General features: G+C 38.6%; 2 protein-coding genes across 2 annotated transcripts; one reads left to right on the top strand and one right to left on the bottom strand.

The window, feature by feature from the left end:
- Positions 1-28,581: 28,581 nt before the first annotated feature.
- On the top strand, positions 28,582-111,858 carry XRN2 (5'-3' exoribonuclease 2). The gene is made up of 30 exons (XM_039222284.1): positions 28,582-28,746; positions 44,477-44,604; positions 44,687-44,798; positions 49,649-49,760; positions 51,512-51,570; positions 51,647-51,736; positions 52,592-52,664; positions 52,794-52,844; positions 53,309-53,466; positions 54,712-54,786; positions 54,873-55,006; positions 55,106-55,163; positions 55,247-55,354; positions 59,724-59,768; positions 61,356-61,487; positions 64,556-64,674; positions 66,758-66,893; positions 69,149-69,256; positions 69,350-69,439; positions 70,309-70,381; positions 80,379-80,462; positions 81,526-81,623; positions 83,187-83,266; positions 84,452-84,508; positions 92,245-92,313; positions 92,401-92,532; positions 93,526-93,653; positions 104,078-104,141; positions 109,318-109,456; positions 111,689-111,858. The coding sequence occupies exons 1-30, from the start codon at positions 28,672-28,674 to the stop codon at positions 111,752-111,754; spliced, it is 2,853 nt and encodes a 950-aa protein (XP_039078215.1). The 5' UTR covers positions 28,582-28,671; the 3' UTR covers positions 111,755-111,858.
- Positions 111,859-118,506: 6,648 nt separating this feature from the next.
- Positions 118,507-119,976, bottom strand: NKX2-4 (NK2 homeobox 4). The gene is made up of 2 exons (XM_039222282.1): positions 119,514-119,976; positions 118,507-119,126 (listed from the first exon to the last, which is right to left on the bottom strand). Exons 1-2 carry the CDS (start codon positions 119,974-119,976, stop codon positions 118,507-118,509), a joined length of 1,083 nt encoding a protein of 360 aa, XP_039078213.1.
- Positions 119,977-144,179: the final 24,203 nt, after the last annotated feature.

Here is a 144,179-nt window from a genome sequence, read left to right as displayed (position 1 = left end):
GTTGAGGGACCCAGAGTTCTTGGTTTCACATGATACTAGAAGCAGACTATATCTCTATCTTTCTATATATTTTTTAATTGAACATACTAGAGTTTAATATTTTATATATAGTCAAATCAGTAGCCCTTTTTAGGGGGCAATTTCCACTCTTCTATTTGTTCTTATTAGTTCTTTCTTTCAGCTACCTATTGATGTGTAGCAAACCATTCCAAAACTTAATGGCTTGAAACAATGATTTATTATTTCTCACAGTTCTGTGGGTTTACTGGGATTAGCTTGGTGGTGCTTGCTTGGGATCTTGCAAGTGGTAATCCCATGGTTGAACATGGAGTCATCTGAATGCTCACCTGGGCTGGATGTCTAGGATGGATTCTTAACTCTGTCTGGCACCTGAACTGAGACTGCTGGATTAAAAAAAAAGAAACTATTTTTCGTTTGAAAGAAACACATAAAAAGGCAGAATACAGAATAAGTGAAAGAAAAAGAAGGGGAAATTATATATCTGACAAGTATCAAAAGAAAGCTAGTATTGCTATATTAATGTTACACAAATTAGATTTTTGTGACACAAAGCATTTCTCAAAATAACTTCATAAGGATGTAAAACTATAATAATCTAAGCAATCTAAATCTGAATGCCCCTAATAACATAGCCTCAAAATATATAAGGGGGAAAAATTAACAAAACTACAAAGAGGAATATATAAAATCACCCATTAGTGGATAATTTTAACAAGCTATTTTCAGTAATGGATAGATCAAACAGACCAAAAGAATAATGAAAAATATAAAGGATTTGAACACAATTAGCAAGCTTTATCTGACTTGTACAGAATATTGCTCTGTTCTGCTGCAGAAGATACATTAATAAACATCAATTGCATATTCAGCCACAGAGCAAGTTTCAACAAATATGAAATTATTGGTAAAATAGACTTCTTAGCTGCACTCAAGGAGTGCATCAACTGCATTGGGCACAGTTGTTCTTTCTTTTTTTTTTTTTTTTAATGTTTTATTTATTTCTGAGAGAGAGAAAGACAGCGTGAGCAGCAGAGGGTCAGAGAGAGAGAGAGAGAGGGAGATACAGAATCTGAAACATGCTCCAGGCTCTGAGCTGGCAGTCAGCACAGAGCCTGACGTGGGGCTCAAACCCATGAACCGTGAGATCATGACCTGAGCGAAGTTGGACGCTTAACCGACTGAGCCACCCTGGCGCCCCACAGATGTTCTTTTTTTTTTTTTTTTAGTTTATTTATTTTTGAGACAGAGACACAGCTGAGTGGAGGAGGGGCAGAGAGAGAGGGAGACAGAATCTGAAACAGGCTCCAGGCTCTGAGCTGTCAGCACAGAGCCGGATGCGGGCATTGAACCCACGAACCCTGAGATCTGACCTGAGCTGAAGTCGGACGCTTAACCGACTGAGCCACCCCGGCGCCCCCACAGTTGTTCTTTCTTGAAATGTGTTTTTTCTCTTGGCCTCTAGGGCACAGTCTCTTGATTTCTTTCTCATTTTATTGATAGCTTCTTTTCAGTTTCCTTTGAGATTTTTCCTCATCTTTTTGAGCTCTGAATATTGAAGTTACCTGGAGGCTCAGTTCTCAGAACTCTTCCCTTCCTTTTTAATGATAGTTCAAAGAATGGCATCTCTATTTATGGCTTTAAACAACAATTATATACTACAGACTTCCAAATTTAAGTCTCCAGCCCAAATTCTTCCCCTGGGTTTCAGACTGACAGATCTACCTGCCTACTCAACATCTCCATTTGGAAGTCTAATCAACACATCACACTCAACATGTCCAGATCTGAGTTCTAGATTTCTCCCCAAACTTGCTCTTCAAGCATTCTCTCTCATCTCCTTTCTTCCAAATGTTCAGGCTTAAATTCTTGACATCACCCATGTCTTGTCTCTTTTATTCCACAATAGCAAATCCTGTCATCTTTCTTTTCTGCTTCTACTACCCTAAGCCACACGATTATTATCTCCCACTCAGACCAATATTTTCCTACAGGTTGTTTCTGTTATTTACTGCTGTGTAACAAACAATTCCAAAATTAATGGCTTAAGGCAACACCAGTTTATTATTTCTCATGATTCTGTGAATTGATGAGATGGTTCTACAGCTTTTATTTTGTTTGTTTGTTTGTTTTGGGTTCTACAGTTTCATGTGGTGTTAGCTGGGGTGTGGGATGGCTAGAAGGATTATTATGATGTCACTGTCATGGCTGGCAGTTTGTAATGACTGCCCAGTTGGAAGCTCAGCTGGAAATATTAGCTAGAGGCCTGGTTAGGCTGCCACAAAGCATGGCTTCTATGAGGGAGACAAACTGAAAGTGAAATGCAGATTCCTTAAATTACAGCCTTGAAAGTTACACAGAATTACTGCTGTGCATTCTTTTAGTCGATGCAGTCATGGGACCAGCCAGATTTAAATCATGAGGAATAAAGTCCACCCTTGGATGGACAGAGCAGCCAAGAATTTGAGGTCATTTTTAACCGCCCCCCCCCAGTTGCTGTTTCCACTTTTCCCACCCTATAATTCTCCACATAACTTCCAAACTTCTTTTGAAAACATAAGCCAGACCATGTCATTTCTATTCTGAAAACTCTCTAGTAGCTTCTCCTCTTGTCCAGACTCAAACTGCAATTCTTTACTGTGATTGTCAACTCTACTTCGTCTGATCCTTGCTCCCTCTCTCAGCTCATGTATCCCACTCATCTCATTCAGTCCACATTAGTCCCTGATGTTTCTTATGGTCCTGCCTGGGGGCCTTTGCATTGACTATACCCTCTGTCTACATCCCATGGATCTTTGCCAGGGTCACTCCCTTACTTCCTGCAGGTGTCTAATCAAAACCCATTTCATCCTGAGGGCCTTCTTTCTCTGGAATAAGCAAAACTAATCTAGGACATTAAAAGTTAGATGGAGGTGCCTCTGGGTAGAGGGGGAATTGCCTGGAGGGGCACAAGAGAATATTCTCTATTTCATTTTGGATGCTGATTCCAACATGGATGTTGTTTTTGTTATCTATTGCTGTGTAGCAAATTGACCTCATATTCAATTATGCAAAACAACTATTTATTATCTCTGAGAGTTTCTGTGGGACAGGAATTTTGGACAGGACACAACAGGAACAATGTATTCTGTGATATCTGAAACCTCAGCTAGAAAACTTGAAGGTTGGGAGCTAGAAAGTCCCATTCACTTATATATTTGGTGGGAGATGTTGATATTGACTGGGACCTCATCTGGGGCTGTGGGCCAGAACACCTACACTGGCCTCTCCATGTGGCTGCCTGGCTTCCTTACAGCCATAGTGGATGGGTTGAGAGAGAAAGAGAGGGAGAAAGAGTGTCAGGTGGAAGCTGCATTGCCTTTTCTAACCTAATCTCACAAGTCACACTATGTCCCTTCTACCACATTCTGTGCATTGGAATCAAGTCACTAAGGTCACAGAATTGTCAGACATGTTTTAACATACCATGGGTCTGAACAATTGCCCAAAACCATTGACTCAACCTTTAAGAACTGCTCATCTTATGGTATGTCAATTATAGCCCAATTTTAAAAAATGGAAAAATGACCTTCCTTGACCCTAAAACAGAGGCCACACCCCACCATTACCGCCCATTCTTTTGCCCTGTTTTATAGTAAAATAAAAGCACTTACCACAACCCAACATAGTATTAGATATTGTTTTTTCACTTATTTGCTGTCTCTCTCCTACCCCACCCAAATAAAACTGTAAAATTTAGGAGACCAGGCATTTTGTGCCCAATACTCAGTCCATACAACAGAGTCTAGCACACAGTAGCTGCTCAGTTCAGGTTTGTCAAATGTTATTGACCGCACTGAATGACTTCAGGAAGGGAAGACCCACACAGCAGAAAATAAGTGACAATAAGGCCATATATATCAACATTTTAAATACAGATCACAATTGTCACAGGCTTTCAGACAATGGAAGGAATGTCTAATTCTGAACCATTAGAGCCAGAAGGATCCTTAGAGGTGACTTGGTGTTGCTCCTCATTTTACAGGTGAGGATGATAGGATCCAAAGGAGATGAGAGCCTTATTCAAGGTCACACAGCAGTAGATTTAGGAACCAGGCTCCATGACTCGGGTTACTAGGTAAAGTTAAAGCTCCAGGCATTTTATTCTTCTAAAGAAGGTCAGCCCCTCTCTCTAGTGCAGCACCTTTTTGGAAATGAGGATTCCTAGCCTGGCAATGCTGGCTGGACAAAAACAAATGAGATTTTAGAAATCAGACTATGAATTGGATGACACAATTTATGTTCACATGTTGGGCAGAATCTCTGTGTACTGCACAGAAGGGCAATGCATTCCTTTTGGAGCTTTTAGGTCATTTGGTTTGCCTCTGGTGCTGGGATTAACTGTGTGAAAAAATTTCCTGGTCTTTGGTATCATAAAATCCTCCCTCTCCCCCCCCCCCCCCCCCCCCCCCCGCTCATCAACTAAAGAGCTCTCTGAAAAAGCTAGAGATTTCTGAGCCAATTCGCAAGAAAGTGATTCCACGACAGAAAGATAAAAACATGTTTACTGCTATTCACTCACTGAAAAGCTTTTGGATCGCTACCTTTGTTGCATTTCTGAGAGTGCTAATTAATTTAAGGCTTTCTCCTATTATGCTATACTACATCTGGAATATGAGCAGTACACACTGTGCAGCCATAAGCCAAATAATGACTAATTTTTGCATAACACAAGAGTCCAATTCTATGTTTTAGCTCTTATTCAAGTTTCCTGAATGATTCTATTTAAGCAACATCTGTTAGGATAAGGAAACACACTTGTTCAGGTGGAAGATTCATTTCAGGAAAGAATATGGGGGTTCACAGAACAGTGTGAATCAGGTTAAAAAAAAACAGAGACAAATGAGAAATAGTGCTTGCACAATTTGTATACTAAATTACTGATATATTTTCTCTTTCAAATTGATATCATTGTGTTACAAGCAAAATCAGCCATTGGCGATTTTTAAAGTGCACAATTCTTCTCCTTACTAACCTTGTTCTCATTCTCATGATTAGCATTACCTTGAAGAAAACACAAGCTGAGCCCAGGAGACATTACGGGGCAAAAATCTTGCCCATAGAGATATTTCTAATAGCAGCAGACTTCATTCAAATTCAGCATCACCAAATGGATGATTTTAAGTTTATTTGCTTAAGCACTGAATGAATAATGAGGCAGGGCAAGCTGTATTTTTCTTTTTCTTTTTCTTCCTCTTTGTAATTTTCATGAACCGTACATCTAATTTTCCAGTGTGCTTCAGTTAAAATCACATCAGCCCACTTAGATATTTCAGGCTCTCTAAGAGCCATATTCTCTTTCCCCTTTTCTTACTACTGCAGTGACTCACATCCATACTGCAGAGATACCACATATCTGTATGTCCCACAAAGCTTTGTTCATAATAGATACTCATTAAATGTTTGTGGACTGTATCTATGAAGAGAGAATTCCCTCTGTACTCCCCTCCCTTTCAAAAAAGGATTTCTCAAATCCTAGATACATGTTTGGCATGGTTAGAGACAAATATAATTTCAAAATCAATACTGTTTGTAAAATCTGTCTTAGGACTGTAATGAGTCACACATATAAGTTGTTGCCTAATCCTGACCCTGTTGAGCCCTAACCCTGACCATTTGGCTGGCAAGTGTGTGACGTTGGTCACATGGACAACAAGGTAAACAGAGGACCTGGTCTTGTACAAATCCATTTGCACTGTGACTTAGGTATGACTCACCTGTGGATGAGCAAGTAGTACAATGGTGTGTGAGTGTAGTAAGCATATACCAGAGCAGTGGAAGACAAAGTCCAAAAAGCAAAATAAAGGGGGATTGTAGAGGGCTAAGCTGCTAGCCTAAGGAGTGTGAATTCCAACCTATAGAAATCAGCGAGGCTTCCAAGGTTTCCAGTGACAGCAACGCTCATGGAAGTCATTCCTATAATCATCAAGCATATAGTTGGGTAAAATGGTACAATTACTTTGAAAACAGTAGTATCTTATAACGTTAAACGTATACCTCCTGTGCAACCCTTATTCTTAGCTATCTGCTCCAAAGAAATAAAAATGTACTTCCTCACAAGAAAAAACCTTGTACAGTAATGTCCATTGGAGCTTTATTTCAACAAGCTGGAAACAAATTAAATATCCATCAATTTATGAATGGGTAAACAAACTGTGGTACATGTTCACAAGATACTACACAGCAGTAAAAACACAATGGGTTCACACTGCATAAGTGAATGACCAAAAACACATATACTGAGCAAAATAATCCAGACAAAAGACTACAAATGGTGTGATTTTTGTTAATGGGAAACTCTAGAAAAAACAAATCTACTCTACAAGGACAAAAATCAGATAAATGGTTGCCTGAGGCCAAGGGTAAGGAAGGAGCTGCCACAACACAGGAACACAGGGAACTTTTGGGGGACAATGGATTTGTTCTATATCTTGGTTGCAGTGGTGGTCACCCTAGTACATACATTTGTCAAAATTCATTGAACTGTACATGTAAAATGGATTTATTTTAATGTGTGTAAATTGTAGCTCAATAAAGTTGATAGGTAGGGAACAAAAGAACTATGTTTGGGCACAGTTCTACATAAGGCAAAGAGGAGACAGAAGAGACTAGTTATCTAGTATGAAGATGAGGTGAAGTCCTATGACATAAAGACCCTACGTTGAAGAACAATGGATGGCAGTGTGGATTATGTGACCAAAGAAACCGTATGAACAGGAAATAGAGGAGGAGAGTGTGCGTATGTGTATGCATGTGTGTGAGTGAGCGTGTGTGTGTATGTGTAAGGATCCCTATGGCCTGAAATTAAGTAATAACATATCAGTTTTGTTGAAGATCTTGTTTATCTTACTCTTTCATCAAGACCACTTCCAATTTCACTTCCTCCATAAATTCTTGCTGGAGTTCCTACCCACAGCAACCATTTCTTCTTTCTCTCCTCTGTACTCTTCTAGTAAGTTTAATTTGTCTGGAAATAATCATGGCTTTCTTTTTCTTGAAGCCCTATTCAAATTGCTTATTACTACTTAATTTTAAGTGTGGGCATGCCTTATAATCTGTAACAAGCTCCTTAAGAGAGCTTGTATCCTGGATCTCTAACAGTTCTTTAACTATAGCAGCTGGGCAGTTTTTGTAGGTGTTCTTGATTCATTCTGATTTGAGAGTAAGGAAGAGACATCTACGGCCCTGTTTTGCTTGTACTTTGGGACTAAGGAAGGAGACACTGAGATTTGGGAACCCCTCGGTAATCCATCTCCACTTCTACTTTCATGGACAGGCTATAATTTCTATCACAAAGCTAAAGACCCTTTTCAGACAATGTCATCTCTGAGGCAAATTGAAACTGGGTTGATATATTTACCCAATAATTCTATATCCCATTGATGCGGTTTTCAATCGGGAGCTTCAGCCAGGGTAGTCACATTTGTATGCAAAGCCTGCCAACTGTGGCCAGAAACTGGGTCTCTGTACAAGACACACCTTGACAAGTGGATTAGATGTTCTAGTGAAAGGCAGATAAATGTCACTCATGTCACTATAAATAAAAGTCTGGGCCTGCTTATCAGCTTGTAGGGTTGAGGTCTTACCTTCAACACTTCTGAGTGCTTTACACTTTATTATCCTTTAAACAAGGTCTTTTCTAGCCAGCGTCCCCCATTTATACCCCCAAAGGGAATTATTACCGTTCAACTCTTTGAAATATGTGTCTTCTGTCAACTCCCTGTCTTTTGCTTTAGGAGACAATACAACCTGTAGCCTTAAACAGAAATCCGCCAGAATTTTCTCAGTTGTCATATCAGGAAATAAAATGTAGTAGGACCCTTTTATAGTGCTGGATCTGGGACATCTTGTACCTGCTTTACAAGCGAATCATGTTCTAGCAGGCTTTGACTATTTGGGGTTACATTTTAGAGCATAGGATTTGTCATCTAAATCCATGTAATAACAAGTATGGATTTAGATTCATGGTTTTGGTCAAACCCTGTTCTTGGCAACCTGAATGCAGGCAGCCAAAGCTTGCTAAAACATCAGTAGTAGTCTGTACACACTTACACTTATAGCATTTACTCCCTCTGTTTCTGAAGGATACAAAGCCTGCAAAATGCCTTGCAAAAAAAGGAGGGGTTCCCATGGTTAGAGAAATGTAGAAATGGGGCATACAAAAAAACTCTAGCAGGGCCACAGAAATGCATTCTACTCAGCTCAATTTAACCCAAAGATCCAAAGTTATTTGACCACAGATCCTCTTTCTCGTACACTTTAGAGTACACTACTTACTGTTATCGCTTTTTGGTTAACTTAAGGAATGAGTATACACGGAGAAAGTTTACAGTTATATCATCTTTCTGAATAAATTTAGCAACGTGTACATTTTAAGGCCTTAAAAAGACATCTTTTGGGGGGCACCTGGGTGGCTCAGTTGGTTAAGCGTCTGGCTCTTGATTTCAGCTCAAGTCATGATGTCACAGTTCATGGGTTCAAGTACCACATCAGTCTCTGTGCTTTGTTAATGTGTAGCCTGCTTGGAGTTCTCTCTCCCTCTCTCTCTGCCCCTACCCCACTTGTGCTCTCTCTCTCTCTCTCAAAATAAATAAATAAACTCAAAACAATACATTTTTTTGGTTATCGACATCCCTGTATTGCCTTTTTCTATCTCTATTTCTGAGCTCCACTCTGAAGTTCAGCAGAGATAGGACTGTGTATAAACAAACATGTTTGTGTGTCAGCTTACCAATGTCATGTTCATTTGTAGCTGTTCATTATACTTGGTGATAATTATTGCAGAGTGTTTTAGGTAGCAAGGAGCACTCAAGACAACATCTTTCCAAAAATCTTGGAAATTTGAAAAATGAGCTTTGCATTATTTCTAAGAGCAGAAACGTGTAGATTCCATTTCCATTTTATGTTCTAAGACAGAGATTCTCAAAGTTTTTGGTTTCAGGACTCCTTTATACTCTTAAAATTTTTTGAGCACCCTAAGGGGCCTTTGTTTAGGTGCAGTATACCCACCAATATTTCCCATGTTACAAATCAAACATGAGAAAATTTTAAAATACTAGTTTATTAATTCACTTAAAATAGCAAGAAACCCATACATGTTAACATATCTTATGAAAGTATATATTTTCCCAACAAAAGAAATTTAGTGAGGAGAATGACATTGTTTTACATTTTTTGAAATCCTTCAATGTCTGGCTTCATAGAGGACAATTGGATTACTGCCACACCTACTTCTGATATGCAATTTGTTAAGATATCATACCCCATGGTCTCTGAAAAATCCCACTATACATTTGGAGAATGAGAGTGAAGAGGGTAAATCACATTTGAATATTATTATAAAAATAGTTTTTACCTCAAGTCCCCCTCAAGAGAGTCTCTGTGACCCTAGGAATCTCTGGACCACATTTTGAGAATTATTGCTCTAAGAATTTAATTCAATAAATGTATTTATTGAGAATCTACTAGATGCCCACCACAAAGTAAAAGACACATCTCGGCCTCCAGAGAACTTACATACTTCCTTATTTTCAATCAAATCTTACTGTTATTTCAAGACTCAGTGTATTTTACTTCCTCCCTATTATCTGATGACCCTGTTAGATGACTAGATCTCTGTGTTTTTTTACAGAGATTGTCTGTAGCAATTATTATCTATGCAGCTCGTTTGGAATTGCAATCATACACTGTGATATGAGACTTATTTATTGTGGGTCAAACTGTGACTTATTATTTTATATTTTGTGTTTGTAGCTTGTCCTTGATACTGATGGTAGGCTCTTTGGGAGAAATTATTTATTTTGCTTATGGTACCCAACATATATAGCAAAGATTGTGGCCCTTAAATATATATTTACCAATTTTATTTGCAACTTTATTAAGGAGTGTGGCAGAGACAATGCTATGTGTTTACCAATCCTCTTTCCTTTTCCTGTCTGTGGGCATGCAAGACTATATTTCCTTATCTCCTCTGCAGTTGGGTTGGGAGTATGTGCCTGAGTTTTGGTCAAATGGACCAAAGTGGAAATAAATAAGCCACAACCAAGCCTGGCCTTTAAATGCACCTAGGACAGCCCTCCTGCTCAGTCTTTCCTTTTGGTAGTAATGGTCCTGGCCATGTGCTGAGCTGGCAGAATTACAGGAAGAAAGCAGCTGAAGCCCTGAGTCACCTTACGGAGGATATCCCTGGGGAGTGGCCCAGCTCCATTTACAGTAAGCTAATGAGATTTCACGCATTATTTGTTACCACAGCAAAACCCAGCTTATCATGATACATTAAAGAGAATGTTCATAGGAATAAAGAAACGGAAGATGAGATGTCATGTAGAAGTCATGAGTGCTATGGAAGATGACAGTGGGCAAGAGCCAGTTTGGGCTCACATTCTGGGAGACATTCATGGAGAAGAGGAGAGAGAAGATGTACACTTTGAATTGGCAGGAAAGTTGTGGGAAGTCTAGCAGCATACACTCAATGTGGTGAGAATGAGTAGGAAATACAAGGGAGGGAGAAGGAAGACAGCCTCAATGGCAGGAAGTTACACTAGGTGGGGGATGGAAAAATGAATCTCCATTAGGTGATTAAAGTGCCCAAGATTTTTCAAGTGGATCATGTTAACAAATTGTGAGGCTTCTTCAGGGCAAAAACTCAACAGATATAAGCATTCAATGGTTAACATTTGTTGGGTGCTGGGCATATTTGGGGCTATGCTCTGAGTGTCATATCATTGAATCTTCACAGAAACCCTGTGAAATATATAATCCTCATTTTACAGTTGGGAGAACTAAGGTGCAGAAGGGTTAGGTATCTTGACCAATATATGTCAGGGTTCCCCAGTAAAACATAATCAGAATCAACAGGGTGTGTCTGGGGGAAGGGGGGTTTTGTGTGTGTGTGTGTGTGTGTGTGTGTGTGTGTGTGTGAAAGAGAGAAAGAGAGAGAGAGAGGAAAGACAGACAGAGACAGAAAGAGAGAGACAGAGAGACAGAAAGATTGAGAGAGTTTGGCAAATCCAAAATCTGACAGGGGAGGATGGCTGGTTGGATTCTCAGGAAAGAGTTGCAGTTCAAGTCTGAAGGCAGTCTGCTGGCAGAATTCTTTTCTTGTGCAAAGGAGGTCTATCTTTTTTTTCTTTCTTAAATAGTTTATTGTCAAGTTTGTTTCCATATAACACCCAGTACTCATCCACACAAGTGCCCTCCTCCATGCCCATCATCCCCCTTCCCCTCTCTCCCACCTTCATCAGCACTCAGTTTGTTCTCAGCATTCAAAGGCTCTCATGGTTTGCCTCCCTGCCTCTCCCCCAGCTATTTTTCCCCTTCTTCTCCCTCATGGTCCTCCATTAGCTTCCTCCTAATCCACCTATACGTGAACAAACATATGGTATCTGTCCTTCTCTGCCTGACTTATTTCGCTCAGCATAACACCCTCTAGTTCCATCCATGTTGCTACACATGGCCAGATTTCATTCTTTCTCATTGCCATGTAGTATTCCATTGTATAGTTTAACCACATCTTCTTGATCTATTCTTCAGTTGATGGACACTTAAGTTCTTTCCATGTTTTGGAAATTTGCTATTGTTGAGAGTGCTGCTATGAACATTGGGATACATGTGCCCCTATGCATGAGCATTCCTGGATCTCTTGGGTAAATTCCTAGCAGTGCTACTGCTGGGTCATATGGGAGTTCTATTGTTAATTTTTTGAGGAATCTCCACACTGTTTTCCAGAGTGGCTTCACCAGTTTACATTCCCACCAACAGTGTAGGAGGGTGCCCATTTTTCCACATCCTTGCCAGCATCCAGAGTCTTCTGATTTGTTCATTTTAGCCACTCTGACCAGCATGAGGTGGTATCCCAGTGTGGTTTTGATCTGCATTTCCCTGATGAGGAGGGAGGCTGAGAATCGTTTCATGTGTCTGTTGGCCATCTGGATGTCCTCTTTGGAGAAGTGTCTGTTCATGTCTTCTGCCCATTTCTTCACTGGCTTATTTGTTCTTCAGGTGTAGAGTTTGGGGAATTCCCTATAGATTTTGGATACTAGGTCTTTATCTGATATGTCATTTGCAACTATCTTTTCTCATTCCGTCAGTTGCCTATTAGCTTTATGGATTGTTTCCTTTGCTGTGCAGAAGCTTTTTATCTTGAGGAGGTCCCAATCGTTCATTTTCGCTCTTGATTCCCTTGCCTTTGGGAAGGTGTCAAGTAAGAAATGGCTGCAGTTGAGGTCAAAGAGGTTGTTTCCTGCTTTCTCCTCTAGGTTTTTGATGGTTTTCTGTTTCACATTCAGGTCCTTTATCCATTTTGAGTTTATTTTTCTGTATGGTGTGAAAAAGTGGTCTAGTTTCATCCTTCTGCATGTTGCTGTCCTGTTTTCCCAGCACCATCTGTTAAAAAGGCTGTCTTTTTTCCATTGGATACTCTTTTCTGCTATGTCAAAGATTAGTTGGCCATACATGTGTGGGTCAATTCTTGGTTCTCTATTCCATTGGTCTATGTGTCTGTTTTTGTGCCAATACCGTACTGTCTTGATGATTACAGCTTTGTAGTGGAGGCTAAATTCTGGGATGGTGATGCCTTCTGTTTTGGTTTTCTTCTTCAATATTACTTTGGCTATTTGGGGCCTTTCATAGTTCCAAACACAAATTAGGATAGTTTGTTCTAGTTTTTTGTTTTCGTTTTTGTTTTTTTTTTTTTTTTACAAATAGTTTATTGTCAAGTTGGTTTCCATAGTTTGTTCTAGTTTTGAAAGAATGCTGGTGCAATTTTGATTGGGATTGAATTGAATGTGTAGATTGCTTTGGTAAGTAATGACATTTTAACAATATTTATTCTTCCGATTCATGAGCACGGAATGTTTTTCCATTCCTTTGTCTTCTTCAATTTCCTTCATAAGTTATCTATAGTGTTCATCATACAGATCTCCTATATCTTTGCTTATGTTTATTCCTAAGTATTTTATGGTTTTTTGTGCAATTGTGAATGGGATCAGTTTCTTGATTTCTCTTTCTGTTGCTTCATTATCGGTGTATAAAAATGCAACCGATTTCTGTACATTGATTTTGTACCCTGCAACATTGCTGAATTCATGGATCAGTTCTAGTAGGCTTCTGGTTGAGTCTGTCGGGTTTTCTATGTAGAGTATTATGTCGTCTGTGAAAAGTGAAAGTTCGACTTCTTCTTTACCAATTCAGATACCTTTGATTTCCTTTTGTTGTCTGATGGCTGATGCTAGGACTTCCAGCACTATGTTAAACAACAGTAGTGAGAATGGACATCCCTGTCGTGTTCCTGATTTTAGGGGGAAAGGTCTCAGTTTTTCCCCATTAAGGATGATGTTAGCTGAGGGCTTCTCATAGACGGCTTTTATGATGTTTAAGTAAGTTCCTTCTATCCCGACTTTCTCAAGGGTCTTTACTAAGAAGGGATGCTGTATTTGTCAAATGATTTTTCTGGATCTATTGACAGGATCATATGTTTTTTTATCTTTTCTTTCGTTAATGGGATGTATCACATTGATTGATTTGCGAATATTGAACCAGCCCTGTAACCCAGGAATGAATCCCACTTGATCTTGGTGGATAATTCTTTTTATGTGCTGCTGGATTCGATTTGCAAGGATCTTGTTGAGGATTTTTGCATCCATATTCATCAAGGATAGTGGCCTGTAGTTCTCCTTTTTTGCTGAGTCTCTGTCTGGCTTGGGAATCAAAGTGATGTGGGCTTCATGGATAATGAGTTCGGAAGTTTTTCTTCGAGTTCTATTTTTTTGGAATAGCTTGAGAAGAATTGGGATTAATTCTGTTTTAAATGTCTGGTGGAATTCCCCAGGGAAGCCATCAGGTCCAGGGCTCTTATTTGTTGGGAGTTTTTTTTTTTTTTAACGTTTATTTCTGAGAGAGAGACAGCATGAGCAGGGGAGGGTCAGAGAGAGAGGGAGACACAGAACCCAAAGCAGGCTCCAGGCTGTGAGCCAGCTGTCAGCACAGAGCCCGACGCAGGGCTCAAACCCACGAACCGTGAGATCATGACCCGAGCCGAAGCTGGACGCTTAACCGACTGAGCCACCCAGGAGCCCTAATGTTGGGAGATTTTTGATAACTGATTCAATTTCTTCACTAGTTATGGGTCTGTTCAGATTTTCTATCTCTTCCCATGTGAATTTTGGTAGTGAGTGTGCGTTTAGGAACTTGTCCATTTCTTCTAAGTTATCTAGTTTGTTGGCATATAATTTTTCTTAGTATTCCCTGATAATTGCTTGTATTTCTGAGGGGTTGGTTGTAATAAGTCTATTTTCATTCACGATTTTGTCTATTTGAGTGCTCTCTCTTTTCTTTTTGAGAAGCCTGGCTAGAGGTTTGTCAATTTTGTTTGTTTTTTCAAAAAAACCAACTCTTGGTTTCATTGATCTGTTCAACTGTTTCTTTGGTTTCTATACTGTTTATTTCTGCCTTGATTTTTATTATTTCTTTGCTCCTACTTGGTTTGGGGGGCTCTTGTTGCTTTCCCTCTAGTTCCTTTAGGTGTGCTGTTATATTTTGTACTTGTGCTTTTTCTAATTCCTTGAAATAGGCCTAGAGTGCAATGTACTTTCCTCTTAGGACTGCTTTTGCCACACTCCATAGAGCTTGGATTGTTGTATTTTCATTTATTTTTTTCTATATATTTTTTAATGTCTTCTCTCATTGCCTGATTGGCTCATGAGTTCTTTAGTAGGGTGTTCTTTAACCTCCATGTTTTTGGAGGTTTTCCAGACTTCCCCCTGTGATTGATTTTAAGTTTCATAGCATTGTGATCTGAAAGTGTGCATGGTATGATCTCAATTCTTTTATATTTATTGAGGGCTGCTTTATGTCCCAGTATGTGATCTATCTTGGAGAATGTGCCATGCGCACGTGAGAAGAAAGTGAATTCCATGGCCTTAAGATGCAGAGTTCTAAATATATCTGTCAAATCCATCTGGTCCAATGGGTCGTTTAAGTCCATTGTTTCTTTAGTGATTTTCTGTCTAGTTGATCTATCCATTGTTGTAAGTGGAGTATTAAAGTCTCTTGCTATTAGCACATTCTTATCCATAAGATTGTTTCTGTTTGTGATTGTTCTATATATTTAGGTGCTTCCATATTCGGTGTGGAGACGTTGATAATTGTTAGCTCTTCCTGATGGATAGGCCCTTAAATTATTATATAATGCCCTTCTTCATCCCTTGTTACTGCCTTTACTTTAAAGTCCAGTTTGTCTTATATAAGTATAGCTACTCCAGCTTTCTTTTGACTTCCAGTAGCATGATATATATTCCTTCATCCCCTTACTTTCAATCTGAAGGTGTCCTCATGTCTAAAATGAGTTTCTTGTAGACAGCAAATAGATGGATTTTTTTTTAATCCATTCTGCTTCCCTATGTCTTTTGATTGGACTATTCATCCCATTTACATTTAGTGTTATTATTGAAAAATATGGGCTTAGAGTCATCGTGTCCTTTCTGGGATTCATGCTTGTGGTGGTGTCTCTGGTATCTTGCATTCTTTGCAACATTTCCCTCATAGAATCCCCCTCAGGATTTCTTGTAGGGCTAGTTTAGTGGTGATTAATTCTTTTAATTTTTGTTTATTTGGAAAGATTTTTATCTGTCCTTCTATTCTGAATGACAGGCTTGCTGGATAGAAGATTCTTAGCTGCATATTTTTTCTGTTCATCACATTGAAGATTTCCTGCCATTCTTTCCTGGCCTGCCAAGTTTCTGTAGATAGGTCTGTCACCACTCTGATAGGTTTCCTTTTCCATGTTAGGGCTCTTTTATCCCTAGCTACTCTCGGAATTCTTTCTTTGTCCTTGTATTTTGCCAGTTTCACTATGATATGTAGCACAGAAGATCGATTCAAGTTACATCTGTGGGCTGTTCTCTGTGCCTCTTGGATTTCAATGCCTGCTTCCTTCCCCAAATTGGGGAAGTTTTCTGCTATCATTTGTTCAAGGACTCCTTCAGTGCCTTTCCCTCTTTCTTCCTCTTCTGGAATTCCTATGATATGGATATTGTTCTGTTTAATTGTGTCACTCAGCTGTGGAACTCTCCTTTCATGTTACTGAATCAATTTATCTCTCTTTCTCAGCTTCCTCTTTTTCTATAATTGTGTCTTCTAATTCACCTATTCTCCTCTCTGAATCTTCAATCCGTGCATTGGACGTCTCTATTTTATTATGTATCTCATTTATAGCATTTTAAAATTCATCACAACTATTTTTAAGCTCCATCGTCTTTGTAACAATAGTTTCTCTGATGTCTTCCATGCCTTTTTCAAGCCCAGTGATTAATTTTATGACTATTGTTCTAAATTCTTATTCAGTTATATTGCTTATATCTGTTTTGAGCAGTTTTTAGCTGTCATTTCTTCCTGGAATTTCTTTGGAAGAGAGTTCTTTCATTTTGTCATTTTCATTCGCTTTCTATTTCTTGTTAATTTTAAAAGCTTGTTATGCACTCTGCCACTGCGGGTGCTGCTGTATTAAAGAGGGCTCTTTGACTGTCCAGGGCCTGTCCGTTCAGGAAGTGTTCTTTCAATGGTGTCTCTCGGTTTCTCTTGTTGAGAGTTTAGTTATTTTATTTTTTTCCCTACTTGTAGTGGTATTTGGGAGTCCCCACCATGTGTACTTTGGCTGGTTTCTTGAGGTAGCCCTGGAAAAGAAAATAGACAGACAAGCACACAGCAAACAAAGGCACACAAATGCACAGACCAATCCAGCATAAACACAAACCAAAAGAGAAATTAAAAAGAAAAGAAAGAAGAGTAAAAAAAGAGGAAGGAGGAAAAACAAATAATAAACATAAAACAAAAATAAAGAATAAAAGAAAAGAAAAAAGAAAGAAACCCAAAAGTCAAAGGACAGTCTGAAAGCATAAAACCAGAATTCCCAACTACAAATGAAAAGCAGTGTGTATGCAGTGCTGATGAAATAGCATATACAAGAGAGAAATGACAGGGCAAGGAGGAAGGGAAATTGGATCAGACAGAGAGACTAAGAGGCTTAATTCAGAGAGAGAAAGAAACGAAGATAATGTTAGTCAGAGAAACTATATAGTCTGATTAGTCCAGAGAGAGAGAGAGATAGAAAGGTAGCGGTGGAGGTGTGAGAGAATGGATTAAATATGACTCTTTAGGCAAACCAATGACCAGAGTGCCCAGTCCAGCAGAGTGGAGGGTTACAAATGAGACAAGGGAAAATATATCTGAATAGAAAGAATTGATCTAGGATTAATCACGGCAGTGCATCCACGTTGGTCTCGCCCCGGGTTCCGGTAAAAAGAAAAAAAAAAGCAGCTCTCTAGCGGGGATGGGTGTGGTTTGGTGTAGGCAGGTCTTAGCCTCCACTGCTTCCTGCAGGCCACTTCCTGAGGTCCTGCCTTGGTGGTTGTGGGGAGAAAAATGGCAGTTCCCCAGTCCCTACTCCAACTAAGCATTGCAACTCACTCTTTTGGGTCTAATCTCCCTGTGCCGAGGGCATAGCCAAGGTAGGCCATGCTCTATGTCCCAAGCCTCGTTTCCAGATCTTAGTCCTCATGCCCCATTTAGACAGCGCAAAGTATAAACCCACAGGCTGAGTCCCTCCGAACAGTTTCAAGCCTGTCGCCTCCCCACTGTGGATCAAGCTGAGCTAGAAGAGCAGTGGAGTGGCTTCAGGTGCGCCATTTCCCCTCCCCTGCTGTGGAGCAGAGGAGCAGTTTCTCCTGGTGTCACCTGGGACCAGGGTTTCCAGCTCAAGGTGAGCTGCACAGCAGGAATCTGGATCACTCTGTGTCCTGAGCTGAGGTTTTCTCTTCTCCAAGGATAGGGACAGTTCCTTGAGCAGTTTCAGCCACTCTTTCTTTTCCCTTGACTCTCCGCGGCTCCCCACAAAGGGGGTTCCCTCCATTCCCTCCATGTCTCCAGGTCCCAGTCCATTTTTATCTTCCCCATTTTGCATTCACGCTAGAAGGTTGTTTTCTCAGCAGACTCTGTCTCCTTTTCCTCCCAAACTCCTGGATTCCGTAAGGGTTCCTATGGCTTCAGGCCTTCTCGGTTTGAGAGATGTGGGCAAGTGAAATGTACAGAGCTCCCTACTTCTCTGCCATCTTGCCTCCTCCCAGGAAGTCTGTCTTTGTTCTATGAAGACCTTAAACTAACTGGATAAGCTTCACTCACATTATGCAGTGTAATATGCTTTACTCAAAGTCCACCTGTTTGAATGTTAATCTCACCCAAAAAAACATGTTCACAGAAACATCCAGAATAATATTTGATCAAATATCTCGGCACCATGGCCCAACCATGGCCAAAACAAGTTAACACATAAAATTAACTATCATACTCAAGACCCCAGGGCTAGACCCTAAATTTCCTGATTCCAAATCCACAAAGCCCCTTAACAGACCAAAGTTCATTTTAGGTTTAAACTGAGTCCATGTCAGCAAACATTTCAATTTCAACAGGGAGCAGTGTACAAAAGAATCAAGTCCTGATCCCCATCCTAGGTCCAAGGGTACAAAGATGCTTTCTTCTGAAATGTATACCATATAAAGACAAAATGCGGTCGCTAAAAGATAGAGAGGTGAGAAAAAGCATGTGACTATGATCGTTTTAACAGTATCTTGCAGAGGTATTAAACTCGGTAAAATTGGAACAGAACATTTCTCTTTTGTTAAGCCGTTTCAATCTGGAATTTTCTAGGAGCTAAATTTTTTTTACTGAAATATTGTAAGAGAACATTAGACTGTACACAATGTGATTTCAGATGGACAACTCTTTTTATTTTTTAAAAATTTTAATTAAAAATTTTTAATGTTTATTTATTTTAGAGACAGAGCATAAGCAGAGGAGGGCAGAGAGAGCCAGAGATAGAATCTGAAGCAGGTTGCAGGCTCTGAGCTGTCAGCACAGAGCCCAATGTGAGGCTCGAACCCATGAAACATGAAATCGTGGTCTGAGCCAAAGTCGGACACCTAACCAACTGAGCCACCCAGGTGCCCTAGGACAATTCTTTTTAAACAGTTAATGGTCTTTATAAAAAGAATGGAAAGCTATCATAATATATTTCAGAACAGAATTAAGTCTTCTGCTTTTTTGGGCATTTTGTCAGAGAAGCTGGGGCAAGGCCAAGTTATCCGGAAAGAGCAGTCAATGAGCTCTATGAAGCTGGAGTTGGGGAGATGTGGAAGCACAGAAGGTGTGCCTGGCATGGGGAGGAGAAAAGGTGGTGGTGAAGAAGGGCATGGAGAAACAGCAGCGGTTCCCTCCCTTCCCTCCTTTTCATTCTCTTGTTTTTAGAAAACTATCTTTGCCCTCTCAATAGCACATAGTGGATGTTCAACAAATGTCTGCCAAAGAAATGATTGAGTTAAGTGCTAAGAAAAATGCAAAAGACAAATAACATACATCCCCCACCACACATGCCTAAAACTGTGTAGAGGATCAGGATCCATATTTTTTTTTGTGAAGCTTCAATACATCTGTGTTCATTGCTGTAATCCACTTTTAGAATTACAACTTATAAAGGAACTAGAAGCAGAGCAGCAAGAACACCCCAAATTCAGCAGAAGAAGAGAAATAATAAAGATCAAAGCAGAAATAAACAATATAGAATTAAAAAAATCAGTTGAACAGATCAAGAAAACCAAGAGTTGGTTTTTTAGAATTACAACTTATGTATCTGTTCCAGCTTTAGGCTAGCCTGAACAATGGTGCTATGAGTAGTCTTGCATTCCTCTAGGAGTAAATTGCTGGGAGTAGAGTATGTGTATATTCAACTTTAGTAGATTATATGGAATTGTTTTTCCAAGAGATTCATCCAATTTACATTCCATCAGCAGTAGATGAAAGTTCCTGTTGCTCCACATCTTTACTACACTTGGTATAGTCAGACTTTCTAGTTTTTGCCAATCTCTTGGATGTACAATCATATTTCCTTGTGGCTCTGATTTGCAATTCTCTGATTGCCTGTGAGACTGAGCACTTTTTCATATATCTTGGCCATTTAGGTATTTCTCTTCAGAGAAAGGCTCATTGAAACCTTTACCTGATTTTTTCTGGTGGGTTTTCTGCCTTGCTCTAATAATTTTTGAAGAATTCTTTAAATATTCCCCATGTTAGAGCTTTGCCAGTTATAAGTGTTGCAATGATTTTTTTTTCTAATTTTGTGGTTGGTTAGTCTTTTTATTGCCTTAACATATTTTTTACAAAATAGAGTTCTTAACTATAGTGTAGTCACTTTTAGGTTTTCCCTTTTATGGTGTCTTTTATATCTCCCCCATCCAGAGATCATAAAGATATTTTCCTGTATTATCTTCTGAAAGTTTTCTAGTTTTTCCTTTCATATTTAGGATTATAATCCAACTGGAGTTTTGTGGGGGGGTTTTGTTGTTGTTGTTTTCTCGTTGTTTGTTTTTTTTTTAGTTTTGGGTAGGATATCCAATTTCATTTTTTCTATATAGATAAGAATTATTCTAGAATCATTATTTTTATTTTTATTTTTTCTTAAGTAGGCTCCATGCCCAGCTGGTGGTGGGGGGAGCTTATATTCAAGACCCTGAGGTCAAGACCTGAGCTGAGATCAAGTGGCATACTTAACTGTCTGAGACACCCAGGTGCCACCATCATTATTATTTTTCTTAATGTGTATTTATTTGAGAGAGAGAGAGAGAGAGAGAGAGAGAGGGAGGGAGACAGAGGATCCAAAGCAGGCTCTGCATTAACAGCAGAGAGCCCAATGCAAGGCTTGAACCCACAAAATCACAAGATCATAACCTGAGCCAAAGGCAGACACTTAACTGATTGAGCCACCCAGGTGCCCCATCATCATTATTTTTTAAAGTATCCTTTCCTGGGGTGCCTGGGTAGCTCATTCAGTTAAGTGTCTGGCTCTTGATCTCAGCTCAGGTCATAATCTCATGGGTTAGTGAGTTTGAGCACCACATTGGGCTCCTTGCACAGACGGTGCTGAGCCTGCTTGGGATTCTCTCTCTCTCTGCCCCTCCTGTGCTCTTTCTTAAAATAAATAAATAAACTTTAAAAAGCAAAGTATCTTTTCCTCATTTCTCTTCAGTGCAACTTCTTTCATTTTCCAAGTGTTTATACATATGTAGGTCTAGGCATATGCATCTTCAATAAAAACACAATAATAAGCTAATACTTCTCCTAACATGATCCAACTATCCTACATACAACCAAAACCTTACTAACCCTTTAACCAGAGGAGGATGCAAAATTCTTGGGTAATATTTACTCTTCCTAGATACCTTATATTTTAAATACTACTATGTAGAATTAACAATACTTAAATATCGTATTATACAATAAATATATTTAAAAAATTTTTTATCAAAAATTTATTTTTTGACAGAGAGACAGTGTGAGCAGGGGAGTGGCAGAGAGAGAGGGAGATACCGAATCCAAAGCAGGTTCCAGGCTTTAAGCTGTCAGCAAAGAGCCCGATGCAGGTCTTGAACCCACAAACTGTGAGATCATGACCTGAGCCAAAGTCAGACACTTAACCGACTGAGCCACCCAGGTGCCCCACAATCAATACATTGTATGTTACCTGAAAAGAAATGAGAAAAGAGAGGTTTGCTTTACACACATACATAAAACACATACACCAAAATAAATAGGAAATACAATTATAGTCCTCATGTCTGTAATTGGTCACGTGGCTAGTGGCTATTCTCTTCCACTACCCACTCTATATTCCCTTTGCCTTCATCAACTACCTCATCTGGTCTTGGTTTCTTTCTTGGTGGAGTGACCAAAACCTTCATTTTTGAGGGGTATGTGCCATTATTAGTCCTGCCTGAATTCGGTTTTTGTGGTTTTCAATTCACTTTAATTCACAGAGTGAAGTAGCACTAAGAGATGCCCCAAGGGGTCTCCTATATTCCAGGCACACCCTTTCTTACCTCCACCATGGAGTAGCAGCTCCATGTCCCCTGGTAGCTCCAGTCCATCATAATAATTTCCTTCTTTGTCTGAATTTGAAATACCCTGGAGGTAGTCTTAGCTTCTCAGTCAAAGGAATCATTGCTGTGTCTCGTGGTGGAAGCATTGCTGCTTTGGAATTAAGACTTCTAGGTTAGCAGAGTATAAGGTCACAAATATAGGAAGCAAAAATTTTGCTATTGGGTCACTATGGGGAATAATGAATAGTGCCACTCTTATTTCCACCCCTCTCTTCCTGGACTAGTGAGGCTTGGCTATGGGAGAAACAGCATCATATACTGAATGCTGATTGAGAGCATATACAACCTCTTTGGAGAACCTTATTCCAGTCCTGTAAGGTATTGCCACCTGATACTGTAACAGAGTAGTTAAAAAGTCATTCCAAGGGTGCTAGGTGGCTCAGTTGATTAAGCATCCAACTTTGGCTCAGATCATGATCTTGTGGTTCAGGAGTTTGAGCCCTGCGTCAGGCTCTCTGTTGTCAGTAGGGAGCCTGGTTCTGATTCTCTGTCCCACTCTCTCTGCCCCATCCCCACTTGTGCCCTTTCTCTCTCTCCCTCTCAAAAATAGACATTTTTTAAATAAGTCATTCCACTGTTATAGCAAGCCAGCTGCTTCAGGATGGTAGAGAACATGGAAAGACCAGTGAATTTCATGAGCATGGACCATTGCTACACTTCATTGATATGAAGTGAGTTCCTTGATCAGAAGCAATGCTGTTTGAAATACCATAATAGTAGGTAAGGCATTATTTAAGTTCATGGATGGTAGTTTTGGTAGGTGCATTGCATGAAGGGAAGGCAAATCTATATCCAGCTCACATCTGTCCCATTAGGAACAAGATGCTGCCCCTTCCATGATGGAAGTGGTCCAATATAATCAACCTCCCACCAGGTAATTGGGTGACCTCCTGGGAATGGTGGCATACTGGGAACTCAGTGCTGGTATCTGTTGCTGGCAAATTGGGCACTCAGTACAGCAGTAGCCAGATCAGCTTTGGAGAGCAGAAGTCCATGTTGTTGAGTCCATGAATAACTTTCATCTCTGCCTCCACTGCCACTTTGTTCGTGAGCCCATTGGTCAATGACAGAGGTGGCTTTGAAAGAGGCTGTTATTCACAGAATGGGACATCCTCTTCAATTGATTATTAAAATCCTCCTCTGGTGAGGTCACCCTTTCATGGGCATTGACATGACACACAGATATGTTCATATTTTTTACTAATCCAGAGAGATCTATTCACATACCTCTTCCCCAGACTTCCTTGTCATCAATGTTCCATTTTTGTTCCTTCCAAGTCCTTGATCCCAGCAAAACCATTGGCCACAGTCCGTCAATCAGTATATAATTGCATATCTGCCATTTCTCCTAACAAGACGAATGAACAAGGGTGTACTGCTCAAAGTGCTGCCCACTGGGAAGATTTCCCTTTACCACTGTTCTTCAGGATGTCCCAGAAAAAGGCTATAGTGCTGCAGTGGTGCCCACATATTACGCAGAACCATCTTTAAACCAGGCCTGAGTTTTCTCTTCTTTTATATTAAACCAAGGCAAGTCCCGCATTTCTAACTTGCTCACAGTGGACCATATTTTTGTCCGTGTTTCAGCCAATTAAATTGTCAGAGCCCTCTTTAACCCCTAGAGCTGCAACATTCAACATAGAATCTCTGCTTAGTATGCCCACGTCAATAAATTTGCCCTGACCCAACTTTAGGTTTCTTCTACCGTTATTTCACATACTTTATATCCATTTCCACACATACTCTCTGAATTTCTCTCTGTATAAATTAGAAAACTCTAAGTAGTTCTTATGGAATGTAGTGCACCTTATGGGTCACACTTTGCACCTCACTTTTAGTGGCCTGCTGGGACTTGTGTCTAATTACAGGTTGCTATAGACATAATGAATGCTTGTGCTCCCCCACGAATTCCTATGTTGAAATCCTAACCCCCTCCAGTAATGGTATTAGGAGGTAGGGTCTTTGGGAGGTGGCTGGTCATGAAAGGGATCAGTGCCCTTATAACAGAGCCTCTAAAGAGATCCCTTGCATCTTCTGTTATGCCACATTATGCCAAGAAGAGGGCTGTTAATAAGGAAGCAGGTGCTCACAAGACACTGATACTTCTAGCTCCTTGATCTTGGACTTTCCAGTCTCCAGAACTGTGAGATATACATTTCTGGTGTCTATAAACCACTCAGTAAATGGTATTTTGTTACAGGAGCCCAAAGAGACTAAGACATTGCCTAGAAGCAAAGAGGGATGGTGGGAGGGGGTCCTGAGAATCTGTATCATCTTTCAAGGCAACCTGGCTGAGGGGAGGCCATTATAGTTTCCCCAAGCAATGCAGAATTATTCCCCACATGTGGGAATAGAGAGGCTGCTTCTATGGGCAAAGATGAATCAGAATGAATGGTCATAAGGCTCCCCAGCTTCGTCAGTTTTCTCACGTGTCCATTCCAGTTTTCAGGATTTCATTTCTTTCTAATTAGTGCATTTACCTTAACAGTAGACACCTGGGAGGCTGGGAATGCCATCTGTTGTAAGTCAGCCACTCCCATGATGAGGTTTGGAGTTTGGCTCTCAGCAATCTCAGCTGTGCTATAGGTGATAACCATCTCTTTCAGAGCAAACATACACACTATAAGGTCATTTATATGATGTTTGAGTTGGGAAATTGAATCTCTGAGCTCAACTTTTTCTTCCTCTATTTTCCTCTGTGATGCCAGGAGCAACCAGCCAATCACATTACATATTTGTTGGTTTGACAAAAATGTTTTGTTCTTCTTACAAGTTGATCTGGTTGATGAGGGTATCCAATGGTGGTATTTTGAATTTCTCTATTGCCAGGTTACACCGTGGACTCTCAGTGCTCTTTTTACTAATGGAGACAATCATTGGTGTGCTTAAATCTAATCAGATTGGACAGTCAATTCCAGAAGCCCCAAAAGCAATTCACAAAATTAATCCTGAAGATTTTAGTCCTTTAGAACCAGACTGGTACCAAAATCTGTATTAGTCAAGGTTCTCCAGAGAACCAGAATGAATATGTATGTATGTATGTATGTATGTATGTATGTATGTATGTAAGGAATATATATTTAAGGAATTGGCTCATGCAGTTAGGGAGACTGTTAAGTCCAAATCTATAGTGTGAGCTGGATAACCCAGGAGAATGAATGATGTAGTTCCAGTCCAAAGGCTGGCAGCATGGAGACCCAGGAAAGCAGAGGGTGCAAGTGAAGTCTGAAGGCAGTCTGCAGGCGGTCTGCTGGAGATATCCCTCTTGCTCTGGGAAGCTGGTCTTTTTTGTTCTATTCAGGCCTTCAACTGATTGGATGAGTCCTACTCACATTATGGAGGACAAGGTGCTTTATGCTACCAATTAAAATGTTCATTTCATATGCAAACACCCTCACGAAAAAGCCCAGAATAAATTTTGGCCAAGTATCTGGGCACTCTGTGGCCCAAACTGACATAAAATTAACCATCACAACTATTATTTCAAATATATTATGTTATTCATATTGAATTTTATAAAGACAACCAGGGAAAGGAAGCACTCAGTAATCCAGAGAGCAATCATAGGCAAAAGTTTCTCAAAGATTCTTTCTTTAAAAAATTTTTTAATGTTTCTTTTTTTGAGAGAGAGAGACAGAGTGCAAGTGGGGGGAGGGGCAGAAAGAGTGGGAGACACAGAATCTGAAGCAGGCTCCAGGCTCTGAATCATTAGTACAGAGCCTGACGTGGGGCTCGAAGCCATGAACCATGAGATCATGACCTGAGCTGAAGTCGGACACTTAACTGACTGAGCCACTCAGGTGCCTCACAAACGTTCTTCTCAAGAATTACAATGTTAATAAGGCTTTAAAATAAGTTTATGAATATTTAAAAATACTGGTTTCTATATATTTCACATTATTCTTCATATTAATGTAATCCAGATGTTGGCTGGGGGCCTTTCTCTGCCCCCTTCAGGCCTAGGCAAAACAACTTATGTTTCAAAACCTAACAGTTCCCAGCCTTTAGAAGTTCACAACCTGGTTCAATATTCCTTCTAATTTCCTTTAAAAAATTTTTTTTTGGTTATTTATTTTTGAGACAGAGAGAAACAGATCATGAGTGGGGGAGTGGCAGAGAGAGAAGGAGACACAGAATCTGAAGCAGGCTCCAGGCTCTGAGCTGTCAGCACAGAGCCCAACATGGGGCTCGAACCCATGAACTGTGAAATCATGACCTGAGCTGAAGTTGGACGCTTAACTGACTGAGCCATCCAGATGCCCATTCCTTCTAATTTCCAATGCTTATAAATTCTCCTCACCTCTTCTGCTTCTTGAACTCTGCTATGTTAGGTAGATCTATGGTTTTAGACAACAGTGACCCCAACATGAGACTCATCCTCTTTTTTGATTTCTAAACAAAACTGACACCCAGCCTGAGTTTAGCGGATTTTACTGGAAACACTAGGCTGAGAAAAGTATCTCACAACATAGCCTATATTCTACTGCCACCTTTCAGGTTCCCTCTCTTTTCTACTGTTTGCACTCCTCTTTTCTGCCCAAAATTTCAATTTTTGTAACTAATTTACGCAAAGGAATTTTAGCACCCAGTGAATTAGTTGTGTACTTCTCAAATGTTGTTACTGGTTTGTTTGTACTATTTCCTTGGCAAGGGATAGGAACTTAGCCCAAACCAGCTTAGGGCAAAAGGAGAATTTATTTATTTGTTTGTTATTTATTTATTTATCTTTATTTGAAATGGAATTTTATTTTTTATTTTTTAATAGTTTATTGTCAAGTTGGTTCCCATATAACACCCAGTGCTCACCCCCACAAGTGCCCTCCTCCATGCTCATCACCTCCCTTCCCTTCCCCCCACCCCCATCAGTCCTCAGTTTGTTCTCAGCATTCAAGAGTAAGAATTTATTGATTCATGGAATTAAAGGAAAGGTTTAGCAACCAAACTGCAGGAAGAGGAATTTAGCTGTACTCAAAAGCCCCTGGAAACAGGGATTTAAATCTGCTTCTCTAGTTGCAGACTGGCAATAAATCCCATTCTTTTTTTTTTTTTAATTTTTTTAATGTTTTATTTATTTCTAGGAGAGAGAGAGACAGCGTGAGCAGGGGAGGGTCAGAGAGAGAGGGAGTAACAGACTCTGAAACAGGCTCCAGGCTCTAAGCTGGCAGTCAGCACAGAGCCCGACGCGGGGCTCGAACCCACGAACTGCGAGATCATGACCCAAGCGAAAGTCGGACGCCTAACCGACTAAGCCACCCAGGCGCCCCAATAAATCCCATTCTTATCTTTTAGCTTTCAACCATGTGGGAGGGGTGCCTTACTTTCCTTATGGTTCGAAGTTCAAAAATGCTGGGCAAGGACTCCCAATGGCCCAACTTGCCTAGCTGTACATAGCCCCATATGATGTGTGTGTTCTTATAAGAACATAGCACCTCCCAAGGAAACCAAATACTTGAGAAGGAGGAGCTGTATCTAGGAAAAATGAGAGATTTCACCACAGACATTAATACTCTGGAATAGTTTTGGCTGTTAAGGTAAAACATGGGATAACAATTTTCACACCAACAGTTTAAACAAAGTGGCACCAGACCACAGAGGTGGGGGCAATGAATACTGCATGCCAGGTAGCAAGGAGAAATACTGTCAGTGGCTTCTTGAGGTGAGCTTTTAGGATTGAGTGTGATTTGTCGAGCTAAGAGGGGATTCTAGAGAGAGCAACTTCCAAGCTTGAACAAGTGGACATAAATACCTCCTCTTCCAGACCTCTCTTTTTATATGCTGGGAAAATGTATTTGAAGCCACCAGAAAACAAAGGATAGAAGTATCCTGTTAGTGCAAGGATAGAGGATTAAATGGTCTTTAGTTGGCCTGAAACACAAACTGTGTGAATAAACAGGTGACTAAATCCCCCCTACAACTTGGCTTTCTCATGTTACATAAAAAGGATAGTAGTACCTCAAGGCTCAAGTGACGATTAGATGAGATAATCCTCTAGCCAATGTTTTAACACAACGTAAACGCTCAAAACAACAAAAACCCCACTAGATATCAACAATTATAAATGTAGCTGGAAAGTTTATTTAAATGCTGAACGGGTAGTTTACATTTTTTAAGTATTTAGAGTGAACTTGTTATGCAAACCAGCTATCATGAGGGCAAAATATTTAAAAGTACTCCTTTTAACAGTCCAGGTATGTACAGTATCACAAAACCGGGAGAAACCAGGAAGCAGGTTTAGATGCTTTAGTTCTACTGTGAATTGAGATAGGTGAGAAATAGGTGATAAACCCCGCAAAGAGCTCCCCCGGGACCTGCGGAGCGCTGGGACTCAGCGATCCCGCGGGAGCCGCGGGGAAGGCACCGTCCGGGGGCCCTCCCAGCACCGACGACGACTCAGACGCGACAGGACTCGGGACCTGGCCCGGCCGACCCACAGAGCGCTAAACCCGGCAGGAGGCCAAACCCCGCCCCCAGCAACAGGCCAGTCTACGTCCCCGGCGGCGCACCCGTGGCGTCACTTCCTGTCACCGGCGCGCACGTGGGAGGAAGTGCTAGTGCCCGCGGCTGCCTCTCCAGCTTGTCTCTCTGGTTACGTTCGTCCGCGGGTCGGGGCGCCGCCTCCAGTTAGGCAGCTGCTATGGGAGTACCGGCTTTCTTTCGCTGGCTTAGCCGCAAGTACCCGTCCATCATTGTCAACTGCGTGGAAGAGAAGGTAAGGAGGCTCCTGACGGCCAGCCCACTAAAGCCCGGCGCTCCGGCACGTCTAGGCCGCGGCCCTGGGCGCCCGCTCCTGCCCCTGGGGCACCGTGTTCGATCTCGCGCCGCTCTGTCGGCCCAGCGGATTGTGGCGGCCCGACGCGCAGTTGGGCGCCGGCACCCGGAATACTGGCCTGGGCTAGCGGGCGGGGCGGGGCGAGGGCCGAGAGGGTTACGAACTCGCCGGAGGGCTGTTCCTCCGTGTCCCGCTTTCCCCCCCCAGACCGGAAGGCCCCGCCCACGGCTTTGTTTCCTCCCTGCACCGCGCGTTCTCGTTTGTGAAGAGACTCGAAGTCTTAGGGGCCACTTCTGGCAGGTCCGTCGAGTTAGCTGGTTAGGGCTGCACAGCTGCTGATCCCCTCTTTCAACAGCCTTGTAAAGTAATCCCCGGCAGCGGACTTTTTGTTGTTTACTGTTCGTGACAGAGGTTTTCTCCGAATGTGAGAGGCCGTTTGTTGCTGCTGTTAAATCCTGAGGCGAAAGCAGCACCTTAGAAACGTCTAGGACAAGACAGAAGTCTGATGAGAGCCCTCTTCTCTAGGTGTACAACTGTTGGACAGCGTGCTTGTTAAAATTCTTGGATTTCTGGGATACACTGGAACAATACACTTTTTGTTACTTTGTTTATATATAGACTTTTGCTCATTCTTTAGTTTTGTATTTATTGTTTCCGTGTTTCCAGTCCGAAGTAGAATTTCTGGGTTGGGAAGGTTCGGGGACACATTTTGCCTCTTACCCCTTCTTTTTTGAAGGAAGTACCCATCTGTCATTGTGAAAACATTTCTTTTGCTAAGGCTGGCCTTGATTTTTCCTGATTTGCTATTCAAGGAGGAATCGGAAGTCTCGTTTTGATTATACCCCTTGTGTTTTTTGTCAGAGAAAACTGTTAAACTGAATGCTCGTTTCCTTTGTTTTTAAAGCTTTTATCAAACTTTACTAACTTGCATCATACTCCGTTTCTACTGCATGATAACCACTTTTTACTGTTTTGGTTCTGTCTCTTAGTATCATGTTTATACCTGGTTTATTTGTTTTGAATCTAGTTATGGAATTCCAGCCGTGATAGATGAGGATTTGGTTGCTCATGCAGTAATCCCCCCCTCCTTTTAATAATAGCACATCACCATAATTCTTTTATGGATAAACTTGATAACTCTAGTATGCCTTTTTTAAAAAATTGGATCTCTTATATAAAGTATCCCTTGAGTTTTCATCACATAAGTTTAAGTATTAGCTTTTCTACCCCTGCTGTCGTTATTCTTTACTCCAAGCTTGTCAGCTACACTTTTCCTTATTGGCACCCAAAATTAAATTGTCAGGGCATTGGCTATACTGGTTGGTTTTAAAAGCTAAAAAAAAATCAAATACTATTGTCGATTATTGTGACTATGCTGATTCAGGTTATGTACTACGTTTGTCTTAGTGTCGCTTTTCTCTTTTCCTCTTTATGTGGTTCCCCGTCCAAACTGCCTGTTGTTCGGGTATTCTATCACGTCCTCTTTCTTCTTGGAAACTGCTTCTTGAAGTCGTTTATTTCTGTGCTGTCACACCTGGTTATTTATTTAGGCTTGCTGGAAAGCTGCTGCTTCAGGTTTCTAAAAATTCCTTTCTTCTGTTGGAGGTACTGTTTTTTGGTCATCATCTTCGTTGACTTAAATCACCTCTTTGGTTTTTATTTTTAGTTGAATTCTTAAGAAATGCTATGTGGGATGTGAGTTTTCTGAGTCCATTCTATCCTTGTACACATCATTAGCTAAGTAAGCATAGTTTGAGTTTGAAAATTTGTTTCCCTCAAAAGCTTTGAAAGCATTGTTCTTTTGACTTCTGTCATTCAGTGTTGTTGATGAGAAGTTAAATGTTAATGTGATTTATTTATTTAAACAACACTTACTAGCGTTTAGCATGTACCAAGGGCTGTTCAAGGCACTTTACAGATAAGTTTATTAAGTCCTCATAATAATCATATATCTGCTATCGCTTATTATTATTATTATTATTATTATTATTATGGGTGAGAAAGCTGAGGCACAGAACACTCAAGGTCACTTGGCTAATACATGCCAAAGCCAGTGTCAACCGGGAAAGACCATGTTCTTTATCTCTATGTTCTGCTTTTATTCTTTTGTAGTTGATCTATTTTTCTTTCTGAAAAAATCTTTATCTTTGGTAGTATAAGCTTTCATGGTTATGTACAGGTTTTTTTAAAAGTTAAATTCATTTTGATCAGTACTGTACTTGGTTGACTGAGTCTGGACATTGTGTTCTTCAGTTCTAGAGAATGCTCTTTGATTTTTTTCTTGTCCTTTTCATCTCTCTGAATTCTGGATCTTGGTCCTTCAATTGATTTATTTTCTTTTTCTTTCTGTTCTTCCCTTCTCCCCTTCCCTTTTGCAGCTTTATTGAGGTGTAATTGACCTATGGCAAACTGCACATATTTTAAGTACCACAGTTTAATAGATTTTGGCATATGTGTACATCTATGAAACTATCACCACAGTCAAGGAAGTATACATAACTAAGACATCCCATCTGCCCCTTTGTTTTCTCCTTAAAACCCCTCCCTGTTGCCAGTCTTACAGACACCACTTATAGATAAGTTTTCCTTTTCTACAATTGTATATATGCGGAATTATATAGTAGGCACTTTTTTTTTTTTTAACCTGGCTCACTTACTTTCATTCAGAATAATTATTTTGACATTCATCCATGTTACATATATCAGTACTTCATTGGTTTTTATTTTTGAATAGTGTTCTGTTGTGCATATAACACATTTTGTTTATTCATTTACCTGGTTGAGGAACATTTGGATTCTTTTCAGTTTGGGCCATCAAAAAAAGAAACCATGAACATTGGTGTGCAAGTCTTTGTGTGTATATATGCTTTAATTTCTTTAGAGAAAATACCTAGGAGTGAAATGGTTGAATTGTATGATAGGTATGTGGTTGTTTCAAAAGAAAAATTTGCCAGATTGTTTGCCAAGTGGTTGTACAATTTTTACATTGCTACTAGTAGTTTCTGAAAGTTCTAGTTGTCTACTTCCTTACCAAAACTTGCTATGGTTAGTTTTTTCAGTTTTAGTCATTCTATTATAGTGTTTTATCACAGTTTTAATTTGCATCTATCTGATGACATGATGTGGCACATTTATTTGCCTTCCATATATCTTCTTGAGTGAGATGTCAATTCAGGTCTTTTGCTCATTTTTAAGTTGTGTTGTTTAGCTTTTTGACATAAGCTTGTTGACATACCTTCAGTAAATATTTTTTTAATCTGTGGCTTGCGTTTTTACTTCTTATTGGAAAGAAGAGCAAAAGTTTTTAATTTTAATGAAGTCTGATTTAATACTTTCGTATTTCTGCTTTTTGTGTTGTATTTAAGAAATCTGTGCCAAAGCCAAAGTCACTAAGATTTTTTTCTTGTGCTTTCTTAGAGATGCTTTATAGTTTTACTTCATTCTGTGGTTTCTGTTTTTAGTTTTTAACATGGTGAATTACATGGATTCTTTTTAAATGTTAAATTCACCTTGCATTCCTTGGATAAAATCCCACTTGATCATGGTGTATTATTTTTACGTACTGTTGGATTCAGTTTGCTTAAGTTTTCTTGACAATTTTTACCTTAATGCCCAAAAAGGATATTTGTCTCCTGGTGTTCCTAGGTCTTTGTCTACTTTTAATATCAGAGTAATCTTGACTTCAGATGCGTGTGACATGTATGCCCTCTTCAGTTTTCTGGAACAGTTTGTGTAGAATTGATATTTTTTTCTTCCTTAAATATTTGGTAGCATTCACCAGTGAAGTCGTCTGAACCTGAAGTTGTTTTTTTGTTTTTTAATTTTTAAGTGTTTTTATTTATCATGAGAGAGAGAGACAGTGTGATCAGGGGAGGGTCAGAGAGAGAGGGAGACACAGAATCTGAAGCAGCCTCCAGGCTCTGAGCTAGCTGTTAGCACAGAGCCCAACGCGGGGCTCGAACCCACAAACGGTGAGATCGTGACCTGAGCCGAAGTCGGATGCTTAACCGACTGAGCCACTCAGGTGCCCCTGAACCTGAAGTTTTTGGGAAGGATTCTTTCAGCTACAAATTTACTTTAAGTGACATAGAGCTATTCAGATTATCTGTGTCTTTTTGAATGGGCTTTTGTTGTTTGTATATTTCATAGATTTTGTCCATTTCATCCAAGTAGTCAAATTTGTTGACATAAAGTTGTTCATATTGTTCCTTATTAGCCTTTTGCTGTCAATAGAAAATATAGTGATGTTATCGCATTCCTGTTACTATATTTTTTGTTTCATTTATCTGATCTGAAAGAACTAGCTTTTCATTTCATTGATTTTTGCTATTTTTTGTTTTATACCTCATGGACTCTGCTCTTATTTTTGTTATTTCTTATGCTCAGCTCACTTTGGGAAATGCTTTCTTGTCCTCATTTTTTTTTTTTATGTTTTTTATTTATTTCTGAGAGAGAGACAGCATGAGAAGGGGAGGGTCAGAGAGAGAGGGAGACACAGAATCCAAAACAGGCTCTGAGCTAGCTGTCAGCAAAGAGCCTGACGTGGGCCCCGAACCCACAGACCGTGAGATCATGACCTGAGCCGAAGTTGGACGCTTAACCGACTGAGCCACTCGGGCGCCCCTCTTGTCCTCATTTCTTAACCTACTGAGTTAAGGTGTCCCACTCTTGTCTTCATTTCTTAAAGTGGAAGCTGAAGGTCATTGCTTTGGTGCATTGTTTCCTCTCATGCAGGTATGGAGTGCCTGCTATTTTACATATTACAAATACTGAGATAATATGTTTTTCATTTTCATTCAGTAACATTCTAATACACTCTCTGACTTTTTTGGCCAATTGATTATTTATTAACAGTGTTACTTAATTTTCAAATATTGGGAATTTCTAGACATTTTTTTCTGTTCTTGAGTTCTAATTTAGTTCACTGTCAGAGAACATATTTTGCATAATTTCAATCTTTTTAAAGTTTATTTGCTTTGTTTTGTGGCCCAGAATATGGTCTTGGTAAATATCATTTTGCCTTAAAAGAGTTATAAGTTCTGCCGTTGTTGAATGGAGTGTTCTATACGTGGTATCATGCTGGTTGATAGGACATGGAAGACTTGAACAACACTGATTTTGTCTGTTCTTTCAATTACTTGATAGAAGTGTGGAAATGTCCTGTTATATATAATTATTTGGATTTGTCTGTTTCTTGTTTCAGTTCTGTTGGTTTTTGATCCTTGCATTTTGTAGCTCTTTTATAAGGTGCATAAATGCTTAGGATTGTTATGTATTCGATGAATATGCTCCTTTATCAGCATAAAATTATCTTTTTTATCCTTGGTAATATTCTTTGCTCTGAAATCTTTGTTCAGTATTAAGATAGCCAGATCTTCGAACTAGGGTAGCATGGTCTATTTCCATTCTTTTCTAGTCTTTTTGTGTCTTTATACCTAAAGTGTTTGTGTTTATAGGCAACATACAGGTGGGTCATGTTTTTTAACACTTTTTGATGATACCTACCCCTTTTTTATTGTGGCAAAATACACATAACATAAAATTTGCCATTTTAACCATTTTTAAGTGTAGAATTCAGTGGCATTACGTATATTCACAATATACTTATGAAACCATTGACATTAATTTCTAGAACTTTTTTTATCATCCCAAACAGAAACTCTGTACCCATTAAACAGTATTTCTCTGTACTCCCTCCTCCCCTACTTTCTGTCTTATGAATTTGCCTTCTTTAGGTACCTAATGTAAGTGGAGTTATATATTTGTCGTTTTGTGTCTGGTTATCACTTAGCATAATGTTTCAAGACTTATCCATGTTTGTACATATCAGAATTTCATTCCTTTTTCAGGCTAATATCCCATTGTATGTATATATCACATTTTGTTTGGACACTTGGTTAATTTTTACCTTTTAACTACTGTGAATAATGCTGCTGTGAACACTGGGGTACACGTATCTGTATACATATCAGTGCTTAGGGTATGTATCTATAAATGGTCCCTGCTTTCAGTTCTTTGGGGTATATGCCTATGAGTGGATCTTTTGGTTAATTCCTTTTACCTTTTTGAGGAACTGCTTTTCCTGTTCTCTACCTGGTAAGTGAGGCATTTAGGACATTTATGTGTATGGTTAGATTTAAGTTGATCATGTTTTCTGTCTCATCTGGTCTTTTTTCCATCTTTCAATTCCTCTGCTTCTTTTGGATTGGATTTTATGAGTTTATTTTATATCTTTTGACTTTTTAACTAGTCTTATTCATTCAGCCATCAGTTTCTTCACTTTGCGTCCTGGGCTTATATTGTCTCCATTCATTCAATTTCTGATCTTGAGAAGGGCCTTAAACTCTCCTAAAGTCTAAAGAACTAGCGTTTCTTGCATTCCACTGCACTACTTCGTACAATCTCTCTCCTCTGGTCATTTCTTTCAGAGCTGAAACAAGGCAGGCTGTTGCCATGTTTTCTCTCAGGTGGGAATGTGCATGTTGGTGGACTCAGATTTTTTTCACCGCTCTGCTAATGTTTGTGAATGAGTGTGGGAGTGCTACAAATACTGATTTGGGGGTTACCAAAAAATGTTTGGTAGGGAGGTGAATTAGCAAATATGGAATTCATGAATAATGAATATCAGTGTTACATATACCACACAGGGTGGTTGTGTGAATTAAATCATTTAATGCAAGTTAAGTGCTTCAAACATCGCTTTGTACAGAAACACTTGATATTTCAGAATTTTATTGCTACATTAAGTTTCAGGAGTTTGTATGTCCAGATAAAAGTGGGGATATTTTTGTGTCTAACTCTTATGTAGTATAGAATTGTGCTCTGTTTTCATGTAGTGAAATCAAGGTTTCCTACCCTGCTTTTTTTCTTTCTTCTGTATGATTGCGTGAATACTTGTTTATGATAGGCACTACTCTAAGGGCAGGAAGGACAGTAATTAACAAGGAGGCTGTTGGTCCCTGACTCTGCATTCACTTTTCATCAGTATAATATTTTTGGGGGGAGATAACTACTACATTTTTTAAAAGTGGCTTTACTGAGATATGATTCACATACCATACAACCCATTTAAAGTTTACGATAATTTAGTGTTCTTTTTTTTTTTTTGTATATATTCACGGATGTGGGCAACCATTAGCACAATCAGGTTAAGAACATTTTCATCACTTCAGAAAGAAACCTGTACCCTATAGTTACCAACTATCTCCTGCCCCACCACTCATATCCCTAAGCAAACACTAAGCTATTTTCTGTCTCTGTAGATTTCTTTATTGTGTCTTTCATGTGAATGGAATCATACAGTATGTGTTTTTTTCTGGCTGACTTCTTTCACTTCCTGTGTTTTCAGGGTACATTCATGTTGTATTATGTGTCAGTACTTCATTCTTTTTTATGACTAAATAATGCTTCATTGTGTAGATATATACCACATTTTATTCATTTGTGTGTTGATGGATATTTGGGATGTTCTCACCTTTGACTTTTGACAGTAACTGTAACTTTTGACTTTTGACAGTAACTGTGCAAAAGTTTGTGTACAGGTTTCTGTGTGGACATGTTTTCATTTACTGGATATATACTTAGAAATAGAATTCGTGGTAACTCTGTGTTTGATTATTTGCGGAACTGCGAGACTATTTTCCATAGTGGCTGCAGCATTTTAATTACCACCAGCAGTGTTTCAGTGTTCTAATTTCTCCACATTCTGGCTAACATTTGTTACCTGACTTTTTTATTTTGGCCATCCTAGTGGGTGTGAAGTGGTATCTGATTGTAGTTTTGATTTGTGTTTCTGTTAGGACTGAAAGATACTGAGCATCTTTTCATGTGCTTATTGGCCAGTTGTATATCTTCTTTGGAGAAATGTCTATTCATATTCTTTGCCTGTTTTTATTTTTTCTTATTTTTTTTGTAGTTTTTATTTAAAAAAATTTTTTTTGTAGTTTATTCATTTTTTTTATTTTTAAAAAAGTTTGTTAAATGTTTTATTTATTGCTGAGAAAGAGAGACAGTGTGAGCAGAGGAGGGTCAGAGAGAGACGGAGACACAGAATCTGAAACAGGCTCCAGGCTCTGAGCAAGCTGTCAGCAGAGCCTGACGTGGGGCTCGAACCCACGAACTGTGAGATCATGACCTGAGCTGAAGTCGGACGCTTAACCGACTGAGCCACCCAGGCACCCCTGTAGTTTATTCATTTTTGAGACAGAGACAGACAGAGCATTTGTGGAGGAGAGGCAGAGTGAGAGTGAGAGGGAGACACAGAATCTGAAACAGGCTCTAGGTGCTGAGCTGTCAGCATAGAGCCTGATGCAGGGCTCAAACCCATGAACTGTGAGATCATCACCTGAGCCAGAGTCGGACGCTTAACCAGCTGAGCTATCCAGGTGCCCCTCTTTGCCTGTTTTTAAATTGGGTTGTCTTTTGACTGAATTACAAGAGTTTTTAGGATGTACATATTCTGAACACAAGCACTTTAATAGATACATGACTTGTAAATCTTTTCCCCCATTTTGGAATGTCCTTCTTACTTTTGTGACCGTGTCTTTTGAAGCATGAAGTTCTTAATTTTGGTGAAATCTAATTTTTTTTCTTTCTAACGAAGAATCCATTGCCAAATCCAAGGCCATGAAGATTTATGCCTGTGTTTTCTCCTGAGAGTTTTATAGTTTTAGCTCTTAAATTCAGCTGTATCATTCATTTTGAGTAAACTTTTGCATGGGTCCAACTTCATTTGCATGTGGCTATCTAATAGTTACAGCACCATTTGTTGAAAACTATTCTTTCTTAATTGAATGGTCTTGGCACCCTTTTTAAAAATCAGTTGTACATAGGTGTATGGGTTTATTTCTGGTGTTTTATTTCTAGTCTTTTGACCTCTATATTTATCCTTGTACCAGTACCATGCTCTCTCGGTTACCATTGCTTTATAGTCAGTTTTAAAATCAGGAAGTATAAGTGCTTCAATTTATTCTTTTTGAGGATTATTTTGTATATTATGGCTTCCTGGCAATTCCATATGAATTTTAGAATCCACGTCAGAGTACAGATTTTATATTTCTTTGGTTAATTTTAGTTCTAGCTTTTGGATACTATTATGAATGGAATTGTGTTATTTTTGAGTTCATTATAAGCATGTAGAAAGTAATTTTTTTTATATATTCTGTAACCTTGCTGAACTCCTATATTCTAATAGTTTTTTCTACTCTTCTGATGTATTGCATTAATTGCTAGTATATTGTTGAGGACTTCTGCATCCATTTTCATAAGAGACACTAGTCTGTAGTTGTGTTTTCATGTGCTGTCTTTGCCTGGTTTTGGTATCCGGATAATAGTGGCCTCATAAAATGTGTTGGAAAGTGATTCTTCCTTTTTTGTTTTTTGGAAGAATTTGTGAAGAATTGGGGTTAATTCTTTCACTGTTAGGTAGGATTCAGTGAAAAAAACATCTAGACTTCGACTTTCTTTGTGGGGTTTATATTGCTGGTTTTATCTCATTGTAGGTTTATTCAAATTAATTCGTCTGTCATTTTTGTAGTTTGTCTTTTAATTTGTGCATTTCACTTAAGTTATCTAATTTGTTGGTGTACTATTTATGATCGTTTTTGTTTCTGTAAAGTTGGCAGCAATCTCCTCTTCTGTTTCTGATTCTAGTAATTTGAACCTCTCTTTCTAGGTTACACTGGCTAAAGGTTTGTCAGTTTTGTTGATCTTTTGAAAAAAACTTATAGTCTCATAGATTTTTTTTTCTTCTTTATTTGCTTATTTTCTGTTTTATTCCTGCTCTAATGTTATTTCTTGCTGGCTTTGGGTATAATTTGCAATTGTTTTTCTAGTGTCTTAAGGTGGAAGTTTAGGTTATGGATTTGAGGTCTGTCTTAATATAGACATTTACAGCTATAAATTTCCCTCTGAACACAGCTTTGGCTCTATATCATTAGTTTTGGTGTGTTGTATCTTCATTTTCATTCATCTCAAATTATCTTCTGATTTCTCTTTTAATTTCTTCAACCCATTGGTTGTTCATGAGTGTGCTGTTTAATTTCCACATACTTATGAATTTGCTAAATTTCCTTGCTATTTTTAATTTCATTCCATTTTGGTTGGAGAATGTATCTTGAATTATCTCTCAAAATAAATATTTTTTTAAAAAGCTTCATGTATTTAAAAAACGTTTTTTACAGTAGCTTTTTATTTTGTTTTATTTTATTTTTTAAGTAGGCATTAAGGCCCAGCATGGAACTGTATGTGGGGCTTATACTTAGAATCTTGAGATCAGGGCCTGACTTGAGGTAGTCAGATGCTTAAACGACTGAGCAACCTAGGCATCCCTATTTTAGTTTTTAATTGAAGTATAGGTAACATATGGTGTTATATTAGTTTCACCTGTACGGTATGATTCAGCAATTCTATAACATTACTCTGCTCATTAGGATAAGTGCATTCTTAACTCCTTTTATGTTTTACCCATCCCCTCACCCACCTCTCTCTGGCAACCACCAGTTTGTTCTCTGTATTTAAGGGTCTGTTTTTTGTCTTTTTGTCTTTGTTCATTTGTTTCTTAGATTCCACAAATGAGTGAGATCACATGGTATTTGTTTTTCACTGTCTGACTCATTTCAGTTGGCATTATACCCTCTCGGTTCATCATGTTGCAAATGGCAAGATCTCATTCTTTTTAATGGACAGGTAATATGTCATTATGTATGTATACTACAGCTTCTTTATCCATTCTTTCATCTTTGGATAGACGCTTGGTTCACTTCTGTATTTTGGGTAAATAATGCTGCAGTAAGCATAGGAGTACATATATCTTTTTGAATTAGTGTTTCTGTTTTCTGTGGCAAATACCCAGTAGTGGAATTAATTGGATTATATGGTAATTCTGTTTTTAATTTTTTGAGGAACCTTCATACTATTTTCCACAGTGGCTATACCAGTTTGCATTCTCACCAAGAGTACACAAGGTTCCTTTTTCTCCACATCCTTGACAACACTCGTTATCTCTTGTGTTGTTGATTTTAATCATTCTGACTGATAGGAAATAATATCTCATTGTGGTTTTGATTTGCATTTCTCTGATAATTAGTGGTGTTGAGCTTCTTTTCATGTGTCTGTTGGCCATTTGTATGCTTTCTTTGGGAAAATGTCTACGCAGGTCCTCTGCACATTTTTTAATTGGATTATTTGGTGGGTTTTTTTGGTGTTGGATTGCATAAATTCTTTATATATTTTGGACATTAACCTCTTAAAGGATATATTATTTGCAAATGTCTTGTATAAAGTAGGTTGCCTTTTTGTTTTGTTGATGGTTAGCTTCACTGTGCACACACTTTGGTAAAAATCCCAGTAGTTTTTTGTTTTTAAATGTTTGTTTATTTTGAGAAAGAGAAAATGAGCAGGGGAGGGGCAGAGGAGAGGGATTCATTTATCTGTTCTATTTTTTATTCTCTATTTCACATATTCCTGCTGTAATCTTTATTCCCTTCTTGCATTGGCTTTGGAAAGCTTCATGTATTTTGATGCTCTGTTATTAGGTGCACACATTTTTAAAACATTTTTATTTATTTAGTTTGAAAGAGGGCATGTGAGAGAATGTTTGCAAGTGGGCGGGGGCCAGAGAGAGATTCCTAAGCAGGCTCCATGCTGTCAGTGTCCCATGAGGGACTTAATCTCCCAAACCAGGAGATCATGATTTGAGCCAAAATCTGGTGTTGGGCACTTAACCAGCTGAGCCACTCAGGCACTCCTGAGCATGTATGTTTTTAATTATTACATTTTCTTGGTGGATTGACCATCTTATCACAAGATGTCATTATTTCTGGTAACTTTTTTTGTTTTAAAGTTTGTTTTGTCTAATACTGGTATAACCGTTCTAGTTTTCTTGTGGTTCTTGTTGCCTATCTTTCCCTGTCCATTGACTTCTCACTTTTTCACAAAGTTTGAGATCATGACCTGAGCTGAAACCAAGACAGATGTTAACCGTTTGAGCCACCCAGATGGTGCCTCTGCTCCTGCCCAGTAGTTTACTTATGCTTTTGTTGCCCTTGCCTGAGGAGACCTATCTAGAAAACTGGTTTTACAGCCAATGCCAAAGAATTACTGCCAGCGTTTTCTTCTAGAAGTTTTATGGTTTCAGATCTCACATTTACGTCCTTAATTCATTTTGAATTTATTTTAGTGCGCAGTGTAAGTGGTTCAGTTTCATTTTTTTGCATGGAGCTGCCCAGTTTTTCAACACCATTTGTTGAAGAGACTGTTTTTTCCCAATTGTATATTCTTGCCTTCTTTGTTCTATATGAATTGACTGTATATGCATGGGTTTATTTCTGGACTCTCTGTGTTCTGTTTCACTGATCTGTATGTCTTTTTGTGACAGTACCATACTGTTTTGATTACTACTGCTTTGTAAATGTATCTTGAAATATGGGATTGTGATACCTGAAGCTTTGTTCATCTATCTCAAAATTACTTTGGCTATTTTGCGTCTTTTGTGATTCCATATTCATTTTAGTATTATTTGTTAGAGCTCTGTAAAAAATGTTGCTATTTTGATAAGAATTGCATTAATCTGTAGTTTACTTTGGATAGTACGGACATTTTAACATTATTGGCGTACCCCTCTCTAGTTCAGTGAACATGTTTATGACCACTATTTTAAAACCTTTTCTGTTAAGTATGACATGTGGACATTTTCATGGGCAGGTTTTGTTGCCTGCCTTTTTCCTGCTGTTACGGCTCATACTTGTCTGGTTGGGTTTTTTGTTTTGTTTTGTTTTGTTTTGTTTTTACATTCCAAGTAGTTTTTGCTGCAAACAGGACATTTTAGATGATACAGCACTTTCTGGGTACAGGTGCCTCCTTCCTTCTTTATTCCAGGGCTTGTTGTGTGTTCCTTGTTTATTTACCAGCTAGATTATTGTAGTGAGCTGTGTATCTATCTCACCATGTTATGCCACTGATACTGCTCCTTAGGGAGATGCAGTTTGGGGCACACCCATAACCACCCTGGGATGCCTGTGGTGCCGGTAGGTCCCTCTCCCACTCTACCTGATCACACCCAGCAGTTAAACTTCACTATTTATGGCCCATTGCTCTGTTGGTTTCAGCAGTGCCCTAGGGCATAAATTCCTCTACTGACTAATACAGTCACATTGGATCCTTCCAGGGATTGGTTTCTGAGATTAAATTGGGTATTTGTCTCAGCTGTCTTATTCCCTGGTACTTTCCTGCAAACTAGCTGGGCTGGGAAATCTAGAGGAGTCTAAAACTGAGTTCTGTAGTTTGGTGTTCAACTTCAACAGTGCAAACTTTCAATACAGGGTAATCTAAGACATGATTCATGTTTTTTCTGATGTTGCTGTTAAATACTGTGCAGGCTTCAACAAAAAATATATCTATTTAGCTATAACTAACAATAGTGGTGTCTGTTTACATTAGGGGAGCCAGAAAGCCTTGTAAGGTTGATTAGACTAGTAGGTTGGTATGAAATTCTTTTTGAGGGGTTTACGTTAAAACTTAGTTAGTGTATTTTTATATAGACTTAGTATTTGTGTATTTGTATCATCTTTACTTTTTAAAGTATCTTTATTTTGATTCTGTGGCATTTTTATCACAAATAGGATAATTTATCAACTGCTTGTTTAAAAAATATATACTCCTTTCTCCATGAAGTGGAGGAGGAGTGAACGTCCTTCTAGGCACAACTGTCTGGACTGCTCCTCTCCAGTGGGTGTGTCCCTTGTTCCTCCAGGGAGCCACTGGTCAGCCAGGGTACTACACTGTCCTTCCTCTCAAGCACTCCTCTTGCCTGGTTGTTGTGGGGCCTGAGTGGTACCAGGGAGGGGGCGGGGTGAAAGGTCTGAGCCTCTGGGCTGTTACTGCTGCTGGTGCCGATGGATCACCCAGAGGCTGTCCCTAGAGCTCCTCTCTCGGCCTGGAGCCCCTTGTGTTCTCCCACTTCTTGGCAGGAGCTCCTCCCTGCATACTTCAGGCTGTCAACCCTGAACAACACCAGTAATTAGTCTGTTTTATAACTTGCTATAAATGGTACTGTATATGCTCTTCTGCAACTTGGTGTTTTTAGTTTTGTTTTTGTCTGTTTGGGGCCGAGCAATATACTTGTGATCATCCTCCTCTATTTCTTTGAATCTCACTTGTGTCTGGCATTTGATATATGAACATCCACATAATCCATTCTGTGGGCTCTTCCTCCCCCCCCCAATTAAGTTGACCTTTCATTTTTCTTTCTTTCTTTTTTTAATAGTTTTGAGATGTAATTTATATACCATAAAGTTTATCTGTTTAAAGTGTATAGTCCAGTGGTTTGGTATATATACAGAATTGTACAAGAGTCACATTATCTAATTTTAGAACATTTATATCACTTCTGAAAGAAATGCTGTACCCATTTGCATTCATTTCCTATTTCCCTCACCCTTGCCCCACCCTCAGATTGAAACTCCTCCATTTCTGTCTCTATAGATTTATCTATTCTGGATTTTTCATATAAACAGAATCTTCTGTGGTTTTTTTGTGACTTTCACTTAGCAGAATGTTTTTGAGGTTCATAATGTCTCATGTACATGATGGGTTTTTAAATTCACAGTTTTTTCCCATTACAAATGATGTTTTGTGTATGTTAGGGAACTTTTTTTTTTAATGATTTTGTTAACAGTAAAAATATCTCAATTTTTTCCTTTGCTGAGACTGTTAGAAAAAACAAAGCCAATATTAATTACAAAAATACAATTGAGTGCCTCCAGGAGTAAGATGTAGTCCTTATCTTTTGAAGAACTCATAGTGTAGTTGGGTTAGAATGACTTTGAAACCATAGAAGTGCTATAAGTGAATAAGCAAAATTCTAAGGAAATACAGAAGGAGGAGTTTTCTGAAGTGACCTGTCCCAAGACTTATAAAGTAATTGACATTTGATTGCAGTCTAGACCGTGTAAAATTAATAAGGTTTCAGGAAGTGGGTGTTGTAACAGAGGCAGAAGGAGAAGCAATGTGCAGAGGCACTGAGAGATGCAAGACGGTTTTCCAGGAACGTAGGATAGGGTTGGCTAGAATGATAACTTTGGTAGGACAGAAAGCTAATAAGAGTCTAGACTCATTGGTCTCCATCTGGGAATCATTGAAAACATCAGACAAGATTAAGGTACAGCCACATTCATACTTTAGAATGAAAACTGACTGCATATGGGGTTGGCTGGAGATGGGAGAGTCTAAGGGTGTAGCAGTCCATGTGAAGGCCATTCAGATCTTTGAGGTGAGTGGTGCAGTGACACCCATGGCCATGGGGCTGAGAGGAAATGAAATGGAGAGGTCTTTTTCAGGTTAAATTGACAGGACTTCCTGATAATGAGTGGGGAGGGAAAAGAATTTTAAGATGACTCCCAGGGTTTCTCACTGGGACACCTGAATGATTTGACAGTTTGATAACTGTCCCTCACATAGTCAAGATTAACTTGTTGTGTTGGAGGCTATCCACTTTCCACAGATGAACTATCTGCTTCAGTTGGCTTTAAGGAATAAAAGAACATCTTACAGTGTAAAGATGACTTAAAAGTGTTTTGTTTCCAAGTCAGAAATGAAACATGGGTTCATACTGAGCTTAGGATGTGTTAATTTGAGACTTGAATAATCAGACTGCTATTACACTTCCTCATAGCCAAAAGAATGCAATGGTGTCAAGATTCCTGTTGATGCCAGTAAACCAAATCCAAATGATGTGGAGTTTGATAATCTCTACTTGGATATGAATGGAATCATCCATCCCTGTACTCATCCTGAAGACAAGTACGTAACCCATTTTTATCACTGGTACAAGAAGTTACAGAGGAATACTGTATTATATGACCGCGTCTGCTTGTCCTTATAGGCCAGCACCGAAAAATGAGGATGAAATGATGGTTGCAATTTTTGAGTACATTGACAGGCTTTTCAATATTGTGAGACCAAGGCGACTTCTCTACATGGCAATAGACGGAGTGGTAAGTGCTAAAAAGTTCACCTAGAATCCTGTTTTTGTTGTGTTTTGAGTGTGTAGAATGAAAGTCAGCTAAATAACAGTAAAGGTTGACTGTGATGAATTTGAGAAAGATGCCTAATCTTTCTGTCATTCATTCAGACATTTTTGGTACCTGTTTTGTGTCAGACAGTGAAATGCTGGGGATTAGTGGTGACTGCCCTTGCTTTTGAAGAACTTAACCACAATGTCACTTACTCATGGGCTTTAGGTATAGATTACACCTGCAGGGTGCTAAGGGAAGAGGAAATCAGTGCTACTAAGGGAATTAGGAGATAGAAAAGAGTGACTTTTGTCCTCTTTCTTTCTTTCTTTCTCTTATTTTTGGGGAGAGAGGGAGCATGTGAGTTGGGGGAGGGGCAGAGGGAGAGAAAGAGAATCCCAAGCAGGCTCCATGCTTGGTGTGGAGCCCAAATCTCACAACCATGAGATCATGACCTGAGCTGAGATCCAGAGTCGGATCCTTAACTGACGGAGCTACCCAGGTGCTTCACTTTTGTCCCATTTCTTGAAGTATAAAGAATAACAGGTGGGCAGGGGAGTCAGATTGGTGGAATAGATGGGAGGAAGGAAGACTTAAAGATTTTTCAAAGGCATGACGTAAAGTCAGCCACACTGACAAATTTGGGCAATTATAGGTGTTTTAGCTCAGAAAGAGTAGTAGAGCAATGGCTTGAGAAGGCCTTACTGGCCCCTTCAGGAGTTTGGATTTTATCCTATAGGCAGTGAGTAGTCATCAGAATGCTTTAAGAGGGTAGTAACTTACTGACGTAGGATGATGAACCAGCTAGCTTAGCTTCTAAATGATTAGCACACTATATATCAGAATTCAAGGAAAATTAAATTATAATCCTAAAATTTATTTTGCTGTATATAAATAGATTCTCTTTCTTTTAGATTTGGTAATCCTAGTGTCTAATAGAATGATTTTGAAGGGCTAGAGAACTTTGGGTGCAAGAAGATGAACTTTTTTGTGAGGTTCTCTTTACTGAGAAATCTCAGTTACTTGATAACTTGGTAAGTTGCCGTTAAAGTGCAATGAAGAATAGAGGAGACAAGAGGATCTTATTTGGAGCACATTCTAATCACATTAGTGAAATTTCTTGAAAAATCTGTCAGTTTACATCCAGTATGCCCTTATTGCTAGATCAAGTATATACTATATGCATATCTGTATGTCTGTCTGCATGTTTATTTACTCATGTCTATAACATGGTTTTGTTTAAATGTAAATATAGATCAAAGAACTTGGTATTTGCATTAGATTAGGTGATCTCATTTTGTAGGAAAGGGAATTATTTAAAGAGAATTTAAAATAACTTATTTGGGGCACCTGGGTGGCTCAGTCATTTAAATGCCTGACTTCGCTCAGGTCATGATCTCACAGTTCGTGAGTTCAAGCCCCATGTTGGGCTCTGTGCTGACAGATCAGAGCCTGGAGCCTGCTTGTGATCTCCCTCGCTCTCTACCCCTCACCCACTCCCACTCTCTCTCTCTCAAAAATAGATAAATATTTTTAAAAATTTTAAATAACTTATTTTATGTAGACAGGATACTTAAGAGCTCCTTCCAGGCCTAAAACAAAGTTCAGGAATTTCAAAACTATAGAGTCCAATTCACTTCATTCATACTTACCGAGTGATTTTAAATTACATTTGGTAAGAGTGACTTAAAAGTATTTTCAGGGTGGGAGGCAAGATGGCGGAGAAGTAGGGAGCTCCGTACATTTCGCCTGCACCCATCTCTCAAACAGAGAAGGTCTGAAGTCGTAGAACACTGAGCCACAGGAGTTTGGGAAGAGAAAGAGACAGAGTACACTGGGAAGGAAACCTCATAAGTGCTTGTAGGCGAACTGGGGAGGATAAATGCGGGACGGGACCCAGAGATACGGAGGGAGAGGAGGGAACCCAGCTTGCCTGCAATTGCGGTGAGTGATTAACCAGCGAGTGGTGGTGAGCTGCCACGAGTCCAGGGGAAAGGAAAGGGAAGCTGAGATTACTCATAGAACCATGCCTAGAGACGAGAAAAACCTCGGCTTGGAAAGACAATGTTTTTTAGCTCTGCTTGGGATAGAAGGAACTTAAACATCATAAAAGCCATCTATCAGAAGCCCTCAGCTAACATCATCCTTAATGGGGAAAAACTGAGACCTTTCCCCCTAAAATCAGGAACACGACAGGGATGTCCATTCTCACTACTGTTGTTTAACATAGTGCTGGAAGCCCTAGCATCAGCCATCAGACAATAAAAGGAAATCAAAGGCATCAGAATTGGCAAAGAAGAAGTCAGACTTTCACTTTTCGCAGACGACATGACACTCTACATAGAAAACCCTACAGACTCCACCAGAAGCCTACTAGAACTGATCCAAGAATTCAGCCAAGTTGCAGGGTTCAAAATCAATGTACAGAAATTGGTTGCATTTTTATACACCAACAGTGAAGCAACAGAAAGAGAAATCAAGAAACTGATCCCATTCAGAATTGCACGAGAAACTATAAAGTACCTAGGAATAAACCTAACCAAGGATACAAGAGATCTGTATGATGAAAACTATAGAAAACTTATGAAGGAAATTGAAGAAGACACAAAGGAATGGAAAAACATTCCATACTCATGGATTGGAAGAATAAATATAGTTAAAATGTCATTACTACCGAAAGCAATCTACACATTCAGTGTAATCCCAATCAAAATTGCACCAGCATTCTTCTCAAAACTAGAACAAACTGTCCTAAAATTTGTATGGGACCACAAAAGACCCCAAATAGCGAAAGTAATATGGAAGAAGAAAACCCAAACGGGAGGCATCACCATCCCAGACTTTAGCCTCTACTACAGAGCTGTCATCATCAAGACAGTATTCTGTTGGCACAAAAACAGACACATAGACCAATGGAATAGAACTGAGAACTCAAAATTGGACCCAAAAGTATACAGCCAACTAATCTTTGACAAAGCAGGAAAGAATATCCAATGGAAAAAAGACAGCCTTTTTAACAGATGGTGTTGGGAGAACTGGACAGCAACATGCAGAAGAATGAAACTAGATCATTTTCTCACACCATACACATAAATAAACTCAATATGGATAAAAGACTTGAATGTGAGACAGTAAATCATCAAAATCCTAGAGGAGAAAGCAGGAAACAATCTTCTTGACCTCCATCGCAGCAATTTCTTATTTTACACATCCCCAAAAGCAAGGGAATCAAGAGCAATAATAAACTTTTGGGACCTCATCAAGATTAAAACTTCTGCACGGCAAAGGAAACAACGCATAAAACTAATAGGCAGCCGACAGAATGGGAAAAGATAGTTGCAAATGACATATCAGGTAAAGGGTTAATATCCAAAATTTATAAGGAACTCACCAAACTCTACACCTGAAATACAAACAACCCAGTGAAGAAATGGGCAGAAGATATGAACAGACACTTCTCCAAAGATGATATCCAGATGGCCAACAGACACATGAAACGATGCTCAGCATCCCTCCTCATCAGGGAAATACAAATCAAAATATACTGAGATACCACCTCATGCCAGTCAGAGTGGCTAAAATGAGCAAATCAGAGGACTCTAGATGCTTGTGAGGATGTGGAGAAACGGGCACCCTCTTACACTGTTGTTGGGAATGTAAACTGGTGCAGCCCCTCTGGAAAACAGTGTGGAGGTTCCTCAAAATATTAACAGCAAAACTCCCCTATGACCCAGCAATAACACTGCTAGGAATTTACCCAAGGGATACAGGAGTGCTCATGCATAGGGGTACATGTACCCCAATGTTCATAGCAGCACTCTCAACAATAGCCAAAACATGGAAAGAGCCTATGTGTCCATCAGCTGATGCATGGATCAAGAAGATGTGGTTTATCTATACCATGGAATACTACATGGCAATGAGAAAGAATGAAATCTGGCCATGTGTAGCAACATGGATGGACCTTGAGGGTGTTATGCTGAGCGAAATAAGTCAGGCAGAGAAGGACAAATATCATGTTTGCACGTATAGGAAGATTAGGAGGAACTTAACTGAGGACCATGGGAGAGCAGAAGGGAGGAAATAGTGGGGCAGAGGGAGAGAGGCAAACCATGAGAGACTCTTGAATGCTAAGAACAAACTAAGGACTGATGGGTGTGGGGGGTAGGGGGGGGAAATGGGCATGGAGGAGGGCACTTGTGGGAATGAGCACTGGGTGTTATATGGAAACCAAGTTGACAATAAACTATTGGGGGAAAAAAAAGTATTTTCAGTTAAATCCGTTCCTTCTCTACCCACTTTGTAGAGATGGAGTGGTAATAATTCCTACTTATGTGGGAAATACAAAATAGAAGTGCCTTGAGGTCCTACAGATTAAGTAGTTTTCTGTTGCTTATATGGGGCATGGTGAGTCCCATGTGGAGACCGTCCTTCCTTTTAGGCATGGATGTCAGGTCTTCCCAGTCCTGCTTCTGCACTATTAACTACTTATCAGATGCTTGCTGGGTCTTTGAATAAAGTGAGCTGTTTTCTTTGGTGCCTTGAAGGACTCTAACCCAGTGGAAGTGGCATCCGGTTGTGGACTCTACAGTATTAAGTGGATTCTTAGGATGTTTGTTTGACATGTTACTCACCTGACTGAGGTCAGCTTTTCGGTTCTTGGTCCAAATTTAAGTTCTTAGGATTTATTATCAGTCCTAAAAGGATTATTATATAAAAACTTTCCCATTTTAGTGTACTGTTTTTATAAGGACAAATGATTGAAAATAATGTACAGATTTAGTTGCAAATATTTTGAATAGCATTATGTGACTATGAAATAATGTTTTCAGGCACCACGTGCTAAAATGAACCAGCAGCGTTCCAGAAGATTCAGAGCATCCAAAGAAGGAATGGAAGCAGCAGTGGAGAAGCAGCGAGTCAGGGAAGAAATACTGGCAAAAGGTAAAGAATATGTATCTTGAAGTTGGATAGCTTATGAAATGTATATAGAATGGGGAGGGGTATGAACTTTCCCTTAGAACAGGAATGATTTTAATTTAATTAGGATCCAGAATATCCAAGGAAAATTTATGTTCACTGTCAAAAAGTAGTTAATGGACTCCCTTACTCCCAGTAACAAACTTGTTTCTTTTCCGAACTCTGTAGTAAAAGGGAAACTTGGGAATAAAAAGGAAGGAATTCTGGTAGGGAAAGGAGATGGTCAACCCCTTTCAAGATGAGCATCGCTCTTCAGCTAACTTTTATGTATCTGTAAAGGAGATATACATTAAGAGTGCTTCTTCTCTTTTCTTTTCTTTTCTTTTTTTTTAATTTTTAACATTCATTTTTGAGAGGGAGACATTGTGAATGGGGGGGGGGGGCAGAGAGTGAGGGAGATTCAGAATCTGAAGCAGGCTCCAGGCTTTGAGCTGTCAGCACAGAGCCAACATGGGGCTCAAACTCACGAACTGTGAGATCATGACCTGAGCCAAAGTCGGACACTTAACCACCTGAGCCACCCAGGTGCCCCTTTACTAACTACTCTTTTCTATGAGAGTAGTAGAAAGCTACGATTCTGTATACATTTTTCCCAAATCAACTTTAGTAGCTTGCTTTTTGCCTCCCCTTGAAACTCAGAGGTCTATGAAAGGAGGCCCAGGGATAATGTGATCTATATTTATAGGCTTTCACCAAGTCAGACACACTTCTTCAGTATAGGTAGACGCAACAGGCACTGAGACAGCAAAGTACCCAGGGTTCCCTTGATTTGGAGGAGGGTTGGGGGGTGATTTTTGCAGTTCCACCAGAGCCCTGAATTTCCTAATGGGTACATAAGGAAGACAGATGGGTACTAATGGGTAATAGTTGCTAAAGTCTCAGAGGGGAGGAAGGTCAGGAGAACCTGATACTCACTGGAGCTGGTTCTCTCCTGAGACCCTTGTCTGTGAGTTGGTGTATGACTATAGCAGGGTGATTTGTTTGGTGTTTTGTTATGTAAGGCAGTATGATAGACCAGGAAAGCAATGATTCATTGGGTCAGAATAGTGTGCTTTGCTGGTGAATAAGGAAACTCTAGTATGGTCTGCTCAGCCCTGGAATTATGATACATTTTCCGTTTGAATTTGCTAGACGTGTGCAGCTGTATAGTAACTGTAACTGCAGCTTGTGATACTGTGCTAAAACCTGTTTGTGTTTATGAAGATAGTCTTTGATTTTAAGGATGTCTTCTTTCTTGAAGATGTTTTGAAATACATTTATCTTGAAAAAACTAATAGGACAAAGAGGATTTTTCTATCCTAGCTGATAATTCTTTCTTATCATATAAAGCTCTAATAAACTTAGCGCTTTAATTTTGTTTTTCTAAGGCACCTTTATCTCCATAATTATCATCAAAATGAGAACTCCTAACCCATATCTGTGTGTGTGTTTTCGTTCTGTTTAAGGCATCGTGAAGAATGCCGTAATTTTCATATTTCTATATAACGATAGTATCTTTTGTATACTATATATTGTTTGACGGTCATGTTAAAGCTTATATTAAATTTGAAGAGATGAATCTTACTTTCTTCCCAAAATGGGGAACATTTGTTTCTCTGGTGACAGCACTTCCCTTTCTTTTGTATTTGTACTCGTTTTTCTTGTTCTGGCTTAATATTGAGTAATTTACCTCGCTTTTTATGGAGAGAACAAAACGTTGCCTCTTTTTTCTCTAGGTGGCTTTCTTCCTCCAGAAGAAATAAAAGAAAGATTTGACAGCAACTGTATTACACCTGTAAGTAGTCTCATACTTTGCCAGCTATTGCTAACTCTTAAGTGGTAGATTAATTTATTTCCTTCTATCATTTTAGGGAACTGAGTTCATGGACAATCTTGCTAAATGCCTTCGCTATTACATAGCTGATCGTTTAAATAATGACCCTGGGTGGAAAAATTTGACAGTAAGTTTCACATTTTGGTACTTGAGAAAGATAAGGGTGATCATTTTAGGCTGTACTTTGATATGACTGATATTCTTTGTCTCTCCATCCTCCCCACCCCCAATAAAATGCTGGTTGACTGCCAGAGGAGGGAGAAGCTTCCAGGCTTATTAGAGATGGGGTGCCCTGCCTGGTCCAGTTTTAGACTGCTGAATTTTCTCTGAATGCCAGTTTTGTCCTCTTACCATCACTGTGAAGCTGTGAAATGGGACCTGTGGCTTAAAAATTATATATAATATTTTATATAATATATTTATATATATATTTATATTTTATATGATATATATAATATAAATATATATATAGGAAAGCAATTCTTAAGTTAAAATTTCTGTTATAAATTGAAATGCAGCAAGATTAAAGCTATAGGGCTGCCTTTAAAGTATAGCTGTGTTCTCCTAAGTGTTTAAGTAAAATTTAAATGAACTTTTATGTAATTTTAAGTTCAAAACTCATTTCACTATAAACTAGATATGGTAAATTATATTTAATGGGTATCTTTTATTGATTACTCTCAGGGCTTATATGGTTTGGGGCTATATCCTTGGGTAGCAGTAAGAATATTAGAAACCTATAAACTGATCAATTCTTCCATTAGCTAAATTTGACCAAAACATTTCAATTTTCTATTCCATGTAGTTAGTTTACCAGTGAAACCGTTTTGGTGTTTAACACGCATACCCCTTATGAAAAATTTCCGGTTAATGACACTATCTTAATAAAATTATCCCAATTTATTTTAAGCTATTCCATTTTGATTTTTTTGTGCTAGAAAATTGGGGATGAACTGAAAGTGTTAAAAACTATTTTTTATAGGTTATTTTATCTGATGCTAGTGCTCCTGGTGAAGGAGAACACAAAATCATGGATTATATTAGAAGACAAAGAGGTAAAACTTCCTTATAAATATTTTATTATATGTTCTATTAAGAAAAGATAAGCCACTATTTAGAAAATGTATTCTTCTGATATAAAATACATTTATGTAAATACAGTATGTCTTTTTCCCCACCTTTAGCTCAGCCTAACCATGACCCAAACACTCATCATTGCTTATGTGGAGCAGATGGTAAGTTTATTCTTTGGATTTGATTCTCTTGGGTTAAAGCATAGCAAGTTGATGGGTTTGTGTGTAGTAATGGATTATTCCTGGTTGTCTGGAAATTCTAAAACACCGTGCTTATTTTATGTTTGAGAAGGAACTGGTATTGAGTTGCCTAATCTGTGATTAATGTTTGTTCATATATGTTTCAACCTTTTGATACTGCTGCACATACCTTTCAAATGGAAGGTTTCCCGAAGTGTTGACTCTTGAATGGTAGTCCACATTCTGTGCCCATGTGTCTGGAGGACAACTTGTTAGCTGAGAACTACTAAAGTTTTAGGCTTTTTGTCTTTCCCATCTCTTTTTTATGTGTTTGGGCCTTTCTTTGTGTTGGTGTCTTCTGTTACAGTGGTGTCCCCTGTCATTGGTTGTGGAAGGGTCTTCTCAAAGTGCTCACTCTTCAGTGTTTTGTCATTGTTGCTTGATAGCTGATCTCATTATGCTCGGCCTTGCTACACACGAACCGAACTTTACCATCATTAGAGAAGAATTCAAACCAAACAAACCCAAACCATGTGGTCTTTGTAATCAATTTGGACATGAGGTCAAGGACTGTGAAGGTTTGCCCAGAGAAAAGAAGGGAAAGGTAAGAATTTGAGATGGTAGTTCTGTCATTTAAAATTTTTCTATTTTATTTTTTGTTGTAACAAAGCATATGAAACACAAAATATACTATTTTACCCATTTTTAAGTTTACAGTTCAGTGGCATTGAGAATATTCAGGTTGCTTTATTTTTTTTTTTTTAATGTTTTATTTATTTCTAGGAGAGAGAGAGAGAGAGAGAGAGACAGGGGAGGGTCAGAGAGAGAGAGGGAGTCACAGACTGAAACAGGCTCCAGGCTCTGAGCTGGCAGTCAGCACAGAGCCCGACGCGGGGCCCGAACCCACGAACCGCGAGATCATGACCTAAGCGAAAGTCGGACACTTAACCGACTAAGCCACCCAGGCGTCCCAGGTTGCTTTATTTTTAAACTGGATAAAGAAAAGCCTTTAGAGTGCCTACTAGTTTTTACCTGCTTGCTCTGTTACCCCTCACAGAAATGTGTCTTTCAGAGCTCTTTAAACATACTTTGAAAAGCATGCATGCATTCATTGTTTCTACTCTCCACTTTTTCTAACATAGCTTATTGTATCTATAGGAGGGTTAGGTCTCCTAGTTAATAATGCCTCTTGCACATGATTTGTTTGTAGAAGTATTTGTTTCAAATGGTTATTTTTCTTAAAAAGAAGTATAAAATATATTAATCTTCCAGATACTTTTAAGTTACCCCTAGTTCCTACATATTTTAGGTTCACTTGATTATATCCAGTCCCCTTTGAATGGATTTTTATCTGATTTAAGAATATGGCGCCTCTTTAAAAGATACGCTGAGTGAATAAAGGAGATAAAAAATATACTGTATGTTCACACAGAAGGGTCTAGAGGCATATACCTTGAAATGTTAATACTGGCTAGCTCTAGATCGGGAGTTGGCAAGCTACAGCCTTCCGGATTTGACCAATGAACTAAGAATGGTATTCACATGTTTGAAGAGTTGTAAGAAGAAAAACCTGAAAGAGTATGCAACAGAGACCATACGTGTGTCCAACAGGCTAAAATGTTTACTGTCTTGCCTTTTGCAAAAGCATTTTCTGATCCCTGGTCTAGGTGTGATTGGGATTCTGGATAATTTTTTTAAGATGGTTTGGTGAGGTGTTTTGTTTTTTTTTTTTTAGTACTTGTAATATTAAAATGGATCTTGCTTTAGAGAAAGTCATAATATTTATTTAGTTGGGAAAAATGAGAAGCTTTAGAGTACACTTGTTTAATCTTGACTCCCTTTCCTGCAGCATGATGAACTTGCAGATAGTCTTCCTTGTGCAGAAGGAGAATTTATCTTCCTTCGTCTTAATGTTCTTCGTGAGGTATGTAGCACTGAACACTGGGATCGGTGCCCTGGAGCAGTGTGGCTTTTGATAGCTTTAATGGCAGCCTTCCTTTCTGGTTGTAGTATTTGGAGAGAGAGCTCACCATGGCCAGCCTACCATTCACATTTGATGTCGAGAGGAGCATTGATGACTGGGTCTTCATGTGCTTCTTTGTGGGAAATGACTTCCTTCCTCACCTGCCATCATTAGAAATTAGGTATGTGTGTTTGTGTGGATTTTCAGACTAGCATTTTAGCCTTCTTGCCCTTACAGTGCACACTGGTCCTAATGCGTAATGTTTGTTTCCTGGTGGCAGGGAAGGTGCAATTGACCGTTTGGTTAACATATACAAAAATGTGGTACACAAAACTGGGGTAAGTTCACTCTTGAATAATTTCAAAACAGAAGTATTTGCTTTTATAAGAAGATCATTTTACATGTATTTTATCACTTACAGGGTTACCTTACAGAAAGTGGTTATGTCAATCTGCAAAGAGTACAGATGATCATGTTAGCAGTTGGTGAAGTTGAGGATAGCATTTTTAAAAAGAGAAAGGATGATGAGGTAAAGTGTTTCTATTGCAGTAGCTAAATTGCTCCTGTCTCTAATAGGCTATGATGATCCTGTGATTGTCCTTTTAACCTCTTTGAGTCCGTTGTTACATCATTATAGTATATCAAACACCAATTTAATCATGAGTGGTCAGTGCTTTGATTATTTTATAAAGGTTGTGATGCTTGCTGTGTAGAACTATGTACTGCACACTGTGCGAGTTGCATTGTAATTTTTTCTCTCTTCATAATCGTAAGATAAAATCCAGACACCTGTCTGGTCAGTAGGCTATGAAATGAGGATGCCAACGCTAGAAGAATGCTGGGATTGAACTTGTGTCTGGCATGTTTTCTAGGAAATATTTATGCCCTGGAAGACAGGTTAAGACCGAGGAACTCTGTACTCTGGTAGTAGAGTGTAGGGAGTCAGGGTTGGATTGCACAAGCCAAGACAGAGGGTTGTAGTTCTGTGTAAGAGGTGTATACATTAAAAAAAAAAAAAAAAGAACAAAGCACTTGGAAATTGATTACATGTGATAGGGTGAGTGCTTAGGTGAGAAGTCTGAGTTTCTTGCTCAGGCAGTTGGGAGATTCCTGGTGCCGTTCACGGAGATAGCAAGCACTTGGGGTAGAACTGGTTAGGGTGGGGACAAGGTGGAAATTGAATTTTGTTTTGGATATACTAAGTTTGAGAGACCATAGGACACTGGAGAGGAAAAAGTCCATGAAGTAATTAGATGGATTTGTGTAAAGCTCAGGGCAGAAGTCTTTCGAAAAGAGATTGAAGAACTGTTAGCAGGTGCAGGGTACTTCAGGCTATGGGTGTGAACTTGAAGTCCCTGGGAGCCTGTGTGGAGTGAAAGTGCCTCCAACAGAAACCTTGAGAAACGTGGACATTTAAGGAGAGAGAGGGGCCAGTTCTAGAGAGATCAGAGGAAATCCCTAAAGAGAGGAGAAGCCATTGGTGTTGTCTGAGGTGTCCGAGCAAGATGGACAGGCCCTTAGTCTGTGGACAGGGGTTCAGAGGCCCTCGGGAGTTAGTTAGGTAGAAGGGTGACAGCCTGAAGGCAGAGGGGTTTGGAGGGTGGTTGTGAGGGAGGGGCAAGGGGGGGCAAGGCAAGCAGTGAGTAAAATGAGCAGATAATAGCTTCTTAGAGAGTGAAAGAAATCTTTTCAGATCTTAAGCAAATTCATAGGCCTTTTTTGAGCCAATAGCAATATAGTAATATTGCTACATTGCTTCGTGACCTCCTAACAGATTCAGACATGTCACTATATCTGACAAGATCTTGTATTTTCTTCAATTTTGTATACTGTAGCTAGTGATCTCTTTCTTAAAACTCTGGGCACCATTTTATGTAGCAGAGTGAGTGGACTGTAAGCATTCCTTCTAGAGCCATTGGTACTTGATAATTCACTGTGGTGGCAAGAATTTTTCACATGTAAAGTTCAAATAACAGCACTGACATTGTATGGGGTATCACATGGCTACCAGAATAGCCATTTTTAATCAAATCTTCAATAATTACAGTGGCTCCACTTGACCCGCTTCCATTTATGCTTAAGAAAAAAATGTACATGCTGTGTACTCCTTGATATGAAAACCTTATGTTAGAATAGCTCTCTTACATGGCTTTAGCAGACTTTGTACTAATAAATATTGGTAATTAGCATTAGAGCAGGATGTATGGGATTTGATAGATACCAAAGTACTTTAGATTTAAGTAATATGGTTTCCATCTGGACTAGCAGAGAAGGGCATATAGCTTTGGATCTTTTTTGGTGTTGTGACATCATACGATGTCCATCAGCAAGGTTGGACTTTGGGGGAAATTTATGAACCCTTAGATATTCAATGTAAAAGTATCTGGGTATATGTATTTTCCTGGAAAGTGCGTCTGTGGCCTTTGACTGTTTTCTAGAGGAGTTCATAGCACAAAATAGATGGTAGAAGAATGATGCATCAATATTTGTTGCTAAAACTGAGCAGTTGAAGGTGATGCTTTTTATTTTATAAGCTTTGATGTTTGTCCTTTATCTTGCAAATGGTCATTTATTCAGCAAATATTTATTATCTTGTGCCAGATAGTATTCTGAGTGTCATTGATAAAAAAAACAAACAAAAACAAAACAAACAAAAAAAAAAGCCGACAAAAATTCCTGATCTTATGGAGCTTACATTCTTCCAGGAGTGGACAATAAGCACAAAAACTAAGTAAGCTGTGTAATGTATTAGTGATGAGTGCCATGAAGACAATTAAAGCAGGTGAGGAAATATCTGGGAAGGTGGAGATGAGGTCATTGCAGTTCTAGAAAAGGCTGATTAGAGAAGGCCTCACTGACTCACATTCTTCTGGTCTTTATTTAAAGAAGTAAACTATGCATGTGTTTTCAAGAAGAGCATTTCAAGCAGAGGGAAGAGCCAGTGCTGTAGGGAGTGTACCTGAGATGCTGACAGAACAGCGAGGAGCCAGTGTGGCAAGAGCAGAGGAAGCACGAGGGGAGTGATAGGAGAAGGGACCAGAACAATGGTGCAGGGCCCATTCTGGGAAGATCCTGTAGGTCATTATGATGACTTAGCTTTCGTTCTGCATCAGTGGAGGGATTTGAGTATAAAAGTAACAAGATCTGGCACATGTTCGAAAAGGATCGATCACTAGCTGCTGTGTTGAGACTTACAGTATGGGAGCAAAGATAGAAGCAGTAAGCCCAATTAGGAGGCTCTTTTGCAGCAATCCAAGGGAGCCAGCATGATGGCAGCAGAGATGATAGGAGGTATTTGAAATTTGAATATGTTTTGATGGTAGAAGTCACTGGATTGGCTAATCTTAGGTTGAGAGAAGGAAAGGTATCAAGAATGACTCCAAGGCATTTTTGTCTGAGCAGTTGAAAAATGGTCTGAGCAATTGATAAAGAAGCCTGGGAGGTGCTAAGGTGGGTGGGCATATTCAGTTTGAGACACCTACTTAGAGATGTTGAATGCGGAGAGGTCCTGGTTGGAGACTCATCACCATATAGATGGTGTTTAAAGCCATGAGACCAGATGAGAGTAGAGGCGTCCAAGTATTAGGCACAGAGGAACACTAACATTAAGAGGTTGGTGAGTCAAGGAGCAAAGGCATGCAGCAAGAGTGAAAGAAGAGAACCAGGTGAATGTAGTGGCTTAGAAGCCAGGTGAAGAGCATGATTCAGGATGGAAAGAGTCATGGTTAGATGAGGACTGAAAACTGACTAATGAATTTCAGTCTGTAGCTCATTGGTGTCCTAGATAAGAGACATTTCATTAAAGATGGAGAAGAATGCTTGATTAAAGAGATTGGTAGATTTCATATCTTAGGAGGTTTTAAGGTAGTCATTCACCATATATCCAATGTTCAGTTTCTCTTCTGGCAGAAAGTACAAAAGATCTTATTAAGGGTGGTTTTTGTTTTTTGGTTTTTTTGTTGTTTTTTGTTTGTTTTTGCATTTGGCATTACTGATCTGAAGGGGAGAAAAGTGCAGTTAGTAAGATGGAAATCAGTATAGTAATTCTGGCCCCTGTTTTGGGCTGTCATAGAACTTCAGTTGACATTCCAGTGCCTTGATTCTCACAGAATCTTGGGCATGGGAGGAATGCTTGCTGGGGCCAGGGAGGGCTTTGAATGGCCAAACAGTTAGTGGGAAACAAGATCAACCCCAAATCCTGTTTAATTGAAAGCGTGACTACATTTCAAAAATGAGCAGAGGAGAGGAATCCATGCAGACTGGACCCTTTCTTGTGGATTAAATTGGCTCAGAATGAGCAGGGCAGACATCTGAATTTCCTTCCTTTCTTTCATTAGATTGACTTCTTAGAACCTGGGGAGGGGGTGATGTTTACATAGAGCCCCACTTCTCTCTTTACCCACTCTGTGCTGTGCATGCTACAGAATTAGCAACTGCCAAGCCCTTTTTAGGTAACACAAGCTCTTTATTAAATTGTTGATTTGTTTTTAAATGGACATCTTGGTTATTAACTATATTCAGCTAAAACTTAGAATTGTTTGTTTTGTTACTTATTTGCATCTTCTCCTTATTGAGAGCCTATTTGCTCTAGGGTGAAACCAAGAGTCTTTGTCGTGACTCTTACATTCTTTCCTGAAATAATGTCAAAAACTTAACTGAAATAAATTAAGAGAAACAAATTATATCTGAACTCCATTTAGAATGATCTTTGTCCATCAAAAGTTCTGATAAACAGCACTCTGAACATATGGTCCATTGCCTAGTTTAATTATGTATGTCTAGGTTTCTGGGGTCTTCCTTTAAAACTTAAATTGTTTTCCCAAATCATTCCTGGTAATGTTTAACTCTGACATTTTTGTGTAATTATTTGACAGAATATGTGGATTTTATACTTTTAGGACAGTTTTAGAAGACGACAGAAAGAAAAAAGAAAGAGAATGAAGGTGAGTTTTAATTAATTTCATAAGATTGCCAATAGCATAAGTTTACAGTTTGGGAGAAATAATGTTCATTGCAGTAGCTTTAGTCCTTATCCGGTAGGGGTTGGTTAGGGACATAATGTCTACCCAGCTGCTGTCTTGCCTAGAGGAAGAATGTTGGTGTCAAGTTTTTTCTAAGCTTTGGAGTCTGAAAGGATGCACTTGATGCATGTGGGCCACTTAGCTATTTGAATTTTTTTTTGTCATAATCAGGTATTGTTTTTGTAATAAAAGCAGTCAACCCTTTATATCCTCTTAAAAGTTACCGCATTCTGTCTACATCTTTGTCAGGTTAATCTTCCTGAAACTGTTGTTTCTCTGCTTGGAAATGACCAGCAACTTTGTACTCCTCTCAAAACCCGCTTGTGGCTCAGTCTGGCATGCAGAGTGTACTCTGATCCCGGTCTGATTCTAGCTGCTGGGCTTTTCTCTCCTATCTTCTGAATATATCACGCCCCTCCTGACTCCGAGCATTACCTGCATTGCTAGCTCCGAGTGGATTTCTGACTTCATGACTCCCTCACATCTTAGCTTTTCCACCAGGGGCTCGTCCAGCACGTGCAGTCCTTTCTCTGAGGTCCACTGCTTTTTCGCTTGTGATATTTGTTTTCTTACTTCCTTGCATAATGCTCTGTAGTTCATTCTTTAGTTCTTATTTTTCTTGCTTCTTTACTGGATTTTATACTTATCTAGTTTAGGGACTGCCTTTTATTATTATATATGTATTTTAAAGTTTATTAATTTTGAGAGAGAGAGAGAGAGGGAGACCAGTGCCAGTCGGGCTCTGCACTGAGAGCAAATGCAAGGCTTGAACCCACGAACCATGAGATCATAACCTGAGCCGAGATGAAGAATCAAGTGCTTAACTGACTGAGCCAGCCAGGCACCCCATTTATTTATATATTTTATTAGAAGTGAGCAAGTTGGGGAATCTGGAAGGGAGAAAAGTAGAGTTCTTTATTGTTATAGGTATGTTCAAAACTACTTAGATCCAGAGGGGCGTATTGATTTCTACCTCATGTATTGATGTTTTCTTTCAGTCAGTAAATGTGTAACAAGTAGGTTTTATCAGTCAGCCACAACTGTTACCTTTTACAGCTATAATTACAGCTCTAATTAATTGGAAATGAAGAGTTAAACTCTAACAAGGTGAAGGATTTATAAATAAAGGTGGTCTAAGTGTAGATCAAACTCTTGATTAGTTTTTTAACCTTAATAGTTGTATTATTTTTAGGTGCCTGAAATTGTTTCTTGAATGTGTTCTGAAATGATCAGTAATCATAATGAAAAACTTAATGAGACGTGAATAGATTCTGTGTATCAGAACAGTGAATTATATGTACTTTTAGAACAGTTATTAAATATTACAGAACATTATTTATAGGATAAGTTACCATGAGATCAAATTGTGGACAGTCCTGTAAATGCTAACAGAAGCAGTTCCTCCTTTAAGTGCTTACAGTGAGGATCCTATTCCATTTCATTTTTTTCTTTCTGTCACCTGTGTTATGATTTAACTTTAATTTCTACATTTGTTTGCACTTATGTTAGAGAGATCAACCAGCTTTCTCTCCTGGTGGAATATTAACCCCACATGCCTTGGGTTCAAGAAATTCACCAGGTTCTCAAGTTGCCAGTAATCCGAGACAAGCAGCCTATGAAATGAGGATGCAGAATAACTCTGTAAGTGACTTAACTTTTATGTGGCATTGCAAAGTGGTGACCATCAGAGGTCTCTTGTAGTTGTGTGTGAATTTTGTTACTCAGCCTGGAGTTGTTTTGTAGTTTTCCTCAATTTCTTCTGCCTTGAGATATTTTTACCTTTGTTGAATCCATGGTTATCAATATGTAAATACCTACATGATGTAAAAGAAAAGAAAATGGATGCAAATATAGATAGCTAAGTGCTGCAGGGTTTCTGCAATGCAACCAAGGGTACTGGGTGCTAGAAGCATGACGGGGACAAGAGACAAAAGTGAGTTTTTTCCCCTTTCTTTCCAGGGATCAGTTATGGACATTTTACAGAGTAATCCTAGTCTCAATGATAGGTACTCCTCACTGCCCAGACTCTTACCTTCTAACTCAGGCATAGAATAGATGTGAATATATATTTTAAGATAGCTCTCACTATCCAGATTCTGTTTGCTCTGTACTTATAAACTCAGGAACTGAATGGATTTGCCACCTGGAATCCCTCCTTGTTAAAACTCAGTGATCCAGACTGAAAAAGCAGATTATCTCAGCCAGAATACGGAGTACTGTACTCTGTCCAGTAGCTTCCTGTCATCCAGTAGCAACACACTGTGAGCACAGAGCACATGGCAGGGCCGCAGCAGGGGTGAGGGAACAGACCATGAATTGATGGACAGCAAATAATCAAAGTGATTGCTTATTTCAGATTGATAGCCCTAAGAGAGAGAGTATGTGTACTGTAGAGAGAGGAAATACAATTTGTAAGGCTTGGTATCCAATGTAAATTTTTGTTATATATTCAAGGAAATTGCATAAGTTTTGATATTTAAGTTTCATTATTCTAACAGTTACCCTATTCATGCTCAAATCCTTAATTACAGGGCAATCCTGTATGTGGAACTTTTGCCATATCAGGAGACTGATTCATATTCTCTCCAGTTCCCATTTTGAAGTTTTAGGACCTTAGATTTGGAATTTGGGAACTGAGATTTTGCATCTTCTGAGAGAAGCAGCCTGGGTTTCTGTTGTGTTTTTTGTCCTGTTTGATTTTTGTGGTTTTGTCTTATTTCTTTCACCATTAACAGTGGGACATGGAGGGTCAATGAAGGATTGCGATGAGACACTTGAATAGAAAAGACTGATGTCCATTTAAGAGTATAGTGATTGTCTTCTCCACAGAGTGGAACTGACAGTGACTTGTATTGTCAGACACCGGGTTGATGATGTAATGTTTTTTTCTTAATCCCAGGGAGGCTGGCATGTCCAGTATTGAGTAGTATCTACTTGATGGTCAGCGTTTGTTAATGTTTTACCAGTTGGCTTCTGTTTTTGCATAAATCTATGTTTGTAAGTTTTGCATTCTGAAGTATGGTTTGACTATATCTGCAGCCATTTAATAAAATTTGATTGCAGAAGAGAGCTTTCTAAAAAGGAATTTGAATGAATTGGTATAAATCTGGTATGTTCAGGAAAGACTATTTTTTGTTGGTAGAAAGCAGAAAATAGCGATAGACAGTATTAAAGAACAAACCACTTTTTGTTTTCGCTTGCAGTTCTGTTATCTAAAGATTTTTTTTTTTTTATCTTGTTTGTCAATTTGGGAAAGTTTGCTTTGTATCCAACTTCTCTGTACTTAGACAATTTATGTGAATATCATTCTCACAATTTAATCCAAATGGATTTAGTGTTGGGTTTGAAAAATAACAGTGACTTAGTGAAGGATGACCCACCATATGCCATGTAGGCAGCCTGTGTTACTGATCCTTCATACATATCATTCATATCGTTTATTTTAATACTTGCAATAACCTACAAAGAGAACATTATCCCATTTCAGGGTGAGGCCGACAGAGGTAAATTGTCTAAGGCCATATAACCTATAAAGGGTGGACGTGGTATTTCAAACTCAGATCTATCTGACTGAAAATACCTATCTCATTTTCAAGTACAACCACAGCTTCCTGAATTTATTTTGTGTGTGTGTGTGTGTGTGTGTGTGTGTGTGTGTGTGTGTGTAAAACAGTATTGGCTGTATAGTATGAATAAAATGGAAATTACACATTTTTTAAAAAAATTACAAGCTCTGCTTTGTTGTAACTTTTTTTGACCTATGGTGTAACTATATTCATATTAAAATTTTAGTTACAGTGTTATCAAAATAGCCTCCTTAAGCTATTTTAAAATAATTAAAAATTTTAAATTTAAAAATTTAAAGTAATTTAAAAATAATTCAGTTTACTCAAAATATCTAATATACTTTGAATAGCAGAAGAAAAACTTTATCATGAAAACCTTTTCTGCCGCTTGATTTTGGTCATAACGTAAAAAACTAAAGCTGCAGAAAATTTTAATTTTTTAATAAAAATATTAAAATACTTTATTATAAGAATGTTCACTGTGTTTCCTGAGTTAGTTACAAAGGGAAGATAACTTTGAATTTGAAGTGGTATCCAATCTTTGAGATAATAAATCTGCATTTTTCTAAGTTACTGATAGATTTTTACTTGCACATTGAATTTTAACACATTATCTGTAAAATAATTTAGCACTTATCTGGCAGAGTGTCTTTAAACTATTACTTTCCTAAATGGTTGCATGAGGTTGAGCACTTATCATTTAACTTCATTCTCTCCAACATTGACTGTTTTGTGTATTATTAATTTATGTATTTATATTTTCTTCTTCACAACTTTGCTGTTTGTTTGGTATAAAGTGGTTGTGAATTCATAATATAAGGAACCACCAAAGAAAAAAATAAGCCCTATAATTTTTAAAAGTTCATGAGATTAGATCCTTCTTTCTTCTGAAGTAATTTTTCTAATAATGTTCAGATTCTTTTGAGTTTAAGCATAGGAAGTTTGGAACTATATTATTCTTTTTTGAAGAAGTGGCATAGGCCAAGATCAGTCTTTGTATTTTCTAAATATGTTTACCATACCTATTTAATAGCTTTAAAAAATGTAGTATCATGAAGCATGATTGTAATAGCAGTTGGAAGTAACTTCTTATGTGAAATGAATAATAAAATCCTTCCTCTGTAATGTTATAATTGTTTGCAGAGTCCTTCAGTATCTCCTAATACAAGTTTCACTTCTGATGGCTCTCCGTCTCCAATAGGAGGAATTAAGCGAAAAGCAGAAGACAGTGACAGTGAACCTGAGCCAGAGGATAACGTCAGGTGAAACCAGTTTTTGGTAACATTTTGTTATCAAATTGCTGAAATAGATGCTGTCTAATTAATGCTATTTAGCTTAGAGCAGCAGTGCCTTCAGATGCTTGCCTGTGATCTTTTTATCCACCAGTAATTAATGTGGAGGGTTAGAATAGTCAGTAAATTCCAGTGAGATGTGTAAGCTATAGCTGTTAAACCTAAGTATCTAGATTAGTATGCGTGCAGGTTTTTGTCCTCCAAGCCACTTTTCCCTCTGAGACCAGGCACTAGATCGGCTAGACATGAGGTGTTTAGCTCTATGTGATCTGAATGTTACTGTTTTGAGATTAAATTTTCAAGCTGCTTAACACAGAAAGTTCAGTTACACTTGGACACTTAATATAGTTTGCTTTAATCTCAGTTGGGAAGGTTCTTCCTCAAACGAAATATGCAAAAGTCATTAGGTTAAGGGATAAAGATGTATATTTTTTAAAACCACAGACTTGCATTTGTACAATTATATTTCATGACAGAAATTTCCCTTTAGCTGTATACTTGAAATTTGTAATGGGAAACTTTGATTCTTTATCCAGAGATTTGAGATCATTATGTAAGATTAACAGCCTCTCATATAATTAAATCCATATTTGAACCCTGGGTTCCAAGTGCAAAAGGCCAACAGACTTAATAAATGTAACTCATTAAGAATTTAGCAAAATGGTATATTTCGAAGTTAAACAATAGTGGTCCACAATTCATGCTGCTTTTATAGGACGTGGGCAGTATGTTTGCATTTATGATGAGAAACTTCTCAAGTGTCATATATGGGTCTATATTTTGCTAATGTCCTTTGATTCTGAAATATGTGGTGACTTGTGATTGAACATTCACCTGATCCTCTGTTTCTCCAACTCTGGATTTTCCTCTTAGAGTACATTTTCTGTTTTGTTGTGTAGCCATCTTGATCAATACCAGCTTAATAGTTAACTTGATTTATTAGTACTTTATTGTGTAATCTCAGTGCTGAGAATAGTCAAGGCAGAACTGCTTCTATCAAGAAATGCTTGGGACCCTTCACATGTATTTCGTTAATATTTTCTGTAAAAGAGTTACAGTCCATACCATAGAGGCTGTGTCTTCTAAGTGAATCCTTGGGGGAGGTGGATAGGAGTTAAAATTGGTGTGGGGTGTATCTTGGAACATGACTGTAATTTGTTACCATGTTGTGGCACATGGTAGAAAATAACCCCTAATGAGAATCATCTTGATGTTCTTGATCTGTCTTGATTTGTTTTCCTAGTATTCTGTGGCTTCTTTGTATTCTTCAATAAAATGTTTAAATCTTTCAGAGAATGAAAAATGAATACTTAAAAAGATCATATACTTTTGAGTGAAAAACATCTATTCACATGTATTTTTAGTGCTTAATGAGAATTTAGTGAATTAGAAGTAAACCTACTTCTATGGTTTATCAGAACATACATATGTGCATTTATATGTCCTTCCCTTAAACCAGTGCTCTTAGCTGAAGGAAGAATAAGGCCAAAGGCTGTGGAAAGTAGATATAAACATAATTTCCTGCCTGGTTCCTAGATTATCTTATAAACCATTTTTTACCTTTTAAAAAATTATCCATGCAGCTCTTTTTTTTTTTTTTTTAAGTAATTTGATTGACTTCCTTTGTTTAGTTTAAATGTATTTTATAGAGGACCTTGAATTATGTAAAGTATCTTCAGTATTTTAATCTTAAAATGTAGTTTTAGAATTGGTCCACAATCAAAGAACATATAAAACAGTATTAATACTTGAGCAAACAATATTCAGTATCTACTTTAATAGTTATTCTCTCTTTTTCCAAAATGTTGTTTTATAATGGTCTTACTAGAATCGTCATTTGGGTTTTTGATGTCTGTGTCTTAAGTTGATAATAAATCCTGTGAAAGTGGGCTTTTAGGAATAATTAAATAATTAAATGAAGCTGTATTAGCATTACTGTTTAACTCATTTACATTTCACCTGTATATTAAATATAAAATGGTTTGGGTAACAAATTGGTGAACAATTACTGAAAGTATTAATTTGACATGAACCAACTTTGCCTGGGTTTTAGGCTTTGGGAAGCTGGTTGGAAGCAGCGGTACTACAAGAACAAATTTGATGTTGATGCAGCTGATGAGAAATTCCGTCGTAAAGTTGTACAGTCTTACGTTGAGGGGCTCTGCTGGGTTCTTCGATATTATTACCAGGTACAGAGAGAATATTTTCCTTTAAACCTACCTAATCATTTTAGGAAGATAGTAATTTCTATAATAATCTGTATTATTGATCTATGTTATGAAATTAAATCCAGACTCATTTTTTTAAAAGCTTTTTGTTCAGAAATTCATTACCCTAAATAATATTTGTATGTAAACCTTTTAAAGTTTCTCAAATGTTAATATAAATAAAGATAATTTTTGTTGTGCTTATTAAGGATTTTGGCATCAAGTAGTGTGGTTGAGTGTATTTTGTTTTTAATGTGATTAAAATACAGTCATTTTTTTTTTTAGTTGGAAATAAAGAATAAGTAATTCATAGACGGTCACTAAATGACTGAACAAAGGAGGACAAAGCCTAGAAAATACTAGCAAGAATTTGAAAGACATTTGAATGCTATCGTTTCCTCCATGTAATGTAGTGATGTTACATGAAGTGCATTGTAATTGGAGTAATTTGTATCTGACTTAAAGCTTTTGATAATTGAGATATCAGATTGTGAGAGATTAGGTAGACATAGAGGGGATTGTAACACTAGTAGTTAATATATGGATTCATTCTCGGAGAGCAAAGCAAGTTAGGTTTGGTGTGATCTGAGAAAAGATGGAGTATGTCGTTAAGTGGAAAGTGTAATTTAGTGCATTAAGTTAGGCTGTCAAATACTGCAAATTCCTGTTTTACTTTTGTCCACAAGATTTTAATTCCCTGGGCATAGAATCAAAACATATTAGGAGGACTTTTCTATCAGTAAAACTTACTGTTTTCTTTTTGATAGGTTTACTTAAATATTTTTATAATAAAGAGAAAGTTATCACAATGAAAATATAATAGGAAATTGTAAAATGAAACTTTGGCCAGTTTTACTTAGTCACTGTTTCAGTGATGTCCCTTACCATCTATATGCTAAGTAAGTGCCAGCTACCATTGCTCTTCGTTTTATTTGGTGATGGCAGTTGTAGAATTGGAAAGAAATATCACCAAGCACATTTTATAAATTCTTTTTTTTTTTTTTAATGTTTTATTTATTTCTAGGAGAGAGAGAGAGAGACAGCGTGAGCAGGGGAGGGTCAGAGAGAGAGGGAGTCACAGACTGAAACAGGCTCCAGGCTCTGAGCTGGCAGTCAGCACAGAGCCCGACGCGGGGCTCGAACCCACGAACCACGAGATCATGACCCAAGCGAAAGTCGGACGCTTAACCGACTAAGCCACCCAGGCGCCCCACCAAGGACATTTTAAAAAAATGTTTTTTAATGTTTATTTTTGAGAGAGAAAGACACAGCATGAGTGGAGGAGGGGCAGAGAGAGAGGGAGACACAGAATCTGAAGCAGGCTTCAGGCTCTGAGCTGTCAGCACAGAGCCTGACGCGGGGCTCAAACTCAAAGACTACAAGATCATGTCCTGAGCTGAAGTTGGATGTCTAACCGACTGAGCTACCCAGGCACCCCTCACCAAGCACATTTTAAGGATAAAAATCTCCACCAAATTTGTTAGTAAATACAAAGTTTGGTGTTAACTACTATTTGTTAAAGATGCTTCGCAGTAGCTTCTTTTTAAAAAAAATTTTTTTTTTTAATTTATTTGGGGGGGGGGGGCGCCTGAGTTCCTTAATCAGCTAAGTGTCTGACTCTTGATCTTAGCTCAGATCATTATTTCATGGTTTGTGAGACTGAGTCCTGCATCAGGGTCTGTGCTGATAATGTGGAGCCTGCTTGGGATTCTCTCTCCTTCCTGTGCCCCTCCCCAGCTCCTGCATGCACGCTTGTGTGTGTATGTGTGTACACTCTCTCTCTCAAGTAAATAAACTTAACAATTAAAAGAAAATATTTTATAGAGAGCACAATTGGGGAAGGGGCCAGAGGGAGGGAGGAGAGGAAAGAGAAATGGGGCGTACAGAATCTTAAGTAGGCTCCACACAGCATGGAGCTCAGTCCCAGGACCCTGGGATCATGACCTGAGCCAAAATCGAGTTGGATGCTCAACCCACTGAGCCACACACACACCCCATGCAATAGTTTTTAAATCAAGGAGCCATTGATGTAAAGTAAAAAGTCAGTTAATCAAAACAACTTATAGGACTTACAGGGAAAAAGTACGTGGAATGTGCACTGGAAGTCGTGTTTTATAAATAGAATATTATAGATTAATAATACTCTGATTTTTGTTTGCTTTTACTGTGTCCATATTGAACATAGATTTTTGGGGTTTTGGGTTTTTTGTTTTTGTTTTTTTTATTGGTGATTCTAGGGCTGTGCTTCCTGGAAATGGTATTATCCATTCCATTATGCACCATTTGCTTCAGACTTTGAAGGAATTGCAGACATGCCATCTGATTTTGAGAAGGGCACTAAACCGGTAAGCCTAGTTATTTAGAGTCATAAAATTCATAGAATTTTGGCATAGATAAAAGTTGTGTATTTTGTCTTAAACTTTTTTTCATTCTTGTAGTTTAAACCACTGGAACAACTTATGGGAGTTTTTCCAGCTGCAAGTGGTAACTTTCTACCTCCATCATGGCGGAAGCTCATGAGTGATCCTGTAAGTGTCTTAGTATTTTGAGTGTTGGTAACCAGGTTTTGGCATATATTTCACTAACATTCATAATTGCTTTTGTATCTCATAGTTAAAATAGTGAAGTCCAGAAAGAAAGTAAAAATATTGAGTTCTTTATATTTTTCACCTTTTTATTTTCTACTTTCCTTGGCCATCAAAACCCTACTCAGCAAATAAAATAAATTTGTGTTTGGGAGAAATTCTTTTTTTTTTTTTTTCTTTTTTTAATTTTTGAGAGAGCACGCATGAGTGGGGAGAGGCAAAGAGAAAAGGGGACAGAGGATTTGAAGTGGGTTTCGTGCTGACTGTAGAAAGCCCAATGGGGGGCTCGAACTTGCAAACTCTGAGATCATGACCTGAGCTGAAGTTGGCCACTTAACTGACTTAGCCACCCAGGCACCTCTAGGAGAAGTTCTTGTAACAGTTCCTTTGTTCTCAGCTTACCTATAAGTTATTATTTTTATTTATTCCTGCCATGTGTGGTGGCTACCAGAGTTCAGCCTGGGCTACCTAAGATCATCTCTGCACTTGTTTTGTGTGCCACATAGAAGGTGGGAAACCCTGGCAAGAAGTAGGAATTAGTCAGAGTCCGTAAATTCTTCATTGACTATCTTGGGTTCACAGTTGTCAGTTCAAAAATTCTTCTATAATCCTCCCCACCCCCATTTTTAAAATAAAATTAATTTTGTTTTGCAGCTGGGATTAATGACCTGATAACTACAGCATTTTTTTGAAGGAATAAAACCTCATTTTCTCGTTGGGCCTGATAACATTAATGAAAGAAATGTCAAATTCTTTGTAACTCAGACATGTGTGACTTTTGTTTTAAATCTTTATTTTTCTCCCTGATACAGGATTCTAGTATAATTGACTTCTATCCTGAAGATTTTGCTATTGATTTGAATGGGAAGAAATATGCATGGCAAGGTAAAATTCAAATAGTATTCCTCTTTGTTAAAGTAACTTTCTCCTTTTGGTAAACTGTAAGAAAATATGATTTATGGGAAGAAAGAATTTCTGTAAGAGATAAATATTTTGGGATGTCTGGGTGGCTTAGTCGGTTAAGTGACCACCTTTGGCTGGTCATGAACTCACTGATGGGTTCGAGTCCCTTATTGGTCTCTGCTCTGACAGTTTGAAGCCTGCTTGATATTCTCTCACTCCCTCTCTGCCACACTTTCTCTCTCTCTCAAAATGAATAAACTTTTTTTAAAAGATAAATATTTTAAGAATTATGTGTGAAAATTTTATTTTTTCCATCCAACCTGGGAATATCAGTGATTAGTAGTAATTTTAATAGTAACATTCTGATAAAAAGTAAATTCTGTTGAAAGAGATTAATCATTCTGTCTTTTGTCTCTTTTGTGATTGATTAATGGGGCTTGGGACTTGCTCCTTCCAGTCTGTAGTTCTTAGGCATCTTGTAATATTAGAAATATAGAAACATTATTGTGTCCTTGTGGAGATTCACTTTTACTCCATGGAAATTTGAAAATGAAAAATGTAGAAGAAATTTAGTTTTAAATACTTGACAGTAATCATTTCCTGTTTGTTTAGTTACCTGTTATTTTCTCATTCTTTCTGTTTACAGTTTTTGTAAGAATGTCAATTTTAAATTAGTACTAAATTTAAGGTGCTGTTTACTAAGCAAATGTGATGTTGACTGGCTGAATGTAAAAAACAATAAAGAATTCTGTTACACACATCCAGATGGCCAACAGACACATGAAACGATGCTCAGCATCCTTCCCCATCAAGGAAATACAAATCAAAACCACACTGAGATACCACCTCACACCAGTCAGAGTGGCTAAAATGAGCAAATCAGAGTACTCTAGATGCTGGCGAGGATGTGGAGAAATGGGCACCCTCCTACACTGTTGGTGGGAATGTAAACTGGTACAGCCCCTCTGGAAATCAGTGTGGAGGTTCCTCAAAAAATTAACAATAGAACTCCCTTTGACCCAGAAATAGCACTGCTAGGAATTTACCCAAGGGATCCAGGAGTGCTGATGCATAGGGGCACATGTTCATAGCAGCACTCTCAACAATAGCCAAAACTTGGTAAGATCCTAAGTGTCCATTAATTGATGAATGGTTCAAGAAGATGTGGTTTATCTACACCATGGAATACTACATGGCAATGAGAAAGAATGAAATCTGGCCATGTGTAGCAACATGGATGGACCTTGAGGGTGTTATATTGAGTGAAATAAATCAGGCAGAGAAGGACAGATACCATATGTTTGCACGTATAGGAGGATTAGGAGGACCTTCACGGAGGACTGTGGGGGAGAAGAAGGGGAAAAATAGTGGGTGAGAGGGAGAGAGGCAAACCATGAGTGACTCTTGAATGCCAAGAACAAACAGGACTGATGGGGTTGGAGAGTGGGGAAGGGGGGTGATGGGCATGGAGGAGGGCACTTGTGGGGATGAGCAATGGGTGTTACATAGGAAGCAACTTGACAATAAACTATTTTAAAAAAAGAAAAATAATTCTGTCACACAGTAAGTCAACTATTGTTTAATGCCAAATCCCCTTTCAGCAAATCATTTTAACCTTTTCTTCCTCCTATAGTTTTTTCTAAGATTATCACATTTGGTAAAGTCATGTTTTCACTTTTTCCTTGGTTATTTCCTGTGGTGCAGATGACCAATAACATGACTCAGAATTGTGAGATAAAGGGGGATTAATAATTTACAAATTAAAAATCATTTTATGAGATTTTTAGGGTTGACTTTTGGTTTATGTAGTGAAAGACATTTCATTATTTCTTTAATGGAAATGATAATGGGAAATGCAACCCATTGATTGAGGTTAGCAAGTGTTGTGCTCTGTGGTCATATTTTGTTACATGTAAATGGATTGGAGTTTTAGGTTGTTTTTGAAGGTGCTTTGTGGAGAACGCTTTGATTATAGGGAGTGGAGGCATAAGAAAATAAAAAGCAGTAAAGTAAAAATATAAGTATCCTTATGTAAGTGTTAAGTAAGTAAATTTATAGGTGTGCAGATATCTTGCTTTTATCTGTGTTGTTATAGTATAAATCATCCAGAGGAAAAGTGGGGCAGTGCACAGTGGTTACAATTTCTTCACATCCTTGCCAACATTTGTATTTTCTTTTTTTATTGGGCAAATGGCTTTTATGTATTTATTATTGAAGTATAATTGACATACAGTATCCTATTAGTCCAGATGTATATCATGGTGATTAGATATTTTTATACATTATGAAATAATCCCCGTGGTAAGTCTCATTACCATCTGTCACCATTGAAGGTTACTACAATACTATTGAGTGTATTCCTATGCTGTATAACATACCCATGACTGACTTAATAACTAGAAGAGTATATCTCTTAATCTGCTTCACCTAGTTCACCTATCTCCTCACCTGCCTCCCTCTCTGGTAACCAACAGTTTGTTTCCTATATCTATGAGTTTGTTTTGTAGGTTTGTTTGTTTGTTTGTGTTTTACATTACACCTATAAGTGAAATCATACAGTATTTGTCTTTCTCTGTCAGGTTTTATTTCATTTAGCATAATAACTTATAGGTACATTGCTGTTTTTGAAAATGGTAAGCTTTTGTTCTTTTTTGTGGCCGAGTAATACTTCATCGTATGCATCTTCTTTACCCATTCGTCTGTCAAAGGACACTTGAGTTGCTTCCACGTCTTAGCTATTGTAAATAATACTGCAGTAAACATAAGGATGCATATATTTCTTCAGATTGGTGTTTTTATCTTCTTTGGATCGATAGCCAGAAGTAGGAATTGTTGGACCATACACTCATTCTATGTTTAATTTTTGAGATACCTTCATACTATTTCCCATAGTGTCTGCACCAGTGTACATTTCCTACCGACAGTGTTTGAGGGTTCCCTTTTCTCCACATCCTCACAAACACTTGTTATATTGTTGTCATTTTGGTAATAGTCATTCTTATAGATGTGATATCTCATATCATTTTGACATGCATTTCCCTGATAGTGATTTGAACGCCTTTTTATGTGTCTGTACACCATCTGCATGTCTTTGAAAAAATATCTGTCCAGATCTTCTGCCCATTTTTTAATTGGATTGGGGGTTTTTGGCATTAAGCTGTATAAGTTTTTCATATATTTTAGATATCAGCCCCTTATTGGATATATGATTTGCAAATACCTTCTCCCATTCAGTAGGTTGTCTTTTCAGTTCGTAGGTGATCTCCTTGCTGAAACCAAAGCTTTTTAGTTTGATGTAGTTCCCTTTGTTTATTTTGACTTTTGTTGCCCTTGACTGAGGAGACTGGTACAGAAAAAAAATATATATATATATATAATACATATTATATATATTACTAAGACTGAAGTCATGGAGTTGATGGTTTCTTCTAGGAATTTTTTATTTTAACTTACATTCATGTTAGCATATAGTATGATAATGATTTCAGGAGTAGAAGCCAGTGATTCATCTCCTACATATAACATCCAGTGTTTACTCCAGCAAGTGTTCTCCTTAATGCCCCTTGCCCATTTAGCCCATCCCCCCCCCCCCAAAACCCTTCCAGCAAGTCTCAGTTCTTTGTATTTAAGTCTCTCATGTTTTTTTTGTTTTTTGTTTTTTTACAAATAGTTTATTGTCAAATTAGTTTCCACATAACACTCAGTGCTCATCCCCACAAGTGTCCTCCTCCATGCCCATCCCCCCCCACATCCATCAGTCCTCAGTTTTTGTCAGCATTCAAGAGTCTCTCATGGTTTGCCTCTCTCCCTTTCCCCCACCATTTCCACTCTTCTTCTCCCCCTTGTTCCTCCGTCAAGTTCCTCCTAATCCTCCTATACGTGCAAACATTTGATATTTGTCCTTCTCTGCCTGACTTATTTCGCTCAGCATAACACCCTCAAGGTCCATCCATGTTGCTACACATGGCCAGATTTCATTCTTTCTCATTGCCATGTAGTATTCCATGGTGTAGATAAACCACATCTTCTTGATCCATTCATCTGTTGATGGACTTAAGTCTCTTATGTTTTGTCCCCCTCCATTTTTATATTATCTTGCTTCCTTTCCCTTAAGTTCATCTGTTTTGTATCTTAAATTCCACATGAGTGAAGTCATATGATATTTGTCTTTCTCTGGCTAATTTCACTTAGCACAATACACTCTAGTTCCATCTGTGTTGTTGCAAATGGCAAGACTTCATTCTTTTAGATTGTCAAGTATTATTCCAGTATACATATATACCCCATCTTTATCCATTCATCAGTCATTGGACATTGGGGCTCTTTCCATACTTTGGCTATTGTTGATACCACTACTGTAAACATTGGGGTGCATGTGCCCCTTCGAAACAGCACAGTTGTATCTTTTGGATAAATACCTAGTAGTGCAATTGCTGGGTCATAGAGTAGTTTTATTTTTAGTTTTTTGAGGAACCTCCATTCTGTTTTCCAGAGTGCTACACCAGTTTGCATTCCCACCAGCAGTGCAAAAGAGATCCTCCTTTTCCACCTCCTTGCCAACATCTGTCATTGCCTGAGTGTTAATGTTAGCCATTCTGACAGGTGTGAGGTGGTATTTCATTGTGGTTTTGATTTGTATTTTCCTGATGATGAGTGATGTTGAGTATCTTTCATGTGTCTATTAGCCATATGGATGTCTTCTTTGGAAAATTGTCTATTCATGTCTTTTGCCCATTTCTTCACTGGATTATTTGTTTTTTGGGTGTTGATTTTGATATGTTCTTTATAGATTTTTGGATACTGATCCTTTATCTGCTGTGTCATTTGCAAATATCTGTTCCCATTCTATTGGTTGCCCTTTAGTTTTGCTGATTGTTTCCTTCACTGTGCAGAAGCTTTTATCTTGATGAGGTCCCAGTAGTTCATTTTTGCTTTTGTTTCCGTTGTGTCTGGAGACATGCTGAGTAAGAAGTTGCTGTGGCTAAGGTCAAAGAGGTTTTTACATGCTTTCTCCTCAAGGATTTTGATGGCTTCCTGTCTTACGTTTAGGTCTTTCATCCATTTTTGAGTTTACTTTTGTGTATGGTGTAAAATAGTGGTCCAGGTTCAGTCTTCTGCATGTTGCTGTCCAGTTTTCCCAGCACCATTTGCTGAAGAGACTGTCTTTATCCCATTGGATATTCTTACCTGTTTTGTCAAAGATTCGTTGGCCATGTTTGTGGGTCCATTTCTGGGTTCTCTATTCTGTTCCATTGATCTGTGTGTTCTGTTTTTGTGCCAGTACCATACTGTCTTGATGATTACGGCTTTGTAATACACCTTGAAGTCCAGAATTGTGATGCCTTGGTTTTCTTTTTCAGGATTGCTTTGGCTGTTCCATACAAATTTTAGGAGTGTTTGTTCTAGCTCTGTGAAGAATGTTGGTGTTATTATGATAGGGATTGCATTGAATGTGTAGATTGCTTTGGGTAGTATTGACATTTTAACAATATTTGTTCCTCCAATCGATGAGCATGGAATATTTTTTCATCTTTTTGTGTCTTCAATTTCTTTCATAGGCTTTCTATAGTTTTCACTGTATAGACTTTTTACGTCTTTGGTTAGGTTTATTCCTAGGTATTTTATGGGTTTTGGTGCAATTGTAAATGGGATCGAATCTTTGATTTCTCTATCTGCTGCTTCATTATTGGTATATAGAAATACAGCTGATTTCTGTTCATTGATTTTATATGCTGCAACTTTGCTGAATTCATGGATCAGTTCTAGCAGTTTTTTTGGTGGAATCTTTTGGGTTTCCACAAAGAGTATCAGGTCATCTGTGAAGAGTGAAAGTTTGACTTCTTCCTTGCTGGTTTGGATGCCTTTTATTCCTTTGTGTTGTCCAATTGCTGAGGCTAGCTAGGACTTCCAACACTATGTTGAATTACAGTGGTGAGAGTGGACATCCTCGTTGTGTTCCTGAGCTTAGGGGGGAAGCTCTCGGTTTTTCCCATTGAGGATGATATTACCAGTGAGTCTTTCATATATATGGCTTTTATGATCTTGAGGTATGATCCTTCTGTCCCTACTTTCTTGAGGGTTTTTATCAAGGAATGATGCTGTATTTTGTCAGATGTTTTCTCTGCATCTATTGAGATCATCGTTCTTTTATTAATGTGATGTATCACATTGGTTGATTTGTGGATATTGAACCAGCCCCGCATCCCAGGTATAAATCCCACTTGATCGTGGTGAATAATTCTTTTAATGTATTGTTGGATCCGGTTGACGAGTATCTTGTTGAGAATTTTTGCATTCATGTTCATCAGGGAAAATGCTCTGTAGTTCTCCATTTTAGTGAGGTCTTTGTCTGGTTTTAGAATCATCTTCCAGGAGTTTTATGCTTTAAGGTCTTACATTCAAGTCTGCAATTCATTTTGAGTTTATTTGTATGGTGCAAGAAAATGGTCACTCTTTTGCATGTAACTTTACAGTTTTCTTCACACCGTTTATTGAAGAGACTGCCTTTTCCATTGTATATTCTTGCCTTCTGTGTCTTAAATTAATTGACCATGTGTGGGGGTTTTCTGGACTCTCAATTTTATTCTTTTGATCTATGTGTCATTTTATAGGAGTTGTTTATATATTTGTTGTTGTAGGAGTACTTTATGTATTTTGGACACCAGTCTCATATATGATTTTGCATTTATTTTCTTCCACTTTGTGACTTTTTACTTAGTTTGATAGTGTCCTTTGATGCACAAAAACTTAAAATTTTTTTAACATTTTAATTCATTTTTGAGAGTCAGAGACAGAGCACAAGCAGGGGATGGGCAGAGAGAGATGGAGACACAGAATCCGAAGTAGGCTTCAGGCTCTGAGCCATCAGCACAGAGCCCTCTGCAGGGCTCAAAACCCACAAACTGTGAGATCATGACCTGAGGCTGAAGTCAGACACTTAACTGACTGAGCCACCCAGGTACCCCAGCTTTAAATTCTGATGAAGTCCAATTTTTGTTGGACTGTTTTTCATTGCCTGTGCTTTGTTGTCATATCCAAGAAATCATTGCCATATCCAATGTCAGGAAGCTTCCTTCCTGTTTTGTTTTGAGAGTTTTATAGTGTTAGCGCTTAACATTAGTTCTTTGATCTATTTTGAGGCAATTTTTGTGTATGGTAAAAGGTTAGGGTCCAGTTTCATTCTTCTGTTACCCATTTACCCAGCACCATTTGTTGAAAAGATTGCTCTTTTCCCAACGAATGGTCTTGGCACCCTTATTGATGATCATTTGACCATGTATCTGAGTGCTTATTGATAGGCTCTCTGTTCCACTGCCTGATAATGCCTGTCCTTAGGCCAGCACAAACTGTTCTAATTCCTGTAGCTTTAAAAAGTTTTGGAGGAGCACCTGGGTGGCTCAGTCAGTTAGGTGGCTGACTTTGGCTCAGGTCATGATCTCACAGCTTGTGAGTTTGAGCCCTGTGTCAGGCTCTGCTGACAGCTCGGAGCCTGGAGCCTTGCTTCCGATTCTGTGTTTCCCAATCTCTCTCTCTCTGCCCCTCCCCCATCCCTCCCTCCCTTCCTCCCTCCCCCCCCCCCAAATAAACAAACATTAGAAANCCCCCATCCCTCCCTCCCTTCCTCCCTCCCCCCCCCCAAATAAACAAACATTAGAAAGTTTTGGAATCAAGCAGTGGGAGTCCTTCAACTTTATTTTTTTTCCAAGGTTGTTTTGGAATTTCAGGGTCACTTGAGATTCCAAATGAATTTTAGGGTGGGTTGAAACTCGGGACTTTAATATTTTTACATTTTGTATAAGTATCTTCATTTATTAGACTGTAGCAAGAACACAATGTATTTTGAGGTAAAATTTAGTACTATTATCGTTTTTCTCATGTGTCTTTAAAATTTATTGAGTAATGGTAATATTTAAGTTCTTGCCTAACAATAAAATATATCTGGGTACTTTTTCAACATTTATTGAACAGGTATTCTTGACAATGTTGTACTTTTATAGTATTCACATAATGTCCTGGCACCTGGGTGGGTCAGTCATTTAAGTATCTGACTCTTGATTTGGGCTCAGGTCATGATCTCATGCTTCTTGAGATCAAGCCCTGCTTCAGGCTTCTTACTGACAGCACGGAGCCTGCCTGGGATTCTGTCTCTTCCTCTCTGTCTGCCCCTTCCCCACTTGTGCTGTCTCTCAATAAATACACATACTTAAAAAAAAAAAAACCATAACATTTATTGAACATGTGTACTTTCAATGTTGGTTTTTATATTTACATAATGTGTATAAGAAGAATATAGCGTAGTCATTTTGAATGCTATGTATTTTATATACGAACAGAGAATTTTAGTATTTTGATGAAAGTCACACAGCACAGAACTAAGATCTGAACCCAGAGAGTATGAGCACTATGTTTACCTACGTATTACTGCTACCTAGGTTACCTGTAAATAAGTACTCAGGAAAAATTTAGCTCCTCGTGTCATTTTTACTGTCAGCTCACTCAGGCACTTACTTTAATCACATCTGGGTGTAAAGTATATCTTTTCACCCAGCCAGTAGGACTGATTTGATTTGTTGCTTAATAACCTTATTGCTGTCATTAGCTGCTTGCCAGTTGGAGATGGCTTTTGGAATTGATGGAAGGGCTTTCTGATAATTTGTTTGGGTTTTCAGTGTGTAACTGAACAAAACTTGAACAACTCCCTACATTTTTTTCCATGTAAATGTTTACCAGTGAATGAAATAGCCTAGCTCATACGATCAATGTTCATATTCTTGAAATCACTTTTCAGGCCCTTCAGAATTCACACTATAAGTTAGTTTCTTTTTAACTTTAAAAAATACATGTTTCCCTACTGGGTAATGAGATTGAACTTGTTTCCAAACTTTGAAAATATGGTAGGTAAGTAATTAATGACAACTTTGAGAGCCTTTTATTTCTCATCATTCTAAAGAGAACAATCACAAGCATAGCAGTTTTGACTGGCCGTCTTTTCAAAATTATTTAGCTCTATTTAGCATTACTCTTTGCTATTTGTCTTAAATTTTTTAGCCAAAAGACTATTTATATTATATACAGTACAACATACACATTTGGTTGAATAACTTCATGTATTTTTCTAGTAATAGATATTGTACCACTGGTGTGCTTCTTTGAAAATTATGAATTTAGATTGAAATAAAACAATTGCCTTAATTCTGGCACCTTCCAGAGGACAGTTTTCAGCCTGAGTACTCCCCAAAGTTATTTAAGCAAGTCTCTAAAAACTTTCTGTGTATTAATTAGTTATTAGGTTTTTAAATGTAAACAATACCATGCAGCTTTAGAGCTGGAAGACATTCCATGTATTTATTCTGCTTGAGTATTTTAGTTGAAAACCAAGTCAGAAAAATGAAAGGACAAGCTCAAGCCCTTGACAGGTTAACTGGCTTGCCCAAAGGCATCCTCGTAAGTAAGGCGAGAACAAAGACTCCTGTCCAGGTGGCCACTTGTCCAGTTAATTTAAAAATTATATCATCACAGGGGCGCCTGGGTGGCTTAGTCAGTTAAGCATCCGACTTTCGCTTAGGTCATGATTTTGCGGTTCGTGGGTTCGAGCCCCGCGTCGGGCTCTGTGCTGACTGCCACCTCAGAGCCTGGAGCCTGTTTCAGTCTGTGACTCCTTCTCTCTCTGACCCTCCCTTGCTCACGCTGTCTCTCTCTCTCCTAGAAATAAATAAAACATTAAAAAAAAATTATATCATCACAGAGTTAGGATTCTGCAAACATGGCTCTTAGGAGCCATTTTAAGGATGGAAAATACATAGAACTTTTTTCTTCTCTGACCACATGAAAAGTATTTGCATCTGAGATTTGACTAAATAGAATTCAGTTCCAAAGTGTTCTTACATCACCAGGATATTCTACTTGAAGTGCTTATTTGTACCAATGATAAGTGGAATTTGGATAATCCTAATAGCGGGGTGTGCGTTTATTTTCCCAGGTGTTGCTCTGTTGCCTTTTGTGGATGAGCGAAGGCTGCGAGCTGCTCTAGAAGAGGTGTACCCAGACCTCACTCCAGAAGAGAGTAAGAACTATACTGCACTTGGTCTCAACATTGAGTCTGTACCATACAAACTTTACATTTCCCTATGAAATTAGACTTTTTTTCATTTATCAAATTACACATAAAGGCATAAACCATTGATATTTTCTTTATGAGAAAAGTCAACTTCTTAAAATGTATTATCCAAAAATTGAATAGTAATTATAATTTTTTTAACATACAGGTATTTCTTAGATTTATTAAAAAGGAATACTTCAAGAATATCCTTTGACTTTTTGATTCTTATATGATATGTACACACAAAAGTATTTTTCCATGCCAGGGGTGTATTGTTTTCCTCCATCCTTTATCCCCTCAATAACAGTAAGTTTGCTTGAAAAGTTAGATTGAAACAAAGGCATTTTCTCTCAGATTACTAACCTAAAATATTATTTTATACCCAAAAAAAGTGGCATTTTGTCATTAATACTGACAGTTAAAAGTATTGGGAAATTGGAAGCTAGATTCTATTGGGAAATTTACTTAACACCAGTATGATAAACTTACAGAAATAATTTCTCTGTGAGCCATCCTTAGAATAGTCTTTGTTATCAGATGGTATAGTTTGTTTGCATTTCCTCGGGAAATCATTATATATTTCTTAAAGTAAGCAATTGAGTTCTGTACAAATAACTTTGTCCCTTATCCTACAACACTGTATTCAAGTATCTTTTAGTGATAAATTTTTCTGATAGTCATTGATCTTTGAAACCTTACTGTCAAAATTTTATTTTTCTTTCACAGAGACTTCACACATTTCAGTGTATAACTTTTAAATTATTTTTTTGTAAACTTTATACTTTTGAAAATTTAGGTGATTTCTTGGGGTTGATTAAGCATCTGACTCTTGATCTTGGCTCAGGTTGTGATCCTGTGGTTTGTGAGATTGAGCCCAGGATTCTCTCTCAAAATAAACAAACAAACTTTAAAAAAAAACAAAATAAAACAAAATAAAATTTAGATGTTTCATTTTATTTTATTCTCATAAAAGTTGTGCTTGCACATGTAATTATTTGATCTTTATTCTTTCCTTACTTTCCCCCAGCTAAAAGAAACAGTCTTGGAGGTGACGTCTTATTTGTGGGGAAACATCACCCACTCCACGACTTCATTTTAGAGCTCTATCAGACAGGTTCCACAGAGGTACCGTCTCTTTTTCCATCATGAGGTGTTTTTAAACAGTATAATTATTTAATCAGAAATGCATTTTTAAATTTTTGATAAAATAGAAACAAGTGTACCATTTTTTTTAACTTTTAAAAACCACTTATGGGCATGGAGGAGGGTACTTACGGGGATGAGCACTGGGTATTATATGGAAACCAACTTGACAATAAACTATTTAAAAAATAAATAAAAACCAGGTAAAAAGTGTGTAATTTTGTGGCATTAAGTCCATGCACAATGTTGTGCAGCCATTACAACTATCCATTTCCAGAACTGGGTATCCATTAAACAATATTAAATGATACACCTCCATTCTTCTCTCCTCTTACTTCTGGTAACTTCTTTTCTACTTTCTGTCTCTATGGATTTATGTGTTCTTGGTAGCTCACATAAATGGAATCATGCAGTATTTGTTTTCTTGTGTCTGACTTACTTTACTTAGCTTAATGTTTTCAAGATTCATCCATGTAGTAGGTGTCAGAATTTCATTCCTTTAATGGCCATGTGTGTATATACCACATTTTGTTTATCAATTCATCTGTTGATGGAACTTGGGTCCTTTCCTCCTCCTGGCTTTTTTTTTTTCTTAAATAGTTTATTGTCAAGTTGGTTTCCATATAATACCCAGTGCTCATCCCCACAAGTGCCCATCACCCCCTTCCCCACCCCCCCACCCCATCAGCCCTCAATTTGTTCTTGCAGCATTCAAGAGTCTCTCATGGTTTGCCTCCCTCCCTCTCACCCACTATTTTTCCCCTTCTCCCCCACGGTCCTCCGTCAAGCTCCTCCTAATCCTCCTATACGTGCAAACATATGGTATCTGTCCTTCTCTGCCTGATTTATTTCACTCAATATAACACCCTCAGGTCCATCCATGTTGCTACACATGGCCAAATTTCATTCTTTCTCATTGCCATGTAGTAGTCCATTGTCTAGATAAACCACATCTTCTTGATCCATTCGTCAGTTGATGGACACTTAGGCTCTTTCCGTGTTTTGGCTATTGTTGAGAGTGCTGCTATGAACATTGGGGTATGTGTGCCCCCTATGCATCAGCACTCCTGGATCCCTTGGGTAAATTCCTAGCAGTGCTATTTCTGGGTCAAAGGGGAGTTCTATTGTTAATTTTTTGAGGAACCTCCACACTGATTTCCAGAGGGGCTGCACCAGTTTACATTCCCACCAACAGTGTAGGACGGTGCCTGTTTCTCCACATCGGCACCAGCATCTAGAGTCTCCTCATTTGTTCATTTTAGCCACTCTGACTGGCGTGAGGTGGTATCTCAGTGTGGTTTTGATTTGTATCTCCCTGATGAGGAGGGATATTGAGCATCGTTTCATGTGTCTCTTGGCCATCTGGATGTCCTCTCTGGAGAAGTGTCTGTTCATATCTTCTGCCCATTTCTTCACTGATTCTTTGTTTTTCGGGTGTGGCCTCCTGGCTTTTAATGCTACTGTGAACATTGGTGTACAAGTATGTGTGTGAGTCCCTGCTTTCCATTCTTTTGGATAAATGATCAAGAATGTATTTTTCCACAGCCAGTGAATGTACCACCTGAACTATGTCATGGAATTCAAGGAAAGTTTTCTTTGGATGAAGAAGCCGTTCTTCCAGATCAGTAAGCATTCATTTGTGTAAATTGGGGCGACTGGGAAGAAGTTTAGTAAGCATTCTGTCCTTGTTGCCTACATGTTTTATTTTTTAGTAGTAGTGAAAAAACAAAACAACAACAAAAGACTTGTTGGACTATAAAAAAAAAAACTTGGAGTGAGAGCCTAGCTATTCAACCTAGTGGCTGTGTCACTGTGTGCAGGGAGCCCTGGGGGTTCCTAAAGCCTTTTCAGGAGATCCATGAGGTCAGAATATTTTCATGATAATACTAAGATGCTGTGATATTATTTGCTTTTCTCACTCTCTTTCTCTCTTGAGTGTACAGTGGAGTTTTCCAGAAGCTGAATGTAGTGTGATAAATATCTCAAGAGATTGAATCAGAAGCAGATAAGAGAATCCAGCTATTAAGATAGATATTAAACCAGATATTAAAGAAATTTACAAAAATGTAAGACAGTGACACTCATTTTTGCTTTGTAAAATACAGTTTCTCATTAAACATGTTGTTTATGTTATAGGTTTATTACTGTTATCTTTATATTAGTATTTTAGAAATTTCTTAGTTTTAATTTTTAAAAGGTAAATATTGATAGACATAACCATCATAAGCAAAAGCTCCTTGAGGTCCCTGATTTTTAGGAATGTTTTAAAGGGGTTCTGAGATCAGAGTTTGGGAATTCTTGGTCACAGAGTACGTGTATCTTCTTTTCTAGATAATATTGTATGGATTTCCAAAGTGATTACACTATTTCATAATCTCAGTGGCACTGTGTGAGAGGGGCTGTTCTGCATTCTTGCAAACCTTTGGAATTTTGTCAGTTTATTGGATGCCTATTGGTGCCTTATGGCTTACAGTTACCTTTCTCTGATTACTAATGAAATTGAATGTCATATGGTATATTAACCGTTTGGCTTTCCTCATCTATAAATTACCTGTTTTTTCTTCTATTTGGTTTTTTGTTCCCCCGCCCTCCCACCTTGTGATTTGTATCCTTTACAAATTCTGATATGATCCTTTTGCAGAAAATAGTTCTCTGTTAAGGAGGTTACAAACAAGGAAGACAGGGTCCTTTTGAAAGATACAATTGGTTTATGTTGTTTTTGTTGGTGCATTTTAATGAGTTTTCTTTCCTAAAGTAACATCTTCCACAGATCTAAAAGGTTACAACTTAACCATCTTCCTTGTCTTTAGAATAGTATGTTCTCCTGTCCCCATGTTACGAGATCTGACACAGAACACTGCAATCAGGTAAGTTTTCCAAAATTCATGTCGTTTGACCAAACAGTTGGTTTTGACAGCTACAGCTCTGTAACTTGGAAATCAGAAAGATAAGAAAAGTTATAGAAAGATAAGAAAAATAAGTTACAAAAAATAAGAAAAAAGACCTGTGGATCACAAGGAAATGGCAGCTATTATTCTACCAGTCCTTTGAGATTGGAGAGTCCCTGTGTTGCAGAACTTGGAATGTAGCCTCTTGACTTTAAATTATGTATATTGTTAAAGTTACTGATTTAACAAGCTTGATTCTCAGCTTTCTGGTTTCCCCTGACAACCTCTAATTCTTCCCGGATTAGGAAGTAGGAGGTAGAAAGTGGGAGTTTCTAGGAGTATTTTGCTCTGTAGGAGCCAACAGACGTCTGCATCCCAGAGGCCCTCACAGCTTCCTTGTGTTGTAACTGTTTATTTTGATTATATTTACAGTTGTGGCTCTGCAGAGTTTAAAAACAAAACTATTACATGCTTTACTTTGGTTGAGATAGAATAAATTTATGGAAATTTTTACCACCAACTGTATAAATTTAAAGGGCTAATTTCTGCTACCTGGAAAACTTACATTTCATTTCTTGCATGATGACAGTATTTTCTGTGTGTAAAATATGATTGTTTAGAATTAAAAACCAACAAACTACTATTTGCTTGTTATTGTATGTCATTACTAAGCTTGACGACAGGATTTTTGTTACCATTTTCTGCAGTCTTCAAGCAAGATAAGGCAAACACATCTTAGTAATTCAAGGATTTTGTAAAAGCCTGTGTGGGAAGACTTTTCCACTCATACTATTTTTCTGATTCTTGGGAAGCATTTTAGATTTTACATAGATTTATCATTATAAAGTATAAGCATGTTCATTTTCCTATCCTTAATTGATTTAGATAGCACCTGTGATTTTAGAAGGACTTTTTATTTAAAGAAAACTGTCATGAATTTGGAAAATCTTTCTAGATTAATTGCATTTATTTATCTTTACACATGTTTTGTTTATCCTTACACATAAATTGTTGTAGTTCTTTGTCTTTAAGTTCTTCTTTTAAGGGTGGAGTTCAAATTGTGAGCCAAGCTCTTGAGGCCGTCACAAATAGTCTGGTTTGGGCAGATCCAGTGTGGAAGCTCTATGTTAACCCTTAGGGTCTCTGCTTTACAGTGGTCCTTTAGGTCATTTAATCCCACTGGATCCATCTTCAAATTGTCGCATGTTTGTTTGTACTCCTCCATTTTTCTGCATGTTTTCAAGGGCCTTTCTGTCCAGCTCTCTAGAAGTAGTTAACTCTACTTAACTTTCTAATTAGGATTGAGAGACTTGTCCAAGGGAGGAATTACGAAATTAAATCCTTTAACTTCTGTTCGTATGGTAGTGTTATTGTTTGTTGGTTGGTTCTGTGCCTGGGAGGCCTTTGGTGTTATTATATGGTACCCATTATGTTCACAAGATTATTAAGTGTATAAAGATAAATCTCTCAGTGTGTATATTCAAGTACATGTTGAAAATAACTTCATACTAAAATTGATTTGAGTTAATTTCCTAGAGATTTGTGAAAGATCACGTTAACTTTTACCCTATGGGGTAATTTTCAGTGTTTCCCCTGAGGGGTAATGAGGTTGATCCAGTTTACTGCATATTTTTGTGTTCCTTTGTTTGCTTGGTGCCTTGTTGTTTATCCCAGTGTTGTGTTTGCTCTGTAACTGAAAATCTATGAATGCACCCTCCTGTGCCAGTTGCAGTTATTTCTGTTTTGACTCCTGGCCTTTTTTCCCTTGTCTGTTTGGATGCATCTGGTATTCCATTCCACACTGGAGAAACCATTGAATGTAGGGGGGTCCTTCCCATCGCATAGGTCTTAACTTGCAGTAAGAAAGTTTATGAGAGAAGTTGTTGACATATTTAAGTTCCTAGAAGGACTCTTAGAAAATAGAGTCAGTTGTGACCTACGAAATCTTTTATTCTTTTCCAATTCTGATCCCGTAAGTCAGTCAGTATATTAGTAGCCTTACTGTGAATAGGACTGAGTGATCTCCCTTAATTTTCCTCATCCCGGTTTTCACCATTGTAATTTGTTTAGCTATAATATCTCTAGAGTATTATTTGTTAACTTTAAATACATAAAATCTCATAAGTATATAAAATCTCATATGATTTTAAAATTAAAAAGAAGTTATCTTCCTGCTGCAGTGGCACAATTTTCTGTTCATCTGGAGGAGTAGACAGACAGACAGACAGACACACACACACACACACACACACACACGCACACCTTTGTATTGCCTCAGACTCAGTCTTCCATACTTCTTTGTCCAGTGCCCATCACTAGTTTTCCTGGCTGATCTCCCTTTCTGTCCCTGAGCAGTTGCCCAGACTTAGGAGCCTCTAGTTCTACGTTACACTCCATATGCTTGGTCTCTCATTCTACAAAAATCCCTATATCTACACCACTGTTCTGGAATTTTTCTCCCCCAATTATTTTTTATCCCGGGCTCTTCCCAGTGGGACTGTTTTATAGTTGTTTTTTGCCCCTTCATTTTACAGTTTCTTCTCCTGAATTATTGTAGTGACTTCCCAGCTGATTTATTTGACTTTACCTTCCCACCATCTCTGTTGGCATATTATGCTATAAGGCTTCTCTTTCTTAAGCACTACAGTCCTCAGAAATCTTTGCTCTATAGCGTGGGTGGAATTAAGCTTCTTTGCTTTTTCAAGGTCTGTCATGGTTTGCAAAGCCATGGCTCTGTGCCTGAATCACCACAGTTCCTCACGGAGACCTCCCTCCTTGTACCCATCTTCCCATCACTATCACACTGACCTCTGTACCTTCCTTCCATTGTTTGGAATGCTTATTCCTTTGTAGCCTATCCTTCATAGCTTTCCTTCTTTTCTACAAGGTGATCTATAATTTATATAATCTTCATGTATGTTATTTTCATCAGCAAGCATTTAGTTTTCTTTTTTTTCTCTTAACACCTAGCATAGTTCTGAACCTGTGTAAAAGCCCAGTTGTTCATAGTGTTTATAGTGTCAACACCCAGTGTTTTCCAGAGACTTCTAGGAGCCCCTGTTTCTTCAGAGAAGTGTTTCTCGAATTTTCTGTATTCACCTTTGGATGAATTAGGCAAGGGATAGAGTGTTTTATCTCTTCAAGGAGGTTTTTAAAAATGTGAATTTTTTAATGTAACTATTACTGCAGTGTCTGTAAGGCTCATGGCTGGCAAGCAGGTAACTTGAAATCAAGCCTGGAGGAAGTGGAGTACATACAGTCAGTCACAGACTTGATGGTGAAAACTCTTGGGAGGTTTTAACTTCTACTGCCTGCTTAGCCTTTTCTGATAGAATGTCAGAAAAGACATCTTAAGTCCTATAAACTCTTTAAGTGCTTTAAAATGTCGGGTATATGAATCACGAAGTTTTCCCTAGAAGAACAGTTTGCATTGGTATGCTGATTTAGTATTAATTATTAGAAGGTATCAGGGAAAGGTAGAGTAAAAATGTATATGTAACTTGATATTTAGAGCTTTCTGCTGTCTTTGTGAAGTATGCTAGTGCTCTCAAACAGTAATGGTACTTAAAATAGCATTTCTAAGGGTAATTCTTAAAGTGAATTGAGTTGGAAAGGGATGTTTCCCTTTCCTGTTGAGACTTTGCTGTATTTTCTTCTAATAGGGTCTAAAGTGCTACTTGTGATACAGATAAAAGCACTGCTCAGTTTTGTTATTTTCAACCATGCTTAGGTTTACAATTTTATATTTGTCCTTGGTGTGTTTGTGATGACAGTTAGGTGATTATATGAAATAATAGGGAAGTTCCCAACCAAGGGAAGGGTCCATTATGCTTCTCTTGGGCAGAGCTTGTCTAGTGGGTAGAAGTTTGCGCTGGATAAGTCAGTCTGGTGCCACCTGGAAGAAGTGGTGAAAAATACTCCTGTTTACAGAATTAGATGAAGCTGGATGAAGCAGTGTATATCTAAACACAGTTCTCTTACTTTAGCTGGGCAGTCTGTTAATCTGTAATCTATAAGCTGTTCTGTTAACTCGTTTCCTCTGTGAAGGTGCTTCTGTCTTATCTCTGTGATACTGCTTTCCTTCCACTGATGCTCTCTACAGTTAAGCTCTTTTGCTTCTACTGGTAGAAATTTGTCAAAGAGTAATCTGTATTTTTTTCTGTAATATTTTTCTTTATATATTTTATTCTAATAAAATAATTTCTATTAATTTTAGTTCCTCTGCCTATAAGAATTTTAATTACTTACATAAATAAACCTGAAAAAAAATGAAGGAACTTTAAAAGCTTGGATCTCAATAAAGTTCCCCTTTGGGACTTTGCCTAATGAGTTCCTGCCTCGTTTATGTGTTTCTCTTTTTGGAGATGTTTGTTTAAGTTGTGGCTGATGTTACTACATTGGAAAAGTACAGTTGAGTTGTGTTTTGGCTTCATTTGTTCCTTAACTTCTAAGGTTCTTAGTGTATATTTTTGGGAACAAATTTCTAAAAGAATATCGAAACCAGTGAAAGCTTAATTCATTTTAGGAGACAATAAGGCTTCAAATTGTTCTCAAAGGTCCAAGGGAATAGAATGCTTTAATCTTTGAGATCAAAGATTATCCCTTATACCTTCAATAGGGACTTCCAACTTATTTTTAGATGCACCTTTTCTGTCATCTAATGGTTTGTTTCATCCCTATTAAGTATATAGAGCACTCTGTGGAGTTTGATTCTGAGAGGAAGTAGGGGAGGTGTTGAAGATTTCTTTTTTTCCTATTACCTTGGAAATGTTTTCCCTTTTAGAGCATGAGCATGAAGGATAGATTGTTTTGTTTTGTTTTGATGTTGATTTATTTCAAGAGAGAGTGCAAGCAGGGAAGGGACAGACAGAGGGAGAGAGAGAATCACAAGCAGGCTCTGCTCTGTCAGCACAGAGCCCAGTGAGGGGCTTGAACTCATGAACCTCAAGATCATGACCTGAGCTGAAATCAAGAGTGAGACGCTTAGCCATCTGACTAAATCACCCAGGTGCCCCAAGGATGGAATTTTTAAAGCAGTTTTATTGAGGAACAGTTGACATACAATAAACTGTGTATCTTTCATAAATGAATTGATCTGTTTTCTCAAACACTGGTTTTAGCAGTCTCACTTAAATCTCTGATTGTAATAATTGTCCTTCAGGAGAGATTATCCCTGTGACCCTGGGGTTATCTCCTTACCTCTTCTATTTCTTTCACTTAGCTTCCAGTCTTTCTGCGCATGACTTGCAGATCTGCATCCTAAGCCCTCACCTCAGTATGATCTTCATTCCACTTCTAGCCCTGCCATTTCTTTTGCCTGCCCATCATTCCCACTTCAAGCACACATTGAAGGCCTTTCCCTAGACTGTGTCAGAGACCTTCTTTGGTTCTCTCCCCCTGCTCTTTACTCACTGCTACCAGGAGGTTCTGTTTAAATTGTCTCCTTGATTATATTTACTCCCTCACTGACTGCCTGAAGCAGCTTCATGTGTTCAGAATAGCCTCTTGGTGGCATTAACCCAGTTCGACCAGCCTATCTTCCTGCCCATTTCTGTTCACACACGGTTTTGCTCCAGTCTAGCTCTTCTCAACTGAAGTCCCACCTGGGAGTTAAGGCTCGAGAACTTAAAGCATTCATTGCATGTAACCAGTTGGTTTGTGTCGTCCTGCTTCTTTAGAATGGAACTAGTTCTGAATCTTCCTTGGGAGAATTGAGGTTGTAATCACTCAGATCACTTGCATACAGCTTACTTTTCTTCCTCTCTCCCAGATCCCCTTGAGAAGGCTGCTCCACTATTCCTTGGTCCTGGGACCCCTTTCCACATCTTGGTTACATTTATTTCCTCTCCTATTTGGTAACCAGTCCTGTCCCACCTTATACCAAGGCCTCTTGGATATTGTTTTCCTTGGTCCCAGGTGAAAGAATGCTCTTCCCTCTTCTCCATACATGCATCTTTGATCCTACGCTCACAGAGACTTGCATGAAAGGTATATGCACACACATTGTTTGACTTAGCATCTTTTCTGCACCTGTTGTTGTCTTTTCCACTATTTTCTTATGAAAATGTTATTAAACATTTCCTATTTATCAGAAAGGGAGGCAGGCTTGCTCCCTGGCCACCATTTGTTCCCCGACGCTACCCTGAGACTATGTGTGCCTTGGGAACTCTTAAATCTTGTTTGATAAACTGCCGAAAAGCCCTGCTGACACAAAGATACCTGCTTTGAGACACTTTAGTTGCAAGTGTTGCTTTATTACTGATTTTTTTCTCTTTACTTTGTACCTGGAAGGCCCTAATGAACCCCTGTATTTAACTAACATTTTCTCTGCCATCCTCTTAAACCTGTAACACTGCCCTAAGCCACCTTGCCCAGTAAAGAACATTTGAGATAAAGGCGGTTGCCAGTGAAGAGTGAGTTGTAAGAGGAATGGATTGAGTAAATGAAGTATTGTTCAGCTGCTCTTGAGCTCAGCATTTTTATTATAAATGAAGTTATTTTTCTATACTTAAAATATAGTTAAATCCTAGTGCAGTGAAAATGGGCCCTAATAATATAAAGTGGCAGTGTTTAAAGAGAAAAAAGTTAGCTGTCTAAAATGTCAACCAGTTCAATAAAAACCTTTATGAATAAACCTTTTTCAACTGATGGCAGACATGGAGGAATTTTGGAAATACTAAAAAAAAACACAGAGAAGGAAAGGCGATGATAATACAGAGAACATCACTGATAATTTTCTGATGAATATATGTCTAGTCTGTTGTATATGTATTTTCCCTGTGTCAGTAGGTATTCTCTTACTAAATTTTTTGAAATGTCAATTGAGGATTCCGTTTTTAGGGAGAACGTTAGTTTCTTTAACCACTCCACTATTACTCATACACTTAGGTTTTAATTTTTAAACATGAATACTGATGTTGTGAGTATTCTTAGGTATAAACCTTGTATATATCCAGAGTCTCAACTACTGAGTCAAAAGGAAAACTTGTGTACTTACCAGGCTTTGGGACACACCCACCCCACCAGAAAGGAAGCTTGATCCAGCTTATACTCACAGTCCCAGGGTACAGACATAAAATAAGCCTCTCTGTAGTGAGGCTTCCAGTTGTGACTGTTCCTCATGAAAGAGAAACATCCTAATAGAGCATGATACAGTGTTCCATCTGGGAAATTTAATGCTTTTCCCCCCACAGGTTATTTGTGTTCACCAGTGTTTCCCCACAGATTATTGAGTTTGCAAGTGTTTTGGTGGCATTTGCATCTTTTCTTGGGACAAGAGGTAATCTTGCCTAAGATGCTAGAGGGAAAGTGTTTGCCGTGCACTAAACAGAATGAAAAGTGAAAGGTGTTTTTAAAACTTTTTGTTTGTTGTTGCATCCTCTTCCATCTGTCTTCAGTATCCTGTTGGTATTTCTTGAGAGTTGACCTGTTGGTATTTCTTAAGAGTTGAGGCAGGGTCTGTCCCTTTTCTGTGGTCCCCCACAGTTAATGAGAACATGGCTTTTCCCACACAGAAAATTGTAGGAAGGCTGTGTACTAGCAATTATTTTGGGGAAGGAGGTGTTTAGCTGTTTAATGAAACTATTGGCTAAAATAATTTTTGGAAAAGACTTTTGAATTTTATTTACTCTTTTTAAACATGAAAAGTACCTCAGTTTAAAACAGTTAGGCTGAGGTAATATGAAACCATTAAATTGTATTTTGCTCTCTTCTAGTATTAATTTTAAAGACCCACAGTTTGCTGAAGACTACATTTTTAAAGCTGTAATGCTTCCAGGAGCAAGGTAACAATGACGCGGCTATTAAATATAAACTGTCTAGTTTTATGTTGTACAATGTTTATCCCAAAACTGGTATTTTCAATTGATCAGAAAACCAGCACCAGTACTGAAACCGAGTGACTGGGAAAAGTCCAGCAACGGACGGCAGTGGAAGCCCCAACTTGGCTTCAGTCGGGACCGGAGGCCTGTCCATCTGGATCAGGCTGCATTCAGGACTTTGGGGTGAGTGGTAGGTTGCTAACCTTTGTATATTTTGATTTTCCTGAATCATTCACCGGCATTAGGTCAGTATTTATGCCTCAGATACTTAAGAGGCCTAGTTGGCAAATATTTTAATGACTTTGATGCTTTTATGCTCTTCATTTTTTAAAATTCACTTCCGTTTCTTTCGTTTATGTATTATGCTTTATGTATGTATTACTTGAGAATTCTATTATTTTCCCTTAAGAGGTTTTGCTGTCTTTCTGACAGCTATTTCAGAGTAATAAAACATTTTACCCTCAAGAGAGTTTTAGCTGAATTAATGTGCAGCAGAATCTGTTTTAAGTGTTACTCAGTATGTTACAATATTTGTAATGGGTAATACATGACAGGTATGTAATATGATACATGATCAGTATAATAACTCTTAACTTTGATCCAAATTCCTACTCCTTGGAATTTATCTTGAGAAAATAATTTTAGAGGAGCATAAAGTTATATGCCCAAATCTCTAGTGCATTGTTATCATCACTAGTAATACTGAATGGGAGGAATGGTTTAGTAAACTAGGAGATGTCACCATGGTATTCTATAGGTATACATACTATAATTTTGCAGACTATGACAACTATAGGGAAATGTTTGATATAATTGAAAATAGGATATAGAGTAGCAGTATATACAGTGATAGCAACAGCATCAGTCCCTAAGGTCAAAACTGAAATAAGATACAAAAAAGAAAAGTAGACTCACTTTTTGCATGAAGTAATTAATAAATAAATAATAAATAATTACCAATTAAGAATCTTGGTGTGGCAAATGAACATGTTCTGTCACCATTACGATCTGTGGTACTGTTTTGAACTTTGTTAATTATAAATCTTTTAAGGTTGTATTCTCTTAATCAGATCTAGTAGTAAGGAGACCACTACTAGCATTTATTTAATTTGTATCAGCTGTGATGTGGTGACTGGCTCTGTAATTTGTTTTCTGGTTGGTGTGGTCCTTTTCCAGCCATGTTATGCCAAGGGGCTCAGGGGCTGGCGTTTACGGCAATGCTGCACCACCACCTGCGACCTATCAGGGAAACTTATACAGGCCACTGTTGAGAGGACAAGCCCAGATTCCAAAACTCATGTCAAGTAAGTTTTTATTGGTTGATTCTTTTATATGCTAAATTAAATATTACAACAAAGGTTGGTTAATCTCATTGCTAAAAAGATTTATCAGGGCAGAGATAGTGGACTTAAAAAACATATAATTTAGAAGAACTGTAAGAGAATGCTTCATGTAAATTCAGATTCTTTTATCTTGGCTTATGTATAGTTAATTGAATAATATGAACTGGATTTCCTATTTTCATCTATAACTCTACTAGAGTGAACATATATAGAAAGAAGTGTGTGGAGAGATTGACTAATTTCTTCAATACAAGTATTGGGGCAGTTAAATCAGGTGCTAGATAATTGAATTGCAGCCTCTTAATCAATTGAAAGATGACAGTATCCCTTCCTCACGATGAGCATATTTTATCTCAGGACTACTTAAGAATTGCTTTAGGGAGTGATACTCCTTTATTAACTCTGTGGTTCTATGAAAATCTCAACCTTTCCTTAACTCCTTATAACCATATTGTGTGTACAGAAGTGGTTCAGAAATGTTACCCATTGAAAATAGTTACATGGCATTTGAATTGCAGTGGAAAAAGGCAAGTAAGAAGTCAATAGATTTCATAGATTCTGTGTTAATTTTAAACTGTATCCCCATATTGTTATTTTTGAGTTCCATGGCCATGTTCATGTACCAAGAAAGTAGAAGTCATGTGCCAGGTTCTCAAAACCATTTTCTTTCTAAAGTCATTCCTAGTTGTCTGGTCATTACCCAACCAAACAACAGCAGTGTGGCAGTAAGGGGATGTGACTGTAGCAAGATGCTAACATTTGTTAAATCTAAGTGTCATTTAAGTTTCTTTCTGAATGCTTAAAATATTTCTTGAAAATTAAATTAATAAAAATAGAGGAAGCTGCTCTAAGAATCTTTTTAAACCAAAGTTGTAGGGGCATCTGGGTGGTACAGTTGGTTAGGCGGTTAAACACCTGACTCTTGGTTTTAGCTCAGGTCATTATTTCACAGTGTGGGAGTCGCTGACTGTGGATGGAGCCTGCTTGGGATTCTCTGTCTCCCTCTTTCTCTGCCACTGTCCCATGCATTCTGTCTCTCTCAAAAATAAACATTAAGAAAGTGTTTAAAAGGGGGGCACCTGGATGGCTCAGGCAGTTAAGCATCTGACTTCTGCTCTGGTCACAGTCTCACAGTTTGTGAGTTCAAGTCCCGTGTCGTCGGGCTCTGTGCTGACAGCTCAGAGCCTAGAGCTGCTTCAGATTCTGTGTCTTCCTCTCTCTCTGCTGCTCCCTCACTCATGCTCTGTCTTCTTCAAAAATAAACATTAAATTTTTTTTTTTAATTTAAAAAATGTAATCAAACTTGCAGTTGTCAAAGAAATACCAGATTAATGTGAAGATTGTTGGTTGGGAAGTATTTATGATATGCGCCCATCACTGTTTGTATGCCAAATAAGTTCTAAACCCATATTTTAACCTAAAGCCCACCCAGATTTTCCTAATCTAGTACCTGGGAAGAAGTAGATTCTAAAGGTCTTATTCTTTCTCAGAGCCCTCTGTATTCAATGTATTCTCTCTGCCTCTGTCTCTGTCTCTCTTCTCTGTATGGCTTTTGCTGTATGGCCTGAAGTTAAATGGAGCATTGTTAGACTCCATGAAAACTGTGGAGCTCACCGGTTTTATCCTATTTAATGAAACACAGAAGGGGTACAGAATTTATTGGGCCTGTGGGGATCTGCTTGGTGCAGTACTTAGCTCCTTTTTCCCCAAGATTCAGCAAGTAACATTTCTGTATATTTCCATATATATACTGTCAAACCATGCCACATACACAAAAGTCTCATCCCTTTGAAAGAACTATCTGTGCCCTGAAACTTTACCTGTAAATGGTGAAAGCACATCCAGCTTATTGGGTTTTTTAATATGTTTATTTGTTTTTGAAAGAGAGAATGTGCATGTGCTTGCTCATGCATGAGCAGGAAAGGGCCGGAGAGAGAGAAACAGAGTCCAAAGCAGGCTCCAATCTGTCAGCACTGAGCCCAGTGCAGGACTTGATGGCATCTGAACTAACAAACCTTGAGATCATTACCTGAGTATATGTTGGAGGCTTAACTGACTGAGCCACCCAGGGACCCCTCCACCTTATTGTTAAAGCCAGCTGTTTATTGACACATTCGTTCCCAGTTCCTTTTTTCTTACGGCTCTTCACCATGTACTTCTATCCATAACGGTATCACTGCTTCCAGATTGGGAAAAAAATTGAGATGCAGAATGCTAGAGCCAAGTATAATCTCTGCAGGTTATTTCTCAAGATGATGGTTATGTGGCATTTCTGAGGTTGTTGCATCGAGAAAACTTTGAGAGATTTGGAAAGAGGTTTGAGTAGCAAAGGTAAAAGCATGTCTTCTCCATGACACAGCTTCCTTCCATTTCATGTTTCCTAAGGCCCAGTCACTGGGCCACCATAATCTATCCAGATTACCACCCAGACAGCTACTTAAAACCTTTTAAAGTCTTTTTTTTTTTAAGTTAAATTTATTTATCTTGAATTTATAAATAATAGTATATCAGTACTATGTGATGTTATGAGTTTGATGTGCTTGTTGTGGTTTTTTTTTTTTCAAATATATGTCAAAATAAATACATAACTGTGAAGATAAAAAGCTTGTTTACAGACCCCCAGAAATTGATCTTGTGTGTCACCTGTGGTATACACTTTCGGAAATGTTGCCTAGATCATTTAGGGAATCCTAGGCCCACACGAGAATCTGTAAAAAACGATGGATACTTTCGCAGAAAATTACTCTCTCAGCGTGTGGTTTGTATAAATCTGAGTGCTTTGTTCTCAGGTCCCCTTTTAGTCTGGAGGATCCTTCTCCAACAGTAAGAGAAAGAATGAAGCCAGTTCTTTTATTTATCAAGGTCACACCAGAGGAAGAGAATTTGATGTCTTTCAGGACCTACAAATTTATCATTCTTAGAAATGCCTTTAGAAACAGTTATCTCTTACTGATATATGTGCATTTTACTTCAAATAGTGGGGTTCCCTCTCCCTTTTTGATTACTTTGAGTAACTCCTCATTTGCCATTGTTACAGTTCTTATGAGATGTAATTTGTTTGTATATAGAAAGAGACTTTAATTGAATCTCACCCAGCTAGTCACTGTTTTAATTACATCATTAAAAAATAGGAAATCTGTTTTATAAAGTAGGTATTGAGTTAGAGTAAAAAACAAGTGGCCCTCTCTGTATGGTGACTTGTAACATTGAGCCACTTGAGGATCAGTGCTGGAACTCTATATTTAATATATTTTCAAAGGAGAGGTAGGAATGAAAAAGCTTATGGGAAAAAAGTCAGAAAGAATATGCCATTTAAATTGAGCCTACAGTGGGGACTTTGGGCTTAGAGAGAAAATAAGCTTGAAGTACACGGCAAAAAGTCAGGTGGTAGTAAGCTTAGAATAACTGGTACACACCTCACGCCAGTCAGAGTGGCTAAAATGAGCAAATCAGAGAACTCTAGATGCTGGCGAGGATGTGGAGAAACGGGCACCATCCTACACTGTTGGTGGGAATGTAAACTGGTACAGCCCCTCTGGAAAACAGTGTGGAGGTTCCTAAGGAAACTAACAATAGAACTCCTCTATGACCCAGCAATAGCACTGCTAGCAATTTACCCAAGGGATATAGAAATGCTGAGGCATAGGAGCTCATGTACCCCAATGTTCATAGCAGCACTCTCCACAATAGCTAAAACATGGAAAGATCCTAAGTGTCCATCAACAGATGAATGGATCAAGAAGATGTGGTTTCTCTATACCATGGAATACTACATGGCAATGAGAAAGAATGAAATCTGGCCATGTGTAGCAACATGGATGGACCTTGAGGGTGTTATGCTGAGCGAAATAAGTCAGGCAGAGAAGGACAAATATCATATGTTTGCACGTACAGGAGGATTAGGAGGAACTTGACGGAGGAACAAGGGGGAGAAGAAGGGCGGAAATGGTGGGGGAAAGGGAGAGAGGCAAACCATGAGAGACTCTTGAATGCTGACAAAAACTGAGGACTGATGGATGTGGGGGGGGAGGGGCATAGAGGAGGACACTTGTGGGGATGAGCACTGAGTGTTATGTGGAAACTTAATTTGACAATAAACTATTTGTAAAAAAAATAAATAAATAAAAATAACTGGTACAAAATTCCGTAAGCATTAAATGGAGGCAGATTATGAGGTTGGAGAGTCTGCTTTTTCCTCCATAGTTTTAGTGGCATTTTAAATGAACTTTAACTGTAGTTCATGTTAATTAAGTAAATTGTGGCAGGTAATAAAACAGACACCCATAATCCCATGATCCTGCAATTTTAAAGCAGTAATTTCTTTCATTATATTCTTCATATATGTAATTTTTGAAAATTTGCCATACATGTATTTTCACATATACTTCTTACTAAATGAAACATAGAGTTCTGGATCACCAGTGTACAGTTTGATTAATTTTTATGAAATGAACACACTCAAGTAACCACTACTCTGGTCAAGAAGTAGAGGAGCGCCTGGGTGGTTTGGTTAGTTGAGCGCCTGACTCTCTATTTCAGCGCAGGTCATGATCTCACAGTTGTGAGATCCAGCCCTGTGTGGGGTCTGCGCTGTGAATGGAGCCTGCTTGGGATTCTCTTCCCTCCCATCCTCTGCCCCTCACCTACATGCTCTCTCGCTCTCTCTGCCCACCCACCCCCGCCCCATTCCCTGCTCATTTTCTCTCTCAAAATAAATAAATAAACTTTAAAAAATAAATAAGTAAATATGTTTATGAATTTTTTTCTTTTAGATAAGAAATATTGAGGAAGCTTTTTTCTGTTTCTTGTTTCTAGTGGGTATTGAATTTTATCAAATGCTCCTCCATCTGTTGAGATGTTAATGATGTTGTTTGTCTTTCCTTCTATTTTGTGGTTAAAGCAACCTGTCATTAACCATTGGTAATGATATACCAATACCAGGTATTATCATTTTTTAAAAGTCCTTGCTAATTTGATAGTCAAGGAATAATATATCTTTGTTTTAAGGGATAATTTTTTAAATTGATGCTTCTATCCTAATTTTTACTAACCAGTTTTTCCTTAATAAATTTCCTGTTCTTGTCCCTTGCTGCTTTATTAGTTTGTGTGCAAGTCTTTCTCTTTATGTATAAGAGCTTTTTAAAGCACTTTTTTAAGTAGAAGAGCATAGTTACATCTTCTTTCTAAAACCACAGTTCTGTTGGTAATGGAAAAGACTTGGTGGTGGTTTTAGTTAGGGATAATAAAGATCTGAAATGATCTGTGGCAAAGTGGAGAAGATAGGAGAGGAACAACTGAAGGGCTGGATAATTGAATATGTTACATGAGGGAGAGAAGTTGAGGCTCACTTGTGCACTGTGGACACCTGGGTGACTAATGAGAATTTGCAAACCCAGAAGGGTAAAGGAATATGGAAGAATATGCTGAGTCATATTTGTGCACGTTGAAGTGCCTGAAGACATTGAAATCATCTGCTGGTAGTTGGTAATATGAGTCTGATTCTTGCTCAACAGAAAGGAGAGGCTTGGAGAATTTGGAAGCATCTGAGTATAAGCCAGAACTGTGAAAGTTTAAGAAGGATTTGGATAAGTTAATGAATTTTAATTACCCTTAGTTGTAAGAGAACTTAGAAAAGCTTGAGGTTCTAAGAGTAGACTTCTTGGAAGCAGCTATGTTACTTAACAAGTTACTCCCTGATAATAATTGTCCTAGTCTAGAATGGTCACTCCAGGATAGTAGATTGGTCACAGTTAACATGGTGAGCCCAGAGAAATGCTGCCTACTGTCAAGAAAGGAAATCCTGAGGCACCTGAGTGGCTTAGTTGTTTAAGTGACTGACTCTTGATTTTGGCTCAGGTTATGGTCTGATGCTTTGTGGTATTGACCCCCGTGTTGGGCTCCACGTGGTTAGTATAGAGCCTGCTTGACATTCCCCTTCTTCCTCTGCCCCTCTCTAGCTCACACGAGTGTGTGTGCTCTCTCTCTCAATAGATAAATAAATATTTAAAATAATAAATTATAAAAGATCAACCTTCTTTATTATAGAATCTTTAACTAAAATTTGGTTACAAATAGTTTTAGTAAAATTGAGATCTAAGCCATTTAATTTTTTAAAATATTTGTACTGTCATAGCTGTTTTCTTCATATGGTACAAAATAACACTCAGGACAGGCCATTTCTTTTTTTTTTTTTTTTAACAAATAGTTTATTGTCAAATTAGTTTCCACATAACACTCAGTGCTCATCCCCACAAGTGTCCTCCTCCATGCCCACCGCCCCCCCCCTCATCCATCAGTCCTCAGTTTTTGTCAGCATTCAAGAGTCTCTCATGGTTTGCCTCTCTCCCTTTCCCCCACCATTTCCGCCCTTCTTCTCCCCCTTGTTCCTCCGTCAAGTTCCTCCTAATCCTCCTATACGTGCAAACATGTGAGATTTGTCCTTCTCTGCCTGACTTATTTCGCTCAGCATAACACCCTCAAGGTCCATCCATGTTGCTACACATGGCCAGATTTCATTCTTTCTCATTGCCATGTAGTATTCCATGGTATAGAGAAACTACATCTTCTTGATCCATTCTTCTGTTGATGGACACTTAGGTTCTTTCCATGTTTTTTCTATTGTTGAGAGTGCTGCTATGAACATTGGGGTACATGTGCTCCTATGCATCAGCATTTCTGTATCCCTTGGGTAAATTGCTAGCAGTGCTATTGCTGGGTCATAGGGGATTCTATTGTTAGTTTCCTGAGGAACCTCCACACTATTTTCTAGAGGGGCTAGGACAGGCCATTTCAAACTCTTTGTCTGCTGTAGGTGTTTCTCACTGTTGGTTTGTGATTTGTCTTTGATGTGTCAGTTTTTGGCTGATGAGTAATTGCCCGGATACTGATAACTTGTTGGAGTCAAGTGCAGCCTTGAGTACTCCATGTGAATAAAGCATTTCATTTCTGCAACCCAGAGAACCCAGTATGTCACTTCACCTCATCTCAGTTGGTAAACTTGTCAATTAGCCACATTTGAAAAGTGATTTTTGATTAGTGCAATCAGTAAACATGGAATCTTTCCTGTGATTGCCATGCTGATTAGGTAAATTGTCACTTGAAGAGCTGTTGGTGAAACCTTGGCTTATATGTCCTTAGAGCTTTAGAAGAGATAAGTTTTTAAAGACCAAAGGAAAAAATTAACTGTCATTTTTCCTCTCTCGCCTGTACCTTTCTGAAGTGCAGTTCACTACTTCAGAGGGTTTTTTTTCTCCCTCTCAAATGGATCTTCTGTTAGAGTCATACAAATGAATAATAATAAGTTTGTTTTACCTTCTACTTCATTACTTATCAGCGAGGAAACATTTCTGCTTTATGAATACTTAAAGGCTATATGTATTTCTCAGAGTCACATGAAGAGATTTGTTTAAAAGTAGCCTTGAACGTTTTCTTTGGTCCTTTTTATTTTTCTTCTATGGGTTGAAAGCAAGAGATGTTTTAACAATTGTGATAAGAGAATATTTACGTCATAGGAAACTTGCTTAGGTTTTAACAAAAAACTATAGTTTTTGCATGTGCTGAGTTATGTGAAAACACTTGGTCTGGAGGTAAGAAATAGTAAAAGCAAAGTAGAGTGGGAAGTCCCTGTTATACTAAAAGTGATGGAATAGGGACTCTAGCCATTTGTCTAGGCACTTACAGTTATATGGGTAGACTATTGTGAGAGTTCCTTCTTTCCAAAGAAAGTATTAATACTTAATGAACTTTATATTCCAGTTATACTTACACATCTTGTGCTTAATCTAACCTGTAGCATATTTGAATCTAATGAATATGGATTCCTGGTGGTGGTGACTTTCCTCCGTTTGTGCCTTTTCTAGGAGAAAATATACAGGTTTTTTTTTTTCCATGAAACATTAGGATAAGCATTTCTGAAGGATTTTTTTTTAATGTGGAGTATCTTTCTGTTGTCTTCATTTGATTTTAAATTTATTAGGGATCTTATGTGGAAGCTTCTGTAAGTTCCATGCTGAGTATGTATTCTGTGGAACCAGAATCACAGTTCAGTCTTCATGGTAAAAAGGGGCATGTTTCCAAAGGTTAATTACCACAGTGATTCTGGGACATGGACATGTGAAGTACAGAGCCAGACAGGGATCAAATGAAATTCACTCTATTTCCTTTGACTTTTGTTAAGCTAATTTTGTATATGTCAGACACTTAAAACACTTCTGGAAACATTTAAACTAATTCTCACTAAACTAATTTGTGTACAATATCTGAATAGACCAATGGACTTCAAGTTTAACAAAGTAATGATCAGAGAAAGTGGCCCAAAAGTTATTTTACTTTCAGTAGATCACATTCTCATAAATGGTAATGTGTTGAAAGTCATGTATGTGTTGAGGTAAGCGTGGCTTACAGTTTTCCATAGGAATAAGCCATGCAAATGATGATTGCTGTTTTGTAAAAATTTCTGATTTTACCTTTTATGATTATGATTTTTTTTCTGATTGTGTTTGGTCTGTAGTAGCGATTCAGAAGTTATTCTGGGCCTGTAGGGATCCTTCTTGCCCTGTTTTCTGTGGTTTGTGTGGTGATGAGCCTCGTGAGTTCCCATTAAGGTTTGGAATATCTAATGACCACTGTGAAAATTCCTCAGCAGTGTTCCTCAATTTGACCATTACTAGTCTGGGTTTTAAGAGAAAAAAAGGAACTTAATTGAAATCGACTAGCGGTGCCACATTTTAATTCAAAGTGGGGCTCTCTACATGAAAGTAATGATGGCGAAGTTTTCCTGCTCCTTTCTAAGAGAGGCATCTCTTCTGGGTTTGGCTGCTGGACACTCGTGCTGGCCAAGGAGCAGTAGGCTATGGCTGCCCACCCCTGCCCTGGCCAAGGGTCACCTCTCCACATAGGAAACTTTCTTCAGGTGGCATGGTCAGCCTTGTCGAGGTCAGGGGAGTCCAAAGCAGTAGTAGTGGGTTGTTCACACTGGAATCATGTGAACAGCCAGATGCTTTGCTTATTCTATATTCTCCTTTGTGGGGCTATCTTTTCAAACCATTCTACCTTTTTTTTTTTTTTTAGTAAACCCAGACTGTGTTTTTTTGGTTCCCAACCAGAGATAAGCTTTCATTTCTTCTTTCCTTTAAGAAAGTAATTTTGAAAAGCATGTTTCTAGTTGTGTTTCCATTAAAATGTGAGCCTGAATACATTATGGTAAGCCTTGTTGTCCTTGGGTCTCGGGAGTCTGGAGGAGGTTACTGTCCTCACACAGTAAACTCATTAGACAACTCCTAGAACCAGCTGTTTTAATTAGGTCACACACGGACCCCGCTGAAGGGTGGCCAAGGTGACTGCGAGACTGGAGACCAGAGTGGAGCGGCAGTTGGTTGACACCAACCTTCTGAGCCACTGAGTGCCCGCCTGACCAGTGTTTGGGGCTGCTCCTTTCAGCTCCTTTACATGCAGAAGCAGCAGCCATGTAATTGTTTCTTGGAGTCAGATATTACCAGTTCGGCTCTGTTTGAAGGGGCAGAGGTTTGACTCAGAAAACAATAGGAGAGTGGGTGGTCCCTTTACTAGCATCTTCCTGACCTGTGTTGAAGACATGTGTGGGCTCTGCTTTATAATAGCTAGGTGAGGCAGTGTTCCTTCCAGTTTCCATGCTTAGGGGGAAAATTTCAGGATTTCTATTGAAGTTACTATTCTTTCCATTTGTATTTATGAAAAGAACTTAAATCTTTACCTTTCTTTTGCAAGGTATTTAAAACAAAAAATGTGTAAAATATATACCTTTACATACACGTGCGCACATACATATGCAGGGAGAAAGATGAGAGTATAAAAACTCTCAGGGTTCCTAAAACTATGTTTCATTATCAAAGAAAACATAATAAAGCAAAAAATTTACCCAGTTGATTTTGTATGTTTTTATGTTTGTGTTGTGTATAATTATGCTATTTTATTTGCTTTATATTCTGTCACAGATTTTTTTTTCAAGAATTTTTAATTATAAAAATATATGGGTAGCTGAATCATGATTACTTCTTAATTGGATTGTGGGGTTTTTGTTGTTTTTTGTGTTTTTTTTTTTTTAGTGTCGAATTGTATAAGTTCTTTATATATTTTGGATTCTAACCCCTTATGTTAATGATTTGGGGTTATATTCACTAGGTTGTCTTTTTGTTTTGTTGATTGTTTCCTTTGCTGTGCAGAAGCTTTTTATTTTGATGTAGTCCCAATAGTTTATTTTTGTTTTTGTTTCCCTTGCCTCAGGAGACCTATCTAGAAAAAGGTCCTGTGTCCTTTGTCAGAGGAATTACTGCCTTTGCTCTCTTCTAGGGTTTTTATGGTTTTGATTACTTCTTAAAATTTTCTGTTAACCCTTGTTTATTTTCCAGATATGAGGCCTCAGGATTCCTGGCGGGGTCCTCCTCCCCTTTTCCAGCAGCAAAGATTTGACAGGTAATATTAAAGTAGACATGACTTTTAAGTATTTTTCCACATCAACATTTGAGGTTTGGACTTTCTCCATGTCTTGAAATGTACTTTGTTTCCTCTAAACAGTTTCTGTTGTGTGTGTGCTTTAGGAAAATAGATGGCTAATGTGTTGAAGTAAAAGACTGCTGTTTATATACTTTCCTACTTTCTTGGTCCTTGGCCTTTATTTTATTGAATGTTTTAAGGTGCCCTGAAAACTGCAACAGAGAGAGCTTAAAATTGTATTAGATTTTGGTCAGGCTAAACAAATTTCTTTTTAGAAGGGTTGTGCAGCTTAATGAGGCATAACTAATGGTGTTCCACTTTTATCATTTCTGTGCGGGCAACACAGCATTAGTACAGACCACCATTGATTCTTGCTACAAACCTCTTGAAGTCCTAATCAGCTTCTTTGGTACAACTTTTTCAAGGCTGACAAGCCTATTGTAGGGCAGTGTCACTGTAGGTCAGTAGTTATTAGTTGCCACTGAAAACAGTTTCTTTAACTACTTAAGACTGAACTGAATTAAACGCAGAAGGGACTCAGAAGAGGATTATGGGATCTGCAGTCTAATAAGTACCTCGGACTAGGAAGAGTGTGACATGGTTTAATAACAAGGGATGTTTGACTTGTGTTCTTTCATTGATAAGTTGTGTGCTCCTAAGTCAGGTGGTCTCTGCACGACAAGATAGCTAGGCATGTTATGAATAATTATAGTAACATCTGTAGAATAATTTTTAGAGTGCAACTTTAAGATCTGTCATGTTATGTTGGTTTTGCCAGCATCAGTAAATGTGGAAACCAACTAAGCCCATAGTAAGGCTTCCCTCTTGGCCTTCCCAGTTCTAATGTTTTGTTTTCCTTGCCTTTACCGTTTTTATCATTCTGATCTGTACACATCTGAAATTAATAAAATGTGTTAGGAACGGCATTATAAATGATGTTCCCTTTTTAAGAAACTGTCTTTAGACACTCCCAAACATTATTTCATTATTTTCTTCAAGAAGATAAATCATGTTACTCAGTTGCTTTAATAGTATCAAATACTTAGTACAAGCTGCTTTTCCATTTTCAGATGACTGACACAATGCCTTTATGTTTTATTCAATATATGTGCTAAGAGCACACCATATGTACTACTTCAGCATCCTCAGGATAGGACTATTTTCAAACAAATAAGTAAGGGGTAAATCTACCAAATTACAAATGACCACATTACAACTGATCTCATTTTAAGTAGCCATCTTTCTGCATTAAGTTCGTTGAGTTTGATTTTCAGGCAGTTTCTCTACTTCTTTCCCGTATTGTTAATAATCACTGACATTTATCGTCTGCCTACTTATGTGTCTGCACTGTGTAAATATGCCTTTAGAAACGTGACTTCATTTATTCCTCCTAGCAACCCTTTGAAGTAGATCTTGTTTTTACAGATGAGGAAACCTAGGCACACAGAAATCTGACAGCTTACCTAAGGATTCACTTAGGAAGCATTCTTTACTAAGAAACTTTCACTTGAATGAGTAGGGTTTATCAGAACACTGATCTGAGCATAATATTATAGTAAAGCCTCAGGGACTTAGAGGAAGTAAAGGATCTCCTTCCACTTCTGACTGCTTTCTTCACTCCCAGTGGCTCTTCTTCCCTCTGCACACTAAAAGTTTCTCTAAGATCATCACCGCTGACCTGATATCCATCAGGTTTTTGTCCTTCTGCCCTAGCCAAGTACTGATATTATCCTGACTGCCTTTGTGAACCCTGCAGATTAGGGGCAAGTTTTGTGGGGCATTCACTTTTGGTTTAGTTTTAGCCTGAAACTGGAAATAATACCTTAAAGCAAATGCAAAGTGTGAGCTTAATAGATGTCTGTCTTATGTCTTAGAATGTGGTTATTTAAGAAACATACCATTGATTCCTGAAGAAAACAGAGTTTGAACTCAGCATTCCTAAACTTGTGCATTGCAGTGTGCATTGCTCACTTTGGTAGCACTTGCCAGTCTAGCCATTCCAGCTTCACAACATGTAGAGGAGAAAATAAACACTGGCAGTCACTTTGACTTTGTTGAGATGTCACAACTAATAAGTAGTAGAATTCTTACTGGAATCAGTTTTACTTATCCTTATTATTAGTTCAGCACTTGCCCACCACACAATTTTGAGTGTTTGGTTGAGAACCCTACTAGAAAAGAAAATGTTGAGTCTACCTTTTTTTTGCTGAAATATGTGGTTTCTTGAATTTTTTCTCACTTTGAGATAGTATCTGTAATCCATGTGTTCATTTAAAAATGTAGTAGGAACACTGTTCCCCCACTCTCCCCCCGGACAAGCCAGTGCTAACTTTGAATTAATGATAAACAGAGCATTTGAGTTCTGCCCTGTTGTCTGTGTAATTCTTTTTTTTTTTTTTTTTTAATGTTTTATTTATTTGTGAGAGAGGAGAGGCAGCGTGAGCAGGGGAGGGTCAGACAGAGAGGGAGACACTGAATCTGAAACAGGCTCCATGCTCTGAGCTAGCTGTCAGCACAGAGCCGGACACAGGGCTCGAACCCACGAACTCTGAGGTCATGACCTGAGCCGAAGTCAGACCCTTAACCAACTGAGCCACCCAGGCGCCCCGGTATCTGTGTAATTGTTGCCAGCGGAGGGCTTCTCTTTCCTGACCATAATCACGGGGGCCGTTTAGTTTTTAACATATGGCCATTAAGCTTGGAAAATCTTTAAAATTTTTGCCATATTTATAAATTAAAGATACCCAAATTGGTAGTAATTACTTCACATTGCCAGCTACTTTCCAAAACAGAAATTTAGAAACTTAAGAATATTGTTGCCATAGACAAAAACCAAGAAACAGACTCTTAACTATAGAGAACAATCTGATGGTTCCCAGAGGGAGGTGAAGAGGGGCTGGGGGAAATAGGTGATGGGGTTTAAGGAGTGCAGTTGTCCTGATGAGCACATGGTGATGTATAGAAGTGTTGAATCACTATACTGTCCACCTGAAACTAATATAACACTGTATGTTAACTATACTGGAATTAAAATTTTTTAAATAAATATTAAAAAAGAAATAGAATGTTGACAATGATGTAAAAAGAAAAAAAAGTTGCCATCAATGATGCCAAATGCCTCAGAGAAGTTGCCTCAATAGATAGCTACTAATTTAAAATAGTTAAAAATTTGTCAACCTCAACGGTTCTCTCCCAGATTTAAATAAAAGGCAAATTTTACTTGTACTATTTGCAAATTAATATAATGAATATGGAAATATGGTAAACTTGTGGAAAATAAGGGACTCTGCCAGTAAAAAGGAAAAGAGGGTAATAATACCTGTCCCTTTTACTGTTTTTTCTGTTTAATTTCAAGTAAATTATTTTTATTAAAAAATTAGTCAAAAATGTTTTAAGGACTTTCTGTTTTTAGATTTTGGCTTTGTTTCTAACCTATACTTAGAACATAAAATAATGTAAAATAGCACTTATAATATATGCCATCCATGCCAGGAGATTTTCCAGAGGCTCAGTTGAGTGAGTTTGATCATTGCAGAACTGAAAAGAAAAATTGATTACAGTTAACACACAATGTGTGAGTTGCATTTTTGGCATGTGTGTTTTGTGTTAATGGCCCAGTTTTGATGAGCCTCTTTGGTTACAGTACAAAATATTAATCCCTCCTTCATGCAGAGACCAGAGGAGACCATTCCAATCTCTGTGCAGAGCCGTTCTTGCTAAAATATATTTGTATTAATAACGAACCTGAAAAATAATTAAAAGCCCTGAATATATGGATATCCTTTCTGAGATATAGATTTATTTTTATTTTATTTTGATTCACTTACAGCAAATTATATTTATTAGAGCTCTGGTTTCACCACTAACTAGAGAACAGCATTGGCTGGCTTCTCTGGAGTTCTTCAGAGAGTCGTTCTTTGTGCCGTCACACAAAAGGAATTAACTTTGGTGTTTTTAAAAAAAAAAAAAAAAGACAAGTTCCAAGTGAAGGCAAGGAGAGTAGGAGGGTTGAGAGGATGGATTGTGGCTTAAATAACTGTGAGAAGATTGGACTACCCAGTAAGCCCAGCTTTGAGCTCCCCACCCCCTAAGGCCTGGGAAGTTAAATTCATGTGCTCGTATGGTTATTGTTAATATGAGTCAGTGCTTTAGCAATTTTAAAATTTCGTTGTGACTTCTTCTAACATCTGTAATGGCCCCAGAGCATCTGGTGTTGAAATGTATCGGAGAATTTTGCTTCTGTTTATTCTTTGTAGTGACTGTTCTCTAAAATGGAAGTTGAAAATGTCTCAAGGAGAAAGTAGTGTCTTCAGTGGTGATTGCCTTTAGGAGATGTGTCTTTGCTACACTGTTTATGTGACAGTTTTAAATTATGATTTAATACAGCATACCTGTTGCTTTGTTATCTGCAAAGTTAAAATACGAACTTGAAGACAATTAAAACATTTCTTTTGACTAGTAATCTGGGCCGGCAAACTGGGTTATAATAGCTGTTGAATCTGTGTTCCCATGTAAACTGTACACCAAATGCCAGTCAGCCTATGCCAATTAGTGCTCATGTTGCTAGGTCACCATGGTCAATTGAAAGCTGCATCAATAGAACTTGAAAAGATTTCCTCCCGATCAGACCTTCTGACATATTGAGCACAATAATGGATGAGAAAAAACAGCCAACTCCTCTATCCTAGATTCAAAATACTGAGCAGCAAGAATTCATTTACAACCTGCAATTAACTAGAAAGAATGGATTCCAAGAGCGAATCTAGACATTTTTAAAAAATCAAGCCCATTTTCCTGTCTTGTACATGTTTACTCTTTGGATAGCTTCTTAAATGTAGCCAGCTTGGTGATCTTGAGTCCAAATCTTTAGGTGACCTAAAGGAAATTTCACAATTGAAATTCACAGTTGAACAAAATATGTTAAGTCCTACCTTTCTGATTCAATTGAGTTTAAGTGCCTTTTTAAAAAATACTGATTTCTTTATGAAACATGTTAGACTATATGAGGGACATAAAGGTCACTCTGATACTGTATGTCCCATTTGATGCAGGCAAATTAGATTGTCCTAAGATTTGGAGATGATGCTGGCCACTTTGAGTCTCTGGGCTATATAACAGGTTTGACTTCTAATGCCAACATGATACTTCTTCACAGAGGAGTTGGGGCTGAACCTCTGCTGCCATGGAACCGGATGCTCCAAACCCAGAATGCAGCCTTCCAGCCAAACCAGTACCAGATGCTAGCTGGACCCGGCGGGTATCCACCCAGACGCGATGACCGTGGAGGGAGACAGGTGATACAGCATGGACCGTGGGACGAAGAGCATGCTGTCACTTTATACTTAGCCATGCCTCTAGGTGTGGCACCATATTTTCAAAAAAACATTTTTGGATAAAGTTACTGATAGAGTAGCTCAGTTGAATTCTAAAATGTATATAGGGTAATACTCTGCCTTACTAAATCTGTTACACCATGAAGATGCTGAAGACTTTTCACCCCCAAGGCTCTTTTCATCATAGCTGTCAGTGGTATTTAACACAAATAGTCAGTTGCCAAAACCTGTGTGTTTTTTTTTTTTTATCCTTTAAGGGTGTTGTTCTTTGAGTAGAAACTAGATCTCATGATAAATGTTAATGTTCTAGAAGGTGAAAGTAAGAATCCATCTTTTCAACTGTTACCTTATTCAACTTAGAAGTCTCCTATCTTGATTCATCAGATACCCCTTTTCATGGAAAGAAATCTCTTCTTCATCATTTCCCACTTACTGGTTTTTTGTTTTGTTTTGTTTTTTTACTAAATATCCATTGAATGAAGATAATAATTCCTAGACAAATTTGTTTAGTATATGTAAGCTTCATTTCCTTCTTCATAAAGCATCCAGTATTAGCATTATTCAAGCCAGAGGTCTATTTGCCTCAGTCTGTTTGTCCCCCAGCTGTTTGACACCCTGGTCAGTATTTACATGCTCTGCAGTCTATTCCTAGACAGAGAACAGGGTCAGAATGCTGCAGTTTAGTGTTTCAGTGTGTGGTGTTCATGGAGTTTGGCACCTGCAGTGATGTGAAGTGGTTTTAAAATTGCTTACCTGGCGTTGCCTACAGGTCTTTTGCGGTGCTTCAAATATCAGTTTTCTTAAGCAATTTCTTGAAATTCATCCCTTTTTGTAAGACTACTCTTTTGACAGCTAAGAAAAATTTTTACTTTTTTATATACTTATAAGTCTGTTCACTTCACAAGAAAATAATTTTAATTACTTTTGAGAGAATTTTGTTACAGTCCATTAAAATCTGTTCATAGACTTTTACTTTAAACACTGTCAGCACAGGATGTCTAAAAATTATATCAAGGGTTTGAGACTTTGTGTTAGAGAGCCGGTGGGATGATAATAGGCAATCTAAATAATGAGAATGATTGAAATGGGGACGAACTTATAAACTAGAAGAAACCCTGGGTAATCTTAAGTCCTATCACCTTCATCTTCTAAGTCGGAAAATGAAACCCTGTGACGCCTGCCCTTGGGCGGCAGAGCTGGGGCCTGGCTGCCCCTGTCCTGATCCCAGTTCATCATGTTTCTCATCTCCTTCAGAAGAGGCCTTCCCTGTAAGGGACTCTCTGCCGTTACAGCAGGTAAAATAATTATTGACTTAGAAGATATAAAACAGTTGGTAAATTTATAATTCTTTTAGGACCTTTTAGAAATACATTTCTTTCTCTCAGTCTCTTTTTTCATGGAGATATTTTTTATTAAATCCCAGGCTTTGAAACAGTAATTAAATTGCAGAAGTCCATTGTTAAAAACAGTGTAATTATGATCCACTATATTTAGTGAGATTTATAGGATTCATTTATACTACTCAGTGACAACATGGGGGCAGGGCAGTTTATTTCAGACTCCTAGAAGCCTAGAAAAGGAATTTTGATGGAATCTTTTGTTGTACAGAAATGTTACTTGCAAGTCTGCTAGGATATGTTGTGAATGTCACCAGTAATTGTTCATGTAGTAATTTAATGTGTTACTTAATACTCTACAATTTATAGCTAAATAAACAAAAAGAATCCCTAAAATTAGTAGTTCATTAGGCCTCAGCTGACTTAGCAAGCTCTTGCCTTGGTTAAGCAAAATGACTTTTCTAGTGTAATATGTCCAAAGATGATGTAGGCATCTTACTACAGTGTGGCTTGAATTACTGCCAGGGATGGCAGGGAAGATTGAGAACCACTAGTCTTTTACACAAAACACTCAACTATAGTTCATTTGTGTGCATTTTAAGGAGTTTCTTAAGTGCCTGTTATGGCTTGTTTGGACAGTGTTCAGCAGTAGCATTTGTGCTGGAGTCCAACTTTGCAACAAGCTTTGCATAAAACTGGGGGTCCAAAGCACCTATTTATGAGACCCCTTCCATGTGATATACTTTTAAGACATATTCAGCTTCCTTATGGTGTGTTTTTCTAGAGCGATGTAAAATTAATTTCTTTGCAGAGGTGTTAATCCAGAAAATAAACTCTTGCTTTTGCTTATTTTCAGGGATATCCCAGAGAAGGAAGGAAATACCCTTTGCCACCACCCTCAGGAAGATACAGTTGGAATTAGGCTTTTGTAAAGCTTTCCTTTCATCGTTCTACAATTTTATGCTATTTGTGGAAAGATTTCTTTCTCAAGTAGTAGTTTTTAATAAAACTACAGTACTTTGTGTATTTCTTTTAACTGTGTATATTTCTACTGATCTGATCTCACTGTTTATGTTGCTTTCCAAAGATGTGTGTTGCATAATACAGTGGATCTCAATTTATTATTGCTTGTAAAACACATTTGATGGAATAGGAATACTGGTTTTTCATTATGGTTAAAATCAAACCAGCTGTGGATTTTAAAACACAGTGTATTCTAGATCATCTAAGATCCATGCTGATTTTTAATGCACAAGAATTAGGTATGAACTCTTGAGTTGGAACACCCAGCCAACTAGAGTATATATTGTTCAGTATTTCTTTGGAAACATTTCATTAATGTACTTGTCTTACGAAAATTTCTGAACTTTAGTAAAAAAAAAAAAAAACCTGAAACTCTGGTCTCCTGTGTCCTTATTCTTTTATAGCTTTTAAATGTTGAAAATCTTAGCCAGATGTGTTTAAGTCATTTTTTTTCCAGAAAACAATTTATTTCTACAATTAGATGTCAGAAGAAAATCAGTGCAGCAAGGCAACCCAACCAACTCCTGTGTTAATAAGTATGTCAACTCTGATAAGTTACTTACAGTTTATGAACTTCATGTAGACTTGTACTCCAGCTTTAAGGACTTGTTATAAATCTTTAAGGTTAAAAGTTTAATTCATTGCTACTTAGTCTGTACTCCTTACTATATTTTTTACATTATTTTCTAATATGTTTTCACTCATTTTTTTTCTTGAAATTCAGCACACCACTATTACTGCTTAGATTTTTGCTTGCAGTTCACACACATGGCACTTGCATATACAGTTTCACTTGTTTGCCAGGACAGATTTACACACACACACACACAAGTACTTGCTGCTTTGTTTCCATTTGCCTGTTCTAGCCTAAGATTGTAAAATAAGGTTTCTCTTTGACCTTCTGACTTAGGACATTTTTGCTTTAACATTTCAGCTAAGGCACACTTGTTAATCTTAGCCTATGTGGAAAAAAGGCCACCTTAACCTTGATTAGGAAGGTATTTTGAAGCTATTGAGTTCTTTGCTGGTGATGGGTGAATAGAGTAGGGTCCTTTAGTGTTGAGACAAAGCATCTCTCTGCTGGGAGTTAACAACACAACTATTGTGTATTACCTTCACAATACATTAAAGTGGTAACACTTTCTGTTAAATGTCTCTATCTTCCAAATACTACAAATGAATAGCCACCTAAATCAAGTATTGCATATTCCAAAGGAGCTCATATAAATGTCTTCCTGGTTATAGTTTCATAGGTACCCCAAACCCACACTTTAACAGAACATCTATTTTCTCAGATCTTTTAGGTTTTGTTTAATTTTAAGCTATCTTGAGCTTGTCTGTAAAGTAATTGTTTTTATTTGGCGTTTTCACAATTACATGTAACTGTTAAAAATCTGAAAACGAATGTTTAAAGTGGTATTTTGAAGACATTTAAGCAAAAAGCCTGATGGAAAAGCTGTGCCGGCTAGATTCCCTCTTACAGGTGCGGTACCCCGCAGCACACCTGCCAGCCAGCTGAACCCTCCCTTCGGACCTTCTCCGTTCCTTCACCCTTGCTCCCTCTCTCTCCTTAACTCCCCCCCCCCCCCCCCCCCCCCCCCCCCCCCCCCCCCCCCCGCCTAATTTGTTCCCATGTCTGAATCTGCCAGAAAAAAAGGCACTCTCTTCAACAAGTGAATGCTTTTTTAGAACTTCAAATGGAATATTTAGAGCTATAAACATTCCCTCCGTATTCGGATGTAAAAATAGTTCATGGGCCAGATTTAAATAATTAACTACTCAAAATTATCTTTAGGACATTTTTTCAGGGTCTCCTATTAAAGATGCTTAAAAATCTTGGAACATGAAAAGAGAGGTTTTATTGTGGTGCTAAGGGCCCTTATGCGCAGTTGTCTAACCTTTAAAGATCAAATGAGGGGATGCATGTTAAAATACAAAGCCGTCTACAAACTATTAGATTACCATTTGGTGTTACAAAAGCAAATTGGGTGTAATGAGCGGGAGGTTAATGTTCGCGCCAGGGCGCGGGACGTCTGGACCCGCCGGGGTGGGCCTGACGGTTCCGAGCTTCGGTGTTCCGCCGCTCCGCGGGGCTGGTTGAAGGTCGGACGCACCTCCGACCGCGTCAAGGGCCCTGGGGCACGGCGACGTCGCAGCCAAGCGGGGATAGAGGCGACACCCGGGAGCTGCGGGCCTGGCTTGGCGGGCAGACGCGCCGCTTCTCCGAGGCAAGGTCCCCAGACCAGCGGGACGGGGAAGCACGGTGCCCTCGGCGCACTTGGGGGCGCGCCCAGCGCCCACCCGCTCTCCTTGCGGCCCCACTCGCCGGAGTCCCACGTGCCGCCGCTCTCCTGCCCCAGGGCCCCCGGGCGAGTCGCCGGTGTCGAGCAGGGCGGGCACGGGAAAGTCAGACCCCCGACCCGCAGGGTGGCTTGTGTGTCCCGGCCCCCGCCGGGCCCAAAGCGCATCATTGCATCCTGGAAGCGGCGCCGAAGCTTCCCCCTCCACTCCCTGCCCGAATGCAAACACCGAACCTTTGAGGAGATGATGGAAATCTTCCTTCCGAGGCTGCACGTTAAGTTCTAAGTCTGAACGTAACCGAATTGAGCTAAGCTTAGAAATCTAAAATTTAGACGTTGTCTGATGAGCCAACGCTCCCGTTCCGGACGGTAGAGAGCTGGCTGGTTCCGTGTGGCCAGTCCGGGGCCTCTTCCTGACCGCCTCAGACGGTCGTGGAGCTGAGATGCGGCCGCGGCCACACTGTTCCTGGCGATCCACTGCCCTCCTATTACTGACCGGGAAACAAGTCAACAAACCATAAAATGACAAACAGCCCGTTCTCGATGGATTTTTCCTCCACGCAACATAACGTTAACTGCTTGCGTTGCTTGTTGCGGATTTCGTATTTATGGAATGAGGGCCAGGAGAGAACACGGTATGATTTCTGTATTTGAAATGGGACTTCAGCTATTCACTACTGCAAAATAGTTTGCACAACTTAGAGTTAGGCAGTATTCGTGATTAAACCTTTATTAGAAGTCACTTAAACAATGACTGAAATAGAGGTTACAAGAGATTTTAAAAATTAAATGGTCTTTCATTCAATTTTGGGTACACATTGTCCAACTGCAGGTAAATATATAAAGCAAAAAAAGTGAAACCATAAAACAAAAAACCTCTCCCAGAAACTTCCACTACCTTCTAACTTAAAAATAATAAAATAGAAGTATTCTTGAAATCACAAAATTATCTCAATACTTACTAGGGAGAGGGAATTCCTGAAGGGATGTGGATGCAGTTCCCATCTGCCATTTTCTCTGAATCTTCTCCAGATGTTCAACAATTTTCACTAGCAGTAAAAGGCTATTCAATTTTTGTTTTTAATAAAATGTATCCTAATTCTGTCTCATTGGGTTTGGACATGGCAAGTAGCAGCATTTTTTAAATACTGGACTGAAACAGTTAACATCCAGGGTTTGTCTTCACATGTTAGTGTTACATTAAACAGTTGGGCAACAGCACTTATGCTCCAAACATCTGAAATTTGTCTTGCCACTACATAATGCATTATTTTATGCACAAATTGATATATAAAAATGCAGTCGATGGGTCTTTATGTGATTGTGGTTCACGAATTTATTCCAAAAGTCTTTCTAAATCATCAGTATTCAATGCAGCTAACAAAGCAACTCTTTGGAAGGTGCTTGCATTTAGTGAGCAGGGATTCTCTGATTTGCTTTAAATTGAAAGTAAACAACTGATAGCAGGACGGAGTTTGAACACAACATCTGTGTTGATAAAAGTCTGATTGACTACTTGTTCTGACTATTAGGTTTTAATTCTGAGCAAAGCCTTAAATAGAAGACAACTAGGTTACATCCTCCATGGGTCCCATATACAAAACACCCTTCCTGTGTTCCTCAACACTGCACACTGTCACACACCCGGCGGTTCAATTTACATCCCGATACAAATTACAAAAAAAGTACCTGCAATCCCCGCTGTTCCTCTCTGCAACTTTGATTCTGGGTTTTTGTTTCTGTGCCTCAACTGGAAAAGAGAAGTTTGTTGTACAACCCCAAAACATTTTTTTTTTTTTAAATATCACATCAGCAGTTAGCGTTTCTGGAACCAAGTTTTGCTGTGGCCTCTGCTAAACTTTGAGAGGGCTTTGTTCCACTCAGACCCAGCACGGGCCCTCCCTCTTGGTTGTGAAGACACTTATCCTCCTCTTCAGTTAATGAGTTTCACCTAGTCTGGCCGTTTGTGTTTTTATAAAAGATCTGCAAAGCACTAATTGCAAAAGAAGGGGGGAAAAGCTCTTGCTTTGCGTTGACCAGAATGTGGAATCTTTACTAAAAGCATTTTCTATTTTAATGTTTCAAGAACCAACCCCTATACTAATTTCAGAATGTGCACACATAAACTCAGTGCATTTCTGAGTGTAGAATGGTAAGCCGTCTGCCTCACTTACTTCTGGCAGTGGTTCCCTTACTATTGAGAGCAGTGCTGAAAGGAAAAAGATATGCCCACAGCAAATACACTTTCCGAAATACTGCATAAAGAAGGCTATTTTTTCTTAATGATCTTTTTGATACAGAGTTCACTTAGTCTAAGAGACTCTTTGTTCTAGAAATAAATCATATCAAGGGAAAAAACTGTCCATGAAGACTTATTTTCTTTGTTACTTGGAGTCAGTCCATAAGCTCTTATTGTTAAGTACTGGGCCATGAAATATATATACATATTGCAAATCTTGTGGACTTTTGGAGCATATTTTCTAGAAGTAAAATTTCAAAATCTGGTACTACTAGGAGGAAATCAAATTAATATAAACAAACATTTTGAAATTTGGCACATCAAAAATAGTTATACTAGCTTGGCAAACATTTTGAAAGTCAATTCTATTAATATGCAAAAACTCAAACTGGGAGAATTTTCTGTAGGTGTAACTGCACTATTTTCATACTATTATTTTCTGCTCAAATTATTTTTTATGCAAAATGTTTTTAAAAAATTAGTTCTTTTCCAAAAATGCATTCACAGACCTTTGATAAAGGCTGGATCCCCTTGCTTCTTCAGTGGTTGTTTTTTCTCCTCTGTGAAAGAGGACTGAAGTTTTATTATTACTATTACTTACTATGTAAAATACAGTTTAGAGAAAGTGCATGTATAATTTCTAAAACAGCTTCCGTAAGATTCACTTTGCACATTCAGAAAAAACGCCCGAACAATGAAGTGAAATGTTTCAGCTTCAAACTAATTCTAAAACTTCAAATGTATAGGAGTTTTAGGGTCTCTGGTAACCATTTGTGTTTATCATTTATAAATCATGCCTTATCCATGTTATAATTTTCATTCATTTTATATAAGCTAATGTTTTTCAGCTTGTTTTTGGTGATTTTACACCAATACTAGTTATTTAAACTGTGAGTAAACTGAGCTGCGTTGTCATGTCATGCCAAAAAGTGGAAAAAAAAGCGCCAAACCAAAAGAAAACCTATACAACTTAGTGAAAAAGAAATGACCACTTGACTTTTACCAAAAAAAGTACTTAAGATTCTTTTAAGTTATATTTAAATATCAATTTTAAACATAGGAAATATAAATTGGCATATTAAAGAGTAAATACATTATTTGTACAATAAAACACCAAGAAGATCGGTATGTACCCCTATTAAGTTTGAAATGAGGGAAAATTATAAATATTTCTTATTCTTTACATTCTGGTTACAGTTCAATAAATCACTCTATTCTCCTCCCTCTTGACATGCTTTGAAATATGGATTAACTGATGTCAATTTTAACAAATTTGCTTGCTTGTTCTGGTATTTTGTTAAGGTATTCAAATTCAGACAAGCAAATAATTTGTCTATGGAAGGATAGCATGCATTTATTTTATGATTGATTTGGGAGACCAGATTTTACATAAAAAGTAGTTTACAATCCTTCTTTCTTATACTGAGCTGCAATCTTATGGTAGGAAATATCCTCTTTCAGGGTAATATAGAAACGCTAATTTGCCAAATAACGATGAAAACATTCTAAAATCAGCATTAAGTTTAAAAAGCTGTTATCAATCCATATAAGCAGTGTTTTGATTATTTTTATTCCATTTCTCTATTACCTAAATGGAAATAATTCCCCTGCAATAATGTTGCTATGTGCATGATCCACCTTGAGCTACAATTTACTTTCAATCAAACATTAATGAAATTGCACTTAAGGGGGAGGCCTTTGAAAATTATTCTCTCAAGTTCCACTCCAAAATCGGACTCATTGTTAAAGCTGGGTTGATTTTTAGAGCTACAAACACCAACAAAGTTTCCAACTTTTAGAACTCTGAGAGCTTTGGTTAGGAACGTGGTGGAAGTGGACACAGCCAGCTTTTCGAATAATTTAGGAACTTCTGGAAGGAGGAAATCACCACCTCAGCCTCCTGGCGTGGTATTTCTCAATTCCAGGTCCGTCGCTGTCCCCCAAACCCCAGAGGAGAGGTCCAGAGCGTGCCCCTCTCCATGACCTATTCGTTAGTTTTTGATCGCCGCGTACACAAGGGTCCGCTTCGGCGTGTTTTCCCCATCCGTTCTCGAAGTTCCTAGTACAGCCTCTGCGCCGCAGGCAGGACCCCAACCCGGGGCGCCCACGCGGTCACCACGTCCTGCCATAGAGCAGGTTGGCGCCGAGCACGCCGCCGCCGTAGTCCCCAGCCGCCGCGTCCAGGGTCGCCAGACCGCCCCCTGGGCCGTGCAGCGCTGGCGGGCTGGGCGACAGCTCTTCGAGCTCGGGCGCCGGCGTCGGGGCCGGCGGCTGCGGCCCTGCCTGGCCGGGGGTCGGCGTGCCGGCACCGTTCTGGCACGGCTTGCCGTCCTTGACCAGCACGGGCACCGCCACACGGCGCGGGGACGGCGGCGGCGGCGGCGGCGGCCCCAAGCCGCCCTCCTGCTGCAGCTGCTGCGCCGCCTTGTCCTTGGCCTGCCGCTTCATCTTGTAGCGGTGGTTCTGGAACCAAATCTTGACCTGCGTGGGCGTCAGGTGGATCATGCTGGCCAGGTGCTCACGCTCGGGCGCCGACAGGTACTTCTGCTGCTTGAAGCGCCGCTCCAACTCGTAGACCTGCGCTTGCGAGAAGAGCACGCGGCGCTTCCTTCGCGGCGCCGCCGCCGCCGCCGCGTGCAAAGGCGCCAGGGTCTTGGCGGCGTCTGCGATGCCCGTCAGCGACCCCATGCCGGCCACGTTCACGCCCGCCGATGGCCCCATGAACCTGGAGACTGGGGAGGGGCCCGAGGGGGAAGCCCAGTGAGCGCCAGGCCCGCCGGGAGCCCTCACCCGCCGCCGCCCCGCGCTCTTCACACCAAGCCGGCCGCGACGCCGGCGGGACCCCGGGCTGGGTCCCGGCACCCTCCGCGCGCCCAGGGGTCCATCGCCCCCCGGAGGGTCCCAAGACCCCCGCGAGCTCCCGGCTGGGTCCCAGCACCCTCCGCGCGTCGGGCGACCCAGCGCCCCCCGCCGGGTCCAGGGACCCCCCACCCTGCGCGCCCCCGGCCGGGGGCCCAGCACCCTCGGCCCCGCGCGCGCGCGCTCGCTTCCCGGGCTGTAGCAGGCAAAGCCCGCGCCGTCCGCCTGCCCTGAGTCCCCGCGCTGCCCGCCCCGCTCACTTGACGAGTAGCGCGGGTCCGGGTTGGCGCCGTACCAGCCGGTGGCCGCGGCGGCCGCGCCGCCCCGCATGCCGTCCGTGTAGGCGGGCAGCTCGCCCACGTTGCCCAGGCCGCCGTTGCAGTAGCCGCCCATGGCGCCGTGAGGGAACTGCGAGACGCCCGGCGGCATGTGGTAGGTAGCGGCCGCCGCGGCCGCCGCCGCCGCCGCCGCCGCCGCCGCCGCCGCGTTGTGGCCCGCCATGGCGTGCGGCGGCTGCATGCCCGCCACCGCCGCCGCCTGCGAGGAGGGGCCGAGCGGAGGCGCGCGGTAGGCGGCGGCGGCCGCCGCCGCGGCCCCCAGGGGCGCCCCCAGGCCGGGTGGCGCGCCGTCCATGGCGCCGCCGAACTTCTTGTAGGTCTCCTCGATGGGGCTCAGGATGTCGGACACGGAGAAGGGCGTCGTGTGCTTGGGGCTCAACGACATGGCTCGGCGGACAGCCAGGTAGGGGGGTCCGGGGCGGGCGCAGCGGGACGCGGCGGCCGCTCGTTGCCGCCACCCCGGCTGCGGCGGGAGCGCCTGTGACGAGGAGTCGGCGGCGCGGCGAGCCCCCGAGCCGCGGGATCTGGGGTTTATTTTAGTCCGCCGCCAGGTTTACGACAGACTCGGGGGGCGGAGCAACATCCCAAACGAGCAAACAATGGTCATTGACATCTTTTTCTTTACCCCCCACCCCCCGTAATGGAGGCAAAAAGGTAAAGGGGGCAGTTGGGTGTTTCTTGAGAAAATCACCCCCCTTTGCTTTCTCCATCCTTCCCGCCTCAATCCCTGGCAGTTACCCCAGCCCTCGAGCACCAGAAATAGAAACTCCGAGGTCGGCGTCGAGGCTTGACGTCAAGGACTCGTCGCTTCTTCCCGTCCAGACCGCAGTTTTCCTAAAGGGACTTTGTAGCAAAGCCCAGTATATTTGGAGAGCGGGGATGTGGTGCAGAATTGGAGGGGGGTGTGCAGGGCTCTCCTCGTCCTCTCTGGCGACCAGCGCCTCATTCGCTCCATCATCTAAAGTGTTAAAAAAAAAAAAAGGCTCTTGGGTCCCACCATAAGAGCGCATAAAGAGATGAGGTACAATGACCACCCTCTGCCTTTGTAGGGCTTCTAATTTATGCATCTTTAGACCCTTAAGCATCATTTTGTGGGCAACCAAACGGGCACTTCTAAATTAGCTCCAAGTAGCCAAATCCAAAGAAGAGAGAAAACACGCACACAGAGACCCCCACAAATACATAGATGCTAACTTGTAAGTATTCTGTTTTTATCTGTGGGGATGGAGGGTTGGATAAGAGAAAGAGAGTACATTTTTATTTGTTAGGCTGTTTCATGTTCAATTTGCACATGTAAAGTTCATCACAGTTTTCTTTCCCTTTGCTGTTGCTGCTGCTTTTTTCCTTCTCCGCTCCCTCCACTTTCCCTCTCTCTCTCAAATAAATATCCAACTTAGGGTTTATTCTCTTATTACCATGATCAAAAAGAAGAGGGGGGAAAAACTTGAAAATCTAAATATCTCTGGTTGTTTGAAATGGGTCTTTCTGTTGTTAGAAAATATATAACCTGTTCAAGGAATATGAAATGGATGCAGAAACCAGGTAAAAATGATAGTTCCTTTTGAAAAAAATATGAAACCATAGATAAACTTATTAAAAAAAAACTTTGTCACTCTTTAATTTGCAAATTGACCCGCAAAGAACTTAGTCTAAGTTTTCCACCAAATGCTGAACATGACAAAGAATAAGACAAAAGAAGTGTGCAAAGCATATTGACTAAATTTTGAAAACAACCTTGCAGTTTTTTAAAAAATGAAAATGGGGAAATGAAGATACAGTTTTGAAGTTTTCCTGGATACTAGTGGGGCAGGAGAAAGAAAAACGAGGAGATTACTTTCTTAAGCCAGATTTTATTGTTTAGGAAGAAGAAAAGGATGTGTGGAAATGATTCCAGTTTAACCTAACGGTATATGTCTTGAAGGCAAAAACAGTGTTACCTATTCCTTTTCTTGTTGGGCTTCAATCCTTTGGTGTATGGAGAGGGAACAGTATGGTAATATATGAGAACAAAGTGTCAACCAGACAAATGTGTAGAGTAGTATTTTAAAATACTAAAAGAATGAAAGGCAAAGTTACATGAATTGTTTACAGTTGTCAGTTAATTGACTTGACAAGATTAGTATTGCTACAATTTAACATGATGTTACTTTTACAGGTCTTTCCTGACCTTGAATCACTTGGACTAGGTCTTCGTCCTCACCTACACTGGAATTATTTATTAATTTTTTAAAAATTAGTGACCCACAAAGAACCATTTATGTATGTACTTAAGTGATTGCTGGAATCCTGAAAACTGCAGTTTGGCTTTTAAATTCTGGTTTAATTCAAATTGTATTGTTTACTTGTAGTAGCTTAAATAAAAAATAGTAGATAGTCTTTCATTTCAAACTTTCTTCAGCCACAACAAGGTAAGTAAAATTATTTGTGTTATGGCATCTATAGATTTAAAAATTCCGTTGTGAACCATTTTATTTTATTTTTCAAGTTCAAACATGTCTCAGAAATGAAACTTATTGTCAAAACATTCATGTTGATTAGTTACCCACTTGAAAAAGTGTTTATAATAAGATTTTTCCAGGTAATTATTATTTACTCCTTATTCAGACTGTATACTTCATCTTATGTAGTTTGTTGTCTAGAACCACAGGACGGCAGTTCACATCAAGTTGTTGCTTACTTTGTTTTTCAACTGTATTGGATCCTGCTACAGGTTCATTTACATATGGAAGGATCCCATTTTTAAATGAAAAAAAAAAATATCGTATCTGGAGGCTCTCTGCTGAGAGTTACTTTCTGGCTGCTGGGGAACTTGATGCCCTAAATATTACTCCTTCTCTAGAAGTCATTAGTTGTGGGGGGAAATATCCATAATCTTTAACATTTCTCTTTCTCAATTATTTGTGTCTCATTTTAGAAATTATGTAACTTTATGCTGGAAACACTATTTGGATATATGCAGATGATTCTGAAAGTAATATAGTCTGGAGGATGTATATGTACATTTATATACAGACACAAATTAAAACAGTCCAAATGATACTCCATTAAAGCTTTTCATCAAATTTACTTCATCTGATTATTATCTGCCTACGTTATGTATGGAAATTTATACTCAGTAGATTCTTAAATACTATTTACTAAATTGGATGTCACAGGAAATGTATTTTTAAGGAATGTTTTTGGGGGAGTGGAATTTCTCTTTCCTTAAAAACAATACTGGCATGGGGGGGGTGGGGGGGGTGGAAAAGCAAATACCACCAAAGGGAATACAGTGAAAAGAGATGGCCCTCCTACTCCTCCAGCCTCTCACTTTCCCTTTTCAGATGCACTGTTAACCTGTTTCTCCTGGGATAGTCTGTACAATTTGAAGCATACGACCATTTTACAATGGGTTGTGGCAGAGACAGAAAATTTTCTAGGCAAAAAGTTTCAGATCTTGGCTTCTTGACAAAAATGTGGCATTTGTTGAAAATCTCTGATGTGTATGTGACCCTTAGGACCAAACATATTTGGCAAAAAAAAAAAAAAAAAATCTGAAATAGAAGCCTTTTCCAAATTTGGGATTTGCTCTTGTCAGAAAGCTCAGAGAAAGGGGCTTGAGAGATGTTGAGAAACTGTCTGCTATATCCCCCCAGAACTTAAAGGGAAATGTGTTTTTCTACATTGTTGCTTTTCTGTCTAGCAAATAGATTTCTAATGGGTCCCAATTTCTTATAAAGACAGACTGTGTTTGAAAATATAACTTTTGCTTGACATTCAAGAAGATAAGTGACTTTTAGAAATGAAACACTTGCTACATTTGTGATTAGTTTAAAATAATTGTGAAATATTTTGGTTAAAAAAGTGCCTATTTTGTGGAGGTAACTTTAAAATACCATCCTTGCGATTGGGAAGGAATAAAGAACCATGTCAGGATAGTACTTTGTAGCAAAATTTGAGGTTGTAAAGAGGAAACAAAACAAAGATAAAACATAAAAAGTTTTAAAAAATCATTAAAATTTTTTTCTGAGGTACCTGGCTGGCTCACTCAGTATAGCATAGGACTCTTGATCTCAGGGTTGTAAGTTTGAGCCCCACATTGGGTATAGACATTACTTTAAAATAAAATATTGAAAGGGGCGCCTAGGTGGCTTAGTTGGTTAAGCGTCTGACTTTCGCTTAGGTCATGATCTCGCGGTTCGTGGGTTCAGCCCCGCGTCGGGCTCTGTGCTGACTGCCAGCTCAGAGCCTGGAGCCTGTTTCAGTCTGTGACTCCTTCTCTCTCTGACCCTCCCCTGCTCACGCTGTCTCTCTCTCTGTCTCCTAGAAATAAATAAAACATTTAAAAAATAAATAAATAAATAAATAAATAAATAAATAAAATATTGAAAAAGTGCTGATTTCATCAATTTCTGAAATTTGGTTCTCATTTCTTTTTAATCATAAAACTCTTTTAAGTGTTCATTTCAATTATTTTGAATCCCTTATGATAATTTTACACTTGGATTTATGCAATTTGTTGCTTCTCTCCCCCTCTCCCAATGGGGTACAGCAGAGGTAGGGTTTTCACAGTACCTGCATGCCTCCCTGCCATGCTTCCCTCCTTGAATCCTCAGTCCATCTCTCCATGGTACACTGAAATGCATCTAGGGACTAGGGCTGGGGAGAAATGGTAATCTCTCTCTGGGAGAACAAGAGGAAGAGGCTAGAAAACTTGACACCCCTCACCTCATCCCTACAGTCACCCTTTCATATTTGCTTCAACAAATGCAAACTCTGCAATTAAAAAAACTTGAGTTACTCTTTGAAATTAAGGTATTTTCGATTGAAAATTGTCTTCTGACCAATGGATAGGTTTTAAATTAAGATGATTATTAATATAATGTAAGAATGAATGGTAGGTGTTAAAGACATTGCTGTGGAAATCATCATAATAAGGAGGTCCAATTAAATGACTCTTACAAAACAAAAAGTAGAAACCTCCCTTTCTATGGTCACACTGTACAAGGTTTTATAGTCACTGTAGAGAATAACATTAGGCTACCCAGGGATGTAAATACATGAAAATTGACTAGTATGTCATAACTTTCTTACCCTAGGATTTTGAGCTTGAGCTAGAAATTTGAATTTTTGTGTGTTTAAAAAAATATTTTAGAGTAAGTAATAAAATACTAGATTGGGGAAACAATGGCGATATTTAAATACATTTTTTATTTCTGAGTAACAAGTTTACTTGTGTATCTTGCTTACATAGAATGTTTAAGACCTTTTAGAATATAATAGCGTTTCCATTGAACAATATCTTTGACATATTTTTCCATGTTTTGGAATGTCTTAAATAGCTTTTTTACAGGAAAAAAAATCCTTTGAATTTTAGGCAAAACCATATTTCTATTTATTATTTTGTGGGTGGTGGTAGTCATTCTAAAGATTTAACCCTCTCTCTACACATGTCTCATTAGTGAATATATATACCTTTTTTAGAAATATGTACTTTTATAACTTTTCTCTCACATGCTCTCAATTCTTCCATATCTAAGGAGCTCAGTGAATTTAATGTAAAGTCTCTTACAGCAAGTCTCATTAAAGATGTGTATCACCTTACATTTACAAATTAAATTGTAATTATAAAGGAAGGTATCAGTCTTTACACTTAAGTCAGGCAATTGGGTTATTTGTTGCCATCACTTGAAGTAGAAATTCCAATTTTTGACATTTTAATAAATGTATTATCTTTTGCATTTATTAATAGAGTTTTACAATATACATTTTAGAAGAAGTAACTGACAGTGATACAATTTGAGAATAATTTGCCCAATTTTGTCCTGTTTTGTCCCATGTCCTGCTAATGATGAGCTATTCAACAGATAGTTGTATGTATCTGCATTTTAGCCTAGTGTTCGCTTCATAAATCAATATGAATTTGGGTAGATTTTAAACAACTTAATTATTGGTTCAGTAATTTTCTTTGAAAATATAAATAATTTTATTAATCTACTTTATCCAAACATTGAATGCCATAAAGAGAACTGAGTGATAAAGTTTGTGAAGTAAATGAATAATGGAATCTGACTCTTCAGTAAACCTAGTATTTAAGTTCTAGAAAATGAAGTACAGCACTAAATTTAAAATGTAATTTGATTTACCACTCGGGGAATGATGACAGGCAATACTGCAGGGTGATTCAGACTGGTTTCAAACAGAACTAGAAATAATAGAAGTTTTACAAAAGTGCTACAAGTTACAAACTACTGGAAATCAGTGGAAAATACCAAATAAGAATTGCTTGAGAAAATCAGAATCAGTTTGAATGAAAGCAATTTACTGGTATATGGTATAATACATAATTATCTAATAGAAGACATAGATTACTCCAAATCTCTTCCAAAATATAAAGTATATATATCCAAAAGGAAAAATTCAAAAAACAAAACCAACTTGGGGCACCTGGATGGCTCAGTTGGTTGAGCATCCAACTTTTTGGCTCAGGTCATGATCTCACAGTTCATGAGTTGGAACCCCACATTGGGCTCTGTGCTGACAGCCCAGAGCCTGGAGCCTGCTTCAGATTCTGTGTCTCCCTCTCTGTCTGCCCTTCCCCTGCTCATGCTCGCTCGCTCTCTCTCTCTCTCTCTCTCTCTCAAAAATGAATAAACATTAAAAAATTTTAAAACCCAAACTTACCTATAAGAATAAATGGCAAACTTCAATGGCTGAAAGATTTTTTAAAATTCCACAGTAAAAAGAAAGGAAGTTTAAAATTGAACTTGTAATTGTTTAAAGTTCACTTTTTAATGGGATAAATAAATCTTGAACTGTGAAGAGTATATTAAGGCTGAATGTTGTGTATAGCACAACACATTGTTTGTGTTTATGCCCTTACTGTTATAAAATATTCTGAAAGATCTAAATAAAAACTTTCACATATGACATTTTATTAAACTATAAGTTGGTATGTGCAGTGATTTTTTTCTAGAGTTAATTCTCTTAAATGTACTATTTCTTTAGAATGATCAGTGGTGGTCCATATATGATTGAGCTACCATTATGAACATAATTGATGGCAGACTGCCTTGATGCAGCTCTTATGAACAATTTGCAGAGATTAAAAGGGTGATGGAAATGGTCATTTAGGAATTGCTTTCTAAAGACACGGGAGGATCGAAAAGAAACCTGAGGTTTCCAGTGCCCTCTGAAATTATTTTCACATAAAACCCTGGTTCAGTATGTATAAGTGTGGTATAAGTGCTCTGCTCATGAAAAATAATATTTATGTGGTAAAAAGAGATTATTTGGTCATGGATCTTAAATGAACAAATTGGAGTATCTATTCTATACCTATTTCAAAAGGGGGAAATGGAGAATGTTCTGTATATTCATATTCTGCATATTCCATATGGGGTTGCCTTTAGCTTCTAGGCAATAAATGAATATATGTGAACACAAAAACCAAACACTTTTCATACTCAAAGTCTAATCATAAATAGTCCTTAGTTTTCTTCCACATATAAATTGCCATATTTCTATGCATTCAAGTGGTAAGTTGTAGCTCTTACATAGATATTTTGAGATAGAGACTCAGGAGGAATTAATTATATAATGCAAAAGAGAAAAGCTTAATTATACATTTATTCTTCCTCTACATTGATTCATAAAGGATATGAAGCAGTTTATAAATAAATAGATTTGTGTACTTCTAACATTTAGTGAAAATCTGAACCTTACAAATAAAGATCGTATGAAAGTAGGAAGTTAAGATCTAGGTGAAAAAAACAACTATACAGGCCATGAAGCCTACTATGTTCCTACAGTTGAACTTCCCACTTGTTCCTAAGCTTCCTAAGAGCCAATTGAAAAAGGCTGTTTCTATTTTTTTTATTTTTAGGGAGAAAAACCCCTGATTCTTCTAACACTTCACTTAGAAACTCCTCAGGGGTTGGGGGGTTCACATAGGGAGCATAAAGTACTTAACAGTTCTGTAGCATAAGGAGTTATTATTCCCTAAGGTTGGCTCATTATCATGGCCATTCCCAAATATTTGAGCCCCCAATACCAGTTTATTTTTTTTTTAATGTTTTATTTATTTCTGAGACAGAGAGAGACAGTGTGAGCAGGGGAGGGTCAGAGAGAGAGGGAGATACAGAATCTGAAACAGGTTCCAGGCTCTGGGCTAGCTGTCAGCACAGAGCCCGATATCGGGCTCAAACCCTTGAACTGTGAGATCATGACCTGAGCCAAAGTCAGACGCTCAACCGACTGAGCCACCCAGGCGCCCCAATGCAAATCAGTTTAAGTAAGATAACTCTGAAGGGTGGGAGCAGAATAATATGGTCCAGATATGCAGTCTTCTGATATTGCAGGAATGAGTTCCATACTTTTCAAAGAACACTTCCTAAAAGCCATCACAGTGTTCAACAGTTTGGTATTATTAGGAAGTTCTTATACTGAGGCTAAGTTACTGTGATTTATACGAATCATATCTACTTCAGGTTTTTATGCCAAAGTATGTCTAGCCTTTTCCTATAAAACCCTCTAAATATAAGAAGATGTATTATTATTATATTATTTTATGTTTTCTCCTTTTCATAAAAAAAGCCCCCAGAACAAAAATATCTGGAATGAACACACACAACTGTATTAACCAATAATTTGTCAAGTGATTGCTATATGCTTAAGAGTAACTTGAGTGCTTTAGAAAATTGGGAAGAGAGCCCCTCTAATACCAGAGAGTAGAAACTTATTCTTGGCATATACATCTAGATCTTGAACCAGTACTTTAAAATTATATGCACACTATGTATTAATTTATTAATTTAAATTATATGTAAATGTGTATATATTTACATACATGTGAATATATGTGTGTGTATGGATATATGTATGAAAATACATGTCAAGTTCTAAGCAGTTTGACTTATTAATGAACTTTTTAGAGTATAGCCCAATTGGAGTGTGGGGATAAGGTTAATATACTAAAACTCACTAACATTTATTAATCTTTTGCCAGTGTGCTAGGCATGTTCATGAACTCTAGGTGTTTATTTCATGTAATGAATACAATAGAAGAGAACTTAAAGTGTGATTGACATTGGCAGTGAATTCAAATGAAAAAATATTTTGAAAAGGAGTAGGGAAAGAGATCTCAAAGAAAATTGTTTATACTGCTTTCCTGCATCCCTACAAGGTTGATGGATCAGAATTTATGCAATATTTGAGTAGCTATTGTTAATGAGACTATTCCTACATTGTCAGACTATTTTGAGGGCTATCTAGAGAAAGTTTACAAACTTACTATTCAAATCGATGTTTGTTTTGTATACATATTCTCTATAAGGAGAGAAGAAAGTTTGGAAGCTTTAAGTGGCTATAAGTAGGGATAGTAATAGAGCAGTGATAAAAGGTGTTTCTTTCCTACCTTACTACAGAATAAAATAATTTCCTTAGAAAAATTAATATAATTTCTCAGGTTATAGTGAATTATAAATATTTGATTTGCAAGTTACAGGCATTAATTATTGCTATCAGCTTAGTACTAAAATTATTAAAGTAGCAGATAGAAGCTTGCTGCAAGACAAACTGAAAATAATATGTACCTATATAGAGCAATTCTGTTCAATAGAGATACAATGTGAGCCACGTATATAATTTTAAAGTTTCTAGTGGCTACATTAAAGAAAGTAAAAAGAAACTGGTGAGATTAAATAAAAGTATATATTTTTTTAATCTTTTTTTTTTTTTTTTTTTTGAGAGACAGAGAGAGAGCAAGCAGGGGAGGGCCAGAGAGACAGGGAGACACAGAATCTGAAGACAAGCTCCAGGCGCCGTTAGCACAGAGCCGGATGCGGGGTTCGAACCCACAAACTGTGAGATCATGACCGGAGCCAAAGTCGGATGCTTCACTAGTTGAGCCACCCAGGTGCCCCTAAAAGTATATCCTATTTAACCCAGCATATACAGATGTCCTTTCAATAACCAACATAAAAATTACTGAGATTTTTGTCACTAAATCTTTGTAATTTTATACTATGGAGCATATATACATTTTTCTTTATGTATCTAGACCTTCTATTCACACTTTGAAAAGATATACTGGTATTATCACACATATATTCATTTCCTTTCTTCATTTAATTATATTTTATTTCACTTTGCACATCAGTGCCTATACATATATTCCTTGTCAGTACAAATATATGCTTTTATGGCATTGCATGTAGACGTTCATTCTTTCTAATGATCACATTATATTCTGTGATGTGGTTGTACTATATATTTCATCAGACTCTGATAATGAATTTAGGCTCTTCTCGCCTCTCCTCTTTCTGTTCCCTCTCCTTTTCTCCCCACCCCTTTCTATTACAAACAGTGCTGCAGTGAACACACATGCAAATCTTTGTGTACTGGTACAAATATTTCTGCAGACTAGATTTCTAGAAGTGAAATTGGACCAGAGGTAAGTTTATTACATAGCCTTTTTAGAATATAGCCCATTTACAAGGTGAGGATAAGGCTAATAATACCCTATCCACTTTGGTAGGTGGGTAGGTGTTAAAATTACCCTCCAGGGTAATCTGGATGGCTCAGTCAGCTAAGTGTTCATCTTCACCTCAGGTCATGATCTTGTAGTTCATGGGATTGAGCCCTGCATCAGGCTCTGTGCTGACAGCTCAGAGCCTGGAGCCTGCTTCAGGTTCTGTGTCTTCCTCTCTCTCTGGCCCTCTCCTGCCCGTGCTCTGATGGTCTCTCTCTCAAAAATAAACATTAAAAATTTTTTTAAAAGAAAAAAAATTACCTTCCAAAAGGTCATCTCATTTTACATATCAGCAGTGTATGGTGTACCCTTTTCTCCCTGCATCACTTACCAGCACTAGATAATCATCAATTTCTTTTATTACCAGTCTAGTTTAATTTTACACACATAATTCATATCTCTTTATTGTTCTTTTTACTGAAATACTACAGTTCATTTTAAAAAACAAGAAAATTAGTCAAGAAATATGTAAAGTGTGAAGGGGAAAGTTCTCTGAAATATATCCAGAGATAATCGCTCTTAAATAATATCTGAGCTTAAAATTTTAGCTTACAACTCTAATATATTTGCATTTTTCTCCTTGTTACGTTTCTTTGAGGGGAATATGGCATAATATAAAATGATTAGGGTTTAGAATTAGACTTCAGTTGAATCCTACTGTAATCCAAACTGTAAAATTTGGTTTCAAACTTTACTTGACCATTTCAAACTCAACTTTCTCATCTGCAAAAATGTGGTTAGCTTAAATGTGTTTAAGTAACAGATGGAATCACCTATCAGTTTGACAAAATGTTTCTCTTATTTCATTGCTTTCTTTCACTCTGCTTTCTTTCTGAGAACAACAAAAGGACATATTTCCTAAAATACTATGTTTTATTGCAACAGGTGGAAACCCACAGTATGTCAAAGGAGATAATTGCAAAGTAACGTTAGTATAGAAATGGATCTGGACTTGTGGAAAGATTTATTCCTTTGAGGAATGAGTGTCACCATCCTCTGGCACCTTCCCTTTACTTATTAATCTCCTCTTTTCCATGATATCCTATAGCCAAAGTGTTGAATAATATTCTCTTTTGGGAAAACATGAATCTTCAGGCACAAAGGAAGTACCTTTCTCTGCCAGAAAATTATCCGGATAATCCTGGAATCAATCAAACTGAAAAGTTGCTTATGCAGATAATCTGCCTTTGGATAGTTCTGTGTCATGGTGGAAACATCTTGAAGTTTATGTCTAAAAAACCCTAGATGGGGACTCTACAGTATGACAAATGATATACTACTAAAGGACACCTCTATAACTAGAATGATATTCTGCAAATAAATTTATTCCAGTATCATTTGGCTGTTAAACTAACAACCTTTGTCTAGAGATGGAATGGCTTTTAGCCCTTTTCCACACATACATGGATATGTGCTTTATCCACTCAGTCCCTTATCCAATAAACATTTGAAAATTGCCCACCACATGCCAAGCTATAGATACAAAGAAGACAGGACAGGCTCTGTCCTCAATGTAGCCCTCTGGTAGGGGCAGGGAAGGGGGAAGGAGAGAGAGAGATAAGTGAGCAACATTTACAATTTATTTTTTAAAGTGCTATGGTAGTTATGCATAGGGCTATGAAATTACAAAGGAGGAACTCCTTAGTCTGAGGAGAGGAAAAGGGCTGTGGAAAATCAAGGAAGATGACCTGGCTGAAGTGACATATGGGATGAACTTTATAGATCAGGGAGTTAGAAGGTGGAAAGGGAATTCCATGCAGAAGAATATGTTTGAAGAGGCATTTTAAGTCAATGAACATTTAGTGAATATCTACCATGTGCCAAGTCCCAAGGAAGCATTGAGTGTTCAGAGAATGCCAAGTGGCTGCATGTGACTGGAGTATAAGATACAAATTGGGAATTAGTGGGAGATGAGACTGGAAAGGTCAGCAGGAGCCAGACCATGAAGAGCCTTATATACTATGCTAAATGGATTGGATGTTATCAATAGGAAACAACAAGACTGGTTTTATGCCTTGGAAAGTCATACTGGCATTAGTATAGAGAATGAGTTTAGGAATACTAGTGCTGGAGGCAGGGCATCCAATTAGGAGACTATTATAAAAATATACGAAGTCTTGAACTAAAGCAGTCATGGAAACAGAGGACAAATTTAAAAGATATTCAAAGGGTGGAATAAATAGTCCTAGAAACCTAAGTGTCACCACATACAAAGCCATCTCCATTATCCACCATTAGCAGTTGTAGACCCGTCAACTTAGTTAAAAAAAAAAAAAAAAAGACCTGTGTAGAAATTCATGCCGCTAATTTGCATTTAAACCCATATTGTATTATTCACAACTATTTTTGGCTGCAGATTACAGGAACCTACCTTGAAGTATGTTATGTGAAGAGGGGGGTTTATCTGAATGATACTGGAGTTGGTTTCATAGGCCAGAGAAGAATAGGCATGCAGCTGGGTGTCAGAAATGGAACCAGAAGCTTAAAAGTCACTAGCACACTCATTTCCTGATATCTTCTGCATGTTGGTGGTTCTCCTACTGCAGACAGGTTTCTTCTATGTGGCAAGAAATGGCCCATAACAGTTCTGGGCCTCCTGTTCTGTGGTTCCTTTCTCAGAGTCATTTCTGCTTTAATTCTAACAGTGGTTAGAGCGCCTATCCACTTTGGCCACAATTCTATGATAGGCAACTACCACAAAAACTATCAGGTTCAAGATACGTGTATGTTTGAGAGGAGGATAGAGAACAGCTCCCAACTGGGGGAAGGGCATAATAGGCAAAACAAAACCTGGCCATCAAAACTTTATGTCAAATCCAACAGATTTTATCCAGTACCTTTTCTTTGACTTCTGTGCTGCAGCTGATTCTGCTGATCATCTTCACTTCTTTGAAAAACTTCCTTAGTTTCTGGTACTGCTTATGCTTTGACTTCATGCCCATTCTGTGATTCCTATACTGACTCTCCTACCTCTTCATGCCTTTCACAACTAAAAAACTGTGTTCACATATAGGAGGATTAGGAGGAACTTAAAGGAGGACTGTGGGGGAGAAGATGGGTGGAAATGGGGGGGAGAGGGAGGGAGGCAAACCATGAGAGACTCTTGAATGTTGAGAACAAACTGAGGACTGATGGGTATGGGGGAGAGGGAAAGGGGGGTGATTGGCTTGGAGGAGGGCACTTGTGGGGATGAGCACTGGATGTTATATGGAAACCAACTTGACAATAAACTATAAAAAATTTTTTTTAATTAAAAAAATTTTAAAACACTGTTCATTTTTAAAAATGTTTTATTTATTTCTGAGAGAGAGAGAGACAGAGCATGACTAGGGGAGGGGCAGAGAGAGAGGGAGACACAGAATCCAAAGCAGGCTCCAGGCTCTGAGCTAGCTAAACAGCACAGAGCCCAACGCAGGGTGCGGGACTCGAACCCACAAACCGTGAGATCATGACCTGAGCTGAAGTCAGAGGCTTAACCGACTGAGCCAGCCACATGCCCCTAAAAAACTGTGTTCAAAACTGAGTCCTTGATATTCTGATTAGCAAATCTCAAACTTTGATGGGTGGATCTCAAGCTGGTTGATGCCACAACTTTTTCTGAATATTTAGCAGGGAGAGGAAGAGTGTGGTTAGCTCTGCCACTTCTCTTCCAGTTTACCAGACATCTTACTACCAGCTCATATCTCTGTTCATCTCATGGGTAAAGGGAGGTAAAATTCCAGTCTTTTAAAGAAGGGCTGGATTCCCCTGTTTTACATTCAGAAAATCCATTGTTCTTACAGCATTAGCAATATCTCTCTGTAGATGACTATTTCCTAACCACCCTACTTCCAGAATACATCTTGGGATGTAGTCAGCCAGTCTTATTTTCCTGTGGATATTCCAAAAATAGTCCTGCCTCCCAACAATCCACATAACCATCCATACATCATGGCCCAGCTTAAATTCTCTCTTTCATAAAGACTTTATGGCCACTGCAGCCCTCTTGATCTCTGTACTGATACCCTACTCCAACTTATGGGTACACAACATAATGATTTGATATATGTATATGTTGTGAAATGGTCATCACAATCAGTTTACTTAACCTACATCACTGCACATAGCTACGCATTTTTTCTTGTGATGAGAATTTTTAAGATCTAATCTCTTAACTCTCAAATACATAATACAATATTGTTAACTATCTAGAATTTAGGGAATATAAGACCACAAAGACACATTACTGACGAGAATATAAAACAACACAGCTTTTTTTGATCTGAGAATGTTGGACAAGGACACACACACACACTCACACAGACACATATTCTGTCCTTATGGTAGCATAATTTGTAGTATTATGAATAATATGAATTCCCATCAACAGGAAAAATCTGGGCAGTCACTGAAAAGAGTAGAAGAGAGCAGCATTCAGCTGCATTCATAGCCATGAACAGATCTTTGGTTTTGCAAGTTGCAAAGCCATACACTATAATCCCATTTTGTTAAAAAAAAAAAAAAAAGAAAATAAAGAAAGAAAATAAGGAAAAAAGAATCATGTATTTAAATATATACTTAAAATTTCATCAATCTATTTATATGCCTGAAAAATAATTTGGAAAGAGACATACCAAACAGTTACAAAGAATTACTCCTAGGGAGCAGAAGTAGGAGAAACAAAGTAAGGACTTTTCACTTTTAAACGTGGCTGCAGTTTTTTAAAATGTTTATTTTTGTGAGAGAGACAGAATACGAGCAGAAGAGGGGCAGAGAGAGAGACACACAGAATCCTAAGTGGGCTCCAGGCTCAGAGCTGTCAGCACAGCTTAACTCGGAGCTTAAATCCATGAACCGCGAGATCATGGCCTGAGCCGAAGTCTGATGCTTCATCTACTGAGCCCCACAGGTGCCCCAACATGGCTGCAATTGTTAAGATGATCTGTTTTTAATATATTAATCTTCTTTCTCCAATTAGTTAACTCTTTGGCTCCAGATAATGTCATCTCTTCCACAGTAATGTAGCTCTTACCACAGTGCTGATTATATAAATACTTGACTCCACTCTCTTCTTGCTTACATGGTTTCTGATTAGTAGTCTGCTGCATTTTTTAGCCTTATTCCTCTATTAAAACCTTAACCCCTATTCCCTTCTGGATTTTTACATGATTTTTCTCTTTGTCTATGGCTTTCTACAGTTTGAATATGATATGCCTAGGTGTAGATTTTTTCAGTATTTTTCTTACTTGGTGTTCCTTCAGCTTCTTGGACCTTTAGTTTGCTATCTGCCATTACTTTTGGAACATTCTTGGCCATTATTATTTCAAATATTTCTTATCCTCTGTTCTCTATGTCTTCTCTCTTTGGTATTCCAATTATGTGTGTATTATATATTTTGAAATTGTTCAACAGTTCTTGCATATTTTTGCCTCTTTCATTCTTTTTTTTCTTTTTGCATTTCAGTTTGGGAAGTTTCTATTGACATTTCTTCAGTCCCACTGAGTGATTTTGATTTCTAGTATTTCCTTTTGATTCTTTTAGAGTTTCCATGTCTATGCTTCTCTTACCCTTGTATTCTTGTTCATTGTGTATTCTCTCCCTTGGATCTCTTAATATATTTATCACAGTTATTCTAATGTCCCTATCTGATAAAAAATCTGTACCATGTCTGAGTTTGATTCTGATGCTCACTTTGTCTCTTCAGACTGTGCTTTTTCTTTCCTTTTAACATGACTTTTAATTTTTTGTTTTTGGAAGTCAAACATTATGTATGTGTCAGGCAATAGTAATTGTTAAATAGGTTTTTAGTGTAAGATGTTAATGTTAACCTGGCTAGGATTTGGGCTGTGTTTAATATTTCCTGTAACTGTAGGTGCTGGAGGCTTCAAATTTCTCTAGTGTCCTTGCCTTTGTCTCTCCTGTTGTTTTAGGGCTTAACTAAGGACTTTTTCTTAAATGGAGTCTGTGTCTTGAAGCTCTTTCAGCTATAATCCACTGCTTTTATAGTAGAGCCCTGATGGTGTGGTGGTAAAGTGTAGGGGAAGGAAAGTGTTCATAATCTTATTTTTTAAATGTTTATTTATTTTTGAGAGGGGGGAGGGTCAGAGGGGGGTTGGTCGGAGGGTCTGAAGGGCTCTGTGCTGACAGTAGAGACCCTGATGTGGGGATCTAAATCATGAGCCGTGAGATCATGACCTGAGCCAAAGTCTGACGCTTAACCGACTGAGCCTCCCAAGTTCCCCTCTATAATCTTATTAAATCTCAGCCTTTTAGTGGGCCTCTGTCCCTGGGTGTGATCATCAGAAATGTCTCTTAGCTCCCCACAATCTTTGGTGAGGCAGGAAAGCTAGAGAAGGCTAGAGTTGGAGAAATGTTTTCCCCCCAGGCTGGAGAAGTCTCTGGCAAAGTCCTTTCCACTGGAGACTGGGCATTTATAGGGGAATTCTTTGTGTGTATTTAATAATGTCACTTTTCCCCTTCCCCTGACAAGAAAGACTGGGGGAATCTTTCTTGGATTTTTACCATAAGAAGCTGGTTTCCCACCCCATCTCCCCAAGCAGTGTAGATGTCCTTGAGGCTGAGCCCCCAAAAGATTCTCACTGTTACTAGTCTATCTCAGCCTCTAGAAGTTAATCAAATTTACCGTTTAAGGATCCCTACCAGCTTATGGTTCTAGCATTTCTGCTCCAGGTAAGCAGAGGTCAGCTGTGCCAGGCTAGCTTTCCTATCTTGTTAGATTTCAAGGTGCAGATAGACTTGTATCCTCGGTTTTCTAATGGGTCCAAGAAAAGCCACTGGTTTTCAGTTTGTTCAGCTTTTTGCTTGTTGTAAAGAGGAGAGTGATGATATCCAAGCTTTTTACATGTTGGAGGTGAAGTGTGCTAAATGCTTAGTAGCCACTAAATAAACTTTATTAGACTGTAGAATCTTGTATATTTGTTTAATAACTTATTTTTTGTTTTGCAAATTGCTGGCTGACATAAAAGTTTTTAAATGGAAAATTAAAGCCATCTTGGGGGCATCTGGGTGGCTCAGTTGGTTAAGCATCCAAATTCGGCTCAGGTCATGATCTCACAGTCTGTGGGTTCGAGACTCATATTGGGCTCTGTGCTGACAGCTCAGAGCCTGGAGCCTGCTTCAGATTCTGTGTCTCCCTCTCTCTCTGCCCCTCCCCCACTTGATCTCTGTCTCTGCCTCTCAAAATAAAATAAAGACATAAAAAAATTTGTAATGGAAAATTAAAGCCATCTTCAAAATTTAGAGTTATAATATGAAAGAGAGATTGGATTTGTTCTCAATGGCCTCAAAAGGTCTATTAGTGGAAATTTTATATATGTAGGCAGGTTCAAGGAACTTCTAGCAAAATTATTTTATTTTTTAAAGTTTATTTTGAGAGAGAGGAGGAAGGGCAGAGAGAGAGGGAGGGAGAATCCCAAGCAGGATTCCACACTGTCACTTCAGAACCCAACTTGGGGCTTGATCATATGAACTGTGAGATCATGATCTGAGCTGAAATCAAGAGTTGGCCATTTAACCGACTGAGCCATTCAGGTGCACCCTGAACATCCACTTCTAACTGAGAATTATTTTGGGAATATCTGTAAGTTTTTCCTACTCTCATGGGTGAGTAAGTGGAAGCATTAGCTAAGGGACAACTCCTCAGGTACTTGCAGTAAAGAAAAAACTATCTTCGATGAGAGGTGGCACTATATAGCTTCCAGTGTGGAGATACTTTGATTTTCAACGTATCCTGTAAACCTCCCAAAGGGGAAAAAACTCCACTTATTTTTCAAATTTTTGTCTAAATATAGTTTAAATCCATTTGTACACATGTGTAATGGCGATGGCCTGTGAGGAAGCTGATGTACAGTGTCCTGAACCCCATTCCATGCATCTAATATTTGTATATCTAAGGGTTGGGCATTGGATTCCTCTTACAGTGGGCTGCTGTGTGTGGGTTATCAGCCCAGCTGACAGCCATGCCTCCAAACAAGATGCCAGTGGGCAAACTTGGATTTATGTGCAGTGCTGGGCTGTCATGACATTGCTCACAAGGATGTCTGTGGAGCAGAGGAGAAAGAAAATGCCTTTGCACAAGTTCTTGGAAATAACTTTCCCTTTATGCAAGAACTTAAGTGCAGGGAAGAGGTAGGCTCAAAAGGTCTTAAACTTTTTATCTCCATTGCTGGGAAACTGCTGTATGTAGCATGCTTGCTGAAAATATAGCGCTTGTTTGTGGCATGGCTATTTTGTATTGCTTTTGCACTAAAAGCTTTATTGTTAATGATAAAGAGGGAAAGACCTTCGGTGATTGTTTTATATCTTACTGTTTTATTTTGAGGAAACATTCATGTTTCCAAAGGTTAAAAAACAAATCAGGTCATGGGGCGCCTGGGTGGCTTAGTCGGTTGAGCGTCCGACTTTCGCTTAGGTCATGATCTCGCGGTTCGTGGGTTCGAGCCCCGCGTCGGGCTCTGTGCTGACTGCTGGCTCAGAGCCTGGAGCCTGTTTCAGTCTGTGACTCCCTCTCTCTCTGACCCTCCCCTGCTCACGCTGTCTCTCTCTCTCTCTCCTAAAAATAAATAAAAATATTTAAAAAAAAAAACAAATCAGGTCTTTAAAAAGCTGTTTTCAGGGGCCAAGAAATATCACTTTGAAGTAACAGTGTTTCTGAATTGTATACAATTCATGGTTTCTGAACTCTATATAATTCATTGGGGTTTTGTTTCCCACTAATCAACCCAAGATATAGTCATGAATATATTTTCTCATTTTATTTTTCATTTTATTTTCTAGGAATCACTTATATTGACTTCAATATACTTACTAAAGAGCTGAGAAAGTTTAGTTTTTTATCCTGACTTAAGTCACATTTGACGTTAGTAGCAGGGTTTATAGGTTTTATGTAAAGTGATCCCTTCCTAGCATTCATAATTTTTAAATAATTTAAATGAAGTTGCCATTTATAAACATTAAACTTCATCCTTTTTTGTGTGTTTAGTTCTCTGAGCTTTGAAAAATGCATCCAGTGATGTAATCACCCCCAAAATCAAAATATAGAATATTTCCTTTAACTAAAAAACAATTCAATTGTGCCCTTTTACTTTTAGATTTTATTTATTTTTTTTTTTACAAATAGTTTATTGTCAAATTAGTTTCCACATAACACTCAGTGCTCATCCCCATAAGTGTCCTCCTCTATGCCCATCCCCCCCTTCCCCCCACATCCATCAGTCCTCAGTTTTTGTCAGCATTCAAGAGTCTCTCATGGTTTGCCTCTCTCCCTTTCCCCCACCATTTCCGCCCTTCTTCTCCCCCTTGTTCCTCCGTCAAGTTCCTCCTAATCCTCCTATACGTGCAAACATATGATATTTGTCCTTCTCTGCCTGACTTATTTCGCTCAGCATAACACCCTCAAGGTCCATCCATGTTGCTACACATGGCCAGATTTCATTGTTTCTCATTGCCATGTAGTATTCCATGGTATAGATAAACCACATCTTCTTGATCCATTCATCTGTTGATGGACACTTAGGCTCTTTCCATGTTTTAGCTATTGTGGAGAGTGCTGCTATGAACATTGGGGTACATGTGCTCCTATGCCTCAGCATTTCTGTATCCCTTGGGTAAATTCCTAGCAGTGCTATTGCTGGGTCATAAGGGAGTTCTATTGTTAGTTTCCTGAGGAACCTCCACACTGTTTTCCAGAGGGGCTGTACCAGTTTACATTCCCACCAACAGTGTAGGAGGGTGCCCGTTTCTCCACATCCTCGCCAGCATCTAGAGTTCTCTGATTTGCTCATTTTAGCCACTCTGACTGGCGTGAGGTGGTATCTCAGTGTGGTTTTGATTTGTATTTCCCTGATGAGGAGGGATGCTGAGCATCGTTTCATGTGTCTGTTGGCCATCTGGATGTCCTCTTTGGAGAAGTGTCTGTTCATGTCTTCTGCCCATTTCTTCACTGGGTTGTTTGTTTTTCGGGCGTGTAGTTTGGTGAGTTCCTTATAGATTCTGGATATTAACCCTTTATCTGATATGTCATTTGCAACTATCTTTTCCCATTCCGTTGGTTGCCTATTAATTTTCTGGGTTGTTTCCTTGGCTGTGCAGAAGCTTTTAATCTTGATGAGGTCCCAACAGTTTATTTTTGCTCTTGATTCCCTTGCTTTTGGGGATGTGTCAAGTAAGAAGTTGCTGCGGTGGAGGTCAAGGAGGTTGTTTCCTGCTTTCTCCTCTAGGGTGTTGATAGTTTCCTGTCTCACGTTCAGGTCCTTTATCCATTTTGAGTTGATTTTTGTGCATGGTGTGAGAAAATGATCTAGTTTCATTCTTCTGCATGTTGCTGTCCAGTTCTCCCAACACCATCTGTTAAAAAGGCTGTCTTTTTTCCATTGGATATTCTTTCCTGCTTTGTCAAAGATCAGTTGGCTGTATACTTTTGGGTCCACTTCTGAGTTCTCAATTCTGTTCCATTGGTCTATGTGTCTGTTTTTGTGCCAATACCATACTGTCTTGAGGATGACAGCTTTGTAGTAGAGGCTGAAGTCTGGGATGGTGATACCTCCCGTTTTGGTTTTATTTTTCAGTATTACTTTGGCTATTCGGGGTCTTTTGTGGTTCCATACAAATTTTTGGATAGTTTGTTCTAGTTTTGAGAAGTATGCTGGTGCAATTTTGATTGGAATTGCATTGAATGTGTAGAGTGCTTTAGGTAGTAATGACATCTTAACTATATTTATTCTTCCTATCCATGAGCATGGAATGTTTTTCCATTTCTTTGTGTCTTCTTCAATTTCCTTCATAAGTTTTCTATAGTTTTCATCATACAGATCTCTTGTATCCTTGGTTAGGTTTATTCCGAGGTATTTTATGGTTTTTTGTGCAATTGTGAATGGGATCAGTTTCTTGATTTCTCTTTCTGTTGCTTCATTATTGGTGTATAAAAATGCAACCGATTTCTGTACGTTGATTTTGTACCCTGCAACTTGGCTGAATTCTTGGATCAGTTCTAGTAGGCTTCTGGTGGAGTCTGTCGGGTTTTCTATGTAGAGTATCATGTCATCTGCGAAGAGTGAAAGTTTGACTTCCTCTTTGCCAATTCTGATGCCTTTGATTTCCTTTTGTTGTCTGATGGCTGATGCTAGGACTTCCAGCACTATGTTAAACAACAGTGGTGAGAGTGGACATCCCTGTCGTGTTCCTGATCTCAGGGGGAAAGCTCTCAGTTTTTCCCCGTTGAGGATGATGTTAGCTGAAGGCTTCTCATAGATGGCTTTGATGATGTTTAAGTAGGTTCCTTCTATCCCAACTTTCTCGAGAGTCTTTATTAAGAAGGGATGCTGTATTTTGTCAAATGCTTTTTCTGCATCTATTGACAGGATCATATGGTTTTTATCTTTTCTTTTATTGATATGATGTATCACATTGATTGATTTGCGAATGTTGAACCAGCCCTGTAACCCAGGAATGAATCCCACTTGATCTTGGTGGATGATTCTTTTGATATGCTGCTGGATTCGATTTGCAAGGATCTTGTTGAGAATTTTTGCATCCGTATTCATCAAGGATATTGGCCTATAGTTCTCTTTTTTTGCTGGATCTCTGTCTGGCTTGGGAATCAGAGTGATGCTGGCTTCATAAAATGAGTCCGGGAGTTTTCCTTCGACTTCTATTTTTTGGAATAGCTTGAGAAGAATTGGGATTAATTCTGTTTTAAATGTCTGGTAGAATTCCCCAGGGAAACCATCAGGTCCAGGGCTCTTATTTGTTGGGAGATTTTTGATCACTGATTCGATTTCTTCACTCGTTATGGGTCTGTTCAGGTTTTCTATTTCTTCCCGTGTGAATTTTGGTAGTGAGTGTGTGTTTAGGAATTTGTCCATTTCTTCTAAGTTGTCCAATTTGTTGGCATATAATTTTTCATAGTATTCCCTGATAATTGCTTGTATTTCTGAGGGGTTGGTTGTAATAAGTCCATTTTCATTCATAATTTTGTCTATTTGGGTGCTCTCTCTTTTCTTTTTGATAAGCCTGGCTAGAGGTTTGTCAATTTTGTTTACTTTTTCAAAAAACCAACTCTTGGTTTCATTGATCTGTTCAATTGTTTCTTTGGTCTCTATGTTGTTTATTTCTGCTCTAATTTTTACTATTTCTCTTCTTCTACTGGGTTTAGGGCGTTCTTGTTGCTCTGCCTCTAGCTCCTTTAGGTGAGCTGTTAGATTTTGGACTTGTGCTTTTTCTAATCTCTTGAAATAGGCCTGGAGAGCAATGTACTTTCCTCTTAGGACTGCCTTGGCCGCATCCCATAGATTTTGAATTGTTGTGTTTTCATTTTCATTTGTTTCCATATATTTTTTAATTTCCTCTCTAATTGCCTGATTGGCCCATTCATTCTTTAGAAGGGTGTTCTTTAACCTCCATGTTTTTGGCGGTTTTCCAGACTTCTTCCTGTAATTGATTTCAAGTTTCAAAGCATTGTGATCTGACAGTGTGCATGGTATGATCTCTATTCTTTTATATTTATTGAGGGCTGCTTTATGTCCCAGTATGTGATCTATCTTGGAGAATGTGCCATGCGCACTTGAGAAGAAAGTAAATTCCCTGGCCTCAGGATGTAAAGTTCTAAATATATCCGTCAGATCCATCTGGTCCAATGTGTCTTTCAAGTCCATTATTTCTTTAGTGATTTTCTGTCTGGTTGACCTATCCATTGCTGTAAGCGGAGTATTAAAGTCCCCTGCTATTAGCACATTCTTATCTATAAGCTTGTTTCTGTTTGTGATTAATTGTTTTAGATATTTAGGTGCTCCCATATTCGGTGCGTAGACATTTATGATTGTTAGTTCTTCCTGATGGATGGACCCTGTAATTATTATGTAGTGCCCTTCTTCATCTCTTGTGATTGTCTTTAATTTAAAGTCCAGTTTGTCTGATATAAGTATCGCTACTCCGGCTTTCTTTTGATTTCCTGTAGCATGATATATATTTCTCCATCCCCTTACTTTTAATCTGAAGGTATCTTCCCGTCTAAAATGAGTTTCTTGTAGACAGCATATTGATGGATTTTGTTTTTTAATCCATTCTGCTACCCTATGTCTTTTGATTGGAGCATTCAGCCCATTTACATTCAGTGTTATTATTGAAATATGTGGGTTTAGAGTCTTTGTATCTTTTGTAGGGTTCATGTTTGTGGTGGTGTCTCTGGTATCTTTGTTCCTTGCAACCTTTCCTTCAGAGCATCCCCCTCAGGATTTCTTGTAGGGCTGGCTTCGTGGTGACAAATTCTTTCAATTTCTGTTTATTTGGAAAGGTTTTTATCTCTCCTTCTATTTTGAATGACAGGCTTGCTGGATAGAGGATTCTTGGCTGCATATTTTTACTGTTCATCACATTGAAGATTTCCTGCCATTCCTTTCTAGCCTGCCAAGTTTCAGTAGATAGGTCTGTCACCACTCTGATAGGTTTCCCTTTGTATGTTAGGGCCCTTTTCTCCCTAGCTGCTTTCAAAATTCTCTCTTTGTCCTTGTATTTGGCCATTTTCACTATGATATGTCGTGCAGAAGATCGATTCAGGTTACGTCTGAGGGGAGTCCTCTGAGCCTCTTGTACTTCCACATTTACTTCCTTCCCCAGGTCGGGGAAGTTCTCTGCTATAATTTGTTCCAGGACTCCTTCAGCACCTTTCCCTCTCTCTTCCTCTTCTGGGATTCCTATGATACGGATATTGTTGCGTTTGACCGTATCGCTGAGCTCTCGAATTCTTCTTTCCTGTTCCTGGATCAGTTTGTCTCTTTTTTTGTCAGCTTCTTGTTTTTCTATAATGGTGTCTTCTAAATCACTTATTCTCCTTTCTGCCTCTTCAATCCGTGCATTGGAGGCCTCTAATTTATTATGGATCTCATTTATCGCATTTTTTAATTCTTCATGCCTATTTTTATTTTCCATTCTGTCTGTAGCCATAGTTTCTTTGATGTCCCCTATGTTTTTTTCAAGCCCAGCTATTAATTTTACCATTATTATTCTAAAATCTTGTTCAGTGATGCTGCTGATATCTGTTTTGAGCAGTTCATTAGCTGTCATTTCTTCTTGGAGTTTCTTTG

The sequence above is a fragment of the Hyaena hyaena genome, unplaced genomic scaffold, assembly GCF_003009895.1.
Source record: "Hyaena hyaena isolate Hyena2069 unplaced genomic scaffold, ASM300989v1 scaffold_1103, whole genome shotgun sequence".
Lineage (NCBI taxonomy): Eukaryota > Metazoa > Chordata > Mammalia > Carnivora > Hyaenidae > Hyaena > Hyaena hyaena.
This window is presented reverse-complemented; position numbering and strand designations above follow the sequence as displayed.

What these genes read in the sequence shown, in the direction of transcription:
- XRN2 (XM_039222284.1), top strand. Translation starts at nt 28,672, where the DNA reads ATGGGAGTACCGGCTTTCTTTCGCTGGCTTAGCCGCAAGTACCCGTCC. An exon ending in ACATGGCAATAGACGGAGTG is followed by an intron (nt 44,799 to 49,648) that starts GTAAGTGCTAAA and finishes TAATGTTTTCAG; the next exon opens with GCACCACGTGCTAAAATGAA. An exon ending in GCTGCATTCAGGACTTTGGG is followed by an intron (nt 92,533 to 93,525) that starts GTGAGTGGTAGG and finishes GTCCTTTTCCAG; the next exon opens with CCATGTTATGCCAAGGGGCT.
- NKX2-4 (XM_039222282.1), bottom strand. Translation starts at nt 119,976, where the DNA reads ATGTCGTTGAGCCCCAAGCACACGACGCCCTTCTCCGTGTCCGACATC. An exon ending in GGACCCGCGCTACTCGTCAA is followed by an intron (nt 119,127 to 119,513) that starts GTGAGCGGGGCG and finishes GCCCCTCCCCAG; the next exon opens with TCTCCAGGTTCATGGGGCCA.